Source organism: Oreochromis niloticus, linkage group LG19 (assembly GCF_001858045.2).
Source record: "Oreochromis niloticus isolate F11D_XX linkage group LG19, O_niloticus_UMD_NMBU, whole genome shotgun sequence".
NCBI lineage: Eukaryota > Metazoa > Chordata > Actinopteri > Cichliformes > Cichlidae > Oreochromis > Oreochromis niloticus.
This window is the reverse complement of record NC_031983.2, coordinates 7,108,605-7,252,783: the sequence shown is the minus strand read 5'-3', so window position 1 is coordinate 7,252,783 and position 144,179 is coordinate 7,108,605. Positions and strand designations below refer to the sequence as shown.

The 144,179-nt window shown below is 41.4% G+C and overlaps 1 protein-coding gene across 11 annotated transcripts; it reads left to right on the top strand.

Annotated features, from left to right (window-relative positions):
• Positions 1-76,117: 76,117 nt before the first annotated feature.
• Positions 76,118-143,972, top strand: fgfr3 (fibroblast growth factor receptor 3). Of its 11 annotated transcripts, XM_019349030.2 has the most exons (19): positions 76,121-76,625; positions 76,743-76,966; positions 80,862-81,087; positions 99,809-100,081; positions 103,685-103,750; positions 112,429-112,598; positions 120,969-121,092; positions 121,254-121,444; positions 127,485-127,629; positions 128,257-128,438; positions 131,824-131,969; positions 132,157-132,278; positions 132,450-132,560; positions 132,648-132,838; positions 133,280-133,402; positions 133,829-133,899; positions 138,652-138,789; positions 139,768-139,873; positions 140,180-143,972. In XM_019349030.2, the coding sequence occupies exons 3-19, from the start codon at positions 80,940-80,942 to the stop codon at positions 140,342-140,344; spliced, it is 2,472 nt and encodes an 823-aa protein (XP_019204575.1). In that variant the 5' UTR covers positions 76,121-76,625; positions 76,743-76,966; positions 80,862-80,939; the 3' UTR covers positions 140,345-143,972. The 11 variants fall into 11 exon arrangements, with proteins under 11 accessions (XP_019204580.1, XP_019204578.1, XP_019204579.1 ...); XM_019349035.2 differs by lacking the exons at positions 76,743-76,966; positions 127,485-127,629 and adding an exon at positions 125,614-125,758 and having other exon boundaries at positions 76,118-76,625; positions 128,260-128,438; XM_019349033.2 differs by lacking the exons at positions 76,743-76,966; positions 127,485-127,629 and adding an exon at positions 125,614-125,758 and having other exon boundaries at positions 76,118-76,625.
• The last annotated feature ends 207 nt before the right edge of the window (positions 143,973-144,179 follow it).

Sequence of the window (144,179 nt, the reverse complement as noted above, 5' to 3'; positions counted from 1 at the left end):
CTGCTGCAGCATTGCGGGTTGGGACGCGGTGCCAGGACGTCCCGGGAGAAACAGCGCTGACGCCTTTGAGGCCTGCCAAGCACGGCCACAGCCTATCCCAGAATGCCTCTGTCACCGTCACCGTGGGGAATGGCGGGGCCACAGAACATCTGAGAAAACAATCATTTTCACCCCACCGTCGCTACGGAAACACTCCCATTTTTCTGCTCTGGGAGACGGGGGAAGGCAAACAGGCTGGGTCGCTGTCTGTTTGCTAGACGTTTGGGTTCTCTTCTCCGACAAGCTGCAAAATGATACGTCACATTTGATTTCGTACAGGCTGGGTGCATCGCATCCAGAAAAAACGTGGTGAAAACAAGAGGAGAGCTTTGATTCCTCAGCGAAGGCTTGCAAAAGGGAAAATTTGCTTCCCTTATGTTCGTGCATAAATATTTTATGAATATGCTGTAGTCAAAGTTGCTGAAAAAAGGACTGCTTCTGTTTTTCCAAGTTGTCGACAGCTCTGGCAGGTCCGCTGATGTCAGTGCTAGCTCACTTCAGCTGATGATTCAGCTGATACACGACTACCAACTGGCAAATCTCATATAGGACATGCTATTTAAGCTGCAAGCTGCTTGGCAACCCAAGCCACCCCAGGTTCTCTTTTTCATACCGTGTCTAACTTAATTGGTGTCATAATGTTTGTCACTTATGCCTTCACTCTTTATACTCGGGTTCTTGCTGCTTCTCTCATAAAGCCATACGACCAAATATACACTGCTGCAGATGGAAAGAAACCAGACAGGTCCCATTCAGCACCAAATGGCTAACAGACTAAATCTGTCACAAAGTCACAAAACAAAGCCATGTCAGTTTTTTAAGGTTACGTTGTGTCAGATTTTTGTGGGGATGTTCTCCAGCTGGAATCAAACCAGCAACCTTTTGCTTGCCACGCAAATCTGCTAACCTCTATGCATGCATCTTTAAAGTCAGCTGTTTTTTGGAAAGTAAAGAACTTAAAAAACCTATTTTTCATGTTTTTACTTGGAACATAGCTAAAAAGTCGAGCAGCTGTTAGCATAAAGACTGCTAACAGTGCAGGTACATGCTGCATATATATTGCCACAGATATTAATAAAAATAATCTCTTTCACTGATGCATGTAATTGGCACATATTTGAATATGAGTGAATGAGACTCAAACACTGTTTTAATACTGTTTGTTTGTTCAGTGGCTTTAATGTTGCTGTCCACAGCAGTGATTCAGCCTTGTTCCTCCTGGATGATGACCTCTGAATTACTCATGCTGCTGTGGCAAGTTAAAATAACAACAAACTCATGGTCTTAGTATTGATATTCTGTGATTTATTAGATACGTTTAAGACTTTTTTTTATAATAGTAAAAGAACTCATTGTGTAAATATAAGGGGGTTAAACTTAAAAAGCTAATAAGTGTTATCTGTGATCTATGAAGTGGTCTGAATCAGGTCATCTGAGATCGATTGCTTAGCTAGGGGAAATCAAGGTATTTTCCTCATTCAAGTAAAAGTACTCAGTGAGGAAACACCAGCTCGTTACTTTTGTGATTGTTTTCTCCTCTTCGGGGGCGTAACACTAACATACAGGAAACACCGTTAAAAATAATTCATCTATGGATCAAACTTACCTCTGCCTTTTCTTCATTCTCCCAAAGCAGTCAGGCAGACGAACACCCAGGGGAACGAGTACCTTTTATTAGTTCCTGAAGGGTAAGACAGTAGGTAGAGGGGTGTTGTTTATTTTGCTAGTAAAATGTATGTATTTATTGATTGATATTCATGGTATGTCTTTATTTTGGGGGGCATTTGGGGGTTTCTAAAAATGGGGTTCTTACAAATAGTTTGAAAAGATCCATTTAGTGTGTTAGTTGCTATGAACTGACTGACTGACTTGAATTGACTGTTTCTTCTGTCGTTTGTTGGGCCGCTTGACCAAGCTCATATAGCATCATGCATCTAGAGATCTTGCTGAGAATCCCGCAGTTATCCTACCATCAGAAGATGGTACACTGTGGTCATAAAAGGATGGGGATGCACAGCAACAGCACTCAGGTACAGCAGGCTGTGACACTTAACGATGCACTACAAAATTACTACTTCACCCAGAGAACTTGATATTTTCTCTTTGTTAAAGAGCGTTCTCTGTAAACCTTGAGATGTTTCTGTGGATAAATCGCCGCAGATCAGCAGTTGCTAAAATACTCTGACCATTCCGCTTGACAACATCAAACAAAAATGCCACATTCAAAGTCACTCCAATCACCTTTCTTCCCGATTGTGCTTGGTTCGATCCTCAGCAGGCCATCTTGACCACATCTACATGCCTAAATGCATGTTGTGGCCATGCGACTGGCTGATTAAATATTTGCATTAATAACCAGTTTAACAAGTTCACCCAATAAAGTGAATCAATATGGGTTTCATAACAACCAATAAGACACTTTCAGTGGAACAATAACATCTCAGTTGAGTGAATTGTTTTCATTTTTCATATAATCTAAATGAGATGGCTGAGTAGTGTCAGTGGGTGGACTACATTGATTTGGTTCTTTTGGATGCTTGATTAAAATCTCCACAGAGCTGCCATGACTCTCAGATGTCACCCATCACTGCCTGATGATGACACCACTGCATCGCCTTGAAAGCAATCCTCACTCAGACAAGCCCCACCTGCCTCTGCCTCGCACGCTGTCACGAAAACCGAAAAATGCTGTTTTACTGTATTTTTTCAGCACTGTCTCAACATACATCACTAATGCTGGGAGTTCTTGCAACAACAAAAAAAGAAAGACAGAAAAAATCACAATATGGACTCAAAGTGGAGCCATTTGTGGAGCACTGCAATTACATGAGGAGCAGATGGGGTGGGGGGCAAAGAAAAATGGGGCCTGTGGGTTGACTAATGAATACCCTGGGGGATTCTCTCTCATCGTGGCGGAAGAATGAAAGTATGATGGTGCAAACGACATTCAAGCTTTCTTTTATGTGCGACAATTCCCCCTCCCTCTCCCTGAGTGAACATTAAAGGAGGATGAGCACTGAAAACAAATAGGCAGCCCTTGACTGTGATTATATGTTTGAGCAAATTGGAATCAGAGTACAAAGGAAAGCCACACTTAGTTTGGGACCTGTAATAGATTCTTCATGGACGAGAGTATTCACGGCTGTGTCTGCGTGTATGTGTCCGAGATGACAGCACCTACCAGGAGGCCGGTATAAACCTTAGCCATCACACACTGACTATAATTGGCCCTGAGTAAGAAGGAAGCGGATATTCAACATTTGTTTCCATGTTACCACTACACATGATCAGTCCCACATCGTAAGACAACTGCTCTCAGCTGATGCCCTTTCAAAATGTACGCTGGATAATTGGGTAATCGCCTCCTATCCCTTTATTACCCACATTTTCTGTATGTCATTCCCCCTGACAGCCACTATAAATATAAAAGGCCCAAACCAAAACTTAAAAAAAGATGAGACTTACCTTTCAAAATAAATGCATCAATCATGGCGGATGGCTCTATCAGTGAACAAATACTCCAGCAAAATTCGGCTCTCACATGAATAATACATCTGCTGTGGGAGATGCTTTACTCAGGTGCAAGCATGTATACCAAAGTCTCACAATACTCTGTGACAAGTAAACATTTTTGGTGGAGGCAGGCAGGAAAAGAGGGGTTAAACGCCAGCGTGCCACTGTTTAATTTATTCTCTGATGAATATTTAATTGCTACAGCAGGATGGCCGATCTCTGCAGCTGAGGTGGGAAAAGGGAGACTCCACCAACGCTCGCGTTTGATGGAAGTTCAGCTCGCTTTCATCACGTTTCAGGCGCTTGTCACAGCCCCGCAGCTGGAAGCAGGCGCTGAGGTAACGTCACAGGAGGGTTACAGTAAATTTCTTAAGTAGAACGCACACGTGTGATTATGCATCTATAAACCAGCTTTTAAGGCTATGGGGATCTGAGGCGAACGAAATAGTGGACTCTAAGTCTTCGGCGACGTCGGACGCAACCTTCAGCGAGCATCCCCTCTTGTCATCAAGTGCAGAGATAAGCTGAAGCATGAAGGGATGTGACGCTCCGAGATCAAAACTAGATTATGTCACTTTGTCGGCGCTGCGATAAAAGCGCATGCTACATTATTTTACAAGTCTAATTAGCCCTGCTAATTACCATCCCATGTGGATTTTTGCCAGTGTGACGCTTGCCTTGAGAGCACAGTGCCCGTCCCCACGCATGCATGATTAGGGCATGGTCACAGGCACTTGCTTTAGCAGAGGTTAATAAGGGTGGGTACTGTAGGAATTTTAGGAGGCGGGTGGCAAGCTCTTACACGGTGGATGGAGAGAGTGCAGCGGTACATCGACTCTGTATGTGTGCGACGTGAAGAAAAATGAAAAGCTGAAATAAGCTTCCAGAATCCAGCTTTTAATGGTATTTCTGCTTCATTGGATAACAGAGCTGAGAATGACAGGAATCACTGAGGAGAGAGACTCAGTGTGCGATGTGGGTCAGGCATCAAACTCCCAGCAGCACACCCACTAAACACCCAGTTTTGCAGAACTTTTTTTTTTTTTTGCAGATGTACTGTTAGATCCCTAATATGTATTTCTTTAAGGGATATTTTTTTTAAAAGCATTAATGATTGGGAAAGCAGCATTTTCTACCCTTCTTTGTAGATGGAATTAAGAGACTCGTTCAAGGTGCAAGAGCAGAACGTGGCGAGCTGAGTGGAGATGCTGGCATGCAATCATTTTTCTGTCAGAAGCAGTAAACTGTGCAAAAAGGCACAATGGGACGGTGACGGGCGAGCACGTAGCACAGAGGGCCGACTTAAACTAAATGAACTGTGACCCTTGAAGAACGTAGCAGTAACCAATCACACCTGACAACTGTCATGTAGCTATTTTAATATTTTAAATAAATGTAAATTGCTGCTTGTTATTCCTGTGAAACTCTCCAGTAAGATGTACCTCCTGAACTCATGCGTATCAGCGCGAGTTGAAATAGCAGCAATTGCAGACACATGCAATAAATTGCATCTGGATTGACATCCAAATGGATCCAGACTTGCAGGTGAGAGATTCCCAGAGGCTCCCTGCTGGCTTAGCAGTGCTCTGGGTTTCTACATGAAGTTCACATGAGTGCCTGATGGCTGAACAGTCACATGTCTTTTAAGTCCCTTTACATGTGGACTGTGCCAAGGTTTCATCTGTGACTAATTGCATTGCGTTTGCTTCCTACCTCACAGGACACATTCAATCAAGTGCTCTGGCTTACAATTAAAATATGATAATTCTTCATCTATCTAATTTCAGTTTTATTCACGGTAAGATGGAATGGGACTGTGAGAGGGAACCACTGAGTGTTTGGACCTTATCCATTCATTTATGTTGATAAATAGCACCAGTATTGTAGACCTTTGGTTCACGTGGCCCCTTAAGTAGGTGGGAAAAAATGCAACATCCACATTTTGATCTCACTCCCCCGTGGTTACACTGAACAGGTGACATATGCAGAACATTTGTGGAGTAGATGCTGCAACACTGTACCTCTGCTGTGGTAAATGAACCTGGTTACATCATGCATGAGGCAGAGTATGAGTTACGCGTATCTGCTAAGCAAAAAATTAAAAATTCAAGACAAACTAGTCTTCCCTTTGGTCCTTTTACATAGTAATGGTACAGAAGCTCTGAGAGGTCAAACGTACTGCAATTTAAGAAGACTCCAGCAAATAGAAAAATACCTCAAAGACACACAAAACACAGCAGAAGCTGAATAAAACACAATGACAACAGAAAAACAGCCTCAGAAGTGTTTTTTGGGGAGACAATAACGTAACAGAGTAGCCATGCAAGTGACAAACTAACAATAAACTGCTTATAGCAAACATGTATCTACAGTATTATAAGAATTATGGGATTAAAACACACATTACCTTGCGTCTTTTTCTTCCTCACAACACTTCCAGCAACACTTCTTTTGTGTTTTGTGTGCTTTTGCAGAGTTGCAGTGCATTTGACCTCTTGGGGCCACCGTATAATGACTTAGAAAATGTTCTCTCATTTATTTTTAATGAGGCTTCCAGAAAACAGGAAATGACTGTCATAGCTTTATTTTTTGCCAGAACCAGTAGTAGCTGCTCATTGATCTCATCCCTGCATGCTGTAGCCTGTCAACATTAACGTACCCATATTTCATACGCTGAGTAAAAAGTACCTTCATCAGCTCTGTACTAGTTCAGAAAACTGAAGACACAACACAGTCTTGAAGCAAAATGTCATAATTGTGTTTTGCCTATGTTTTAAACAGCCTTTATGATACACATGATGCCAAAAATAAAAACATATATATTTGTTTCCCGTATCCTAAATGTTTGATTTTGCCTAGTCCTTAAAGTGTGCTAACCCCTGAAACCACTTTAAGGACTAATGCACATCAGCCATAATGACCTTGCAGGTGTGCCGCTAACAACCTGCCAAAAAACTGTTGTGATTTTAAAATGAAAACCAATTTGGAGGAATTGTGATTGAACACCGAAACCAGGAAGGACAAGCAGCTGGCATTTTCTAAGAACAAGTTTCCCCCATCTTGAAAGGCTTCGTTTTAAAACGCTATCCATTTAGCCAAAACGTGTCACCAGATGGTGACTCTTAAAGTGAAGAAAAACACATAGTTAAATGATATGTATTGCACATGAAGACGGCGGGAATCTTTAATTGCGTGTCTTGTCTCCACGCCAGCAATCAGTTTGTCAGAGATGGCGAATCCGTTTGGTTTCAAATGAACCTCTGAGATTTTTTATGCCTCCTGTTGTGTTTGGGCTTGCAGTAGTTATAGTGGATGAAAAGGAGGTAGGTTGGGGTGGGGTAGCGGGTAGGGTGCGGGGGCACCCCAACAGTAAAGGTGGCATTAAGAGACAGGAGGTGAAATGGAACCCACACATTGAAAGGAGATGAGAGCTCTGAGGTGCACAGTGGGCTTTTTTTTCTGTCCCATCACACCTGTTTACAAGAGGAAATGGTGATGTCACCCACTTCACACTTTGGGACAATGGTGGCTGGAAGAAAGCAACAGGTCGAGAAGGGCGGTGGGAGTAGGGAGAAGGAAGGGAGGGGTTGTCAAAGGGGCTGAAGAAGCTCTCTGTTTTATTTACCATGGATACTATGTTTTGGCCCCTCTGCTTGAGCACAATAACACTCGCCGCTTCAAGTTCCTGCCGTCCCTCTATTCTCTCTTTCCTTCCTTTAATTCTGTACCAGCCTCTCCTCATACATCATATGGCTTGGGCTCAAAGACATGAATTTCCCATCTATTGAGACTTCTCTGTAATTACCTTAAGGGGAGAAGGTGGGGGTGAGGGGGGTGTAAAACGGGGAAGTGAAGACTTGTTGGGGGGGGGGGGGGGGCACATATTAAAAGTGCCTGAAAAAGAAATACTCTGCATTCTTCTATCACTCTTCACAAATGCAATAAAAGGATGAAGAGGAGTTGGGGAGGGGTGGGTTGGTGGGTGAGCGGGTGTTGGGTATGAGTGTACATAAAATTGGGGTGCGTTCCAGGAGAGTCGGTCCCCAGAGGGACTCTGAATAAATTAATCACAGCGATTGGCTTTCTCTCTCTCTCTCCCTTTTTTTTATCCACCTCCTTTCCTCTTGCGGAATGCTGTCATCTAATTGGGCCTTGCATCTGCACGGGGTTCTGATTGGCCGAGAGGGATTGTGAGAACCTGAAGACCCCGGCCAACGAGGCTGACAGGGGCTCAAAGGGCAGCTTCTCTCCCCAGATTGAATATAGAGAAGCTGGGGGGGTGGGGTTAGAAGAGGGGACACTATTATACGGCTACTAATGGAGCGGCGGATTTGGAGTGGGATAATTAAAACCAATGGAGATGGTGGGAGTGTGGGCTGAGAAAGTGTGTGTGTGTCTGTGTGTGTTTTTACGTGCGCAATGTTCACATGTTTGTAGGAGAGGAAGAAAGAGCGAGAGGCCATGAGAGGCAAAAGACTGAGAGGAGCGAGAGAGGGAGAGGGTGAACCCCAACAACAAAAGCAGGGATGTGTCCCCCCTGCCTGCTGTGGGCTCCCAATGGCCAGACATCTGCCTCATTATAGCCTGCACTTCACTGCATGCTGCCCATTGTCTGCAGCCATTCTGTTTGTGCACACCATTCTGAGGCCAGCAGAAATAGCTGCACAGCCACAGGTTCTGTTAACACAGAGTGAGTGGTGGCATGGAGGAAGTGTTTTGTTTTGAAAAACCTTCCTTGAAAAAGTCCATTGCTAGAGAGAGACAGGGAAACAGACAGTCGTGCATTGGAGGGAAAATGGTGAAATCACAACAGCTTGCTAAGATGCATGTACACCGATTCGAGGTTGTATTCGAAGCTCAAATTCCACTGTGGTTATTTTATTAATTAACAAGCTTTTAACAAAACAGAAAGAAATCCAGAATAAATTACAGAGAAAGGCACTTAACTCCCAGCACTTGTAAAGAGCAGTTCGGTTTTGTTCACATTTTAATGTTTTCTTTTAAAGCAATTTAAAAAAAAGGACTGATAGGAGGAAATTGAGTCCTTTTTCTTCTATTTCACCTTTTCCAAGCTGTTATACAGATTCAAAAATGAATAAATAAAATCCCCAATACAAGCGTAATCCACCTGCACAGGTGATTACACTTACTTCCACTAATTAGACAGCTTCTTGTGACTCTGTAGATGTGCTGAGTTGAGCCTGCTGGGCGTTTGTTTGCACCTGTTTGTAGAAACTTAACAGGTGTTGGTGGGACAACTTGCATCTCTATGTCGTGTTTTTAGACTTGCAAGTAGATAAAAAGCACAGGTGTAATAAATGATTTACATGATGGCTGTGTTGCATTTACTTACATCAGTCCCAGCACTTCAATATTGCACGCTGGCTCTTTGTCAACTCTTATCGGGGTACTGAAAAAGCACAGACTCATCATTAAAGTGTCGTTAAGCAGACATGTTTTTGCTGCATGGTCATTAGTATACACATATAATCATGTCCATCTGCATGACCTGCAGTCAAGGGGTGACTTTCAATTCTACAGAATAAAGCCAATAAGTAAAATTAGGTTAACTGTAATAAACATATAACTAACAGCTTAATACAGGGGTGTCAAATATAAGGCCAGGGGGCCAGAATTGAACTGGCAAAGACTCCAATCCGGCCCACTGCACAGTTCTGGAAATTATGAAAAACTGCATAAATGTTTTATTTTTAACTGTATTTTAATACGTTACAGCTTTAAGGTTAAAAACGTTCTACACTGCCATCCATAAGTGTCTAAGGAAGTAATTAAGGATTAGATTAAATCACATAAAAGTTCCTGTTTTTCACTATCTACTATGAAAATTTAATTTCTTTACTAAACATTCACAGTAAAAAACAAATAAAGCTAATTTTATGTGAAAATGTCTGTTTTATAATTAAAGGATATTCTGGGGAACGAGCTACCTTGATAAATAGTTACATAGTCTCAAGTTCTGTTAACACAGAGTGAGTGGTGGCATGGAGGAAGTGTCTAAAAAGTAAAAGTATTCACTTTTAAGGGATTTTTATTCATTTTGTTTTCTTTGCTCTTTTTAAACGTACAATAATAAACTGTCGTCTAGTAAAAACAAGTGTAAAGTGCAGACTTTTGTTATTTGCTCTGCTGAAACCCATTTTAATATGGTTCACCTATTGAGTATAATTATTTTTATTCATGTGGATGTCCACCTCTTAAGTCTGACATCATTTTCGGATCCAAACTCTTCTTCGTCTCCCAAACTCAAAAAAACACTGTGGTGTCACTAAGAGTTAAAAACTGACTAAATTCTTTCATCTTCAATAAAAGCGATCAGTGTAGCTGCTCTCCCAGGTGTCATAATAAATTTTCATGTCCAGGTATCCATGTAAAATTGGATTCACAAAGTTTACCTGCATTTGAACATAGCTTGCTAGTTTACATATAAAGATGACATACCATTTTCCGACTGATGGATTTCTAAAAAAACCCCCACAATAAATATTAAATGAAGCAGTTTTTGATCACAAGTATATTGTTTAAAAAAAAAAAAGACACTTATTTAGGAACATTGTACATGTATTCAAAGGTTTATGTCTTTAAACATGTTACTGTAACATACGCAACACAGTTATGATAAAATGAATCAACTATACTTGACTGACTACACATGTTGACTATACTTAATTAGGTATCCCATTCCAAATAGCTCTACACTGTTATTACACTATACAGCATTGTGACCTGTGACCTTGAAGAAGTCACAGGTCAAATGTGGCATAATTTAAGTCATTATACTGTACTTTCTACATGTTGGAAAAACACACCATAGTTGTAAGAATCATAGTTTCTAAGTTGTAAGGGTTTTTGACCCCTACTACTTATTTTTTCTTTTACTCACAATTCAATTGAAACTTTTCAAGCCACAGTGTTTACACCAATGTAACTTCCTTGGTGGAGCTAATAAAGTAAAAACTAATCTGAATTAAAAAATATACAATGAAGAAAAATAAAAATGAAATAAAACCAAAATATAGCAAAGTAAATATTTCAAAATCAAGAAAGAAAAAAATGAATTTTAAATGGCATGTTAAATGTAAAAAAACATGGGTAGCTTCTCTCCACAGCTTCAAAAATGTCCAGTTTGCAGCCAGTCACGGAGCCAGCCTTCCTCATCAGTTTATTCATTCTGTTGGTGCCACCAGCCCTGATGCTGTTCCCCCAGCACACAGCAGCAAAGCACACAGCAGTCGCCACAACAGACTGATGAAACATCTTCAACAGTTTGTTGCATATGTTGGAGGCTCTTGCTCTTCTTGTATACAGCGTCTCTGTTGGTCTTCTAGTTCGTTCTGTTCTTGCTGTGGATGCCTGGGTACTTGTATTTCTCCACCACATCAACATCCTGTCCTTGGATAGAAACAGGTCATATAGCCATCCTCTTTCATTTGAAATCTATCACCATCCTTGGTTTTATTGAGCAGACATTCATTTATCTTGACCTCTCAGACAAACAGCTGTTTTCTTCAGTAGAATTTTAGCACATGTTGTGAAGCCGTGCTTCACATGTGCTTTTGCCTTCATACAGTAAAGTTTCTCCAAATTACAGGTGCTGAAAGCAAACAGGGGAGGCCTCAAATGTGGGGCTTTTCTAATGCTCATAATTTCTTATAATACATGATCGAACTGCAGTCAAATCAATTTCAGCCCACTCCAAGTGTCACAGAATGAAAAAGAACTTTAACACTGTGAAAATACATTTGAAAGTTTCTCAAATAAGCACTGAAGGCTTAGTTAGTCCTGGGATGGTTACATTGGAAGATTATTTTGACAAAGAAGAAATGACAGCTAGATCATCCGACCAGTCACCCAATCTCCATGGTGACATCACCCTTAAAATTTTATTTAAAATGCACTTTTTGCAGTTTTCTTTAGTGAATTATCACAAACCACACAAATGGGTACCAAGGTTTGATTCTGAGACTGTGTCCTACACAAAGCCGCGATATATTTAAGGATACTGATGCTCAAAGTTGCTTATAGAAAGGAAATCATGCAAAACAAAAATGTGACTTTAAAATTTGACAATTGGAGTGGTGTAAAACTGATTCAGCTGCACTTTTTTTTACCAGTGCTTAAATGAGTCTTTGAGTCATGAATATTTCATGTAGCTACCTCCTGTACTTCAGAGGTCATGAGGGCTCAAAAATTGATTTTTTAAACAACCCTTTGTACCTGTACCTTAGGGCCTGTTTTTTGTTTTTGTTGGTTTTTTACATAGTATGAAGGGAACATTTAGCATGAATTTATTTATACTAAAGTTGTTATTTAAAAAACCTAATAAAAACAGTACCACTGAAAGAGTATGAATGCCAATAATTGCTGTAAAAATGTTCAATCAATCAAATATTACACGATTCCTCCTGTATCTTCATCTCCAATGAAAAACCAGAAACATGAGTTATTACTCCTCCTACTTTTAAATCTCTCCCATCCCCGCCACTTGCACGTGCGCGTGAGACTGATCACAGACTTGCACCTTGTGCAGAGTAATTAACATCAACTTCAGTGTCAGACTGACCCAACTTTCACGTCGAGGACCATTACTGGTCATAAGAAATCAATCTTCTGCTATGACTCAGAAAACACCATTTTTCAAAGGAAGAGCCCAACGAGTCCAAGTCAGAAGACATCACATCAGGTGTCAGGATGTTAAGGCAGAGTTTCGTGATATTTTGAGGTGTCTGTGTGAACTTTGAGGAGCATGTGTGCCACTTTTCCTCCTCTCACAGAAGAAGGCAGGATTCTGTGCCTAGCTGTAGCATAGCTGTTCCCAAATGCTAAACTACTTGTTCAGTGTTGAGCTATTTGGTTGTATACAGTATTGCTTCAAGAGCAGCAAGGCTTCAGGTAGCTGATGTACAACAGCTCCCAGTGTGTGGCGAAAAGTAGGGCAGCCGCTGTCAGTTCAGACTTTACTGTTAGCAATCTACATCACGGCTGCTATCGATCTGTATTTCATGTTGACATGGTTACTCTACTGTTTTAAAAGGAGACACTCCCGATGACAGTTCTGGCCAAATTTAAAATCAGCTGAGCATTTTGATGCTTTATGAAAAGCCTTTTTTATTATTATTATTAAGAAGCTTTGAGTAAGGACAGCTCATGTATTCACTGGGCGGTTTCATGCAGACATTTTGACATGCCACAGCAGGAAAAGCGCATTTGGCTGCATTCCACAGGTCATCTATTGTGCGTGACGGTTCACTGTCGTGGCTTAATGGGATGTTTAATGGAACTGAGTCATTATTATTAATTTTCTGCTGCTTTAAATGGTTGAATAGAAATAAAAATTAACAGGCATGAAACCATCAAATCCTGCACATCTTTGTTTCTTCAGGTATTGTTGTCAGTTTGCTAATCGTTAAAATCACTGGACACATTGTGCACAAGTCGGCGTGTAGCCGACGAGCACTTCATCATTTTATTTATGCTACAGTGGGCGGGGATTTAGCCAAATGGGATTAGTAGCTTATTCTAAACTCTAATTTTCATAACAAGCTATGACAAGATAATCTGACAGACTGTTGCTAATTTTCTGCACTAATTACATTTGCAAGGTTTGCATGTTAAAGGTGTTAAAGCTTTCAGATAATTAATCACTGCCGAAGACTCCCATGCTCTGCGCTCTGCTTTACACATTCAAGACAGAGGGAGATGTGAGACCACACAGATAAGACTGAGACCAACTTTGTAACTTTTGGGGTTTTTTTAGCCTTTTAATCCAATTTTCATTTTAACTGTAGCTGGAAGAGGAAGAAGAATACAATATTTAAGCAAATACCTTTCAATGTGGCAGAATGATGAACAAATCACTTTAATCTGAATATTTAAAGAGTGGAAATTATTCCTTTAGTAATTCTTCTGTTTTTTTCCCCAATATTATCTTTAATTTACTTCATGTTTCATTATCTTTTCAAGCATCTTTCCCTGTTAAAGATTTATCGTTCATTCAAAATCATCGAAACTCTGAACGCCATCTTAATTTGAGAGGAATGCAAATGCCTTTCGCAAGAAAGTAAACAAATAAAAGCACCCGAGACAACCCTCGCCTGCCTGCACATACCAAATGGGCACTTAGTTTCAAAGTAGAACTGGCCGCTGTGGCCTGCATACTTTCATATACCGTGGTCCCTTTCTCCTCAGGGCCTGAGGTGAATGTGGCCTTTGAAAGTGGAGGGAAAGCAAACATGTAGCCAGCAGCTCTGGCCTGGGAAAAGAACATCCAAACTGAGTGGGCTGTCTTCAGAGCAACAGCCTGAGCAAACAACCTGAGAGGGCTACATGAGAAATGCGGGGGGGGGTGCAAGGGGTTTCATGGAGCCACCCAATCTTTCATACAGCAGGAACTAGATCTTATTTGGGTTGTCAGTAGAGTGACAGATGATGAGACACGATGATGAGAACACATGAATCTGCCAACAGATTGTATTCAATTAAGATGCCTGCAAAAATAATCATGATTAAAAACGCCACACCATTAAATATCAAAGACTTTCAAAGAAAGTTTGAGTAATGACTCCATGCAGGAATCACTGTAAACATGCATTTGAGCCAGAAGTGGTGAAACTCAAAAGCTGTCAAATTTGATCGGCACATATCCAGACTCATCAAAAAAGATTTTTTGGAGTCATCCCCTAAAGCTTCGATTACACTCCACAGACAGCTAGAGAGCCGTTGGCTGATTAGTTACGTCTTTGAAGTCATCTTCAAATCAGCCACCTGGGGCGCATGCGTAGTCGGTGCATTGTAGTGTAAATCTTTCGTGCATGAGTCCTGGTGTTCACATAGACATCTCCAGAGACCCTTGTGCTCCTCTTTGAGAGGACTTCAGATTTGGTCAGTGTCACCTAAAGATATTTGCAATGCAAAGTTTGCAGAATTTGTACAATTTACTGAATGAATTATATTTTAAGTGATTTGCTGATTAACAGCGATGTATCATTGCATTTCTTTGTCATGAATCTATTACTGTGTTAAATTCGTTAAACAGATTTACTTATAAATATGTTGATACAGGTGTTACAGAGGTTCTTTAATTATTGTGCATAATCGGTGCATAAAAAGAAAAAAAGACATCAAAAGCTCTCTACACACACACACACACACACACACACACACACACACACATACATACTAACAGTGCATATTTGAAATGATGTCAGGCTCCTTAATGAAATATCCAATAAGAGTCCAGGACTGAAGACATCTGCATGCCTGAAGAAATGAGGGTGAAAGGTCTGATCACTGCTGCTTCTAGTTTTAATCAAAAGATACCTCTCGCCAAATTACAGAGAATACATTAACCAGAAAGTTACAGTCATGTTCAGTTCAATTCAGTTTTATTTATAAAGTGCCAAATCACAACAGTCGCCTCAAGGTAAAGACCCTTCGATAATCAAGAGAAAACCCCAACACTCAAACGACCCCCTTTCAGCGTGCACTTGGCGACCGTGGGAAGGAATTTTAATATCGTATGTTAAGTCATATTAAGCCACAGGTGATAATCTATTTGCTGTTGCATTATTTTGCATAAATTTAAAGGTCTGCCCAGTTGTTTGGCACGTGACATTTTACTAGCAAAAAATTAAAAATTAAACAAAACAAAAAAGATTAAAAGAATAAATAATGTTTAGGGTCAGAGTTTAAAGACAATTTTACCAACCAGGACACCAGATACAAAATCATCCTATCAGAACTCAGTCTTATTTACAACAGTAGAACCCAACCAGAAAGAAATAATTAGGCGATTCTTGCAAGTGGTCCAACTTTTTGGAACGCGTGTGTGTTTATTTACAATTTTCTTGAGGACCTTTTTGGCTTGGAACTTAGTTTGGGCATTCCCTTCACTGAGAACAGTCTATAGAACCATTAACTATTAATTAAATTTCATTAATTTGTAGAGTTCATTCATATTTTTGATTTACAGCCAACAGATGAAGAGGTGTAAATGCAGAGAGATGTGATTGTGCCAGCACCCCACCCCCAAGCCGTGACTACTGTTCACATTGAGCGGATCAGAGCTCACACATCAGGGCTTTCAGTGTTTAGACTGTGGATTAACTATTGTGTCCGGCTAGCACAATCACCCCTGACTCTGGCTCTTTTTCACCACTCTCCTCTCCGAGCCCACGATGCACACCTGGCTTAGAGGTCGGTCTAAGTCTGTGAAACCAGATTATCCTGTTGGTCAATAAAGATGTACGATTTAAACCACTGTATCTGCTTTCAGAAGTTATATATTAATTGGGAACCTCATCCATTTAATTCATTTACTATCCAGTCAGTCTGAAATATAATAAGCCAGTCTGCTGACTTAGCCTCTCAGGGCAGCAGCATATTTTTCAGGGCTTCCATCATGAATAGCCTCTTTCATTCTGGGTATATGTTTGTGTTTGCCAGTCATTTATCTATGAATTCAAATACATTTTAAAAAGCCAGTGAAGAGTGAAATTGTTGTCAGACAATAGCCTATAGCTTCAAGGCTAAATGACGACAAGTGTAATTCCTCTTTTACTCTCCACTCGAATTGTTTACCTGCACACTACCAAAGTCTGCCTAATGCTGGAGTCACACTGAAGAAAACAGTCACTGGAGATGATGGCATGGTCAGATTTACTGTGACTATGATGCAATAAACCTGAAGATGAACTTTGAAGGTGAGGACCGGGTTTGCAACCACACGAAGCGATGTGCCATATTTAAAATTAAGCTCATGTGAGGAAGATCTGTGAACACTCATCAGCCTGCTATCCTAGGTGTGCAGCTGCACTACCTGCTTGCCACACTGTTAAACTCAATATTGTCGTCATTACTCTAATCCAGTCTGCTTTCTTTGAGCCAATCAGCCTCCACTCTCCATGGTTTGTGCTCTGTGCTCTCCATCACTCTCCCTTTCAGACTCTCATTCGTGCAACCCACATCCTCCCCATCCCAGCCTCACAGACACCACAGCTGGAGCACCATCCAAGTCCCAGTCTTCATCTTTACCACTCATCTACATTCCAGGCGTCCTGTGCTAAATCCTATCACCGCTTGGATTCCACTGTGCCATGATTGGTCACCGGAGTCTAATTGTCAAATATATTAATTTCTCTATGTCAATAAATCATGTTTAATTCTTTCTGATCTTTCCTTACTGATTTTTTTTTTTTTTACTGTGTGAAGACAGTAAAAAAAGCAATAATATGGAGTCCATCTGCTATCAGTTTACAGTGCAGTGGGGTTAAGTTGGGACTCTGTACATGCGATCCATGTGTGATAATCTGGTGATCAACTGTGAAAAATTGTAAGAAATCACACATACACATCACAGAAATTTACAATAAATGCAAACTGATATTAGCTAAGCTACATACAGTTTAAGTCCAACCAGAAACTCAAAGATTTGAAACAAATTCTTCCAGAAATAGTTACAAAGTTGCTACAGGGTGGTGGGTTTACTACTACAAGACATACGAGCTAGAAACACAACCAGCTGGCAACTAGTCGAGTGCTCTTTTGCAAAGAGATATGTCATAGAGAAGTTGGATCATCTGCACTGAAAAAGTCAGACTGATGCTGGCAATCAGTCAGTCTTCCTGAGAGTGATTGCAGTCAGTCCGAGTCGGACCACAGTTCTTGGATACAGGCTGCTTCTCACCAGGCGACCTTTGCAATCAGCTTGCAATCAAAAGTAGTCGTTGCAACTACTTGCAATTATTCTCCAACAGCCCAAAAGATTTAGTGGATTTTTTCCTAACACTCATAAACGAGATAGGTCATTGGACCTACAAGTTTTAGCTCTACACAACAGTACAGTGGGTTTTAATTGAGTAATTCGACACAGCATAATGTTAAAAATAAAGATTGTTTTTAATACTTGGATAAAAATCCCAGTCAGTTGTTTGTTTTTATACAGTGCACGTATTAAGGTTTGCAAAAACAGTACCTCGGGCTAGGTGTTCTTTCAGTTCTCAGTGGTGTTGCACCAGAGCATGTGTTGGGCCTGCTGGTCCTTCCAAAATAAAATTCTGGAGGAGTAATTTACTACCAACAAAAACACTCAGTGGTAACTCTGGCTATTAGTGTTATTGAAACTGAAGTTCCATAAAATAAAGAAAAAACAGACATTCAGAATCAGTTCAACTTAAGCTTCTTTCTAAATACAGAAATGTCACACTGCATTGAATATATGTTACTGTAAGCAAGTAATTTGATATTCTGAAGTAATTTTATTTATAAATAAAAGTGTACATCCATTAGGAGATTTGTTTCCGAGATGAAATGTGACATTACATTAAGATTCTTGAGCCAGCATCCTCCAGCACACAGTGGTTTGGTCTACATGATGGTCTGTGTTTTCAAAAGTAAAAGTAGAGTATTGCTTTTTTACCACTAGAAAACAACTATTAATACTAATGATTATATTATAGCCAGTTTTTTCCCAACAATTCACTTCTTAAAGGGCGAATGCCGACATCGTCCTTTCACACAACACGTGGTGCTTCATGTGCCAGAAAAGATCCAGCAGGTAATGGCTTACTTGAATGACGGGGGGAAACAGATGGTCAACAACAGCCCAGGAGAGACGTCTTTGAGTGGGCCGCAGCACCGGGAGCTGCCAACAAAAAGCTCTTCAATCCAAAGTCCAGGGAGGGAACAAAAGGCCAAACGCAGGGTGAGTCAAGCCTTATTCACTCAGCAGCTGGCTGAGAACCAACAGGTCAGCAAACCCAGCACTTCTCAAAGACAACAAGAGGGAAACTCAGTACAGTGTGGCAGAGAGGGATGGACAGCACATCATCGGAGAACCAGTAAAATCACTGATTGTTAGAAAATGTAAAAAATGGGAAATGTTAGATGAACATTTGTAAATCGTGCAGGATTTGAATTTACAAAAAGCAGAAACACATGCTCCTGATGAAATAATCCGGGAATTGTTTCTCGCTCGTGTTTTTGAATGCAACCCAGAACTTAATTGACTGCTATTTGCTCTCATGCGGATGCGTGAAATAGATTACAAATACAAATCGGTCCATTTAAATGCATTTTGAGTCAAAGCCGAAGCCTCGTAGGGCATCAGAGTGTTCACTCCTGCTGTAATTCATTCCGATTTTGATAATTATTTCTCCTGGGCAGAGATAACCACTACCAGACAAGCGAGTGTTTAATTTAATCTGTGCATGCATTTGCAGACCCTCAACCGCAGCTGTGATGAGTGCCAGTGTTTACACCGAGACAACAGTGGAAACAGCCACCTTGTATATTTTAGAAGGCTTGTGGCGTGATTTATAATACAGTACAGTAAGATTGGCTGTAACTGCCTGTCTACCTGCCTGGCTGCCTAATTACATTTTTTCTTGTCTGTCTGTCTCGCTCTTTTCTCTTTTTTTTGCTAGATTCAGTAGCCTGACTGAGCCCTGTTAAAGTTAATAGCTCTCCACAAGCACAGAAGCCCAGACAAGCCAACACTAATAAAACTCAAGCAAATTATATCAGAGAAAAGGAGGCACCGAGGAGTCATTTTGTTATTGGGTTCGGCATTCCTCAGCTTCGGAGAGGGACTCTTGCGTCATGCAGAACTCGCTCCGAAACACTATAAAATAACAAAAGGAATAATGCAGACTGTGGGATTGAATATGCACATGGACTCGGAGCATGACTGAGACATTGTTGAGGCCTGGCAGCAACATCCCGACAAGGTGAAAAGTGTGCTGGCAAAGCTCCTGTCCTCTTAGCGTCTGTCATACACCATATCCTGTGGCAGACTGCTGGTATTAGACATCTGGCTTGTTACTGTCTGCCAAAATACAATTATCACAAAGGTCAGCAGAATATAAATGTTAAGGCAGCGCCACGTTCACTGTAATTAAAGCAGGTTGAAGCCTGCTAATTTGATTAAAAATTATTCAGTTATCCTGGAATCTTGAAATATAATTTCTCCTTTTGTTTTTTAAGCCATTGTCTGAGGTATAAAAATAACATATCAAATAAAAGTATTCTTTTATTTTGTGTTTGTATTTTGGTTTTTGTCCATTAATCTGTACACTTAGCTCTGCATCAGAGCAGTCTTCCAAGGAATTACATTCACGCTGGGCAATAATACAAGATGGTTTGCATCCAATTCCATGTCCAACGTCAGTGCAGGAAGTAGTGTGTCCGGTGCATGGCAGGGGAAACACGAGGTATTAAGCCTACAATGTTGAACAGTTCCAGAAGTCAGCATCTGCATCAAAACTACTGCAACTATGTCTTTTTCAGATTATGAAAACCAAAGCAGAAAGTCCGAGAGGTCATAGATTATAATTACTCTTGACCACTACATGAATACATTATTTATGAGTTTTTTTGTTTTTTTTAAATCATGCTTACACTTTGTTTGATGAAACTGTTCATATATTTAAGTCTTAGTCATCTAAACCTGTCCACTCATCCTGTTCGTGAGTGGCTGCTGGAGATTGTTAGCAGTTGCTGTGCTAAACCACAGCCACATAAGGCTAAAGACTAGTCAGTGACCACCTGGTAACCACCGGTTCCTAGTGAAAAATGCGTATTGCTCAGTTGGTGAGTTATGGAAGGTAACTTGTTGTCTTTAAGTAAAATTTGTCGCAAAGAGGTCTTAAGTGCTGCTCTGAAATCTCCTTGCTATTATTTAGTTCCCTAACCGATTGCTACTGCCATCTTTAGTTTGCATGGAAGGCACTTACTCTTCTGCAAGCACTCGTCAATTACTCGCTAAGCGGTAATAAAATTACCTTCACCGCTTTACCATGTTTCAGCATTAAAGCACAACTTTTATTTTGAAAGGAAACGTTCTCTCATTAGGTTTCAGTTGCACTAATTTCAACTTTTACTACAGCTTAGAGAGAAAATGGCGAGTGTTTGCAGACAAGTTGGCGTCATTCATGTAAACTATTTGCCAACCTGGCGACCAAGCTATCTGCTAGCAACCAAATATACGCAAGGAATTTTTTTTGTGCTACGCCCTCTTTGGCAACAGCTAGCAAACTCCAGCAAGCATTCACCAACCAGTCGGGGTATCCACGTTTTGCAGAGACTGATTATAAACTGATTTAACATAAGTGACATTAGTTCCAAGTGAAATCAATACCAGTAGTAATGCAGCTCTGTTCAACTCGCAGAGCTTCATGTTGTGGCGCTGACACACAGTTTGGCTCACTACCCCAGCCTGGCTGGCGGTGTGTATCCCTGTCTGAACAAGAAAGACTGGGTCCAACATTAGTCACTGATTCAACAGAGATTAGCGTGTACCAAGAGTGTTTACACAAAGAAACACTGTATATGAATTGAAAAGTTGAGAGTGTAGCTGTCTGTGACTGACAATGAAGCAGACACAAAAAACTGTGGTTGACTCACCGTGTAAACAAATGACATATTCACAGCTACTAGTGGAGCACTTTCTCTGTGTAATGAGAGCTCACAGTTCACCGAGGCCCAAAACCTCGGGCAGAGGCTCTGCCAGGCAGTGTAAATATTTAGGGTCACCTGTCGCACAATGGAAAATATAAGCCATGACTTTCACTGCGCGTGTGTACGTGTGTTTGAGTGTGTGTCCAACAGAGATAGAGAGCCCTTAGCATGTGTGTGTTTCTCTCTTAGCGTATATACTAGAATCCACGTCTGTCTGAATTGCGTGCATGTGCGCGCATGCACGTGCGTGTGAGGTCTCTGTGGACAGAAACCAACAGCAGACACTTGCACATGTTCGACTAAAAACTTTGATTCCCCTTTTTTTAACTTTTCAGTTCTTCCCTCCTGCTGGTACTTTGACAGGAGGCAGAAAACAGTTTGTGTGTGATGTGGAAGCCGTGGCATTTGGGGCACCACATTAATCACTGCTGGAGAAATGCCTCTCCGCTTAACATAAACACCATTCTCCAGAAACAGATCATGACACATCGTAGTGCTGAATGCACCAATGCTCGCTTTTGTTTCGTCACTCAGCAGCTTCCGTCCTTTGGCTCTCGATTGAACTGGGAATTTTTATCTTGTATCTTTTTCTTGTGAATCTTATCATTATTAGTCCTCTGGTGGAATTAAAGTGCCTTTTAGTTGTTATTAGTTCTGTTTTTTATTGTTTGATCTGTTATTCATAAGTAGATTCTGCACATGATTATGTCTTACCATTAAAACACCTTACAGCTATGCTCAGATACATATATGCACATATGCACATATCCAGCTCTAATAGCTCTGCCATAATAACTACCTTAGCTTAGTAAACAAATTTATTTGCAGATCATTTGGTTTTTGATTCCTGAGTCTTTTCCTCCTTTATGATTGTCTGTCTTGCCATCATCGTCTCCACTTCTTTAGCTTTATGTATTTATACTCCTTCATTTCTCCTTGGTTTATGTCAGTGTGTCCGTTTTCTCTTTTGTTTTCCTGGCTGGTTACCTATATGTGCTCCTTGTGCTCCTTTTATTTGTGCTTTTTGTGTCGTTTGGACTGTTCTGGACAACTAATCAAAAGCCCACATTTTCAACTTTTCTGCCTCCAGGCCCTGCGCTTGGGTCTTTGTCTTTGTAACCCATGACAAAAAAAGAAGGTGAAATTGAATTGGTTAGACCATCCTTCACTGATGCTTTCACCCTTCAACCCCCAGAAGATCCCAGCATGGTGGGCAGCAGAACTAGATTTCTAATAAATCCTGCATATATGCAGCAGCTTTCTCACAGAGAAGATTTAAGAGCAGAAGGTTAAGTGAACAAACTGGGGGAAAAAACTGTAACTAAAGTTGAAAAAGGTTTGATATATTAGAGCACATAATACAGAAGCACTGTTAGTTGGAGGAGACGGCTGTGATTTGGGAGGACGGGGGCGACTTTCAGAATAAAACTCCAGTGTTGTCAGGGAACAGGGTTACACTAGGAGCATTTATAGGTGCTTTGAAAAGAGCCTCACAGCCCTTGCGACGAAAGAAAAACTAGCTGGAGACATGGGGGGATAAATATAACTTTGTGTGTGTGGCCTGCGGTGGATACCCTGCTGCTGTTTAACACCGCGCCTACAGGGCTCATTCGCTCGCCGAGAACAGACAGCTTTGACCCCACAAGGAGTCACGGCAACTCTGAAACCAGCAAGTCATAATGTTATCGTCAGTCTGCCTTTTTACAGGGGACAGAACAAGGTTTCAGTCTCACATCTGCAACAAATTGAACTTGATAAATAAACTGCAGAATCAACACGTGTTTGTTGCCTGTGTAACTATCCTGAATGGTCCATATTCAGTTTATACCTTAACAGGTCTGCCTTGTTCGCGCTGTGCCCGACACTCCCAGAGACATTCACCCTGTTGTGATCCTCTCAGTCATAAGCAGAGGTGGAAAGTACCTGATACTGGGAAGTTCTTTAGTTAGTCATCCTCCAAGGATGTAAGTAAAGTGTATTTATATAGCACCTTTCTACTGTACATAAGGGTTACAAATTAATTCCCAAAAACAAACAGCAAATAAAATACAAGTAATTAATACAACAATCAAGCAGGACCCACTAGTTATTAGTTCTGTTTAATGCTGCTCAAGTTCAATACAGGCCATTTTAACTAACTCAAAATAGCATTAGTCAGTATTTTGGCAATAAATGTAGTTTTTGGCTAAATGTTACAATATTATATTTAAGTAGCAGCTGCTCAGGCTACATCTACACTAATCTGGATAAATTTGATAATTTTTCAAGTTTTCTATCGTTTTCATCCACACTGAAAACGCTTACGTTCCTGTACTGCTCATGCGTGAAACGTAAGACGATTCGACCTGCATCATTTCTGTCTGCTGTTTATTTACTTTCCGGCTCTTTGAAACGTCACGGCAAAATGTCGAGGAAAAGCGCCGAGTTTTTTAAATGGGCTGACAATGAGGTGGAGTTGTTGCTGTGAGTACAAAGTTGCAAAAGCGAGCGAGAATATAGACTCGCTTTCTCTCTCTATATATATATGTATATAACAAAGCAACTGCTGTACAACGCCATCCGCCATCTTAGTTGAATTGGTCACATGACTGCCTCATAAGACTAAAACGCGTATCGTTTTCGAAAGCCTCCATTTTCGCAGTCCACACTGCGAACTGAAAAGAGCTTTTTTTGAAATGTATCCACTTTGAAGAGCGTTTTCAAAAAGCCCAAATGGAGAGAAAAAGATGCATTTTCAAATGAAAACTGGAAACAAAAACTAGTGTGGACATGGCCTTAGTTAACATCACACCTTAGTTATAAACAGGAAGTTTGGGGGTTGCCTGAATTTCTCTATTCTGATTATTTGTATCCAAACTGAGATTATCCCCAACCAGATGGCTTCTGGAGGTTCCTTCCTGTTAAAAAGGATTTTTTTCTTCCCGCTTTTGCCAAATGCTTGCTCAGAGGGGGTTGGCTCATTGTTGGGGTTTCTCTGTATTATTGCAGGGTCTTTACCTTACAATATAAAGTGTATTCAGGCGACAGTTGTTGTGACTCTGCAGTATACAAGTGAAACTGAATTGAATTGAATGACAGTCTTACTCTCTTGATCATCCCCACTCCATAAACTCCATAAACAATCCCCATCAAATTGACAAAAAGTTGAAAATATAAATCATTCACCTCTGGAAATATCAAAGTTGTCATTCATTTCCAGTGCCTGGCATCTTTCAGGCTTCTCACAAGGAGTTTTAAGCAACTGTGACATAAAATATATTATCTGCAAAAGCTAAATTAGACTCGGGTGGAGATACAGAGATACATTTTTCATGAGTTTCAGCAGACTCAGCTGCAATTTAGGTCATCCCACATCATTTTAACTGATTGGAGGCGAAATGCAGCCTCTGTGTCTTTGTCAGCAGCTTTCTTGCTGTAGCTGAAAATGAGAAGAAGCCTGGCAGCTTTGATGACTGATCAGGTTAAAGAGTCTGGAAGTGTTAAGAGCAGCACTGACGCGGAAAGTGAAAAGTGTTTGACGTCATCGGACTTAAATATTGATGGTGAAGCAATGATGTAATCTTTTTTCCATTGTCATTTTGAGAACGTAACGTTTAACACATTAATACGAAATATATATCTGAAATATCATCAGTTAGAAGCACTGAAACTTACCTTTAGCCTCTGGATTTGAGCAATGTTTGCATGAGAGATTTAAATTTTTTTCTGGTTAGTCTCAGTAACCCTGATTAGCGTTACCAATTCTTGGTATCATTTAAAAAGATATATCTATAGATATATGGATTACCTTCCTTTACTAATTAATTCAACTAATTCAGAACTAGTTATGGAAGTTCTGTTAGGGTAAACACCACTTTAACTTTTGTAATCATAAAATTCTGGACCTTTACCCATACTGGCGATCGCCAGTGCCACCCCTAAGAGTCCTAATAGACACACCTATTGGTATCGATTTCAAAATCCTAAGTTGCTTTGTTCTGAAGTTATCGCATTCACAAGTTTCAGAAAACTTACTTTCACCTTGAGGTCATTGAGATTCAAACTCATCCAAGATTTTTAGCAGATTCACCTCCGATGGGATCAATTTCAAGTCCAACGTCGCCTTGTTCTCAAGGTGTCACAGTTGGAAAATTTTCAGAAAATTCGAGATCCGACCGTATCCTGGATGTCCTCTTCTGGCCAGTTGTGTTTCTGCTGTCCACCATGGATCTCTTGCACTTGTCAAAATAGCAACCGCTGAGCTGGAATTTCATTTAGTCAAAAAATGCTTTTCAGGAGTCACTGAACTTTCTGATTGCACCTCACAACTCTCCTTTATCAACTCACCAGGTGTTAGGCTCTAAATAAGTCTGTCAGGAGTGGAGAGCCGAAACACTTTTGGAGGGGCGCAAATCTAATCAGCTCTTATGCCAGGGGAGATTGATGAGTCCTCGCAAAAGGAACAGATCTATTTCAAATACTAATAGTGGTTCAGCCTGGATTTATCCATTACACAGTGCCGAGCTCAAGTCTTTTATTAGCTTTTAGAGAGAAAATGTAAAGAGTCTGCAATATGGATTCACTTTAAGGAAAACAGGCTATCATACTGTCAGTCAGTCATTTAACAGGGGTGTGAATCAACATTAGTGACTCAAAGATTACTTTGGCATGTTGAAATGTCTGGCGTTAAAAATTCTAATCTGTTCTGCAACAAATGCTCCACGCCTGTTTTGATTTCTGACACGTAACTCAACAGCAACGCCACCCAACCTTTTGACTGGTGATTTAACTGGCTGTGCACAAAAAAATATCAGCCAGCTCATGTTTCTCTCAGTAAGTGTCGTATAGGTTTAAAAGAGGAAACGTGCGAGGTGAAAAGAAAAGGCACCAGTGTAGTGGTGCGGAGTTTATGTACAACAAATAGATCTGCTGATGGTTTTCAATATGAAGCATTACTGAGAGCATGAATGAATGAATGATTGAATCAAAGTAAATGAGCACAAGATGACAACTGAGGGGGGTTTTCTACATTAAAGCGATAAATCAACTGTCATTACAAAAATCACCAAAGTCAAATTTATTTATCACATGTGAAACAAAGTTTACCAAAGTGCTGCACATTAAAAGTATATAGCCCCAAGAAAAATGACACACGATCCAGAAAAATTCAAAGACAATAAATAAAATAGGATAAAAAAAAAAATCAGCCAAAAGGATGTCACACTGGAGCCAAATGCCAAGAAGAATAAATGTGTTTTTAATAAAGATTTAAATGTGTGTACCATGTGCACTGTGTGGATATGTAAAGGTCGCCTCGATCGCTTCTCTGCTCTGAGAACCACTGCAAACAGGACACAGAGCTGCTGAAAGCAGGTAAAACCCTCTGCATCTTCAGTCCGTATGTTGTGTATTTATAAAATAATGTTTATAAAGATGGAGTCTAATTTTATCCCTTTATTTTCTTCTATGTATCCAGGGGTCGTGTGGCACCTATCCACTCTGTCACCATAGAGTGAAGGGACTGGTCGCCAATTTGCCACAGGGTAGCCTGGGGAGACAGACGCAGTTTTAAACCTAATGCCAATTTCGAATCACTTAACCAGTTAAAATGCAGGTCTTTGGACTGTTGGATGAAGCTGGAGTACCTGGGAAGAACCACGGCATCACCGTGATCCCTAAGTGTAGTTCTAGTCAACAACAAATTCTGATTCTTAACAAACCGTGGATGACAGCTTTTTCATGTCTTTAAATAAATGTTGTTTTTTTTAAATGGAATGGTTCCTTTCTAATGTGTCCTTTCCTCTTTGTTTTTTTTTTTAATGCCAACCGTCTACAAGTCAGTACATCTGCTGTAGTGGCCTCGCAGCGACTAAAGTTAGAGTGTTTTCCTTTTCTCCAGCAGCAGAGGTCTTTCACCCTCTCTAAGTTTTACTTTCTGGAACCACACTATATAATTTTCTCTAAGCCAGCTGAGTCTCTATTTTTTTCCAACCACTAATTAATTATAATTCAGCGCAGTTTGATGCAGTCAGGCCAAAGGAATGCCGGAGCCTGCAAGTCGAGTTGGAGAAGAGGAGGCGGCTGACAGAGGGATGGATAGAGAGTGGGAGGGGAGGGAGGGAGTTTGTGGTTTCTATCTAGCTTGAATGCCCGGCCCATTGAAGGGATTTAATTACTTATATGACCAAAGACTCAGAGGCAAGGACATAACATACTGCTGTCTGCAGAGGTGTGACTATCGCGCCACAGACGATTACCGAGCCTTGTCTAACCTCCAGCGCTTAATTGCTCCAGTCCCAAGCTGGTGTTTGGATAAACCAGAAGAGCTGAGGAACAGACACTTAACAACAGGTCTGAACTCTGACGAAGCCACTTAGCTCCCGCAATACACTGTGTATGAGATTCATGTTTCCAAGCAATTGTGGTGGAATCAACACATGTAAATGGCCAATATATGTAATATATATACATATATATATATATATATATATATATGTATATATATATATATATATATATATATATATATATACACATATATAGACCCGATTAATCCAAAACTGGGGACATTCACTTTGAGACAGAAAATTAAATACAGAAATAAATAGAAAAATAAATAAGAAAAATAGTACTCAGAAAAAGCAAACTATTGTACGAGACTAAGTTGTGCTATGTACAAATAGTTACTATTTGTAGAATACATGTCACAGAGATTTTTTATATGTACATAAAGTGCAGTGGAAGTGATAAAATATACACATGTATTTTTTAGCAGGTGTTTATCAGATATGATATTTTACAGTCTGACTGCTGTCGTCTGTTAAACCTTTAATCTAATGTGACGTCCTATGGGTCAAACATAATTTACATAATTTGTTTCACACAATGATAACAAGGATCTTTTGTCTAGAAAGGTGCTATATAAATAAAGTTATACTTACTTACTTACTTACTTACTTACAGAGATACCAGAAGAGAAAAATTAAGAGTTTGTGTGTTCTTTGGCAAACCTTAACATTGCATTATTTTTTCAGGTGTATTTCTCTCTGCTTACTTGACAAAACTGACGAGACGGCAGTTATTTCACTCATGTTACTTAGGACATCAGCTCCAGGTATGCAAATAACCCACCTGAATGTCAGGCAAGAACATCAATATTGACAAAAAAACACAGATTAAAAACTTCACATTACAGCATATGATTGCATTTTGTATGACCAATGGCCTGCTATTCTTTTAAAAGTAAAATATATTCTGCAGCACTCGCATGTAGAGAAAAATGAAAGATTTGCTTCTTAGAACAGTGGATCAGTGTGTGATTGCAGAAAATGTGAAAAGCATGAACAATGTGCAGCTGAATTGTGGAGTTAGACAATTTAATTATATTAAACAGTTTTGTTTGAAGAACTTTTTGGGCTGAGCAGAATCGGTCCACGATAACATCCCGAGGTTGTTTCTCTGGCCTGACCCGCCCCTTAAAACTATAACGTTATAAATACCAGAGCGCATTGGCACCAGTGCTACACCTATCGTTTACACGTCTAAATGTTAGCATTGGTTGTACATCATCAGGTGCCAAATCGCCCACTGAACTTTAATTCCTATGAATTATAGGCTGGATATACTAGTCGCATTGACACTGCCAGTATTTAATTTCCAAGAGCAAAATAACGAGTGAGGAATACGATGTAAAAAATGTTGCAATGACCCGCAGCAGAAAACAGATGTTGTCAGCTATACGTTCTGACAAATTGATTTTGAGTTTATTCCAAACAAGATCTGAGTCAGTATGATTTGGGGAAAAAACATTTGCTATAGGTTTAAAGAGCAAGCATCCTTTAATCCAAAAAACATATGGCCATTTTTGCAGTGCTCAAAGTGGTAATTTATGGATTTGATTTACTGGAAGACGATATTAATGAAATGGGCCACTTGCACTGAGGTGTGAAACCACAGCGTGGACTGCTGCACAGTCTGCTCACCCTGAGAGTGCAGTCAGAGAGGACGTGAAAAGGGAGAGACGCAGTCCACGTGAGCTTTTTTCTCCTTGTCAGAAACAAAAAAAATTGCTTCTCCAAGAACCTACAGTAGCAAATTTTCTGTGATGTCTTTTCTCTGCACAACCAGCAGTTTGCCAGATCTTTCACCAAGCACACGTGTGTCCTGTTCTGCTCAGGAAAGCTCTGGCTGTTGAGATTTTGTGCACGGCAGCAAGAAGTACTAGCTAAATAATAAATATTCAAACCCATTTAAGGACCCTCAAAACTGATGATTGAAATTCAGATGTCTGAAGGATGTGCTGTGTGTGTTATTTAGAAATACGGCCAAAGAAGGTATTCCTGCATGATGAAATTAGTGCTGTCACAATTAACATTAATTTATTATCTTATGTACTTTTATTTGTATCACTATATTTTATTTATTTGCCAGTGTTGATGTCTTAAGTTATGTTCTTTTAAGAATTAAAACACAACTGTGAGTACAGCCGAGAGGAGCTATATATAATCTTGCCTTTTTAAAGAGGATGAAAATAATTTCTCTTATTAAATGTTTTTGAAAACGTATCACTGAGGGTGTCAAAGAACAATTTGTAGATTTTGGGAGTTGCTGATGGAAGAGTTTTGGGGGGTTTTTTTACACCTCTGTGTTCCCACAAAGCAAATATCAACAGAAAGTCTTGATGTTCCAGAGCAGTTTGATTTAATGATACATTAAATTTCACTTTGTCATTTTTGTGCAGTCCATTAGAGAACCAAAAATGCCCCCATTTCCCATGTTCTACATTTCTGCGGTAAGTCTTTGTGCATGCACTTACACAGCCTCAATAAAAATTTCCTCATTGATTTAGCAGACGGGTCTCAGCTTCAGCCTGCAGCATCAGTGAATTTGCTGACGTAGGCCCGCGTGGGTGGTCTGGCTATTCTGTCTTACATTACGAGTTGTTCTGCGGGGCCGACGATGTCATCACTGCCTTGTCTGCATTGAGTTCACACAGACATCACACATTTAGGGGTTGAGGAATATGATGAGGACGGGGGGAGGGTGATTTATGAACACTTTCAGTGTGTTCCAGTTTGCTTTCACACTATCATTGACTGTAGTGCATTCAAGCTTGAGATACACATTATTCATCTTTCGCTCTGTGTTCATGAGAAGAGCAACAACCAAAGCAGAACTTAGCCGGAGGGCACTTTGGTCGAAGCAGACTTTAAATTGAGCAGAAGATTCTGCTTTGCAAATATTTTGTGAAGCTGAAGTGAAGTTTAATGAGACGCCTGCAGATCTTTGCTTTGTTTAACTGCATGTCGGGTGGGGAAAAACAGAGAAATCAGCGCCACCGCAGACGTGGACCAGAATCCCTGTAGGAGAGCTGGGTGCAGAGAATGGGAGTGGATGAGATGGAGTCTCCTGCTAAAAGATCAATATTCTGAGCTAGAGTTGTCACGATAGTCACAGTTATTGTGACCAAAAGAATTCACAAAATTTCACAATTCACAAAAAAAGTCAAAATTATGCTTATTTTTTAGTTTCTTTGTCTCTATTAATTTACTATCCAGTCTGGTGAGGATTGTAAATTAAAGTGATGACGTGATGAATCCTGCTTCCGGGTCCAAACTACTCTGCATTTATTAAGCTGTTGTGTTGTTATGTTTTAATGCTTTGTATCTTGTTCTATTTAATCTGAACAAGTCCCTAAAAAAGGCAGTGATCACTGTCGGCCTGTCTTGGTTTTTATTACAACTGTTCATTTTAAAGCTCAGTTTTTAAAACCTTATGATGTAACTACAGCCCAGCCCATGTGTAAATAAAAAAATTATAACCTTGTATTGTGGATGGATTATCTCAGTTGTTCTCCTGACTGAAGTTTGGTCCGTTTACAGGATCCTGCCATGGGATTGCATTTGTCCCTAACCATCGGGAACCCTCACGTTAACTTTTATCGAGTGGAAAAAAGTTAGTGTTCATCCTCCAGCTTCACTGTGCTAATGTGTTTATATTATGCTAACCATAGCTGTGTAGCTAGCCACCACGTAGCACATCATTATATACCAGCTAGCCCAACTTCAATAACCCTACAAACGTCACTGCTGTTTAGTTTCAAGTCTTTATTTATGTCAGAAGTGATAGCAGAGCTGTACGTTGTAATTTTTTCAGAAATCCCTCAGTCAGAACATGCTATATCATGTTTAGGTGGAAACTAGTGAGCTAACTCCCTGCTAACTTCTAACGCCGTTAAATTTCATTGTTACTCATGGATGTCTGGATTTTAAACTTAATTGTTACACCTGGTAGAGCAGTAACAAGGTAAATTAACATACATGTCTGTTTTTAATATGTGAACAAAGCAAACAAGCCCCACGAGGCAGTTTTTGCTATTACTGCTAACCCCTAAACTTTGTTATTTTTCGTTTTTGTCTTTTGTTCATGCAGGTTATTTCCTGAATAATTCGCTTATTTGAAATGACTTGAAAAGAATCGATATGATTGAAATCCTTGATCTACAGGAGGCCCTTCACTTCACAGAATTAATAACATGTCTGACCTTTCTAACTTTACAGCAGGGCATCCGTAACAGTGGGTTGAATCCAGTAAAGTAGAGCCAGTGTTTTGGTCGGAGGTTACGGTAAGAAGCTCCCCGAATTGCCGTCCAGTTATAGCTCAGCAGTCTGAATAACATGCTGCCCAAATAACCCAACATACACACATAACACTCATAGAAAACACATGGTTAGCATCCTGAAAAACAGCAATATACTTTCACGCAAGAACCAATGCAGCTGTTTTACTCTCCCATTTTGGGGAAAGGCAGCTGTGCCGTGGGCATCTTCACCACAGGGTGGTTGTTTGCAGAGACCAGTTTAGACCTGTTTGTCTCACAGCCATCCCTCCGGGCCCTCGGGTGGAAAACTTTCAACCCCGTCCTATTACTGTTCAGCACCACAAAACCTGTTCCCAAGTGCTTGATCGTAACGTCTTTCAAAATGAACCAAACGAGAGAAATGCTTACCTTGGACACGGAAGTTTGAGATCTCTGATTCGGGCTGGGTCTTCAGAAACACTGAGAGCTGTATATTAGAGAAAGACTTTCTCCGGGATTATTTTAAACTTGGGTTTACCAGAAATTTCCGTTGCTGGACTGTAAAACTTACCGTTATCCTCGGCTCTGTCAGGCAGGGCATTTAAGGGTACTGATTTGTTTCTGCCAGTGTACAGAGGACTTTATTTGAACACCTTCATTCACACTTGTGCACATTTCTCTGACGTACAAAACGTGCACACTCTCCCCCCCATTTCTTTCTAATTTTTTAATAGATATAAATACACACCCAGTTAGTCTGTTGTAAACCAGCTTTTATTGGGACATAAAACTTTTTTCCATCAACACCACGCAACTGCTGCTGCACACAGGAGCATTTAGGAGGTTTATACTTAAATACCTCCACTCAGGCTCCAGAGGAATTTGTCCATCACAAATTCACAAGAATCCCTGCATCACAATCTTCTCATTGTTTTCCTGACTGGCTCCTCTGTGCTTAAACTCTCCTGGAGCTCCAGTCTCACTTTCCCTGCACAAATTACGCATTTAACCTATGAGAAGCGTGTCCTGAAGGAAAGAAGGGAGAAAATAGAAGTTTGGCAAGGAATCGAGGAATGTCAGTGCAAACAGTGGCGTTGCTCTAGGCGAAACAAGGTGTGGCGATACAAGTTTCAGATTAAGATGTACTATAAATAGATCTAGTTTTAACTCTGATTGCTAATGCCAATCATGTGGGAAACCTTCAAAAGACATTTCCCACCAGAAAAGAAAGGATTTTTTTTTTTTTTCAAGTGATCAGACTGCTCTGTGCCTGAGCCTTTTTTAACTGACGATACGTGGACTCTGTGGAATTGCTTTTGCAGGATAATTCAAGAAAGCCTTGCAGAACTGTTCAGTACTGAATCACCAGTAAATGCATTTTTTAAAGGATGTTAAAGGGAATCTTGAGTCACATACATCTTGATCAGTTTTAATTATGAGTGGCAATTGGGGAAAGAGCTATATCGTGTCTTTCACAGTTACTGAGGAGTGCCAAAAAACTGACCTTGATGATGCTCGGGTAAAGTCCCTAGTGTATTCGCATACCCAGTTTAAAACCAAGGGACGTTGCAAGCTCAATGGTTAATGACTTTTGAAGTCAAAAGTTGTAAAGCAGTGAATTTATTCATCACTGACTTTTGATTAAGTCATTATTCAACAAGTAGTCCTGCGAAATGCATCAGGAAAATGTTTACTGAGGTCACAGAGAAACCGAGGGCTGTTAGACGTCCACACAACCCAAAGTGTGCTTGCTGCTGGAGGAGTTGGCCTCACGTCTGCCCATTAAAAAGAATCCAGGTTTAAGGCGCTTTAGTGTTGGCTTCTCTATACTGACCCAGAAAGCTACATTATATCACTATTCAACTAGTCGCGCACATCCCCAGTTTATAATATCTTGAACCATGGCTTTGCAGGTAGCCACAGGATAGCACAAAGCCCAATTTCAATAACACTAAAGCATTAAAACATTCAGTAACCCTAAGCTATGGAGTTCTCTGTGACAGTCAGTCAGAACATGGCAATTTATCTTTAGGTGGAAATTGGCAAGCTAACTTCCTAATAACGTCTTACACCATTAAACATCGTAAATCTTTTTTGTGGATGCCTGGATGTTAAACTTTATTGTAATACCTGGGAGAGCAGCCACATTGGTCGTTCTCTTGGAGATGAAAAAATTTGGACTGTTTTTATCTCTCATTGATGGACTCTGTTGCACACAGCATGTGTTGGATTGTGGAAACCAAAGAAGATTTTGGACTCGAAAATGCGTAACGAAGTCAGACTTAAAAATCAGATACTTCAGTATCTCGGCCCCTCCTGTACCAGATTTGTCCAACCTGTTGTTGTTGTTGTTGTTGTTTTTAAGAACTGCATCCTGTACACCGATCTTTTTCCGTTATTTTATCCATACTGTTACTTTGTAATTTTAATCCAGTTGACGGTAGCTTTTTAAAAGTAAAAAATACATGAAGGCTATTCTTAAACAAAAAGTTTGATAGCTGTCATCAGCATGTAGTGACCAAAATATTAGAAAATATCAGAGAATTGCCTGAAACATAATGACTACAGGTGATGATTAAATGGATGTTCATTTCCATACGATGCAGCATGCACTGCACCGACCGCTAGCTAGAGCGAATGACCAGTAATTTGTGTTACACTGGCTGCTGCACTCTGCTTGTTTTTGTGCCTGCCCTATGTGTACTAGATGTCTCATTCGTAAAGAAGAAAGCTGTGTAACTATCGCTGTGCTTTCCTCTATCAGCAAAGCGATAGGAATGAATGGGTTTTACAGTGCACAGCCATGTGTGCTGCATCCTTCATGAAAGGCCCTTTACAGATGTTTTCAGTCAGTCAGTTGCTGTTCCCTTGCATAATTCTCACTGATGGCTAGACTAAAATAAACACCCACTCTTACAGTAGAAGCTGCCATTACTACAAAGGTCAGAAGTCACAACAACAATCCTCGGATTTACCGAGATAGCAGCTAATAAACGTGTCTGTGTTCCGTCATTTATACTCGACTTTTTTTTCTTGTAAGACATGACTGATTGCAGCAGTCTGAGAGCTGTTTGTATTCAGCAGTAGTATAGTGTTACTGCTGAATTGTTCATTTGGCACCGTTAGTGAGGATCTGCAATATGAGTCACACCTTCAGTGAATCATGCTTTGCCATTTCCAGGGATTATTGTTGCGATCAGCTGTCGCTCCCGATTCTTGGATTCTGATCTGGTAAAAAACACAAGACTCGAGACAGACTTTTCAGTTCAGCAGCTTCTTTATTCACCATGTACACAGGGGAAGCTTCCTGCAGATCCGAGGGGCACTCCCTCAGACTCTTACATTTATACTTTTTTCAAAGTTCCTCATTCAGCGCCTACTTTTCCTATTTCTTAGTACTCTGCGTCTCTGCAACGTCATACACAGTTTTGATCAAAACAATTTCTTCCTCATTCAACATTCTTATCTTTTCCTTTTATGGTCCTGCACATCAATTCTGTTTTCCTTTGCACATGTCCTCATTTTCTATGCGATGCGCGTGGGTGATTACACATGAAGTCGTCAAGCTCTTACCTAGTTCTGCTTTTTTGTCTATACTTATCGAGATTAACTGCTGTTAGACGTTAATGCCGCCTTTCTGCACCATTTCCTGTAATGCTGTTTCTTTCTATTTTTTCTCCTACAGTTACAGAAAGGCCTGACAACAAGATAAAACCTTCACATTATAATGCAGCAAGCTAATGCTATCACATCGTATCACAACTCCACATTATGTAAGACTGGCACATGAAAAAGATAAATGTTTCCTTTTTCACCTTTTCCTCCTTTGTTTCGGTCTTTCGTTCACTGCCTCTACTGTGTTTTGAATTGTTTCTGTCACTTTTATGCGTTTTTTTCTTTAACTTCACGCTCCATAGCTGCCTCTCCCACTCACACTTGCCTCTCTCATCCTCCCCTTGTGGCCTTCATCTCCTGTCATCACATCTTTTTCTTTTTGTTGTTTCCTCTTTAGTCTCTTTTCTTCAACCTTCTCTTCTTCCACCCTTCTCCTACTTCATGTTCCTTCTGTCCTCCGTCCCCGATCAAATCTTTCTCCAGCGTTGTTTGTCGTGCTCCTCGCCCCATCAGCTGCTGCTGTGGTGGCTAGGAGGTGGACAGACAGCCTCAGGAGATATTTGTGGTGCCAGGCAGACATAATAAAAAATAAAACCGGAGGGGCGGATTGGAAAATCTATTAAAGGGACTTATTCACGTATAATGTGGCAAATATTGCTTTTGGTATCCCTGAATAATATTGTTATTATCCAGCAAAAAAACATCAGCCAAAGACTGTCTAACAGGCGAGAAACAAGAGGAGGCATTTTAACTGCTGAGTCTCATTCCCAGTTTAAATGAGTCTCTCTGAAATAAGGCACAAACAGATGACTTATTCACACCATACAATGCTTAACGAAATGTCTGTTAAGTTTATAGATTATGTAACTGGTGGTGTTTCTTCATATTCATCAGGAGAAGGGAGGAGCTCATGGTTAAAATATGAGGTTTCTTCTGAAGTGTTTAGTGTCTTTTAATTTCAAATTGCTCACGCTCTTGTAAAATCTAAAACAGTAGTATTCCTTACAGGCTTTATCTGATATGAGATAAAGTTGACATCACACTGAACAACCTAGCTCTGTTTGTGCGCCTTTAGGCACGGGAGTCTTTTAAAGTAAGTGTTACTATTAGCATGCTAACATGCTTGTAGAATGCTAACATGCTACCGTGCACATATTTAGTAAAAACAAAACACCCATTACAGTCGAGGCTGATGAAGATGTGAAATTTTTTCTTTTCTTTTACCAGCATGTTGGACAAAATCACATCTTGACGTGATGACAGCATTGTATGCAATCTCTGAACCAAAGTACTGCACAACCAATCAACAGATTAGCCCTCCCTGAAGTAGCAGGCCTTAAGGATGGTAAAGTGGCTAAAAAAAACTATAGTTAGGCATGAAAATGTTGTATTGCCAGTTTATATTTTGCAATTTTGTTTAGTGATGATGTATAGTCTCCTATAATAATAATGCATTGGATTTATATAGCGCTTTTCAAGGCACCCAAAGCGCTTTACAATGACATTATTCATTCACTCACTGGTGGACGCAAGCTACGGTTGTAGCCACAGCTGCCCTGGGGCAGACTGACAGAAGCGAGGCTGCCATATCGCGCCATCGGCCCCTCTGGCCAACACCAGTAGGCGGTAGGGTAAAATGTCTTGCCCAAGGACACAACAACCAGGACAGAGAGGCCGGGGATCGAGCCGGCGACCTTCCGGTTACAGGTGCCCTTCCCAACCCCCTGAGCCACGGTCGCCCCTATGGGGTATGTACGACGAGTGTACTAACTGATTTAATATCTTTACTCAGCATGTTTTATCTATGCATCAAGTTGTAACATATAGCTTCATGCTACATGCCTTCATGTTATTATTTACCTAGAGTGCAGCATCTGAAGCCTGTAAGTTCTTTGTATTCCCATGACTGTATGAAGGTGGTGACAGCACCAGTGGTGGCCGCCAAGGTGACGGGATTTTAATTTGTCTCGCTCAGCCTGCTGTCTGGCAGCGTATGTTAATCGCCGAGACGCCACTCTAACGGTTTAACAATAATAACGGACCTGTTTAATAGAAATGAATTACCATCATTATACAGCGAGGGCCTGCCAATCCCAGCAACTGTGAGCGCTGACACAGTCGGAGGGGGGTAGACAGTAAGCTGGAGCTCACTTCTCTCCTCTGCAGTAAAGCGATAAATGAGGCTGGTGGAATACTGAAGACCTGGCTGCATAGATAGGCAGCTGTCAGGGGAAAAATATAGATATACGGTTGCTCTCTTCACCACTTTACTTTTCTTGTTATTTAGCAGGTAATTGCACCAATCAAAGTAATCTCTACTATTTAGTTGATATGATAAAAGTGACTGAATACGATCTAGTCAAGGTCACTTTTAGGATTACCGGGGAATTAAAGTTAGCCAGCATTGAAGCTTTCTTTCATAGCGTGAAATGGTCCTGTGACAGGCAACACACAAGAGCAGGGCTCAAAATGCAACAAGGGTAGAGGACAAAAGGCAGCTTTTTAATGAGCAAAGAGGGTTCAGTAAACAGGACATCAATCCAAATCAAGCAAAGAAATCCAACACAAAGTACAAGGACAATCTGGCACGAAGAGAGCAGAAGACAGACGAAATGCAAAGAGGGAAGGACAACTAAACACAGATGGCACAGTTTAGAGAAGGGCAGTTAATCACACAGGTGGGAAAACACAAGGACAAGAAGTGGACAGTCTAAAACAAGATAAAGTGCCGAATTAAAACAGGGAGCTGACAAACACGAACAAAGACAAAACATGACTAAAGGTGGGAATCATCCCCGCAGTTGGCAGTTTTCTTAATTAATTTCAAGTAACTAAAAATTCCTATTGGACAACAAAAAGTTATAGCACACCTAAATCCTGATGAAGTTAACATTTCAGGGGTTTTTTCCTTGCTCTGCCCTACATGGATATAAAAGATCAAATTAAAATACTAATGCAGTGTGCATTTAAAGCCATAGTTGGCAGCTCATGGTGCTTAATGACAGCTTTTGGAAAAATCATCTTTTGTTGCTGTCTGTCAAAACAGCCCTGTGACGGGTGTTTAAAATGCTTCTGTTCAGGCAAAATTTCATGACAGACAGCAAAATTAAATTAAGTTCAAACCACAGATCAACAAAGCCAAAGATACAAGCGATACATGTAAAGAAGCCAGAGCACTGATATGACAAAGAAAGAGGATGTGGCTCAAATTTGCAGGTAAACATTTATTTTTGCCCTAATGTGCTGGATAACAATGACTGGAAGACATCCAGCTCGTTCCTCCAACACACAGTGAGCAGGTTCGTGTGCCTGCACATTTATGGCACGCCACCCAGCCAAGGAACCATTGTTTTATTGTAGCTTTACACAATGCGAGTTGTTAAGCCTGAAAATGAACTCACATTGAATCAACAGCAGCTTGGGCTCGGTTCACTTTCTACCATTGCTTTTGCTGGGGAAGAATGTGTCCACTTTAACAGACTATCAGGAGCTTAAAATGAGCCTGCAGAAGAGCTGGTTTAATATTTTTACATGTTTTTGGAAACTCTCCAAAGTAATTTTTCAAGATATCATGTCTGAAAAATTATAATTTGGTGTCCTTTTCTGTTGGCAGTTACTTTGTCTTCATTGTCTCATTTGTAAAAGAACACTTTGCACTCCTCCCACATATCCTCATTTATTTTGCTGAAATTGAACCACTCTTTTTAAAAAATTAAAAAAACAAGAGGATCATCTTTCACCATAAATTCCTGCTGAGTGAAACTGAAATTATCTCATATGTAATGTAGTCATTGTTATGTTCTTACTCCTACAACATTTCAGAACGCTTCTACTTGTCAAAAGCAGAAACCAGAAGGAAACAGACCACGAGAGGCTGAATCACCGATCCCACCGCTGCAGGCCTGTCTGATTCCATAAAGTTGTATATGCAAACAACGTCCCGTGCAGCCAAACTTCTTTAGGTAACAGGGTTGAGTGATTTTATTTTTGTCACCTCTCGGGTATGTATCTAGGTTGTCGGAACAGGTTTGTGCTCTAGCGCTTGGCGGCCTGGCTCTTTCGGCTCAGCTGCTGGTGATTAATGAGCTGTCAGTGGGGAGGGAGGCTTTAAAAGACAGCCTTCCCCTGGTCAGAAAAGATAATTACTGTTGATCACTCGCGCCGTAAGAGTAATAACTGTCTGCCTGTCTCTCTGCACATCTGTCTCTGCCTACGTGACTGTGTGCCTGCTTTTCCAGACTTTACCTCCTACCTGTCTGACTGTTTAGCTGTCTGCCTGTCTGCCTGTCTGAATGCATGCCAGGGGTGTTACCAAACAGGTCTTATTGAAATTTTGTTTCCCATCATTTATGATTAAGCATAACAAAGCATGGATAATAGATCTAGTTGACTTCTCTCACTGAGCTTTAACACAGAATGCAGGGGCACTAGTGGAAAAGCCTAATCAGAGGAAACTAAGTTTATTTCCACATACAAAAATAGAAAGATTAATAATTTTGAAAAGTTTCAAAGTTCCTAAAATTGAAAAAATTTCCAATATTTTCATTTCAGCATTAAAGGAAATCTGTACATCAATCCGTATCAATATATTGCAATTTTGGCAATAAAATCTTATGTTTAGGTTTAGGTTTGGGCCTTCACATGTTCATACTCAGATTTCTAAGTTCTTTCCTTAGACAGAAGAGCAGTTTCAAGTCAAGACAGCAAGATAATATACATACAGCCACAGAGAGACAACATCACATTCAGGCTTATTCCAATAGAGAGACAAGCTCAGGCTGAGGCGTATGATGTTTTTGGTTCAGGCTCAGTGAGGGAGACACATTTTAAATTAGAGTAGCAGTGTGAAGATTAACCTCAGAGAAAGTTTCAGGCTAAGGTCCAAACTCAGACTTAGACAGGTTGAGACAGAGAGAGAACGGTTTATTGGTACAGATTCAAAGGGAGACACAGTCCAGACTTACAATTAGATGCTGAACACTTGTTTAAGCAGAATGCAGAAAAAATCATTTAAAGGTTCAGATGCAGCAGGTATGTCAGAACAGAAGAGGGTGAGGGCGGGGAAGCAGGGGAGTCAGCTACTGAACTCGCACTCATGTGCTCTGCATCATCAATAATAAGTAATATCAGGTGAAAACAGTGACAGTCTTTTATGGTTTCAATCCCAAAGAAAAAACAGCTTCAGTCTTAGAGAGCATATTGCAACTGAGTTATATAAGGATATAATAAAAAAGGGTATCTGCAACTCTGCTATTTATAAAATCTGTCTTTTCTGCTGATGCTGTAGGTTTAAAGCTTCAGGAAGCCTTCAGTCTCTCAGACTTTGTTCACAGTCTTTGTTCTAACTAGAAAAACTGAGAGCTTGCACACTGCACTGCAAATATGTGCTATATTTTAGCTAATGCAGCTGTGCTGGATGAATTACTGAGCTATACTGTTAACTATTAGGTGACACCAGCAGCATACAAAGTGGTTTCTCACTAAAAATGCCATTGATTTAAAGAAAATAGCACAACTTAGCCTGAAAGTTTCCATTTTTCTACATTTTCTAGAATTGCAACTATAGTCCAGCTTTCTGTCTGAACCCAGGCTACAGCCACACTCTCTGTGAACATACAGGTGACATTATGTGTGACTGTAGCCTGTTTTTCCTCCTGATCCTGACTTTGAGATATTCTTACGATGTAAAACAGACAAATGCGGCAGAACTTGCCCGAGAAAGCATTTTGTGTGTCTGATTGCCCTGACAGTGACCAAACATAAAAGGACCCCGTTCCTTCCTGGGTTTGTGCTTCCAAACTATGTGACAAGAAGTTCATTTTTGTAAGCAAAATTCAGCTTTGCAGTCAACTGCATGCTGCACACCTGGTGGCTGCTTTGAGCTGCTTAGTTCTGCACACACATTTGTTGGGAAAATATACTGAGCAAGTGTTTGTGAAGAGCTGCAAATGTGTAAATGTATTATAAATTGCTTGTCAACAAACAAGAGGAGAGGTTTTGCCAGAAAAAAACGAGGCTGCTTTAAGGGAATGAAGCTCACAGACATGCAGTAATGGTCTTCATCTTAAAATATCATGTGATGTAAATCTTGAATATCCTAAATTTATGCTGAGTTCAAAAATGTTATTCTTAAATAGTTGATGATTGTCCGATGAGTCTCTCATCCTCTCTGGATGCCCTTTTTATAGCACTGATACTGGTACTAACCTTTATTAGTATTATTATTAGGCTTAGTGCCACTCTCCAAATTTTAAAAATGTGTTACTTGCATCAAATTCAAAATAAGAACATGGACTTCTAAAGACAATAAAAAGACACAATTGATATCCTGTCTTTATACAATTTTAATTAAATATTTGCAGATCTTTTTTTGGAAAGAGGATTGTGAAAATCAGTTTCATTTGAAGTAGTTGTTCACTGTCCCACTTTGAGCTTCTGCTTTTTCTTAGATTTTTCTTTTCCCCAAATCTTTTCATGTCCTCCCATTCAAACAGTGCCACTGTGCTTCATTTCCATTCTGCTCAGAAATATAAATAGAGGAGAGACAAAGATAAAGACCTTATTTGGAAAAGTGCCGTTTATTCATTTTTGCACAACTGATATGTGAGGCTTCACGCATCAAAATCCAAAGACTGCAAAGATAAAACTTTGGTTTAAAAGCACAAGTTGGTATTCCTCTTGAACTTTCAGTAAACATGCTTCCATGTGGCTTTTCCTCTTTGTCATCATTTCTCTGCAATCTTCCTCACCACAGTGCATATAGTAAGTTTACATATAGCTCTATGTTATGAAGCTTTCCATATATTAGCCCATATAAATCATCGCTCTGACAGCAAACTGCTCCAGCGTAATGACCCCTCTTTATGTGGGTTCTTCAGAGCCAGCCCTCGGTGCACATACAGATGCAATTACTTGAAGGATGACATGTCTTTCATGTGGTGCAAGCTTTCCCTCTATTGATTCACTTCATCTTTCAACTTGACTATTATCAGTTTGGATGGGTTTTTTTTAATCGTGTGCTCCTCGGAGAGCTCAATTCCTGAATGTATCGCCCTTTGGAATGCACTTCTATAGCTGATACATAAGTTCAAGTTCAAAATGGCAGAACGCTCTCTCTGGTTTAGGGAGAGGGTCGCCTCCAGTGGGGGATTTCACAGTCTCATTCATGTGTGATGGGAAGGGAGGGCATGATTTGGTGCAATGTCAGCAGTAATGCAGTACAGCAGTGTATTAGATGTTGCAGTGAAGGATTTACCAGTCCAGCTGCATTCCAACTTATGGTCATGAGATTTGGGCAATGACCGAAAGATTAAACTTGCAAATACAAGCGGATGAAATTAGTTTCTTCTTTTAGATTGAGGAATTCGGACGGCCACATAAAAATCTCGGAGTTCAGATGAGTTGTTTTGATCTGTAATCGGCCACTGGTGTGACTGTCTTTGACCAAAGAATCAAAAAAAGACTTTATGAGGGTCCCCTGAGAACCATGTGCTATCTGTCTGGCACCGTGGAGCCTGATTGGCATTTTCCATAGAATATCAGAATTGGCAGATCCACCACGGGCACCCTGTGCTTTTCACAAATGAGTGCAGGTTCACTCTGAGCACAAGTGACAGACATGAAAGGGTCTAGAGAAGCTGGGGAGAACATTATGCTGCGTGTAACATTGACCGGTTTGGTGATGGGTCACTGATGATCTGTGGAAACATATCCATAGAGGTACACCCAGACCCAGGCAACGGCACCCTGACTGCCATTAGGTATCAGGATGAAATCCTTGTTCCCATTGTCAGACCCTACGCTGGTTCAGTGGGTCCTGATTTCCTCCTGGTGGAAGACAATGCCAAGCCTCATGTGGTGAGATTGTGCAGGCAGTTCCTGGAGGATGAAGGAATTGATACCATTGATTGGTTCCCACGCTCGCCTGACCTAAATCCAATACCAGACCTTGGGGATATTATGTTTCACTCCATCAGATGCCACCAGGCTGCACCTCAGAGTGTCCAGGAGCTCAGCGATGCCCTGGTCCAGATCTGGCTGGAGATCCCCGGGAAACCATACATTGTCTCATTAAGAGCATGCCAATCAGTGAAGTATCTATCTCCCACACATCATTCCTTGTATTTTACTTAACACTGTAAATGATTGCAGCATGCCCCCTTCTCAAACAGCCTGAGGAGTTTTCATGTTTTCACTAAAGAGACTAATCAAAGTTTCCCATTAGGATCAAAAGTGCATGGCAGCTGCCAAACATAACATTAAGTCAAGCTGACAGGAATGCAGAAATCTTCTATATATCCAATATCTCAAAAATACTTGTTTTTCTTCTTCATTTCACTCTCACTGTGACCTCAAAGTAGTCCTTTTTGAACATCAGGTCATCAGTTCAACACATGCCTCTGAAATTGGCTCCTGGCACCGTCCTGCATTATTAAGTTTAGGGTGGGAAGCAATATTCCTCCTGCCCAGGAGCACTACAGCTTACTGGGACATCCTCAGCTGCTGGAGTCATATACAAACATTGGTTCCTCTAATTAAGGGTGGCAACGAAAGTGCAGAGTAATTAGTCACTGCTCGAGTCTGGGGGAAGCATGCAGCTACACCTCCACAAAGACGGAAAGATTTAAAGCTGCAGACCTCCAATAAGATGTGTTTATCTTTGATTATGTACCGTTCTCCCTTTTCTTTGTTTTGGCATTTAAATTTGTTGATGCGTAAAAATGAGCACTAATTGCCCACGGTCGATATGATAGATGTAGACAAAAGAGGTCACATTTTTAAAGACTATCTGCCTGCCTACATTAAAACGGCATTGAAACAGCATTAAAACTTGATTACCGATGACCTGAAGGCTTCGGATTAACCTCCAGTCTTTGGAGCTGATAATAGTTCATTAATAGAACCTGATATTAATAGCCTCGGCTGCTGCTGCTGCCAACCCACATGCATGTGCAAGCAACAGTTTTGGCTTCTTACAGAGAAAGTAGTTGTCTCTGAGATATGCAGCCAAGAGACATGGGTAAGTGTGGGTTACTGGGTGTTGTCTGAGATGGTATATTAGTGTGTGGGTGTGTATAGTGTACTGTATATTAGTGGTAGCAACGTGCACTTTTAGACATCTGTAGTGTTATGTTTGGGGTTCAAAAAACGAACCAGCCACTGCCTAAGGACTTGGCATCGTCTCTCTTTTAGGTGCAACAGGCATGGACTTGCAAAGTATGTAATTACAAAATTTGATGTCTTACCAGCAAGACAGCGATTTTGGTCTGATTAGCGCTCAAAGTGGCTGTAAAAGGATTTCTGGGATACCAGGATTTACAGATGCAAACAAGCAAAAAGCTGTATCCTGAAATGAGATTTGCTCACCTAAAAAACTGTAATAGTCTGCCAACACCCATTAACCCCACAGATTTTTTTTTCATTCACATCCCAAGTTCATCTGGCTCATTGAATTGAGAATTAGGATTCATCAGTTACAACCATTTTAAAACCAGACATCTGCCCACTCATAAAGCATGGTAATAACTCGCAAATGTGATGGCAAACTCAAATCTGTTACTGAATAATGACTAATCAGCGCTGCAGTCTTAGTGGCTTTTACAAATATATTACATGATGTATGTACTTTTAGTAGATGTCTATTTTATCAGCTTTAAAATAATATTATCTGTAATCTGAGCAATTCTTAAAATTATTCAGCTGCTTTCAGACCTTTTTCATGCCAAATGCACTGATGGCAGTGAAACCTTTTCTTGGCAGCTAGGTAGCCAAAACTTTAAACACATTTTAATGATTAATGATGCTTCTTGACTTAGAAAATAAGGTAAAGCACAAACAGTTATGTAAAGGAGTTTTACATTCAATCTTTTTTTCCCTATGTGATTCTTGTACAGCAGAATGGACAATGCTCATGCTGAACACTGTAAAAGTTCTATAATGAGATCCGCTTATGTGGAAATAATCTGAGTGTGTTAAAAACTCACACTGTCCAGTTTTAGACAGTTTTTTTAGTCTTGGATGTGTTTGATGTCATAAAAAGGCAACATCCTTAATATAGCCAGCTCAGTCAAAGCCATAGCTATAAATGTAGAGGCCCCGCCCACCTGCTTTTTAAACCCTCTGTTTATAAGGGGCAACCAATAGGAAGAAGCTGTCTTATAAAAGTGGTTCTCAGACTTTTTAGTGCGCACCACTACAGAAGCTTAAAAAATTGTTTAACTTCTATCAAGATTAACTTTTAGTCCAAATTTCTAAAATTTTCATTTCTGTTCATTTTCTCACCAAAAATAATGCTAACAGTGTCGTTTTCCATGGGTTTATGATAGTTGTCTTGATGTATGCTCAAACATCCAAGTAAGAAAATCCCAGAATGTTAATACGGTTCATCTGGACGTTGCAATCTAAGCAATGATGCATTTTAAACTTTCTGGGATTAATGTAGGTAATCCCCTGGTCACCAACACCCTGACTACAGTGGCTCTATGCCCCACCCGGTGGGACCCACCCTATCGTTTGAGAAGCACTGGCTTAACATGGCTTATTTCAGGCACTTCCTGAAGAGGCTACTTCAAATATAAGAAATTAAAGGATTATTTTGAACTGACTCATCCAACACTACTCTAGTAGAGTCCATAAATACAAATTTGGAACATAATAGCCACCTACTATGTTTTAAAAACCCAGCCAGTCACATGATCTACCTTATTGATGGGAATTTGCTCACTTGATGTGGAGATAACTTGATTTTCATTAGATGATATACTATGCGATAACAGGCATGTGAAACGACAAATATAATTGGTACCAACAGTGAAGACATTAATGTGTTCTTGGTTTCCAAACTATACACCAAACTAAACTAAAGCTATTTAAATTAAACCAAACAGCCAATGGACAAAGAGTCTTGAAAATTCAGCTTGTACTGTGCACAAACCCATCAGAGGTTACCATGCGTCACTGCTCCGTTAATTGTTTCTCACCTCTGGTATTTCACACCTGCCGGGAAATGTTGGCACAGACCCAGCAGCCAGCAGCTGAGCCAGGGCATGATTGATATCTGTGGTTATTTCACTCGGTCCCTTCACCCGAAGGCGTGGCTGCACTGTGAGCCTCTTCGGCTGCTGTTGTCTCCCACGCGTGTTGCTATAATTCTTCACCGTTGATTGTTCTGGCACACCTTGAATGCTTTGAGGAAAGACAGATTGATTGCACATTTAAGTGCGAGAGTTCCCGAGCAGATATTCGGGGACACGCTGCATGCACAAACATACATGTGCTGCACGTGACCTAGCTGACACACTCACAGAAGGATTGATTTGCCCTCTTAAATCTGCGTCAGTCATAAAAAGGCGGTGCAGGAGAGAAGGGTGTTTAAATGATTATTAATCTAGGACACAGTTCAGCCAACAACCTGATACATGGCTGCAAGCCAGCACTGGGAGCTGTAATGGTTTGTGTCTTGTATAAAGTCGACTAGTGACATCCCAGTAAGAAAACAGGTTAGTCGGAGAATATTTTTCTAGTTTCCTGAGCTTCCAATACCCCCGACAGCTGTTTCAGTGGTAATCATGTGTACACGTCGTACAAACAGGCTGTACTGAACACACCTTGATGAGTGGCGAAACCAGACTATGAATACACAATCTGCCATTAAAATTCATATTTATGTAACAAAATGAAACAACAACAGATGAAAGAGATTTTTTGAAGTGCATTTAACATAACATTTAACCTTAAACAGCTATGTGGCCACTTGTCCCAAATGAATCATGTTATGATTTTTTTTTTTTTTTGTCCTGGGTTTTTTTGCAGTTCTTTCATTAAAAGAACATTGTGGTGGGCCTCAGAGGTCAAATACAGCAACTTAAGAAAACACCAGCAAATAGAAATTGGAACAAAAGCACATAAAACACGGCGGTTTTTGTGTGTTTTGTAATTGAACAGCTAAAACATTCACAAACTACTTCCTTGTGTTTAGTGAGGGTCTTTTTGTGAGATTTACGGCGCTGTTTTTTATATTTCCGTTGTGTTTGATCCAGCGTCCATTGTGTTTTGTGTGATTTTACAGCTTTTCACTATTGGGTGTTTTCTTAAACCTGTAATGCCAAGTGTATCATATTTGATATATGAATTTCTGTGAATCTGTGAGACCTATACATCTAAACTGCCCTCCTCCTCCCTTCACACACACGCCTTGTAACTTAAATAAATTACACAATACTTTTTAAGCAATGTGCAAAAATGCCAGATTTTTTTAAATTTGTCAGAAGGTTCAATAAACACTCCAGTTTCAAAAAAAATTCTGGTTCAAGCTTTACAAGGTTAAGTTGCAGCGTGTTCTGACCTCTCAGGGCCACCGTAGAATATCTCCAATAGTTCTTTGGATTTTTGCTTTAAAATTAAATTTGCTTTAAAAAATAACCTATATCTTGAGATACATAATGAAAAGTCAATTTCTGGAAACAATTTTGTAGAGGGCTTCCTGTCTGATTTGCTACATTAATAATCTGTTGTGAGTTTTTAACCACACTGCTTTTAAGGAGGATTAAATAACATAAAAAACTGGTGTCAATATATTTTACTTTTCTAAAACCAGAGAAATACTTACTCCGCTTACCTGCACCCTTTGTCTCCACGATAACCCACCGCACTGTGATGCATTTTGCTTGGGGTACTGGTATATTCAGCAGGTTAGAAAAAGATTATGTGACCACAGGGAGAACATCTGTCAGAGAAATGAGACTAATGTACCACTTATTGCCAAGACACTTTTGATTAAGGCTCATTTGCATCGAAACAGTGAAGGCGCGTGGAGGTACCACAGCTGTTTACTGAAGTATACTGATATGCATAGCTGCAAATTCATAGTTATGAAAGACTGCACATTAGCAACACTTAACTTAAAGAAGACAAAGACTTTGAAGGTACAGGGATAAAGACAAACATCCCTTTCTAAAAATAAAAAATACATAAACCTGTAAATTGCTACATTCCCCTTTGTGTTTTCTTCACGTTAAAGAGAGACTCGAGTGTCTTGTTGCCCTTAGGTCTTAATGCTAGGTTAATTGCCTCCTGACTCTGGCAGTGGTGGTGTTGTTAACAAAGCAGGAGAAATCTTCACCTCCTGAAACAAAGCATAAAAGATAGAGAATATTCAAATAAATGTTTTTTTTCATCCAGATATTACAAAGGCTCATTATAATCCTTTACTGATGCTCTTCTTGTGTTTTTCTTTCAATAGTTTGAATACAGTTCAGCCATAAGTGGCTAATTTATTTACTTTGAAGCAACATGAGTGAATCTGTCCAGTATGTACCTTAAATTTTAACCAGTTATTTTTTAATTAATTAGGTGTTTGTAGTCAATAGTTTCATTAAACTTTTGAGCATTTTGTCACACAAACAACATCAACTTGCAATTCTGCTTTCTTTTTTAACAACCCCCCCCCCCCTGCAATTTGAGAAATTGGAATTTACCACAAATTTACTCACTAATAAAACCTTAAGTCACGACAAAAATACATGTATGCTCATTAGTTGCCGACGTCTCGAAAACCATGTGACTGTCTGTAGTATTGGATGTTAAGTTGCATATTGGATGAATGAACTGGCTAACAAAGAGTTCATTCTCAGCCTGCATGAATTCTTTCTAATAAAGGTACAGACAAGGAGACACAGGTTAAAGATGCTGTGCAGATTCAGAGTCAGACTGGGCTTTATCTTTGAACAACAGTAGTCAACCGTTTCAGTAAATCCACCAGGAATGAAACATAATACTTTTGGGGTTTATTGTGGGAGGACTGACCAGCACTAACACCCTTTCCTCAAAGATCCTTTTAGTCTTAAGTGTTCAGTAGTGGACAGAGTAGAGCTAACAGGCGCTCCTAGCGCTTAGGCAAGCAGTTGTGAAAACACATGAACCCCGGCGCCAGGGATCTAACTGTGCTTTTCTGACCAAAAGCGAGAAGCTCTGGTTGAGATCACGGGGCTTGGAGGGGGCAGTGGGAAGGCCAGAGTGAAGATGAGGGGCTTGAAATTGTGGAAGATTATTGTCCGAGGCCTTAATCGGGTTTTTGAGGCAAGGCTCAGCGCCTTTAAAGGGGGCGGTTTGGAGTCAAATAATACTCACTCCGTCTGGAGTGTGGAACTCCTGTCAAAACAAGCTATCGTGAGAATGCAAGGCCTGGCTATTAGAGGGCACAGGGGAGGGGAAAAATCCTACCCACAAGACCAACAAAGGTGATTTATATGAAATAAAAGAGTGGAAGAGTGAATTCAAAATGGTTATTTAACAAAAAAGAAAAAACTGTGGCGTGATACTCTATACTGGCATTATTCAAACACTATCTATCATGGTAATATATGAAAATAATGTGTTAGTATTTCTCCATTAAACTGCTCAACAGAGAAATATGGTTTCATTAGAAAACAAATACAACAAATTTACTTTGCAGACTAATTATGATCTCATTGCCCCATCCTTTTAGTTTAATTCAATTCAATTTTATTCATATAGTGCAAAATCACAACAACCCTCACCTCAAGGTGCTTTATACTGTAAGGTATAAAGCAATGATAGAGAGAATCACGATCCCCTATGAGCAACCACTTGGCGACAGTGGGAAGAAAAAACTACCTTTTAACGGGAAGAAACCCGTCTGCCACAACTGGTTTGTGGTGAGTGGAAACAAAAGACGAGACAAAAAGATTCGCTGTGGAAGAGAGGCACAGAGGTGGAAGCAAGGCACAGAGGTGGAAGCAAGGCAAAGAGGTGGTTGTAGCTCAGAAGGTAAAGCAGGTCATCTACTAATCGGAAGGGATGTGGTTCAAACCTTGGTTGCTCCAATCTGCTTCCCAAATATCCAAGTTCCTCTACACTGCACCTATTGGTGTGTGAATTAAGATTAAAAAACATTGAAGAAGGTGCTGGTGTGAGTATAGGTGAATGCTCAGGTAGAGTAGAAAAGCATGTCATTGGCTTGGTCTTTTGACCCAGCATTTTGAGCTTCATGCCTTTTTGTATTATGATGTTCTTGTTTGCATAGTTTAGGCTGTAGTTAGTTCTGTTTCCTATTTAGTTCTTGTCTGTCGAGGTTCCTCCCATTCTGTCTTCCCCACTATGTTAGTTATAGTGTTGTGTCTTCAGTGTGCAAGTCTGTCATGTCCCCTGTGTTAGTCTCCCTCAACCTTTGTGTGTCTCAGTGTGCCTTGGTCCTCTGTGTCCCTCTCTGTGTCTCTGTGTTTATGTGCACGTGTCCCTTCCCAGTTTACGTCTCTGTGTTTCTTGTTTTATTTTGAAAGCCTTGCGTTCCATGTTCAGTGTGTTTAGTTTTGCTTCCCCTGTGGCGTCATGTTTGTATCGGCTGTGTTTCCCGTGCATTTCCACTTCCCTCATCACCCTGGTGTGGGTTTACGTGGTCTGCTGTTATTCATTCTTTGTCAGGTTGTCTGTTCACGCTTCCAGGTATCCTCACCAGTTTTCATGTTCAGGGTTTTTCATGTTTAATCTTAGTTCACCCAGTTTAGGTTATTGTTTAGTTTCGCCTTGCCTCTTGTTGTGTATGTTTCTTATTCAGGCATCAATAAACGGCTCGCCCTTTGTTAAATCATAATTTTGTTACAAGTGTCTGCATTTGGGTTCACCTCCTCTCTCCGCTGTACAAGAACCAGTCCATCTACCATTAATGTGCCAGACAATGTGAATATCATGAGGTCTATTTTATTTATTAGTCCTGAATATGTTTAAATTAATATTCCATTTTTCTATTGAAGTTCAATAAAATGCCTTTAACTTCAGTATGGAGAAAAAATATTTCTTTGGAATCACGGCATGTATTTATATCCAGACTCAAGATTATTCAAATGGCAAGCTTGGATGGTTTGCACTCCTACTGCATTCCAGTGCTTAGCTCGAGTTGCTGTTTTACAGGTGTAGCATGTGTGAGCGAGCATTTTAGCTATGCACAGACCTTAATGACTTTACTTATGATTGTATGAAATATTACTTTGCAGCATTAAATCAGCCAAACTAACAATAGAGTGAAACAGGAGGCTTTTAGATCAGAATTTGCGCCCTATCTGAAGCACTCTGCTGCTAGTGTTGTTCACGCTGAAGTGCTCTCAGAGCTCTTTCTATTACCATGTGTTATTTGCGGTCTTCTATTTTGGATGCGACCTATTTAAGAGTGATGTGTGTGTGTTTATGCAGTCCTTTCGCCCCCACAGAAACACTAAGGTTACTATGCTGCAGTAATTGCGCTCCCTGCTTTTAGCTGTCATAACACAAAATGTTTAGGCTCAGGGAGAACAGGCGAGGTTGTCAAACCGAACAAAACCGCTAACCAGACATAGTAACCCACGTTTAACTGCAGGGGCCGGCTGGGCTGCTATATACCATCACTTAAAGTGGGAGGGAGCATAAAAGTGGGCAACTGTCCACTCATACCAGACAATAAAAGAAGAAAAAGGGGAGGGAGACATACATATATATACTGTATGGAAAGAGGGAGAAAGGAGGGAGGGCTGACTTACCGACTTTGAACTTACTCCCAAAGAATGCTTTTGAATGTTGTTTAGCACATTCTAGATTTTGAGAGGCAGACAAAGGAAGTCAGATAGACCCAAACGCAGATGAAGTCTGAAATAGATACAGACATTTAAAAGAGGATGGAGCAAACAGGGGCAAACAGAGTAATAGAATTCCTGATCAGCATGAGCTACAGTTCAGCTGTAACCTTTTTTTATTCAGGCTATCAAGTCTGGTCCACTCTGGTGTTATTACTTTGCCAGACTGCGTTTTTTCAGATGATGAGTGATACTGAGGACTCCCGGCTTTGAGTTAGCTTTGACAAATTTTTTGTGCTCAAGCAAAATTTTTAAATGAACCACAAAAGAGAAAATGGTGTGAGTTTGGTAGCTGAGAAATTACCATTTCAGTTGAATGTGATGGCACAAAATTTCATTTTGCTCATTAAAAAGTAACAACATCCACTAATGTGTTACTTTTTTGCCTCTGACTCTCTGGCTTTTTGCATGTCTAAATAAATAAAGTTTTAGGGACATGATGTAGTCATCAGTGGACGTGTTCACATCCTTGGCCACCATCTTTCCATAGCCTTGTTAAAAAGTTTATTTATTTGCTTCATCCCAGCTTTATTCATTGACTTAGAGCAGGTCAGACAACTGCCATGTGCCACATTTTTCCTGGAGAGAAGAACCATTTAAACCAGGGGTGTCAAATAAATGGCCATGGCTCCAGTCCTTGGTTCAATTCTTGTTGTGAACTGGTGCTACAGACATAAAACTGAACTGACTGAACATTATGATATCTCAGGAAATAAGTGTGTAATGAAATTTCTTTACACTGACAAAAAGGGGAGTTTCATTGACCCTGCCCACTTAAGATTAAAGTAGGCCTATGTGGCCCACAATGTAAAATTAGCTTAAGGGGTTTAATAATATTAGTGTATTATTAAACCCCTTGTTTCAGCTTCAGTCACACAGGTCTAGTGACCTGTCAGCAACCATCAAACATGAGGGAAAAGGTGTATTCTCTAACTGGTGGGAAAGTGGTTGCTGGAGTTCGCTGGCAGGTCTAGAGAACAGTCAATGGCCCCCTGGTAAGCACAGGTCTACAGGGAAAAAAGTGTAATCTGCAACCAGTTGGCAAGTGGTTGTTGGAGGTTTCTTGCGGTTTGTAATAGCAGGTCACTGGTAGTTGCATAAAAGATACTAATACTGCAAACACTTGCAAACTACTCTAAGACGTTGTACAACTGAAAAGTGCCACAAACCAAAAACGTGGAAAGTTCACCTTTAAAGTAAAAGTTTCACCTATTTGAAAGATGTTTAAATGGAAGGGGTTTGCAGACAAATCTAGATCTTCCACTATGGGTGACTGTGGCAATCTGAAGTTGGTATCAACTTGTGACAGTCAGCAACCTCCAGGAACCACTTACTAACCAGTTGGGGAATACACATTTATCCCCCAGAGGGTTGCCATCCTCTCTCCGGTCTTGTGTGACGAAACCTAATATGGTCAATTTTTTTTGATTAAATAAATAAGTGTAATTATCTTGTAACATTGTGCAATGTTTTAAATGTAATTTAAAGTGGCTCTAAACATAAAACATTTCATGAGCACCAACATAAAATGCAGCAGTAGTGACCGAAACCAAACAATTTATAATGCAGCCCTTTTATTTAATTAACAAGTTAATTAAATGCATTCATTATATTTAATTAATTGCTTTTAAAAGGAGCATGGATGTCTCATTTTGTTAAATGCCACGACTCCTCTCTCCTCGTACCCCTGTCTTACCTTCTTTGCTCACATCTCTGGTGGGAAGGACTAAGATGCCAAGAGAGGAGTCAAGGAGAGCTGTGCACCTTGAGAAATGAGAAAGTGGATTATGGCGCAATTGATCTGAAGCGAGAAGTCAGAGATTTCAGGTTAAACGTCGCACTCAGAGGTTGGAGAAGCCACACCAAAACAGACTTCAAAGATGACAGCAGTGCATCTAAACTTATCAGTGGTGTTTTAAGTGTTTGAATCATTTCAATCAAAATCACTCGTGGGTTGCATCCCACGTTATTCCATTATTGCACAGAAGCAGACAAAAACATCAGCGAGAGCCAAACATTCCTAGAAAAAGTGAATACTGCACTGAGGTATCTTAATCTATTTTCGTTGTTTCTAACTGCATTAGAGCCCAGTATCTACTCTCTTAAAGGACCATCCTCTTCTGTTTCCAAGGTAACCACCAACTGGCATCCTAATGAACCTCACCTACTATGCAACTACTATGCAAAGTCCTTGCATGCTTTTGTATGGATTTCCAATTAAGGTTACTCGCCATTGTTAATCACACAATTACCCCCGGGACCGCAGAGAGCCTGTGAAATTGATTTTAAATCTTATAATCATGATTTTTAAAAATGAGCCTCTTTGTACAATCAACAAATGAAGAATCTTTGTTGAAATAAAATTAACACTTTAATAAATGTTTTGTTTTGTGGACTGGTTAAGCACTACTGATTAGTCATTCTGCTGCGAGTTCGTTTTAAACATTTGAACAGTCTAATCATTCTTTACAGTTACAGAAAGTTTTTAATTACCTGCCGTTTGCTGACGAATTGAATTTGATCCACAAATTAAGAAACTGTTTCTGACGTGATTACTTTCTTTGTTTCCAACTTCTTGTCACTGGAACGCAGGCTGAGTGGGTGTGTTGAAGGCAGTAGCTTATCCCCAGGGGAGGAAAGACAGGTACACAAAGAATGTAAAGACTGTGCCATATCCGATCTAAGCGTTGAGCTGTTACCCACCTCCTCTATGCTATACATATCGAGGATTCGGTTGCCTCGGAGTTTTGAAGCAAATGTACATATTTACATTGACAGGCTATTCGGCTTCAAGAAGACTTAGATTCTCCCACAAACGTCAGCTGTCTGGAGTGACACTTTGACACCGCAGAATTCTTAGGATGAGGTTTTGCATAATGTAAACATGTAGCCATACTTATCAATGTGAATGCATACAAAATAGTACGTGTAAGCATGCTAGAAGTAGTTTAAGAACCATTTCTCCTGACTAGGTTTTTAGTGAGTTTTGGGGATCACATTTTTGCATATAATTTGTTTTTAACATTACAGATACAAATGCAAGTCCTGTGTGGCAAATATTTGTTTGGTAAATCTGGGTGGCACTGACATAGCAACATAGTTGAGGAAAAAGGGAAGGTAGTGATGTTCGCTATCTTGCTGTTAACTTCACTGTGAAATATCAGTTTCACAAAAAGGGTCACCTAAAAGTTACAGTGCATAAATTCTCACTATAGATGTTGGTAGATTCCAAATTGGAGTCAGCTAAATTCTGTTTTCTTATGCCTCCCAATTCAAGTCCATAATCCTCGCTACAGTGACCACCGTAGAACAAACAACTATAGCCTTTGCTGTAAATACAGTGCCAATATGCCAGGTGTCTATGTCTATTTTGTGAAATTTAGTGATATTTTGAAGACTCTGATGCAAGTCGATGAGCCAGTGAAAATCCCTTCTGACCAATGACAGTGATACTGAGGTCAGTTGTTAAGGATTCTGTCAGTAAGCACTGCTGTTTTTGCCGTTAGCTACTGTTAGCTGCTGTTAGCCGGCTAACAGCAGCTAACAACATCCATTTTCTTTGAAGTAAATGTAACTTTGTTTGACTGTGATGCTTAGTGAATAAACTCACATTTAAAATGAGAAAGTAATGAAACTGCTCATCAGAGGAAAAGTGGGGTTTTCAGGACACTTAAGCCTAACAATAGTTGCCATAATGTTAGCTTATAACCAGTTGTTATTGTTGTTTAGCCGGCTTGTTGTCAGCAATTTGGAGATGGGAGGATGCCATGTCTAGTTTTCTGACAATAAGTAACTGTGACAATATGTATAACAAATAATCCTTTTTATGCATGTTTTTGTGTGTAAGGGACCTGACTCTAAATTCAGAAGCTCGGGCTTGAGGTGAGGAGGAAAAGGATAAAGTTTTAGTCAGATGTTAGTTGTGTTTCGTCTTTCCTTGACCTTTTTACTTCTTTGGTGAAGGGAACCCAGTCTCAGATAATAAAATATAGGTACAATCCTTCAGTGTATATTTTGAGTACATTGAGTACATTAAACATTGTTTTTTGTTTCCAGTAACATTAAAAAATGACTGATGAAATTATGTTGCTTTAGTCTGAGATAATTTGAAGATCCAGCTGATTAACTGCACTGACCAGAAGATTTTTGAAATCTTGGTGAGGCACTTGTTAGCGTACACACATTCAAGACAAAACTGATCGCACAGTAATTGTGTATACAGTAAATCTGAGACAGCAATTTCACATGTTTTCCAGGGAGTCCAGGTGTGAAGCCCACCAAAAATTGACCACACATATCACACGTCAACCCAGGCTGCATTTCATCTTCATCTGCAACATGCATAATGTATAACATTGATTTCCATCAAGCTTTGAAGGTTGCACATAAAAGGTTATATGTTACATAAATGCAGATCTAAAAGTGTTTTATAGAGAAATCTGTCTTTTTATTGCTCCCTGCTGCCATAATCATTGCACTGCACAATCATTATTCAGCTTCACATGTGGTCCCTGCTGTTCTAATTTACTTGTCTCAATTTCACATGCTTGTTGTAATGCAGGCTAAAAAAAGTCCACATGTCAGGCATTGTGACCATAGCACAAGCTTCACAGGGTTAACAAAGAACTTAATACAGTTCTAATAAAGCCAGTGTTAAGTGTTACAGTTACACTTACACCTGCCTTCTGTGTTACATGAAACCTGGTGTGAAAATAGGCTTACTAAAGAAGCCATACATGTGTACATTTGTGTTAAACATCTATTGTTAACAAATCAAGTTTGGGTCTTCTGGTCACTCACACTGAATAGTAAATACGTCTTACTGACATGCTGTTAATGGGGATTAATAAAGACCCAATACAGTGTGCATACAGCAAGTAAAGGCTATCTGTGAAAGATGAAGGAAAAACATCAGTTGATATATGCATGTGTTCACTTTGAACTCAACAAAAATAAACAATGTTACTGCGGCATGTTTTTCCTTCACAACCTCTTAACAACATCTTTAAACTGTTTAAAGTTTTGTATTTGTTGTGTCATCAGACTAAGTAGGTCTGCATATAAAACGCAGCAGGAAGCTTAAGTTGAGCCATTAAGTTATTCTTAGTTTAAGCAACACAATATAGTCTTTATGTCATTCAAGTTATTGTCATTCTGATACCTTCCATGCGAGGCTCAATCCAGCTCATGGCGAATTACGTTTGATTCTGTAAACTCTGCATATTTACTTAAGAAAAACTTAGGGTTACAAAGAAAGTGGTGTAACTGGCTAAGAAACAAAACAGACTCTCAAACCTGATTTAAATAGAAACTGAAGGACAGAACTTTACTGTACAGCTCACTTTGTGTGATTGACAAGTTAACAAAGCAAAGAAAGGGCACGGGGATTAGCTCCTAGCAACAGCACAGAGACAAAACAAAGTCAGAAGAATACACAGTATCGCTTGGAAATGAATAGATGGCATTACGTGGAGAAATGTGCATTATTGCACATAAAATACAGTAAGGGCACTACAGGTATAAAGGTATTTTTATTCATATTTACACTATTTGGACAAAAGTATTGGATCACACCTCTTAATCTCTGAATTCAGGTGTTTATTTCCATTGCCAAATGTGTATGAAACCAAGCATTTAGCCATGCAGCCTGTTTTACAGACGTTTGTCAAAGAATCTGTTGTTCTAAGGAGCTCACTGAATCCAAGCGTGGTGTTGTAATAGGATACGGCTTTTGCAAGAAGTCAGTTCATGAAGTTTCTTCCTTCCCAGATATTAGATAATCAACGGCAAGTGGTATCATTGGAAAGTGAAAGTGTTTAGGAACCAAAGCAGCTCAGCCATGAAGTAGCAGACCACGTGACATTACAGAGTAGGATTGTCATTGTGTGAACCCAGCCCAGTGGGAATTCTGGCTCTCACAGACAGGCTGTACGTCCACGTGGCATGCAGATTACAATCAATCAATTACTGATACTCCGGATCTCAACCTGTTATGTACATAAAGCAAACCTGTCTACCTGTTGTCTATTCCAACGTCTCCACCACCATGGGCAACACCAAAGAGCTTGTCAGGGAACTTGTTAATGATCTGAAGGCTTTTGGCACCACAGTCACCAGGAACATTACTGGTAACACACACTGTTGTAATGGAGGTCCCCCCTGCTCAAGAAGGCACATTTACAACCCAGTCTTAAGTTTGCCAGTGAACATCTAAATGGTTCAGAGACGGTTTTGGATGAACAGGACAGAAACGAACAGGACAGGACAACTTCACTACATTGAGGGGCCAACAGACTGGGCTATGTACTGTACCGTTTTGGCCTTCCGTCCACACTGAGACGGCGTTTTCGCCCAAGGAAAACAGCTTTTTGAAAACGCTCCCCAAAGTGGATACATTTGAAAACGCCGTTTGTGCGTCGCAGTGTGGACAGCGAAAACAGAGCCTTTTCGAAAATGATGACATATTTTAGTCATGTGATGCAGTCAAGTGACCAATTAAACAAAGATAGCGGAGGGCATTATACAGCAGTTGTTTTCTTTGCTCTCAATTTTGACAGCTCTATTAAAGATTAATATCAGTTTGTACAGGCTCCAGATAGCTTTAATTCAAATTATTTAATTCTCACTCGCTTTAGCAACTTTGTACTTTTGTGTTACTCGCAGCAATGATTCCACCTCATTGTTAGTTCATTAAAAAAAACTCGGTGCTTTTCCTCAACATTTTGCCGCGATGCGTCAAAGTAAATAAACAGCAGACAGAAATGAGGCAGGACGAATCTTCTTGCGCTTCACGCATGCACAGTGAGGATCAAATACTTATTTCACTCAGTGACATGAAAATCAATTTATCACTTTTATATAGTGTGTTTTTTGTATTTGGTCTTTCTGAATTAAAATAAAACTACCATCGAAAATGAACACTCTCTTTTATTTATATATATATATATATATATATATATACATATATATATGTGTGTGTGTGTGTGTGTGTGTAGTTGTTTTTGTTCTTTTTTTTTTAACAATTTGGAATATTCCATTATAGTCCTGCACTTTCCCACAAGTTAGCCCATAACGTGGAGAATATGCTTAATCCCATGCAAAGTTATGACATATGGTCAGCGGCTTAAGTGATCTGGAGCCATCTTAAGATGTTAGTGGAATGCTATTCCCAAAGGTAAATAATGGAGACAATGCTCAGAAGATATGGGAAAATATTGACATGGCTGACCTCGCTACTTAACTGATTAAGGCCGGTAACATCCCACAGCTGTTTACCTAATAGCTTGCAGTGTTTTGTTTTGTTTTTTAATGTCAAAATCTCTGCTCACATTTTGGGGGAAAATCACAATTTTAAATTTGAAAACCAAGTTATGTGTTGCTGGTTTTGTGGGGACTATGCAGTTGTTAAAATCATTTCAACAACTGCATAGCTTTGTTGTTTTTATACACTTTAAATGCAGAAATACACCAACAAAATGAAAGAGGACAAACAGTCTGTGTAAACAGCATCAAAAAATTTAGGTTTAGGTTTACATTGGTAATATAAATATAAATTACCCTGTTTAAATGCTCTAAACTGGTATACACAACAATCAATACTCTTTCTTCTCCCTCCTTTTCCCTCCTTGGAATTTTTGATAAAGGAACAGACAAACATCAGGAGACTTTTCACTTCACAAGTTACATTTCTACACGAATAACTCAAATACAGTCAGAGGGCTAATCCTGCAACCACAGGGCAAGAACCCAGCACAGCCTGCACAGGCCACCAGTCTGATGCAAGGCCAACACAGAGACACAGATAACCATCCACACTCACATTCACACTTACAGGTTACAGGTCACCAATTAACCTAATTTCCCTAACCTTGTCTTTGGACTGTGGGAGACCAATATGAGCCAGTATTTGCAGATCCAAGAACACTTTTTCCTCTTTCCTTTTTGGCACTGAATTCACACACCTGAAAACTCCAGACCTATGAAAAAGCCAAAGCATCTGCTTTTATAGAGGTGCTCTCACGTGCTGATGATCAGTTAATGAAGACGGTTTGATAAGCAGCCCCTGGCTCCTACTTACACTGTTAATGCCTACTGAATCATGGGGTATACTTGGTTTTTGACACTCCTTTTGCATTTTGGCTCAGTTTTGTTAAACAGATAATAGATCATAGATTTGATGCTGTATATTTATCTAAATTTAAGACCTGCTGGTGATCAGGTCATTTTTATCACGTGCAAAACCTTAGAAATGAAAATACTTTCTCTCACAGTCACTGGCGGTCTGTTCAACTGAGATGGGTGTGATAGATCAGCTGTGTAAAGCACATGTTAAATTCTGATCGTATTATTTGTTCTTGTTCATAGATTCTTACTCATCTTTCCAACCAAGGCTGCTTCCAGTGCTTATTACTGATTACCTGTGTGTTTCTCCTGACCCCACAACCTATACCATTACCGGGTTCCTCTAGTGATCAATAACGATCAATAGTCAATAACTCTGAAGGACACTCAGAATGTGCATGAGAATTAGGATTCAGATATTTCAACAGCTATTCAGAATCAGATTTTTTCTCTCTGCAAAATGTAAACAAGTGTTGATACAGTAGAAAAACAATAATTTCATTTTTTTGATTGGCATTTATCAGATTATTATTCTTGGCAACAATTCTGCTAATTTAAATATGGGTTGCCGTGACAGTTCTTTGTTAGGCAGACATTATAAGACTGTACTGTCTACATTTTGTCCTTTCTCTTAGTTTAATAGCGGCTGTGTGTTGTTTGGTAAGTTAACAACTGCAAACTGCAAAGAGGTGAGCACAGCAGGGCCCCCCTTTGTACCTTAGCAGAGCTGAATGGGAATTTGTCATCATCTGAATGAAGACAAACGACAAACAGTGAGTAAAACCCGCCTGCAGCATAGCCACCTTCTCTAGAGCGTCATAATGTGCGACTCCAGATGTAACTAAAGATTTTTAAAGAACTATCGGGGGAAAATGGTGGTGGAGGTTTAAATGCTCTAAAAGTGAGAGAATAGCAGAAACTGAGCTGCACTGCGGTTTTAAAAGAGACGTCTCTAATTGACAGCCTGCTCCTCCTCAGTGTTTCAGACGGCATCTTGTTGAGGGTTCTTCTCCGTTACGCCTGTTTTCTCTGCTGGCCTGTGAGTGATAACAAAACCCCCCTCTTTAAAACACTCCTCAACACAACACCCCGCACCCACACCCCCTCATAAACACACAAACACTCTTGGTTTCACATGCCTGCGCACAGCGTGAGATGCAAGCAACACAAACCCCCCACATGCAGCCCCATGCATGCTCGCATGGATCATATCATACTGAGAAACGAGCGCAAGCGTGCACACATTCACGTGCACGCACACGGACACACACAGCCGCATAATTTGCCATGCACACGCTCACACTATCTCACACACATGCACACACTCACTTACTCACATGCAGGGAGGGAGGAGTCAGCGCTAAAAGACTTGTAATTTGTGTTTTGCCAACAAAGGCTGGCTAATCCTGCAGTGGGCTTTGTCGCAGCTGCTATTTTGTGTGTGTGTGTGTGTGTGTAAGTGAGAGAGAGATAGGGACAGAGCGAGAGAAAGACAACGTGGGGGTTAAAGAGAAGACAAATTTAAGTGATGGATGAAGAGAAAACTCGAGGGAAAAAGTGTGAAAGAGAAAGCCAGTGTGAGAGTGTGTGCGTGTCACTCTTTGTCCCAGCTGTGTGTGCATATCTGTGGGGGGTGGCAGTGTGTATTTGTCGCCTCCTCCTCCTGCAGTTTTCTGCATGACGGAGCTCATTTCGGCTCATCTCCCTCTTATTCCCATGGCCAGTCCTCCTCGCCCTAGCCCAGACCTCTGCTCCTCTGGCGGCCCATGGTGCCGAGGGGTCGTGGGGGTCACGGGGGGAGAGGAATGGAAGAGCGCAACGCTTGTTGGAGTCGTTTAGCTTAAGATGGAGATGATCTCTCTGATATCTGCAAGGGGGCCTCAGCCGAGTCCAAATAAAGTCACCAATGTGTGACAGGTGGAAAGAGAGGGAGCTAATAGCTTTGGAGCAGTGAGGGGGTTTTCCTCCTCCAGCCTCCTGCCCATCCGACTCCATTCACAGGCTTAAAGAAACCACTGAATCAGAGTTATTCAAAGAAAGGCAAACCAGCGGGAGACTAATCAGATTTAGGGAAATTCATCAGCTGCCACACAGTGTCTTCAAGGGGCACAGGTATCCTAGTTTTTGCCAGTTTTAATACTTTGTTTTTTTCCCGTTTTAGTTCCACAACATTTTGTTGTGTGAGGTTTGGGGGGGTTTTTGTTCTTTAAGAACTTGCTGACAGGCCTGTGCACTCGATCCAGTGGCCTGAGGGAACCAACTGACGTGCAATCTGTATATTTTGCTCTTTTCAACGAGCGACGAAGTTCTGAGCCGCTCTTGGCAAATTCCCTCCATGTGGGAGCAGAGATTGTAATCTGCGCGAGGGTTTTCAGTGTTTGTGCGCTGAGTGACAGAGTACACAGGTGCAGCTCTGTGTAGATAACAGTTTTTAATCTTTAAAAAACTGACATGCAGCAATAAGGAGGAAGATGGGCAGACTCTAACTGATCAGTGAATGCCATCTCAGCCACGTCATCACTTTTCTGTGTGTGGTTTTTTTGGGTTTGTTTGTTCCTTTAGACCGATTTGAACCAGCTTTTATAAGGGCCGATCCCAGAAATATTCAAGCTTATGTTGTGGCTCTGACATATGCACACAGCAGAATTTCACAGCAGTTTCCTCTGTGTGTTGCTGGGCATATCTATGTGTTACAAAAGTGAAGACAGAGGTAAGTGTACGTAGGTAAGTTGTTTTTCTTGACTTGTTGCATTTACGACATGAACTACCCTGGAATTTGTTCAAGAGTTCTGATAGGCTGAACCAGAAATCATGTCATCACTCTTGATTGAAGCGTTAACAAAGTTGTGATGTTGTGAAATGTCACACACGTGGTGAAGAATAATGCTTTGGAAACCTGATTGTAAGGCATCAAACGTTTTAAGTGATTTCCGTAGGATGTCTGTGACGTGACTCTCTCTCCTCATTTACTTAAACCTAATGATCCTGGCCATTGCCTTTATGCTCCCTCTTGCTTCTAGGTAGGACTTTGTTTGAACTTGCAACTCCAAACTTAACATTGTCGTCACTGTTGTTGCTGTTGGAGCTACCTAAATCGTCACATACATCCCCAAAACTCAGGAAACTGCAGGATTGCAGGGGGCAATCCTGAACTGCTTCATAGTTTGAGTAAAAGCCACACACTGAAGATATGTAGACACATTAAAAATTAGTTTTCAGCAGTCATTAACATCAAATAACAGAGTCAGCCGACCTGGTTGACTAAGGAAGGCTGTTCCACACATTGGGTGCAACAACCTCAAAACCACGATCACCTCTTGTTTTAAAATCAGAGTGAGAGACAGTTAGAAGGTTAGGGGATCGGAAAGGTCGGCTGCAGTGATAAGGTTTCAGAAGCTGTGCTATATCAGCCCTGTGCATGTAGAGCGTTACATGTTAGTAACAGAATTTTAAACTCCATTCTGAATTTCACTGGAAGCCATTGAAGGGACACAAGACTATATGACTGGAGGCTTGTTTTTGTTAGCAGGATTTCTGCTGCGCTCTGCAATAATTAGAGACGAGCTATGGACGACGCATGGGAAAAGTGAATTGCAATAATCAAGGTGGGATAATACTAAGGTGTGAACTAGAATTTCCACATGACTGAATGACAAGAAAGGTTTAATACTGAAATATTTCTGGGGTGAAGGAAACAAGGCCTTCAAGAGTGAGCGCGAATCACCTAACCAGCAAACTGAAAGGAGGAGAGCACAGAAATCCAAAGTAATGTAACCAGTAGTGTAAGTAGTAACGTACTGCACGTGTGTAACAAATTACTTCTCTTAAGTAACGTCAGCAACGCTGGTCATAGAGACAAGGTTTCAGTATAAAGCTGCACCTTCACCTACAACATACAACTGTGACGTGTTCGGTGTTTCTTTGCCTTTAAGTGACAGATCGGGGCCAGGTGAAAAGCACTGATGATTGATAAACGCTGTGACATACCTCCTGTCTGCCAACAGCACTCCTTCACAGGCCCGTGCACTGCTGTTTCACAGGAATGCAGTTAAAACCAACGACCAGCAGTCGCCTATATGCAGGCACAAGGCTTTATGAATCATCAAATGCTCTTTGTTGCACACATCAGAGACAGATAAAGCTTTGCATGGAGTCTCATCTGGACATATTGTTGAGTTCATCAGTATTATGCAGTGGCACAAGTTTATATAAAATATTATTGCAAAAATTGTTGCCACATAGATATCTCTAGACAATAGTGCCAGTTTTCAAAGTCACACTGGTTTCCTTTTATAGCTCAGTAAAAGAGAAGAAAAGACTCCGATTGTGGTCATAGTTCAAAGAAATCTGAAATTCCCAGATGTTATTTTTCCTTGGGAAGTTTATTACTGGTATAGTCCCTTTGTCAGTTTTCCTTTTGCATTTTCCCACATTTGCTTTTGCATAAATTCTGTGCAGCCCGAAATCATAAAGTTCAAGTGTGACGCACAAGCAAATCGGTAGCATCGAAACAGTTGATCGAGTCCACATGAAGTCACAGTTGATGTGCTCACTCTGTGTTTAAACAGCGATTAAAGAATAAGTGCGGAGCGAAGCATGTGTGCACACCTGTTTGGAGGGTGATGAGGTAACAAGGGTTTGTTTCACTGCACAGCAGATGAGATAAAATCTAGCTTGACTGGCGGATTGTAAATCAAATCTGTCTAAAGTCAGTCATCAAGGCACTCTGTATGCTTGCTTTCACCGGGGCTTTACAAACAGGTCTGACAGGCAGTGTGAGTCTCTCCTCCACCTTCACCTCTCCTCCCACGCTGCTGCGCTTGCTGTACTGCAATCCAGTGGACGAGCCCAGTTCAGTGCGTAAAAACGAGAAACCCGGGGCACAGTTCCGCCTCTCCGCCCTCCCACTCAGTCATTAAAACAAGCCACATGCAGCCAGCAGAAAGAGAGAGAAACTATGTCGCTCCCATCAGATGAAGGCAGCGTGTTCACGGATGTGCTCGTGTGATGAGAACAGTATCACAACAAAATTATGAGGGAAGGCCATTGTGGGTGCAGCCAGTATTGTTTTCACTCTTAACCTTCATTAAGATCGCAATACCCACAAAAATTTCTACCCCTCCCCCAGCTCTGTGGTCATCCCTGCCTACACTGCCACTCCTGTGTCGGTGTAACAGCATGGATGCACACTGGATGCATATTCTGCTGCTCTGTGAAAACCCATCTCCTTTCTCAAATGCATCTTTCTTTCAAGGCTCTTGGTTGGAGCAGAGGCTTTTTGATGTTAGTAAAAAAAAACTGAGGGAGCGCCTATGAAAAAAAATAGTGGGCTAAAAATAGCCTTTGGATGAGGCGCAGGCGGAAAATAGCCTTTCATCTGTCTTTGCAGCATGCATTTTTATTTTTGCTGCTGTCCTCTTTGTCAATCACAGAGAAGGAAACCCTGATAATCTGCATGATAAATGATTTTTTAGTACAGGTGAGATCAGTGAAAAGAGGTTCCAACTGGACAGAATGACACTTTTTCTTTTGCAGCTGTTAAAATAAGTTGTTTTGTCAAAACTGTGTTAGAGATTGTCTTTTTAATTGAAACTGAAAATGCCAATTTTACACCACGTTTCATGAATAATTTAAAATACTACTCGATTTGTTTGGATGAAACAAATGCAGCAACCCCTGAAGCTGCAAAAAATTGCAGTTCCCCAATTGGCCACTTTTAGACTACCATGTTAAAATGCCCAACTTTAGAGCATTTAAAAGCATTCCACATTCTAGTAAAAGAAAAATAAAGCAGTCATGGCCAGTTCCGGCGTATCAAATTGTAACATTGTAAATGTAACCAGTAATGTAACCAGTATGTCTTTATGGCATTTTGGCTCCTGAATACCTGCTGGTAAGCCGAAGAATGGAAGTGTAGCATCTAATAAGGTTATTATTATGAAAAGGTCTTTTTTATCCACACAAAAACTTTTAAATTGCAAGATATATTCTTGGAATAGAACCAGTAATTATTTTTTTTAAAAACCCACTTAAAACTGAAGTTTTGCTGTATGTGGCCCTATTTTTTAACCATTTGTAGTCTTGAAATGATGTCAAATCTGTGGTGCTCAAATATGTGCACAGTATATCACAATGTGTTTCCCCCAGCTGTTATGCTGCTTAATAATTTTTATAAGAGAACCTTAAGCAGTTCCTGTACTTGATTTTGGCCTATTTCATCATCAGTCTCCACAATGACAGACATGAAATGATTTCTCCTCCTATTACTGCACAGCAGAGAAAGTTACTCAGTCTTTGTTTGGGTGAGTGACACAAAACCAAACAAATTGCCAAACAACAATGGTGCTGATGTAGTTTCCTATCATACTTGCGCCATTCAAGCTCATCTCTCTCTATGATGCCATGATCCTCTTGCTTATTATCCTCGCTGCACAACCTCCACCTCCTTTCCACTTCTGTGTCACTGTATCAGCAGCAGCCTCAGGTGAACACGCGACCAGATGCCTCTGTGCCATTTACAATGTAGCAATGATGTGGCGTGATCAGAGCGCTGCCAAGGTAGAACTCAAATGCTCTGATAATTTGAAACTTTATGGAGAGACAGCCAAGTTTATATAACCTCAAGAGCAAAATGTACACACTGTTTTGGCTATGTGCCCGCTCACCACTGTGCAGTGCATGTTTGAGTAGTGAAATGTATAGTCTGCTGTCTGATGTGTGTCTTGGACTGTCCTCTGGAGCCGAAGGTGGAGTCGTTTTGAATTTTCATCAGCTTCAGAGACAAAAAAACCCTCCAAGTTGTCACTTTAGTGTAAGTAAATAACTCACAGTGGGAAATGACTGCAGTACAAGAAAGAGAAAGATACAGGATAGCATGCATTCAGATAAGTATAGGTAGGTCAAAGAGGGGAACACGTGAAAGAATGAGGGGACAGACTGTGCAGCAGTGAAAAAAGAGGTAAAGGAAAGACTTGTTAGGAATAAAAAAGAATGGAGGAACAAGAAGAGCAAGAAAGATACACAGAAAAAGAAAAATGGAAGGATATACGAGAAAGGTTTAAAGGATAAAAGAAAGGACAACATAATAGTGATGTGAGCCCATAAAATCCTTAAGAATTCAACAAAAAGTTACTAAAATCTGCCATCAGTCAGTTTCATTTTACTAACTGATTTAAGGTGATTGGGTTTGTTAAACTCACAGCTGTACTTGCTGTATTTCGGCTGCTGTGTGAGTGTGGAGACATACAACAAAATGTTTCTCTGTAATCCAAACACACATCAGCGCGTCTACCATCTCCACCTTGATTCGCTGAAGATCAGTAAAGCTTTTTGTCACACTGTCTGTTGGCAGCAATGCAGCTGGCAAACTTTAAAACACTCTACAGCTGATACACAGCAGGCAGGGGTGATTTTTCCATACTCTGTTTTCTTCTACTCTCTGCTTCTTGCCAAGAACTTCCAACTGCCTACTTAACCGAGATATTACTTGACGTACGCGTCTAACGAGCGGATAACGTTACTTCCTTTCATCAGTTTGAAATGTTTAAGTCTGTGCTGGAACTTGAGAGAAGACATGTCAATATGTTGAAAAAGATGCCTTCCTGGAAATGATTTTCATTTGTCTGATTTTGCTTTCTTTTCTCATTCCTACAAATCTACAAAATATACATCTTGCCATCCAAGCACGGTGAGAAACTCATGCTCCGTGTCACACTCTGGCCTCACATGCAGCATTCTCTGTTGTTTGAGCTTGCCTGAGAGTTTGCTTTAAATATAAATGAATATGTGTGGCGTAGCATTTCTTTTTGTTTGCTCCTTGTAAACAGCAGATTTTCTCTGAGTTCTCTTGGATGAGAGGTAGAAATTAAGCAACCTGCTTTTTGACTCTAAGAGGTTTTTGGGGGGTGAGTAGAAATGCAAACACAGCTGAGGGCTTGCTTTGTTTGATCTGTTGACTCTCTGTTTTACACCTCAGCTCGTAATCAGAGCAGAAGGGAGGTAAAGCCGAATTTGGAAATGTAGACACATGGAGCGTGCCAAGGACCCGGCATGGAACAACCAGGCCACTGTACACTGGGATAACAGAGAGATTTAGCATCTCAGTGCTTCTGTGCCAAACTAGCATTGAATAGCAGTCATCAAGGAACTTATTTTAATTCACTCAGAGGGCTGTTTTTATCCACATAAGAACATTTGCAACCTCGCACCCTCAGCCCCAGGAAGCTCCACTGTCACGCAGAGGGAAATAATCAAACTCAGATTACAAATCATGAATTTGGCCATTAAAATATGCAGATTACAAAAAGTAGCAAACATCGATACTGAGAACCTCGATGCTAAAAGTTCAACCAACAGATGCGTTCCTCATAAATGATGTATTCTGTATTCCATCTAAAACTATAGGAAAACAGTCGGCCAGATACAAACTGAATGTTCATTAGTTTTTCTACATATGCATACATGAGGGAGGGAAGTGAGAGTAGTGCTGACAGCAGGAGTTTCCACTCTACTGTAAAAGCTGCATTTAAAAAAAAAAAGTGCTTTAAAGATATTCTTTTCTAAATATTGTACAATAAGCAGCTTAATAAGTAAAATACAAAATTAATGTGGGTATTGTAAGATGAGGCAACAGAGATGAATCAGACGCTAGAGAAATGTGGTGCAGTTTCTGCACCATCTGATATTTGTGCAAAGGGTAGTCAGGATCTATTTAGGACCAAATTTATTAAATGGGGCAAAATACTATGTGAGTGAAATCTCCAAGTAGCGCTCATAGGTGTGGTTAGCTTTACAGGTTATTTACAAAAGATGCACTGTTTTTAATATCAAGCACAAGAAATAAGACTTTCTCTCTGGTTTTAAATATTGTTGCAATTAGCAATAAGCAGCATGACACAAACATGGTTTAAATATTCTCCTAAGTAAGACGGGAACTCCCATGAAGTAATGACAGTACTTTTTCTATGCCATTAGTAAATCTGGCTCTTAACATGCATAAATCTGACATGAAGTCAGCTGATAGAGGAATCCAAACAGTGTGGTGCTTCATGCTAATTTCAACCAGCAGTGATGGAAGAAAATTCTCTCAGCAAGTAATAAGAACGTATTCCACAGCTAACCGTTCAATATCTGGGCCACAGAAATGTTCCTTTACAGTAACATGTCTGCAACTTATTAATTACAGCTATTGCAACTCATCCACATTTCCTTCCTTCCTTCGTAGCTCCCCAAAGGAAAGACGACCAACAGAGCTAGCATAAAAATGGCTTGTTGTAAAAGTGAGGTTCTTATATTAAAAGGTTCCACATCTGCAGAAAAAATGCCCTTTTATAATGCTGTTTTCTACCTAAATAACACAACAGTAGCTCAGCTTATAAGGCACGAGTAAGTCTTTGATGTAATTAAAACCAAGAAAAAAAACTTTAAACTAATTCTGTAGCCAACAGGTAGTCAGTGTGCAGCAAAGATGAAAGTGATACGTCTCATTTAGCTTGTCAAAAGTCTGGCAGAGAAGTTTTGAACAAGTTGGAACTAAGGGCAAAGTTTTGGCTGAGCCCCAGAGGAATTACAATAATCCAGACATGACAAGACAAAAGCACAGATGATGTTTTTTCAAGGTTCACTTAAGATTAAAAAAATATAAACAATACAATAATACATTATTCTAAGATCAATATGATTTTTTTGAGTTTGGTTAAATATAGATTTATTATAAATTTATCATAAATAAATAATAGATAGATTAGTATAGATTTATTTAAACAATTTAACTTCTTTGATATTTGCATGTCAAAACAAGGTTTAAAGTTAATTATTACATCTAAATCTAAGGTCACAGGTTAGATCAAGTCATAAAATAACAAAATATCTCTCCATTACTAACACTCAGGGCAACACTTAGTTGAGTATCATCTGCATAACAATGAACATTGATCCTATAGATTATTTCTCCCAAGGAAACTATATAAATAGAGTATAAAATGGGGGTGAGAATGGACCCCTGAGGAAATGATTTCTACTAAAATTACAAAAAGGAATGAAACTAGACAACAGCCGTATATTTTATACCAACACAGTTATTCAAAATGATTTATAACAATATCACAATCAGTTACATTAAATGCAGAACTCATTCAGAAGAACAGGATCTGATATCAGATTCTTCCTGTTTCTGTGCTGTGGGTATGCAGTCTGGATTGCTACTGTCCAAAAACATTTGACTTCTATAAATGTGTAAGTTTAAAATTGGTCTAATGTTGGTTAAAACAAAAGCATAAATTCTTAGTTTCAGTAACCTTTCAGAAAAGGTTAAACTCCTGCAAAGGTTGTATGAAATAAAAAATATATTTATAAAAAGATTTTAATGGCCAAAGGTCTGAGACGTTTAGGTAGGGGAAATTTTTAGTAATCAAAGTGGAAAAATGTGAATTCTTTGCTTCTTAATCAGGACAGTGAAAGGTCAAAATCAAGCAGATGTCTGGAGAAATATTAATTTTGACTGTTCCATTTATGATTATCTCAATTATTCTGTGCAACATGCTTTACTGTTTTACTTTTTCTCTGTAAAATTGTTTTTTTAGGTTTTGCACGGAGGAAGATCACAAAATGCAGCAGTACCCAGCAACCACATTAAAGCCATTCACTTGCCATTAACAAAGCAACTTAATTTCTTCCTCAGCTGCTCATTTTGCACAAGTGACTAAACAAGAACTTTATGCCCATCCAAATCTTAAGCCCTCCCGCTGTCAATAACTTAAACATTGCCTATTTGCTCTGAGCTCTGTTTGCAAATGTGCAATAGGCACCCAGGGGAACAGAAGCTCAGTATGTCCAAACTCAGTACGTCTCGAAGGGGCAATGAGTATAATCACAAAGGAGATTTCATTTTTAATTGAAATTTGCAACTTCCAGTATAGTTCTGAAGGATCATAGACTGCGTTGCCATCACAAATTTCCCAGTTTCCTAGTTTTTGCATATTTTTCACACTTGAACGTTTCAAATCATCAAATAAATTTTAATATTAGACAAAGATAACCTGAGTAAATACAGAATGGAGTTTTTAAATGACGATTTCATTTATTAAGGGGAAAAATTATCCAACCCTGCCTGTGAAAAAGTAATTACACCTCCCTTTAAATCGTAAATTAACTGTGAGTAACCATATTTTTTTAAAGCTGAGTTCAATTTCACTAGACACACCCAGGCCTAATTACTGTCAGACCTGTTGAATCAAGAAATTCAAAATCATTTCTAAGGCTTTGGCATGATGAGAGCCCTTATCTACAAATGGAGAAAACCTGGAAAGGTGATAAACGTTCCCAGAAATGCAGGTGTGACTTCACTCAGTCAAGGTCAGCATTCATCATGAGACAATAAGAAAGAGACCGGGGCTGAAATCACTGTGGACCAAAGCGCACAAAGCCTCGTCTCACTGTTGCTAAAAAACATCTTGATGGTCCTCAAGACGTTTAAGAAAATGTTGTGGACTGACAAGACAAAAGTAGCAGGTTTGAGTCCTGTTACATCTGTCGTAAAACCACAGCACTTCATAAAAAGAACATCATACCACCAGTCAAACATGGTGGTGGTAGTGTGATGGTCTGGGATCTTTACTGGCACAACCAGTAAAGACAAGCTTTCAGGGTAATTACTTTTTCACACGGGGTCAGCTACGTTGGAATAATAGTTTTTCCCTTAATAAATAAAACATTTATTTAAAACAGCCTTTTGTATTTACTTGGGTCACATTTGTCTATTTTGGGGGGGAATTTTCTAAAACATGCATCACAGTCATGTTGTGATTTACTCTTTTCGGTCTTTAGATGCATTACTCTGCACAAACGTCCAGGGGCTCAGACTCAAGCTGTCTGTTTTGCGACTTCACCAACAAGCTCTCCACTCTCACAGTGACGAAAACAGCCCATAGAGCGAAAATGACTTGCAGCTCAGTGGTCTTCTAGAGAGGTGTAATGGCAGTGACTGTGCCAAACAGGTGGACTGGCTGTGCTCTATACCCTTTTCTCTAAAAAGCTCCCATTACTGAGGCCATTACGCCCGGCAGAGGAGAGACAATACAAAACTGTGTGCTGGAACCCCACTGAGCCTCAGGAGAGTGTTCAGCTCACCTCACACTGCGCCTCAAACCTGTCAGCCTCATTTCGCTTTGAGGTGTGGGCGCCCATCGCAATTTGTGGTTACAAGGGAGTCGCTGCACGCATGCACTCGCATCGACTGTTTCCCTGTGTTCTTGGGTTTGGTCGCACAACCACTCGATTGCCAATAAGCTTGCTCTAAAAGATGCTGGGAAAAAACGCCATACTACCAATGCCCAAAATTATTTTGTGATCTAAAATAATTAGATCTATTTTTTAGATAGTATTAGTATTATATTGTTGCAGGTGAAACTAAACCATGGCAAAGCCCCATTGGTTGCACTGATTATGGTAAATAGCAAATAGGCTGTGCTTATCGTGAACGTGGCAAACCTGTTTGTTTTATTAGCCTGGAGTAATAGTCACCCATACTTCTTGAACTAATGTAAATGATGTAAATGCACCGACATGTGATTTTGCTGCAAGCTGTCCTGTTTGCACTGAGATCTGAGGAAGCAGAGCCTGATGACAAGCTGTCATGTTAGCAGCATAGCACCACTGTTTTCAATACACATAAATGGCCTCAAAAAACTTGGCACGGTTTGCAGCTAGTGATAAAACCGAAGTGAAAGCTACAAGTTCCAACAAGTCAAACAGATATCCAACAGTCGGGGCTGTGTATAAAATGTAAATAAAATTAGAAGCCAGTTTGTTTTACTGTATAACCTCGCTTCCAGATAATTGACCTTTTTGGATTGCGCCTACTTGGGCGCGCTTGTCTCTGGTTTCACATGCTTTGTGTCTGGGAACCTTTTCTCTCAGAATAAAACCGTTTTTTCTTGTTTCCAATCTCATCATTCATCTCACAGCCCCTGTGAGTCATATAGTGTCTCGCTGGAGTGGTCACAACCCCCTTGTTGAGATCCACTGATATACAGTATGTTAGCGTGTGACGACAGCAGTTGGTCACCAGCGTATGTGCAGGACCAAGAAAGCACCGCCGAGCGGAGTGCGAAGTGACCTCGGCGATCGACTCCCTCCCATTGTGCTGCATCTTTGTCTGGCCCGAAACTCCGGTGTTAATGATTAGCCCTGCTGCTTTTGTGCACCTCTTACAGACAAAGCCAGTGCGAGTCAATTGGTTGTTGCCCACACAGGCAGTGTGCTGCGACGAGGCCCAAAGAGAAAACAATCAGCGCTGCCGGCTACTCGGGGTTATCAGTGAAAATATGTGCCGTGATAAGCTGAAAAATGTAATGGGTGAAAAAGAAAAAAAGAGAAAAACACAGAATTTATTAAGGCTGTCAGTTTCTTCTGGGCATGCCAGTCTTTGGATAATCAAGTTAAACTCTAAGGACTCAGCGTTGTTGTTGTTGTTTAATTTTTAACTCCATTTCAAATGAAAAGGCCTCACCTTTCATCTCCTGCTGATCTATTCCCTCGAGGGGTGGGGGGGGCTGTAAGTGTCTGTATGTGTGTGTGTTTGGGTGGAGGGGGTGTATTATGTGTGTGAATACATATGTTTGTGTGAGTTCATTAGAAGTTAGAGTGTCGTGGGGGAGCTGGGAGGAGTTTTGTTTGTGTGTGTGTGTGTGTGTGTGTGTGTGCACGAAGAGGTCATTTGGTCAGTTTGCCCATCAGTACTTGAGCTGTCTGACTGAGCATTCTCACCATCTGTATGACCTCTCCTCCCGACCGACTGGCTTTTGTTCCCGAGCTTGCCTCCCTCCCACCGGCGTTTCTCACAGAACACTGTAGTACGAAGGGTCACCGGGACTGACCTTCATCATTAGTCTGCACTCTTCGTCTTCACCAACATTAATGAGGACCTCTTTGTTCTTTCACCATTTGACTTTCCCATGAGGTCGGGCACGGGTACAGTATCACCTGTATGCATGATGTATGTAGAAAAATACAAAATAAAGCTAAATTCTTGTATTTATTTACACCAATGAGCAAATATTGAAGCGCCCAAACATCTTTATCATACATGTAATTTAGATCCATGTCTAAAAACCTTTATTCATTCTCACATGCATGTCAGTTTGTGCACGTCTGACACATATTGTCACAAATCACTGCAGAGGAGCCCACCTCTGCTGAACAAATAGTGGCACACTCTCAACCTTCCTCGCAGCCACTTAGCAGAGGTCTGCTGCGCTTTATGGTGTCATAAAGTTGCCTTCTCAAAACACAGTTTAAGAGATGTCGGTAATTGGTGTGTTGTTTGACGCAGAGTCGGGTGCTATCGCCTCTGTCCTGACTGCAGTAATTAGCCAAAGGCTGCGGTATATGGCAGATTAAATGGGTGGTTAATGGTAATTTGCTCTTCACTCAGCACACTTTGGGGTCTGACTGGTCAAACATTTGCATTGGCTGGTCTCAATCTTGAATGACAGTTCTGACAGATTATTGCATGACTTACAGTTTCCACAGAGTCCAGAACAGTAAGCTGTAATTATTAGACAGCAATAAACCTACTTAAGGGAAAAATACATATTTAATAATGTTTAACAGTGGAAAATAGAGGTGGTACATTTTGAATCAGCAGATGCAAGACAAAGAGTTTAATTACACTACTTGATAACAGTGTCTCTGGTTTCACATACTTTGTGAAACTTCTTTTAAATTCTCAAAAATGTTTAAGCTTATGCCACCACCAGACTTCAGGATAATTGGGACACTGCCTGGCTCAGATCAGCAAAGCTTACTGAAAATGCATTGCTTTTGGCATGTATCCCTCAGCTTTAATGGTGTTTACGCAGAGCTACGCTGTATGCACCATGCACCCCGAAAACCACTGGCTGCAACATTCTTTGATATTGAGAATCATAGAGAACAGTCAGGGAGACGAGCAAAAGGAGTGATGGCAGCCATCAGTATTACTTAGGAGCTTTTTGAACACTGGCTACACCAGAAGCTCACAAAGGTGGGTGTTTTACGAGAGTGTGTTTTATTTCGTTTCCCACCTTTTTAAAAAATAAATGGTAAATAAGTTAAAAATGTTTTACAGTGGGGGTTTTCTCATATTTGCTATATTCAGGACTTCAGATGGACAAAATATAAATTCAACAAACTTCTGATCCAAAAACGTTTTTCTGGTATAACTTTTTTCAGTGAAAGGAACTGGTTGAGATCCCCCTCACTCTTATAGATAACTAAAAGTCTGCGGACACTGTATTCATTTCCATACAGCACGCTTGTCTTCATTACATCTCAGAGCCATCTACTGGTGCCTCTGTACCCACGCTGAGGGTCAGACAAAAAATTCGGGGCTCATAAAGCAGCTCAGGATTCTCAAGTTTGAAAGAAAGAGATGGGAGGCGCTTGGACCATCCATCACCGGCTGCCTCTAGCGGACCCCGGAGGGGCGGCGCGCCGAAATCTGATCGCCCTTCCCCCGCTGCTGCTGTTTGTCCCAGCGGCGCGCAGGCTGGCAGAGGGAGGCATCGTGGACTCAAGAGGAGAGATGAGCGTCACACAATGGTACACACGATGGTTCCGCCTTCAAAATAAAGGCCTAATGTGTAGTCTCCTTATTGAATAGGACTCTTTTTGATGACTCAATTGAGTCCGCCAGGCTGATTTAATTGAGTGCCGGTTTGCTGCTAACGGCAGCTAGCTGTGTTTCACTTATTTATCTCCTCAGCTGGCTCTGTTGGTATATCATTTTAACACATTTTAAATTGTAATTTACATATTTATTTATTGAAGAATGCATTCAGATTTTCATCAAACACACTGATTCACAACTTAACAACCCAAAGAGACGGTGAGATGACAGGATTTGAGCAATTAGGAAAAAATACGTTTAAAAAACAATAAATAATAAAGACTCTTATTTAAGTACACACAAGTACTGAAGCGCATGAAACGGTACGATATAACCATTGCTGCATCTCAGAGCTCCTTTGAAGATTGCTCATAGGCTGGCGAGTGCTTTTTTTTTCTTACCTTTCCTGCATTTTCATAATTGAATGAGTGCCTCCGAGCAAAGCATGCGTCATCGGATCCGAGCCAAGGATTTTATTTTGAAAGTGGACCTGGAACTCCTCGTGTTTCCCAGCCGTGCACGCTTGACGGCAGCACCTTGCAACTCCTACTTCACAGACAGCGAGAGGAGAAGAGCCACCACTCTACGTTGGTTGATCAGAAGCGACGAAACGCACCGAAACTGGCATCTGCGCCGGAGGAGACGCAAAGGAACCGCGCATCCCGCGTCCCCGTCTGCCTCGTCCACTCTGCCCACTCGCAGGACAGGATGAACGGACTTTGGAGGACTGGACACTTTGGACAACGCGGACAGCAGCGCGCGGCGGAGGACGGGATTTAGTGGAGAGAAGTTGGCTTTTCTCGGTGGCTGTGCCCGAGTCGAAGACACTCGCCTTCAAGTCGTGAGGGGGGGATTTGTGACTCTTTTTTTTCCGCTGTCGCCAAACTGCTCTCCAAGCGCTGGAACGTGAGGATTTAAAAGTAGTTTTGTGGGTTTTTTGTGAAGTTTACCGGAGATTAGAGGTTGTTTCAACCAAGGAAAGCTTGGTGCCATCTAAAATCTGAAGGCTGATCTTTTCTGTCAAAACGGGATACTGTGGGTAAATATTATAAACATTGTTATTATTATTATTATTATTATTATTATTATTATTATTATTTACAAGCAGGTTACGCAGACTCAGACACACAAGTCTCACAGCTTCACTTCCTTGTAGATGCGGACAGGTTGGAGCTTTGAGGACTGTGTACACTGTGTGAGTTGTGGAGCAGCCCCGCGGCTGTGCCACAGCACAGGTGGCGTGGAGGTCCCTGTTCGTGCGCAATTGGCGCGTCCTGGCCGGTGTCAGCAGACTTGGAGAAAATCAACAGTCAGTGCGCAAATCTATTGCCACGGGTTTGGAGCAGGAGCGCAAAGCGGTTTCTGTTATGGCTTGTAAAGGTTTGTGTGTGTTGCTGAAATTACGCACGCTGTAAGAAAAAAACAAGTGGAAAAAATACTGTAAAACATATTTGGGTTGGGAAACGTGTATGCTTTTTCCAGCAGTTGATTGAGTTTGGTTGATTTTTCAGTGAGGGGAAAAAAGTAATTTGCGCTAAAGCGTTCTCTCCACATCCAAAGTCATTCCCTTCATCCTTTCCAGTTTTTCAATATTTACAGAAAAATCCACGAATGAAGGAAACTGTGAAACTGAGTGTTTTAGAAAGAAAGAGGCCAAATTAAATCACGCACAAGGGGGGGGGTTTGTGGTGATACCTGCCAGATTTCGTTTGAGGTGAGCTCGCTCTTCATTCAGAATGAATCGAACCTGTCCTGGTTTTATGTTGTTGTTGTTTTTTTTAAATAAATAAATGAATAAAAAATCCAGCCATCCCCGTGCTCGTTAGGATGGGCACGCCGTTTCTCCTCACCGCAGTACTGACGTCTTCTCAGGTTTGGCGCTGAAATATGAATTGCACATCTCTTTCACAGAGCCGCACTCCCTCAAATCCTCTGATCATCTCTGAAGTTAGAAAGCGGCGGATTGTCCCCCCTCCTCTCCCTCTCAGTGAATGAACTGTGCGCGGTTCTCTCCCCTCAGCAGCAGATCACTCATCCCCTCTTCAAACACATGCGCATCAATGGGATTCAGATGGTGATTTTCTTCTTCTTCTTCTCCTCCTTTTTGGCCACTCAGCTCGGCTTTGACTCCCACCATGTCAACTCCCAACCCGAAGAAAATTAGCAGATTATAGCGTCCTGCGAGAGAGACGCTGAAAATGAGATTTGGGCTCTGTTGCTTTAGCTTATTAAAAAAAAAAAAAAAAATTGCTGTCATAAACAAGCGTGCGACCGATAATAGTTGTGCTAATGCTCCAAATTAATTGTATCTATTGACCCGAGAAATAATGCGTGCCAGTGTGCAGCTTTTTCAATCAGAGGCGAGCCTCAGACACTTTCGGTTCCAAATGAGACTCTGATTGCCTCTTTTCATTAGTGAAATTGGCCCGAGACCATCGCTCTGCTCCTGTTTTAGTGCCTTTACGTTTTCCTTCTCGTTCATAAAGAGAAGGGTTCATTAATCTGCTTCAGCTTGTCTAATTTGACAGAGAAAAATGATCATTACTTTCATGCACAAACACTTATTTGCTTTCATATTCCAGCTATTCAAAGAAAATAAACTTATGTGACCTTATCTGAGCTTTACACTATACCTCTGATATAAAATTTGTGCCTATATATGTAAGGACTTCTAGTCTTTCTGTTCCCCTGTAATTAGGATTCTCACATGTCTGAGGCAGTAAAAGCTGAGTTTATACCAACCTTAGTACGATTTATAACATTTTAATGTCCCCCAGTGTCTGCTAGCAGCACTTCATGTAGTCTTTATAATTTCAAAAGGGACTTCGCTGTCCATCTGTATCTTCTGCTTTAACACAGAGGACAAAACCCTGGCGTTCGGATCTTTTTCCATGTGCAGGCTGAGTCTCAGACGAGACGCCGCCCGTCTGAGTGTCAGCCCAAGGTGAGCTGAGCCCAGAGTCACCCCTGAACCTCTGACAGCTCTGAAGTGCCGAGCTCTCCTCTGCCTCTCAGCTGATCAATATCTCTTCTCACCTGAGGGCTCGTTCGAGCGAGCGCTCTGAAGAGAGGGTGGCTCAGCTATGAAGGCAGGCAAGAAGTCGCGAAGGGACAGGCAGAAGGGAGATGGTGGGTGTGAGACATGCATTGCACTGCAAAGGAAAAAAGTTGGAGTAGAGAAAGGCGTGCTGAAAAGGAAGATGACCCACTTGTGTGTCTCTTTATTACCCATCTAACCTCCACTTGGCTCCACTCTCCAAAAAAACCCTCTAATGTCCTTTTTTCCCCCCCAAGAACACAAAGCTGATTATCCGACTTAATTATTAAAGATTGCTGACACTCCATGGAGGTGTGACTAGCATGTGACTTCCTCGCGTCGCTCCTCACTGAGGATAGAGGGATGACAGGGATTTGAACCCGGGTTGAAGCGCTTTTCCGCCCCTGAGCTATTACAATGTGAAGATAGTCCTGCATGATTAATGCTCATGCATTATTCATTGCCGTAGTTGTGTTTCCCTGCCACGCTTTAAGAAAATATTAGCATGAAAATTTGTGGCTTTGAACTCCTCCCTGGGTCTTTGGGATCCATATTACCTCCTCTTCTTCTTCTACTCAGCTATTTGAGGTTGTTAAGTGATATCAAAGTGTTTTTAGCTGGTTGTGCTGTATATGAGGGTTTCATTTTCAGTGAGGATATCAGGTTGTTGTGTGTAACAAGGGGCACATATTAATTACTGCTCTTGCACATGGCTGTCATTTATTTCACCCTAAATGCATCAATTGCACTGCAGCACTTTGCTGCTCTTCAGATTCAAACACTCGCCGTGGACTCTGGCCTAGTCTAAACCCCCACCTGACACCAGATTATTGTCTTCGATCTTCTTCTCACATGGTTTGAGAGGCTGTCATGCTACTTGTCTAAACAGATCTACGGGTTGATAAGAACCAACTCTGAAGCCCTGTCAGCTCTCCAAGTGTACTGCCTCGTAAAAAGCTGCTTTTTATATATATATATGTATATATTAATCTGTGTGTGTGCCTGTTTCTGTGCCTGCCAGAGAAAACAAAAGTTTAGATTTAGAGAGGCCTGTAATCAGCCACCTCCAGGGCCTGAGAGCGAAGGCCTTATCGTGCTGTATAAACAAACCTCAGCAGCATGTAGGCGTCTCGTGTTGTAAGAAGGTGAGGATGGGCTGAGACGGGAGTAGAAGGACTCCTGGGAGTTCATAAGGAGAACATTAAAGGCTGAAGTTTGTTGACGGGTAAAAGGTGCGGTGCCACTGTTTAAATTAGGACACCGTGTGTGTGTGTGCTGCTTTATTTATCCACGTGTGTCTTGTGAAGTGTCCACAGTCTGTGTTTTTCTTTACTGAAGCTCGATAACGTGCAAATGCGTCCTCGCAGTTGTGCTAAGCGAGGTGTGGGTCACAGGTCCTGCAAGGGAAAGAAAAACAGTACTGTTAAGACTTAAGACAACACAACCTTTCTTTGGACTGTGTGTCTGTGTACAATACACCTCAGTGTGTGCAAGTGAAGCTCGTTCTGTAATGTTAGCATGTGTATTCAATAAACGTCTCTGTAGGAGCGTGTGTGTTAAGGTGGACGTCCCACAACCAAAGGTATTCAGGAGATTCACAGACCCTCTGACGTTTAGGTTAATAGTGGTACCATGTGTGTTTACGTGTGCTCATGTGGGGAGATTTTTCTTTTACTTTTCTGGGCATCTCACTCACATCTCACTGGGCATTCCAACTTTTCCTTGCTCGGGAAAACTTAGGGGCTGAAACACTCTGCTATCCCTTTCTGTAGCCTCCATGCTTCCCGAGCACTCTGATAATGGAGGGTGACTTTGTCGAGTAGAAAAGAGTCCCCGGGAAAAGAGCATCAGGCTGTTTAGCTCTGTAAGAATGAGCAAGTTAATTGATTGATTGTTGAACTTGTGATCTGAACTCACAGTAGGTTACTGAAGTTTTCATTTTGAGCTGTTCGTATGTCGGAATTTCTGTTTTCGCATCCTAAGAACCAGGTGCTCAGAGAAAGTTTCTAAGAAAAAACTTTGAAGAGGGATTTCCAGTCTAATCTTTAAACTCTGTGTGGAATGTCAGGTCAAAACATGTTAGCATATGCACAGACCCCAAGGCGCTTTGTTGCACTGCGTTCAATGTACAGCCATTTGTTGTTGGGTTTTTTAAGTTTCAGGCTGTGTTGATTTCTGTGTTTATAGCCTCGATGGACAGCCTGGCTTCTCTTTGACTGATTCTGCTGCTTGTTTCAGGTCCGTGGTGGGGAGCTGTCGGACAGATTCTTGCGGCATCTGCGGCTGCCCTTCTGCTGGACAGTATGCGAACGGAGGATGTTGTCTAAGTTGGAGTCGGGCCTCGCTGCTCTGCGTCTGACCTCTTCGTCCAGAGGAATGACTGCTCTGTGGTGCTCACTCTGGCTTTCTCTCCTCCTTCCTCTCTGCGCCGTTCCAGCCAGGCTGCCCACTGCTCAGCCCACAGGTAGGACACAGACATCCAACTCCACACTGCTGATGCCACATTATTAATTGTCCTACGTCTGCTTTTGAATTTTGTGCCTCAAACTTATTGCAACATCATTTTAGAGAACAATTTGAGCAAAGATCCCCTTTAATGCTTTGTGATTAATATTATTAGCTAAAAATACCAAACTCTGAGTGGTTCCAGCTTCTTTTTTTTAAATTGTGATTTGAATAATCCAAATGTTGGCTTTACATTGAAAGGATAGAAAGGGTCATTAAACAGCTTCTTGTGCACTCTTGTTCACTGCTTTCTTTTCCATGTGATTTGAAAGACATTAATTTTTCTGTGTTCCTCACCTCAAATAATGGCATTTTAAAGTCCCATTTACTGTTTATGCGAATGGAGTCCTCTCTCTTTTTCAACAAAAAATTTTTATGACTTTTTTTGTCCGAGGAGGATTTAATTGGCCTCTTCTCGGTTCGCTGAGCTTAGCGAGATTTTCCCTCTTTGTTCTCCAGGCAGAGAAATACCCAAAGATCAATCCAAAATAAACTTTGACTGCGTTTGCTTTAATCTCTCCATATTGCTATTAAAGAAAAAAAACACAACACAGAGTAATCTTTATTCGTAGGCGTTAGCCAACACTTCTTTCTCTCCCCTCCCTTTTTTTTCCTTTTTATGTGAGGGTTATTTAAAATGAGTCTTTGACACTCTTTACACGGTACAGCGCATTAAGAAAGACGAGGAGCCGGGGCGCCTTCTGGAGAGGGCCCAGCTGTCTTACGCAAGCTGAGACACTGTGTGCATGTGTGTAAAAGATCGCGGTATTACAGCTTTTCTAACTGCTGCTTTTGTGTGTACAGTTTGTTTTGGCTGTCGCCCAAATAACTGAGGTCAGAGCAGAGATGCAGACTTTGAGATTCAAGACTTGGACTTAAGTCACCAAAGTGGAGACTTGCGTTTGTGGGACTTAATCTGCTGATCAGTGATAATGAACACAGCTTTGAGAGATAGCTGCTAAATAGCCACATTATCCTCTGCATCCAGCGACTTTAAAAGAGACTTGTCCCCCGCCCTCTCTCGTGTAAAACGCATAATGTAAGGAAAGACAATGTGTGATTCTGTCTGCCTGATTGCCTTCCCTGCTGGGAGCCATCACAGTCTCTCATGCGTGGGATCATCCAAAAAGCTGAGTGTGTCTGTGTTTTTTTTTTTTACCCCCTCTGGGTGGCGGGAGTTCAGGCTGTGATCTTCGTGTACCTGCAGCCAAATGCACGCGGAGCCCACGGCTCTGAGGAGGATATTGTTTCAAGTTCCTAATATTTGACATGTTGGGGTGTGATGATTCATCTGATGTCAAGTGGATAGCTGTGGTGATAACACGTGCAGCAGTGCATCTGCCAAGGACGCTTCCTGGTGCAGTGGAAAGCTTTTTACCTTAGAATCAAGCTGAAATTGCGAGACTCTTTGTTCACCTTCATAATTACCCACCCAGTCAAAACTTGCTGGAAAGAAATGGGTTTTGCGTCTAAACAGCTCTGAGCTTTCGCTGTTAAGTTCACACATTTTTGGGCACAATTTTTTTTTGTGTAGGACAGTTAAATGAAGGTTAGATGTATTTGCCCATTTATTTACATCTACATGTAAATTTAATTCCTTTTCGATGGTGCGTTGCATGGCAACCTTATTCATTCAGTCCTCTGGATTGTCATAGCGCCTTATGATCACACTCCCCTAAGATAATAGACATGGTGTGCTCTGTAGTTTTAGAGTGGCTGATTAGCTCAACAGATTAAGTGGGTTGTGGCGATACTCCTTTAGGTCCTTTTCTGATCGTGTGTTTCTGATGAGGGTGTAGGCACCTGAGGTTGATCTAAATGTCACTTTTGATCCAAATTGCACAGTGGGTTTGCATGTAAAGCTGCATCTTTTTCTTAAAATGTCCTTTCAGAGATCTGAAAAGACTTTTTTTTGGTCACATTTGGCTTTTCAACCAAATCTTAAAGTTGTTATGTCTGCTAAAGTTTGTATTATTTCTTCTGGGTGGGACATTTACAGGCCCTATTTGCAGGTCCAAAACAAACACATCTTGGGCCAAATCAGATCGAATATAAAAATTTTCAGTTGATATTTTTGGGCTAAAGAAAGAAAACCTTTGACTGACCAATGTAGAAACAACAAATATACCAACGTCTGATGCTAAGTGGGTACTGTCGTTACAGCCTTCGTGACACTTAGAAGTCCTGTTGTGATCTGGATATTATTTCTGAGATTTGTTTCACTTGAATATCTGGCACAAATTAATGTTTTGGGGGGTTTTTGTCATGAAAGTGTTGTTAGCTGTTTTTCTTTCAGTCATAGCAGAAATAGTAGTAAATACAGTAATGTCAACGTTATGCTATAAAGCATCAGAGAAATCAACACTTTAGGTACATATACTGCATCTCCTGCTGGTCCTTTTGGCGTGATCTCATATCCCTGTGTTGGTTTTGTTCACACATCATCTTAAAAGTGAGCAATGACATTATCTGAGCATTGAGTTAGCATTAGCCAAGAATTTGGCTAATGCTAATGCTAAAAACACATTAGCAAACCAAAAGTTATTAAGCTAACATGACAATATGCTTATTATGTTGCATAAATTAATAAAGAATACACTTAAAATGCTTATCATTGGTTCAAGAATAGACTTTAATATAAAAAAAATAACAGTTTTCCTATTTTTTCCATCACAACAACGTGATTGGTCAGTTTCAATATTGATCCCGGTCTAATATTACTATGATGATGCAGAAAGACCAACAAGGGAATATCAGACACACCCTTCTTTTGGCTAAGAGGACTACTCTGTGATATTTCATTCCATTACATTTGAGGGTGGAATTTTATGTACCACTATTAAAAATCCCCAAATTTCAGGTTCAAATTGATTTTTTTAAAAGAAAAAAATAAGAATGCCTTTTAGAATTAAGTAATATTACACACTGATGATAAAATTCTCAAGTGTCAACAATTCACTGCTGTCCAGTTGGGACTGCTCCTTGTAGGCGTCTCTGGCCTGCGTCTTGTCTCTCCCGTGGCCCTCTGGCCTCCAGGAGAGTTCCCCACATCCACAGATGGACGAGCAGTAGGGGTAAAATGACTGTTGTTTACTGGCAGATGGCACAATTTCCCCTCAGCAACCGCAACACCGGGCTGCAAAGTTGTCACTTAGGTTTTGTGTTTTCCGTGTGTGGCACTGTGTGACTTTGGGGGGAAGTGTGTGGATTAGTGTGTGTCAGGATCAGCAGGTGTTAAGGACAAATATGCCCTTGAAGGTTTACAGCTGGCCTCTAAATATCAATTCAGATTTTTTTCAGTATGTTCAAAGCGTGTAGTTGTTTTGGTTGAACTCTGGTTGTGATCACTGACTCCTGGATAGAAGTTATGGAAGAAAACTGCTTTATTTTTAAGCATAAACATTTGCCACAATGTCTTCTTAACAAGTAACAGTAATAGATCATAGTAGAAAAAAAAGGTCGTAATTACCCTTTAAAAAGTCATCTAATGGTAATATAGTGGGTCTTTAAAAATCCTGTTTAAAGTCAAACTGTTTGCTGGGTGTTTATTTATGTGTGTGTGAGGTAAGCAGGCCTTGTGATCTCTGTGTGTGTGTGAAGTGCAGTTCCTCGTTTCCATTAAGTTGTCTCAGTGCGCAGCGTTGTTTATTTCTCTAAGAGCTGGTGTCATTTGCTGTGAAAAAAAAAAGTTTGAGAGGCCAAGTTGACTGATGTGAGAGACTGATGACAAAGAACAGAGACTATGTGTGTGTGTGTGTGTGTGTGTGTGTGTGTGTGTGTGTGTGTCATTCGTAACCTCCCCTGAGTATTTACTGACCACACACCCCCTGCTGATATCCCCGCAGAGCTCTGATGGAAGTATATGGCACATGTGAATCAGCAGACATGCACATTCAGTTTTGCCATTGCATCGCTGTGTGCGCACATTTGTGTTCACGCGTAAGCAGAGTCTGCAGTTAATGCAACGTTCTAAATAAAAGAAGGCAGAAGAAGGAAGTGTGTGTCCGCATGAGCGAGAGGAAGACGCACCGTGGGTGTGTGGTCACCGTGTCCTTCAACTAGAGAAGAAAGCAAGTTGTTTGTCCCGTTTAGAGACTGAAAATGATGTGGATGTGTGTGTGTGTGTGTGTGTGTGTGTGTGTGTGGTCACCCCACCCCACCGGCAAGGACTGTAAATATCAGCAGGAGGTGTTTGGGTGATTAGGCGACTCGTTAAAACCTCAGCATTCACCGATTTACGCTCATGCTCTACAGTTCACACACACATCATCGCACAAACAAGCATGAGTGCACACACACACACACACACACACACACACACACACACACACACACACTCGTTCTCTGCCTCTCCTTGTTTCCTACTTTTTTTCCACACACGCTCACTTCTACACACTTTCAAAAACCTTTGATGTGTGCTGTTAGTCTTTGATGGTGACAGCATCTTCCTGAAGGTAACAGATCTATACGTGTGTGTGTGTGTGTGTGTGTGTGTGTGTGTGTGTGTGCGTGTGTGTGTGTGTGTGTGGACAGAGATGGTTTCCAGTCAGTATTTATGGTGGGGTCAGCTGTTTCTCACCTCATGTCTGGAGGAAGAGTTCTATGTAATCTTTGTAATGGATGTATTGATGTGTTTAATCAGGATGTTGCTACTGTCACAGCAGGAGCGCTTTACTGTGCTGCTGTAGTGCACGTTAGTTTCTTCCATATCCACCCCTAAGCCCTTCTTCATGCTCTGTGTTTACCTCAAGCAAGCACCCTTCTGGTCAGATGTTTATTTTTATTATTATTATCATTATTAATACCCACCCACAGCAGCTCTTTCCCTTCCAGTATCCCTGAGTGTCCCTGAGACTTCTGGTCAGTCCGAGTTTCCCCTCTTTCTTGCTCAGATGTCCCTGTGGTGAATCCAGTTGGCTCTACCATTCTAGCACCATAAAGTCTTTTCCTTGTCACCTCTTACATGGGCTGTAAGTGATCTTACAGCCCATGTGAGAGGACTGTTAGTTGCCTTTGTGTTTACCTACTTAGCTCAAACGCTCATATTTTCATAGGTCTGCACATGTTGCCAGCTGTGCAAAGTTTTCCTTAAACTTTCTTGTTTTTAACTCTTATTTTTATTGCTATTTCTTTATAGAGAGTGACTAAAAACAAGTCATCTGATCTTTAACAAGCATCTATTTTAAATCACACCACAATGACACTGATAGTGTTGACGATTAGTCATCCGATGTACTTTCTTTCTTTTTTTTTAAGCCCTAAAGCAGTACTCGTGTACCTTCTTGGTCTTATTTTGCATATTATTATTATTTTTATTTCTAATTGTTTATGGTGGAGCAGTCTCCACATCGCTAGCCTGTAATTAGCCTGTACATGTGTGGGCTCAGCGTGGCTGTCTGTTCATCACAACTTCAGCGTAAAAAGTTCCTGCGTTGTGTTGTGTTTCTCCGCGGCAACATTTTGGTTTTGACAGTGTCTGCGTGAAGGCTCATTTCCCCGGCAACATTATCAAGAAATCTTTCTGGCAAGTTGAGTAAATGTTCAGGCCAAACAAGCTTTGAATGATGATTTGTTAAACAATGGCACTTCTGTCCTCAGTCTGTCAGGCATTTAATCCAGTAGGCATTTCAGACACGTTTGTGGATGGGAATTAATCATTACAAACAAACTCACAAGGGATCATAGCGGGGTATTTCTCCTAGACTCTCTGCAGTTATACAAACACTGGCACCAGTGTTCAGTTTTTACATCTGTAAACCTACACATGTTACTGTATTCACACAGTTTTTTAACAAAGAGTAATAAATGGTAGTTGATCGTTTAAATCAACATTAAAACATGTTGTGTTGTCTGGTCCTTCTAAGCACATTATGCATTAGGCGGCACTGTCTAGACGCAGTGTTTTTCCAAGGATAACACACAGCTGAGCATTAGTGGAAAAAGCCTGTTGCTTAGCAAAATGTTATTAAAGGTTTTCATATCAGATCACAGACTGAAGTGAAAATGCTCAGATTGAACTGTGCTATACTGTGAAACAAAAACCGCCTTGTATGTTGGGACCTCTGCTGTGTGAAAGAAAACCCGTCTTTGCCAGGTACGAGTTGGATGCACACCTTGGTGCACCTTCACTAGGTAGGCAAAAAAGAAAGGCAAAAAATTAGCAGACAGCTGTAGATCAGTAGGTCATTGTCAGCCCGCGGCCTTCGTACGAGCCGTGTCTGCAGGCCACAGCTATGCATGTATTATTACACCTCATTAATGCCCTTTGAAATCCTCTCTGCACACCGTTCAATGAATAATGGATGAAAAAGACAGGCCCGTCTGTGTGTTCTGGTCACGTCTAACTCCCCGCCACCTTTTCTGCATTCTTCAGTGCCGTTCTTGAACGCATACATATATTATACAACATTTTAAGCCTTAAAGCCTCCTGTGCATCTGCTCATTTTTCTCCTCTCTGGCAAGTTTTCAAATCTCCATCAGTTGCAGTGTGAACGTAGCCGCTCTTTGATTCCTGCATGCACTGCCTGCTTTTTTTGTTCCTGTTTTTTTTTCTCCACCAGGTGATGTTTGCAGCACGTACGCACACTCGTCTGCCTCGTACACACCTGTGCATGCCCTTTGCTCTACCCCTGGCTGAGGTTCAGGGCGGTTCTTAGCCCGCTGGCTGACAGTGGCGTTGACATACGGTCGGGCTTTTAATTACAAAGCTTCCCCTTAAGGAAATTGTTGAGATACTTAACAGATAAGGCAGACATGGAGCCGAACAAAAAGGCTCATTGTATCATATCAGGAAGACTGCTCTCGAGGGCGCACGGGGAAAAGAGAGTTGGCGATTAGTCAACTGGAGCCACAGTTGTAGCTGACAAAATATTTTTGCACTGTGAAGTGATGGGTTGATAGGATTTATTTTTTTAAGTTAGTTGTCTCACTCTTTCTGTTTTGCCTTCTGTCCTGCTGACATGTGGATTTATTGCCACCGTTGGTTCAATTGCATAATCTCACCTGAATCGTCATGATGGATGATGATTGCAAAATGTACCCAATATACACTGTGCATGTCTAAGCGTGTTTGTATGTGAGCAGCCTGACTGTAAGTGTGTCTGTGTGCGCGCGGTTTGAGCCAACCCCATTGGAAGAGGTTATTTTGTTGCTGGCAGAGTCAAACAGATGGCAGGTTGTGCGCTGGGCTGTAAGAAATCCAGCACACAGACACACAAGTACCAAGAGAGACGCAGTCCTGGCTTCATGTCCCACCCATCATTAAGCCCCCACACTCTCCCCGTGTACCCCACTTGTCTTCTGGGCCACACAAATAGTAGCTTACCTCTGTCTTTCCACTTTCTTGTTCTTCTATTTGCACCAATTACCATTTTTAATTGCATTTACGCCACCGTTCTCACTCATACTCATCCTTACAGTGATATATACAGCACTCATGTCTTTATGTCCTCTATACAGAACCTCCACTCAGTGCTCCTCCATTAAGCGGAGGTACTTTATTTGTCTTACAGGTCTCTGCTGTATCAGAGGACACGCTGTCTAACTTATAATAAAGGATCTCGTTAGCGGGAGTCAAAACCATATTGAGTCATTAATAACGTGAATTTTCAAGACAATTAGACTAATTAAGTCAGCTGGTGAGCAAGTTTACTCCAGGCCTCCCACGTGCTCTGATCACCCTCCTCCTAACAGGTCCATCTCTCTCTTTCTTTCTTTCTCACTGACCACTAACCAGAAGCAGAGCTGTCTGGCTCTGCTGCACCCCATTTACATTTCTGTGAATGGAACCAGAGAGCCAACAGACAGTGTGTGTGTGTCGGGGAGCGAGGGAGGGAAGCAGTTACTGCATAGTATGAGATTACCTCCTTGCTTGTGATTGTGTGTCCGTGTGTGTGTGATTGTGTGTGTGCGTCTCTTTCATCTTCTTCTGCCCTCTGTCTTCCTTCCCCTTCATCCTTCTTTTCCCTGTCCCGGTCTTTGTGTCTTTCCTCATCTTCTGTGTCTTTCCCTCTGCTCTTTTATTTCGTCTCTTTTACTTTAACAGATGACTGTGATGCAGTAAGACTGAAAAAGGTTATACATGAGCAGTAGTTTCTTTCTTTCGTTCTTTCTTGGTTGAACCATCTATCTTTCCTGCCTTGATCCCCAAAAACCCCCAAAAATAAAAGACCTGGGGTCTCCACTCACGCCCTCGCATGCGCTTCTGTTTAATGCTCCCTCGCATCCAGGGCAGCTGACACATCTAATATTGAAACCAAACTCCCTCCCACGTCTCCCTCTCTCACCCTCGCCCCTCTCCCCCCCTTTATGTTATTTTGCCAGGAGAGCTAAAATAATAAAGCCTTGTGCCCTCTGCAGAGCGTAAGGGAAGCCTTTTTCCTCCCTGGAAAGAAGAGAGCGAGAGCGCTCGGTGTGCTGGCTACCAGCAGAGCAGTGACAGAAGAGCTGACTCCAGATTTGTTTTTATGGGTTTTTTTTAAAAAACCATCAGATTTTTTTTCCTTTTTCAGAACTCCCATGAAATGTTAGTTTTGAGCGCGGTGGATGTGTTAATTGGCCGCCTTTTCGCCTCGTGCGCCGTCTTTCTCCCCGTCACCTGTGCAGCATGCAGTGGTTTATCTGCTGGCTGCCGTCACACTCAAACCAGGAAACAGCCTCACTTCATTTTTTATATCGTTGATTGTTTGTTTTTCCAAATGTGTCCGCTCGCTGCGTTTTTGGGCGTCACCCTGCATCAGACTTCGTTAGGGGCTATGATGTCATCGGTGACCTTTATCGACTTCCTCGGCTGACAAGGAGTAACTTCAACAACGCTGATAGAATTGAACCCGATCTTTACTTTTCTGACACCCTGCTGATTCGGTGGCCTCTAACTGACAGAATCTGTAAAGTCAGACTTCCACAAAGGAGAGCACAGCTCCAGCTGATACAGAGGCAACACAGAGCACGGCTAAATACCAGCAGCCTACAGCAGCGCTTCAAAAACCGTACAGCAACACGCTTCGCTCATATGATGATGCTTTGAAACACATTTTAAAAAAGGCTGGAAGAACAGTTAATTTGTAATTTTATAGACTGTTGAGGCATTTCTCTCATTTTTATTTTCCCAGATAAAAGCCGCCTTCAACCCGCCACCAGCAGCTCTTGGCTATCATCCATTGAGCTGTTTAACTGTAAAAATTTGGAGTCAAGTGTGAATTCTTTGCTCAGTGACAAGTTGGTGCTGGTCGAGTAAGAATGCAACTCAACTTTTTCATGTGTAGTTGTGATGTAGTCTTAGGAAACACCAATGGATAAAAGCAGGAGCGTAGGCGATCACATACAGGTTTCAGCCATCCTGATAATTGATTTGGTTACCACAAGTAAATCAAGTTGTCTGGGCAACTGCTGAGTAGTTAGCAATATTAGCTGCCCATGTCTTGTACTTCGAAGCAAATGTTTCATTACTGAGTTTAAAATGAAATCCAGGCTTTTTAAAATCATCCCTGGCTCTAAAAGCCTTTTTGTACAGTGGTAACAATGTAACAGTATAGATGTCTTCGGACAACTGTGCTGCAGTTGTTCTTCGCCCCAAACAGAGGCTCCTCTCTACGGTCAGCCTGTGCTGTGAGTGGAGGCAGGTCCTGGAGGGAAGCAGGAGGAAGGGATGATGGGATTAAAGGGCTTTTCCTGCCCCTGCCCTGCTCTCATAAGCTAACATACCCTAACAGTACTTCATTCAAGGCTTTCACCACGCTCAGACAACGACCCGCAGGGAGCTGTAATCTTGATACGTCCTCTGTGACATGCTCCTCATTTTTCCTTGTCAGGTTAGAGTGAGAACAAAAAAACGACTATAGGGAGAGCAAGACGAGAGACGAAGTGAAGTGGTCGGTTGCCCAGAAAGCTTGGGATGTTTTTGAGCGTGCCCCAGGTGATCTGAACCATGTGGCTGAGCCCAGCAGCAGGTTTCAGAGGAGGCAGGTTGGAACCAGGCTGAGGGAGAGACCCGCACGGTCCCGCCGCACTAATAAACGGCATCATAAACAGAGCAGTAAACGCTTTCACGTCCTGCTGATCCCAACCCCAGGACTCATGCAAACATACACCGCCACCCCCCCCAACCCACCCTGGGACACGAGTTAACAAAAGTAGACCAAATAATGCTGATGTATCCACTGCTTGATATCAGTTGAGTTTCAGTTAAATTCCCCAAAATAACACAAAAGACATCAATCTAAAGATTACTTAGGACACATTTATCTCCTGCAACATGTTTCTGGTTCTAACTGTGCTTATTTGAATTCACCTAAACACGGTTAATGCTTGATAGGCTAATTACCAAAACCCCAGTTGAGGTTTTAATTTTCAGCTCTTTGTTAAGTCGGTTAAGCGAGAGAGAGAGTAAACACGATTACTGTAGGTTTCTTCACCAGATGAATGCACAACGCCGCCATCAAAGTTTGCACCGTTGCCAAGGGGAACAGACTAGACACGGAGCGATCCAGGATTTAGGCTTGTTTTGTAAATGTGTGTCTGAGTGCTCGAGTTGAGGACTGTGATCAGTGTTAAGGCACACTTTCCTTTTTAACACACACGCACACACATTGCTATCATTGTCGAGCCAGAGTTTTTGCGGGGGAGGGTCGTCGCCGCTGGAGAGTATCAGAAGTACACTTGCCGCACTGAGAGGTCAGAGTAGGGTCCTGGTTGGGGTCAGCTGAGGTCAAAGTTTAATGTTTGAATCAGGCATCTCCCCGAGCTCCGTCGGTGTGTTCGGAGATGGTTTCCATCAGCTGAGTCGCCTTCAGACATCACTTTGAACTCTTTGAAACTCTGTTTCAGGTCAGATGTGCAGTAAACATGTTTGTTGTCCAGATGTTTAGCTGTTCATGCGTGCATTCGTTTGTCTTGTTGCTAATCAAGTGATGAGTTTTTTTGTAGAAGAAGAAGAGCATTGATGAGTTTTAGCAGGAAAAGAAAAAAGTTCTCACTCTTGCAAAAATGTTTGTTTTTCATGTTCAGGTTTTTCAAGTTTCACCTTTTTTCCGATCATTTCCCACATTCACTAAGTGTTTTCCGAGTACCGGTCTGCCCCCCCTCCTCCTCAAAGTCTTTGGGAAATCATGAGTGATTTGACTTTCCAGAAAATGGCACTAAATCAGCATGCTGTATAGCAAATTTCTTCTACTCGCTCTATTAGGAGCACTCGAGTAAGAAGCTGTGACGTATGCATTCAAAGCTCTCAAAGCTGTGCTGTAATCAGATTGGTTCCTCCGCGTTGTTCAGGGAAGGGTGATTATGTTGTTTAGTAGGCCCGCACACACACACACACACAGACACACACACTCCGCAGACATCCTGGCCGTTGTGGGGCGAGCTTCTTACACTTGTCTGTTGAATTGAAACTAGGCCAGTTCGTCTTTGGAATTACAATTACCGTGGACCAAACCCCGGTCCTATTCTGAGGCTGAAGGGATGAAGGCAAGGTGGGGGGTGATGATGAGGGTGTGAAAGGAGCAAAGACGATTGGGCGCTGCCAGGATACCCTGTATGTACAGTAGCTTCCGATGCTCGTTAGCGCAACTGAGTAGAGGGCCAGCCACCGAGGAGGGATGAGGTGGAGGAGGAAGGGAGGGTGAAGGCTGGCACAGGCCGGGGCGGGATGTTTAGAGGCAACGTCTATCTTTAACTTGATTTTCGAGGCTCCTTTGAGAAGGCGCAGCTCAGGCTCACAGAAGAATAGAGGCAACAAGCTGGGGGAAACCTCTCCCCTCTCTCTCCTCTCTTCCCCCTTCCTCCTTGATCTCCACTGAGCCATCCCTCTTTTCTCTCCCGTCTCCTCCTGGCAGGCTTCTCCACAACGGTGTGAGGTTGTCAGGCTGGCCCAGATTAGGGGCATTGTCCGAAGGTATTTACATCCGGCCAAACCATATTAAAGAGAGATTAGCGGTTTTTGCAGCACATTTCAAAAAAAGAGAAAAAGCAAAGTGTGGGGGGAGCTTTTCCAAGATGAGCAGGATTTACAATTGGCATAGCTGTGAAATGGAGGAAGACAAATGCGCTCTTTATGGCGAGGGGAGGTGATGGTTGTTGTTGCTGTTGGTGGTGGTTTGTGGGGTGGGTAGGAGTGTGGGGGTTCCACAGATCCTGTTTGAAGGTCATGTGATGCTGGCTCGTCTGGTGGGGGTGTTCAGTTTGCCAAACGGTTGGCAGCCGGTCTGGCTTTACAGCATAGGAAGCAGAAGTAAAAGAATCTGTTGGCGGGACACGGTGAGCAGACGGGCTGCTGTGGAGGACATCATGGTCCGAACCAAGCTGTCCGTCTGCGTTCCTCCAGCTCTTCAGGAAATATCGTTAGAGGATAATTTAGTGTTTTTATAACTCTAAATAACTTTATTTTTTTATCTTAGTGTTTATGATTTCTTTATCATGGCTGATTATTTAAAAAGTGAGAACAGTGCACGTAAAGCATGCGGCGGAGTCGCAGCGAGCATGCGTCATGCATCTTTCCTCCTGCACGCCCCACCCAGACAGGACCTTAGCCTAAATAAAAGTGATTAAAAGTGATCATATTAGTGTAATTTGCTTACTGAAGACATGTTTTTATACATTTCCCCGGTACTTGCCTCCCTTCATTGGCTCCCTGTCCGCTTCAGAATTAATTTTAAAATTTTATTGTTGACTTACAAAGCCCTGAATGGACAGGCTCCTGGGTATTTGTCTGACCTCTTGCAGACTTATACCCCCCTTAGGTCTCTTAGATCAAGTGATCTTTTGCTTTTAGCTGTACCAAGGTCGAGGCTGGTTCATCGAGGTGATCGAGCATTTGCAGTCGTAGCGCCTAAGCTGTGGAATAATTTACCCCTACACATCAGACAGGCTCCCACTGTCAATCTTTTTAAATCATATCTTAAAACACATTTTTATTTACTGGCTTTTAATACAGCATGAGAGTTATTTGTTATTTGTTAATTCATATTTGGTGTTTGCTTTTAATACTCTAAGTTGTTTTATTATGTATGTTCTATTCTTGTACAGCACTTTGGTCAACGCTCCTGTTGTAATTAAATGTGCTATATAAATAATTAAACTATTAACTATTAAACTATTTCTGTTTGTTGTTTGACCTGTCCAGGATCTGCAGATTGAAATTAGCTAGTAGCTCAATTTGATACAATGCATCTTTTCTCTTTTTTTGTATGTATTCCCTGACAAATAAAGTATAAATGAAAAATGTGAAGCAGAAAATCTCCTGCTGAACAAATTGAAAACATGTCCTGATTCTGATCTGGGCTGACTACATCTCAGGAGGAAGAGCAAGTCATCCACTAATTGGAAGGTTGGTGGTTCATTCCCTGGCTGCTCCAGCCTGCATGCCAAAGTATCCCTGGGCAAGAAACTGAACCCCAAGTTGCTCTCTGATGTGTTCATCAGAGCATGAATGTGTGTGAATGTTGGATAGAAAGCGCTTAGGCATAGAAAAAAACTGCTTGTATGATTGTGTGGCATCTTGAGTCTTAGAGTAGAGTAGAAAAACATTTTCCCAACAACATTGCACGTGCATATGTGTGAAAACAACTTAAGATTCAGCAAAAGTTACTCAGCCTCTGTATAAAATCCTAAAACCTGTTTGTTGCCCTGTGTGGAGTTAGTGATGCATTTGCTTAAAAAGAAGAAGTCCAACCTTTTTCTGCAGTAGAAGAACAACTAATTACCTTCTTTAAAAGGCCATTTGCTGCTAAATTGTTTGCTGCTGGTTTAGCATCGGCATGCTCCGCACATGTTGGAAACATGGCCTTGTTGTGTTATTAGCTGTAGTGAGGAGGAGGAGGAGGAAAAAGAGGGCGCTTGATAAAGATGAACGTCTCCCCGGCCCATCTGGAATCCATCACTTTCAAGAGCAGTTTAGAAGCAGATATGGTCTGAAAAAGTATGTGCTCCTGCTTTTGTACCAGACTCAATAAAAGTACCTGTTAAGCCCTCCTTCCCCGAAGAAAGTGAGTCCTGTTATCGTTCACCATTTACGATCCCTCTTGCCAGCCTCTTTGAACCGGTTCGGATTCTGCCTTATGTAAAACAGCCCGACTGAAACAGCATCATAAATCAACCCGGACCATCATCAGCAGGAAGTTAGGAAGGGTACTTAACCAACCAAACTTTTTAAGGATTAGTCTCTCAGCGCTGAAAGATGAAACTCGACGTGTTCGCCTCCTTCAGAGCAGAAAATGAATTCATCAAAATGCAGCATCGGTGATGCATCAGCTTACTTGTTTACTGACGGATGTGAACTTCAGAAAATGCTCTCTTCACTCTGAATGTGTAAAGAAGGATACGTATCAGGAAACATCCCACCCAAATACAGAACGGAATATAAAACCGCATCTTAAGGATTCTTGCTCGACTCGGTCCCGCTTGATCTTCCTCTTTTCCCCCATCGCTCAGACGTTGGTGTCAAAAGCTTAGATTTAGGGAAGAAAATCTGATCTAGACATGTAAACAAATATAGTGAAAACAGGAAAGCCCAGGGATGCACATGCACGCACTGAGAAGGCAGAGAGGAGCGTGCCTTATTCAAGACTGCACAGTTTTTTATATTTGTAATGTTGGCCATTTATTTGCATCTAGCCTGCATTTGTTCACATCTCTATCAAAACATAGTGCGATGGGCAGCGTATCTATTAGTTTAACCTTTTAGTTTAGAAAACCTTGTGTTCTTTCTGCGAGCGAAAACCTTTGAGATCTGCTGACATCTTGAGAATTTCCCCTAAAAAGTCCTGATACGACAGCGGCCACGGCGGCAGCTTCTCACTCTGGTCTACACTTCTTCCTGTTCCTCGGGATCCGTCGCTCGGTCCTTCAGTGTGTGCGCTCGAGTGGGAGAAAGCCAGGCGTGGAAAGGTTCCCCCACATAAAGAGGCCTTTTCATCCCAGGGGCCTGCAGCCTGCCTGCTGGCCCCTCCAGAAGTTTGTAGAGGATAAATAAACCTCTTCAGAGGCGCAGAAAAAGATGGAGTCTGTGAGCGGCACGTTAGCGGACTGCGCGCGGTCCTATCTCAAAGACAGACTTTATATTATTCTGAAGGGCTATTTGTTATGATATTGAGCCGAGAGGGTTAGAAGGGCCAGGAGGGCAGGGGTCTCTTGATTTATGGAGTGACTGTCCAGCCTGTACTGCACAACTACACGCACACATATCAGAACCCACATCCACTCTAACACACACACTCAAAAAACACACATCACACATTGCTTCCAGCTGGCTGCAGGTTCCGTTGGGAGATTCCCCCCCCCCTCAAACACACACACACACACACACACACACACACACACACACGACAGGAAGATCTAGATCAGGGGTGTCAAACAAAAGGCCCAGGACCCAGAATCGTCCCGGCAAAGACGTCCAACTGGAGAGCTTTGGTAAATGTGAAAGAAGGCACTCATTTTCGACATTTAACTGTATTTTCGTAACTTTTACAGCTTTATCTTTACTGATAAAGACCTCCCATATGACCATTCATGCAATACCAAAGTATACACTGTGTATCTCTTGGATAAACTTCTGTAACTCAACGCATTTGTTTCTTACAGTTTAAGAGTCGTGCTCACAGGTTTCTTACTACAGCAGCGTTTCTTTATCATTTAAAAAAAACTGAGCTGTACTGTTGAAAATGAACTTCTTTTTCTTGTATTTAAGATATCTCAGTGTTGTTAAACTTCTTTACACTGACAGAAAGGGGAGTTTCACTTAGGATCACAGTGGGCTGTATGTGAAATGAGTTTGTCCCCGACCCCTGATCTAGACTGGATGCTATCAGAAGGACAGAGTTTGTGTTTTGGATGAATCGCCTCTGGTTTGATGATTTTCCCTGCGTTTTCATCAGAACTCATGTTTAATATCTACGTTTATTTTGAAAGTCTGCATTATGATTTTTTTCAAAGTAGCTAATTATTCTTTAGTCTGAGTAGCGCTGTAGTTCCTCGGCTCCTGCTAAGGTTTCTGGGAAAGCTTCCTGTGGTCTTTCAAGGACTCACTTTGGATTATTAGGCCTCACTCTTTCAGATGCAGGGAACCACGTGAGACGCTGTGGCCGAGTTTCATTTCATTCTGCTGAATAAAATGAATCAAACTACCTTTGATTCATTTTTGATCTTAACTCGTATGCAGGAAAAAGTGCCCGAGCAACACCCTGCTTCACATTTATTCACTTCCATAAGCGCCCACCCGGACGCTGCCTATTAAAACCCCATTCCTCCACAGCTAGGCACACAGCAGCTGGATTTTTTTTCTGTAGGTGATCAGCTGCTAATTAAGGAGCATTTCTCTGTGACTCACCACCACGAGCACATTTTATTGCCGCTCAAAGAGCCGTCTCTTGTCAGTGTGATCAAACACATCACGTCACGTAGGAGAAGTTTCACTTGAAAGGTGCAGCGTGGAGACCCGGATCTCCACCAGAGCTCACCGGCTGGTACATCTGTCCTGAGAGGTTGTGCAGCCGGCACGGCGTGAGGCTTTTTCAAACCAAAAATCCACTTTTTATTCAAAGCACTTTCCAAATCTGCATTTCAAAGTGCAGGATCTGAGAAAGAAACAGATATTTGGTCGTTGATGGTGACCAAGAAAATGGTTCTTTGCTCTTTTGTGCAACATCTGAAAAATTGAGGGTTTTTTCCCCCCCTTAACATCCAAGAAGTGTATTTTTTCTTTGTTTTGCTCTTTCTGTAAATTGCATTTGTTTAGCCTCTGGTGGTGTAAACATCCAAGTGGTGTGCAAATGTTCATCCTATCCATTTTCCCCAGGATCAAAGTGAAAAAGGAAAAAAGTATTGTTTTGCAAGCTGGATCACATGAACGCCTCGCCTTGCTTTGCTATTAACAAATCCTAATTAAATAAACTTTACTGCTTAATCCAGATTTTTCTCCACTAAGGCTATAGCCTGCTTAAAGTAGATTTGTACACATTATGAATATTACCAGATTTCTGGAAAGAAGGGCAACTTTGTGGCATTTTTTAAGCCTGTATGCTAATATTGGCCAATCCTTTTGTATATATATCAAAACTTTAGCACATAAAAGTGAGACTCTTTGAATGGTTGCACATTATTGTGTGCAAGGAATAAAAATGGTTCTAAACCAAGTCAGTGCCTCATACAAAGAAACACTTCTAGCTGCTGCTGCTGCTCATTCAGAGCTGCTATACGAGGTTGTGCTTGAGCGCTCGCCTTCCATAAAGCACAAGTGAGATATGAGTCTCTGGAGATTATTATATCTATGTCATAAACCCAAATTTCCCATGTTTTAAGACCTGGAGATATTCTGTGGCCTGTATTCTGCGTTTGTTCCATAGCCAGCCATTCATTCATTCATTCATTCATGCTGGGCTTGGATTTATGCGTTCGGCACTGTTGCCTCAGTGTTTTTCTTCTCCTGAATGGACCTTTTTTTTTGTTTGAACAAAAAGCATTGTAAATACGGCTGTCAAAGCCAGAGGCTACGCAGAGAACTGCACAGCGGCGTTCAGCACCTTGACTTAATATCTCCAGGATTTTTTAATGGGTCGATGGATGCAATAAGACAGAGAAAAAGACGCACAAATCATCTGTCCTGTTCATTTGATTCATGAGCCGCGCTACATGGGAGAAATGAATTGGGCTTGTTGACTCCACCACATTTATCTAATGGCTGAAGTTGCTTTGTGTGTTGCTTGTTTAAGTTTAATATCAGGGTGATATTGAACAACATGAACTGCTTTAGTAAATTAATTGGCCTTTATTTAAAATCATGGAGTGTTTCTCCAGAGGGCTGCGTTCATGATCGCTGCTTGAGTAACATCGTTGCCCTTTTAGCGGGTCAACAGTGGGTGTATTTGCCATCGTAAATCACGCTCTTAACACACCTCATTCACTATTCCCATGGGTGGGTGGGTGTGCACTTGTGCGAGCAAACAAGTGTGCGTTGTGTACTGTGTTGCCTGAGCAGCTCATTCGAAGACTTTTACAGTGGCTACATTCCCGCGTGTGTGAAAGCGTCTGTGACGTCCTCGTAAGTGTCCTGAATGTGTGTTTTTTTTTAAGTGTGTTTGCTTAAATAAGCTAGTAAATAAACCAGTGGGCGCCATCTTTCTTGTGTCTCTGCAATGGGTGATGATGTGTGATTAAGTTCAGAATAAGAAGACACCTCTAATGAGGGGACTGCAGGAGACACGAGGGGAGCCAGAGTTTGTTTATCCAGACGTGTCCCTCCATCTCTCCACCGTCCTCCAGTGGAGGCTGGCATCCTTAGCCAGGCTAGTAAACATGTTGATTTTTCCTTGGCTCTAACCAAGCTGGCACACGGAGCTCGTGGAGTAAATGAGCTGGTGTTCGACCAGGGCCGGCTGAGGAGGAGGCGTGGAGACGAGGGGGGGGGGTGAGGGGGGGAGGTCATTTCCACATAGATCTGCATACTGGACAAGTTAAAAAAAAGTTGCGCTTTTCTGACTTGCAGGACCAGATTACCCGATTCTGCTACTTTTTTGCTTTTTTTTAAAGTTGATATGGGCAGGGGTGTCCAATCCTTCTTTACTATCAGATTAAGTGTTTTTTGACTTAGATGTGAGGCTAAATAGTGACCCCATGCATGAAGTTGATTGCATTTAGCGGCATATTAAAAACTTCTTCTTACATAAACCATTTCCTTCTTTCTTTGTTTGCAGACCCTGTGTCCAGCGAGACGGCCTTCCTGGAGGACTATGTTCTGGGCATCGGGGACACTCTGGAAATGTCATGTGATCCAGAAGAGCAGGAAGACCACTCGGAGCCTATTGTGTGGTTCAAAGACGGCGCTGGACTTGTGCCTTGCAACCGGATACGGTTGGGCCAGAGGATGCTCCGCATTATCAATGTGTCGTATGACGACTCCGGGGTCTACTCGTGCCGGCTCGCCCGGAGCAACGCGCTGCTCAGCAACTACACCATCAGGGTGACAGGTGAGAGCGTGGGGAAAGTGTGTCGAAAGGACAGAAGTTTGGCTGCAAGAAGAGGGTAATGATTGGTTAATATTTGATGAGTGTCTGAAAACTTTAAGTAGGGGCATCTAGCCATATATTTAAATGCAAACGTGGAAGGCAGATACGTTAACTGTTGAGCTTTAAATAGGATACGAGACCCACAATATTTTTAAGATAGTTGAGTTACTAGCAGAGCTCCAGCAGAAACAGGCGCTTTGGCTGCACCCCGCAGAGCTCTCTGAAATCCGACCTGTCTCGGTTGTTCTGCCTCTCTGACAGACAAACCGAGTCTCAAAGTATTTTCTATCAATAAACATACTCAAACAGTTACAGTAGCGCTGTCTCTACATGACAGCTGTTTATAGAGAAACACTGAAAACTTAGCTCAGGAAGAAATTTCTATTATTTGCTACTCCTGCTCAGTTTCAGCTCCATGTCATCTGCCTGCCAAGCTGCACACACACACACACACCAACACACACACAAGCACATATCCAGCATACCGGTACAGGCTTTCACCGGCTAACACCCAGCCAAGCTTCACACAGATTCCCACCTCCTGATGCATAGTCAAAGGTGAAATTCATTATCCGGCGAGGGGATGGGAAACATTTTAAACAAGTGTGCGATGCAAGTGGAGCTCTAATAGGAATGCTTGTGTAGGGGGTGGGGGAGGTTCTGTGTGTGCGTGTGCATGTGCGTGTGCTTAAAAGTGGAGTCGCATTTACCCGTAAAACTCATGGACACCAACTGAGCCTGTTATTGACAACTAATTAGAAAGCAATTAGCTCAGACATTTCATCATTGAAAGCAGATGGGGTGGCAAGAAATGAGAGAGTTCGCTCTCAGCTCACTCACCCCACCTCCTCTCTCTCTCTCACACACACACACACACACACACACACACACACACACATGGATGCATTTGTTTGGCAGAAAACCAGGAAGAAAATAGGCATTTTCGATAACTGATCAGAGGTGGGCAGGTTCTCCTCCCGGATCTTCGTATCAGCTCCACACTGCACACCAGGACACTGTGCAAACACAGTGACTTAAAAGGAAGAATACGGAGCGTTCTCCTTTAAAATCTGACTTTTTTTGGTCTTTAAAGAAGTTGATAAATAAAGAGAGATAACTGAAGCTGCTTCCACCTCCACTTAACATGTGTCAGGTGTTGCACAGGCTGCCAGTTCATTTCAGACTAATGTCTGACATTTCATATTGTTTCAGCTCTCCGTGCATGTTTAAATTACTCAAGAAGCCAGACTTCTTCCAGTATGCGTTGCAATATCCTGTTTTTTTCCCCCCTTATACCGCCGATTCTCCTCCCTCTACTTTAAACATAGAGCCTCCGTTTTATCTAAAACACACATGGACTATTGTGTTTTCCCTCAAATATTTGAGCAAGGTGTCAGATATTTAAGGGCGGTATCAGATTTAGCACTTGGACAGCTTCCAGGCAGCAGAAAGGGGCCAAATCTCACTGTACACACACACACACACACACATGCTACAAGTGAGAAACAAACTGCAAACTGAGATGTTTAAAAAGTATGTGAATTACTTATTGACAAAAATTCAGTTTTATTTATAAAGCACTAAATCACGATAAAAGTTGCCTCAAGGTGATTTATACTGTAAGGTAAAGACCCTACAATACACAGAAAACCCCAAGAATCTGGTAACCACCTATGAGTAAGCACTTGGCGAAAGTGGGAAGGAAAAACCCTTTTAACAGGAAGAAACCTCCAGCAGAACCAGGCTCAGACACAGGCAGCACCTGCTGCGACCGTTGGGGGTGATGGGCATGACAAAAGACTTATGACTTATGATTAAACAGAGAATATTTAACCTCCTAGGACTAAATTTTGCTCTACAAGGGCCTGATATCCACTTACGAGGACATTGTACTGCCTCTGTTTTATTGAAATTTAAAACGAATATCCTCATATGTGGCTCTCATTTTTCTTAGAAACAAAAATCAGGTAAAAAAAAATCTGGTGATTCCTTGTTTTTACATTCATCAGGTCCTAATATGCCCAAATATCAAAGAGAAATTAAAAATGCATGCCATGGAAGAGTTCAGGTCTTAGGAGGATAAGAAACACATAAAGCAGTGAAATATGATTTACACATCTGGGTGCAGAGCAGTTTTAGCAGACAGAAACTGCTAAAAGTTTAATAGCAAATAACAACAACTACAAATGACCATTTGCACCCATAGACTATGAAGGATGGATAGAAGTGGCCTAAACCTGACTTCTTTCTCAAAGCCTGCATGGAGCAAATCCTCTGGTTAAAAATAAAAAGACTCGTGTGATTTACGATCTAAGTGAACATTTCTCCTACGAGTTTATGGACTCCATCACTTGTTTCAAGTGCTGCCTAATATAGCGTTAACAAAATATGATCCAAATACAGTAAAATAGACAATAAACTGGGATTTACGATGTGGCTACTTTGTCGGTCAACCTTTTCATGTGATGTCTGATTCCTCAGATAACAAGATGGCAGCTGTCAAAATGTTTAAGGTGGTTACGTCCATCCTTTATGTCCAGTCTATGGCTACACTGTATCTTAACTGTATGCTAAAGCTCGAAGCCTTTAGAGCTTTATCAGTGCACTAAAATACATGTGCCTGCTTTTCTCTATAATTTCTCTCTATTATTCCAAAGTTTTCTATTATGTCATTCATTTTGACAACCACTATAGTGTGTTAAATACTTGGTTTACTGATACAGTGTTGGCACCCGTCTGATCTGTCAGTCAATTGTAACTGCTGCCTTGCTTCTAAGGTGCAAAACAATAGCAGAGTGGAGTTGTGGGCTGAGGTGTCCAATAATAGAAACAAAACCTGCTAGTTCCAGGAGAGTTGTCGAGGTAACAGCTGGCTCTCATTAACCAGACCCGTGGAGCTGAACCAGAAAACGTTGAGGTCACATCGAAAATAATTACAGCAGCGGAGTGAAAACGTGTGATACAGCAAACCTAAACAAGATGGAGAGCAAGATGGAAAGTAATTTGGCGTGAACCGGCGCGCTAACCGTTAGCAAGAGTTAGGGTCAGTGTGTGTTGCAGAGATAGCTAGAAAGAATAGTTTTTTGTGCGTGTATCAGCACATGTGCGCACACTCTTGTGCAAGTGCGTCTCAGCGACACTAATGACCCTCTTATTTGTACCGTCTGTGCAAATGTTTGGATTGTAATATCTGAGAGAGCTGCCACGCTACAGAGAACTGTGGGCTCATTCATGAGTTTCTGAATGAACAGCTTTAATATGCATTCATGCGTCTGTGTGTGTGTGTGTGTGTGTGTGTATTTGTCTATTCGTGCTTGGTTGTGAACACCCCCTTTGCCTTTATCTCCCTCTTGTTGCATAAAATACATTCTGGTCTACAAACTTTCCACATGTAATTTCCTTCTTATCCAATAGGCAAAATAGTTCAGGGAGTTGTATAAGAAAATACACTGTATTATGTGTTTTCTCATACAACTGCTGTATTTTTTTTAAATGAATTATTATTCATTTATATTATTTTAAATGAAATAATTTCGTTACTTTTTTTGTATTTTCTTTCGTCAGATTCTCTGTCGTCTGGTGATGATGAAGATTACGATGAAGACCCAGAAGGTGCAGGTAATGAAAATGGTGAATTCTTTTCTTAAACCACATTTCACAGTCAGAAAGTATGATAGGTCTCTCATCACGAAATGCAGTATTGTGCAAGAGTGTTGAACCAGTCCTCATCTCTTTATAGTTTGCAAGGAAAATGGTAAATAGGTACAGCGATTTCTTGAAACATGTTCAAACATATGTGGAAATACAGAACATAGGTCAACAATAGAGTTTGTAGAATGATAGCTTAAGTCAATATTTATTATGAACACCTTTACTCTGCAATGCCGATTGAACTCTCTTAGTCAAGCTTTCTTTAAGCAGTCTTCCTAAATAGTTCTCCAGGCTTCTTCAAGGACATTCAAGGTTCTTTGGACGTTGGCTGTCTTTTGTTCTGTTCTCTGTAAAGATGATCCCACACTGCTTCAGTAATGCTGAGATCCATGACTGATAGGGGTCTACTGTGTGTTTTTATATTCAGGTATGTTTTTATTAGATTGGCAGTGTGTTTGGGTTCATTGTCATGCTGAAAATGAAGCTGTTGCAATTCAGACACTTTTTAGATTGCACTGCATGGTGGGTCAAAACCTGATGGTACTTTTCTGCTTTTATAACTCCATCAATTTTGATAAGATCCCCAACAGCACTGGTTGAAATGCAGCCCCAAACATGACAGAGCCTCCAGCCGTGCTTTAGCTCTACACATTCATTGTTATCCCTCTCTCCTGACCTGCTCCATATATATGACGTGGATTTGAACTGATAAGTTTTAAATTTGGATTCATCACACCATGAGACCTGTTGCCACCGATTGCCAGTAAAGTTCTTGTGTAATTTGCCATACCTCAGTTTTTTCCTGTGTTTCCTTCTATAAAAATTCAGTTTTATTCAATTTTATTTATACAGCGCCAAATCACAACAACAGTCACCTCAAGGCGCTTTATATTGTAAGGTAGACCCTACAATAATACATACAGAGATAAACCCAACAATCATATGACCCCCTATGTGCAAGCACTTTGGCAACAGTGGGAAGGAAAAACTCCCTTTTAACAGGAAGAAACCTCTGGCAGAACCAGGCTCAGGGAGGGGCGGGGCCATCTGCTGCGACCGGTTGGAGTGAGAGAAGGAAGACAGGATAGAAGACATGCTGTGGAAGAGAGACAGAGATTACTAAGAAGTGTGTTTCAATGCAGAGATGTCTATTAACACATAGTGAGTGAGTAAGGTGACTGAAGAAATACTCAGTGCATCATGGGAATCCCCCAGCAACCAAAAATGGCATCAGAAATCGACACCATTTCTGATGAGGCTTGAAGGAACTGAAAGGCCGAATGCATCTTTAAGGTCCTGTGTCAGATATTTATAAAGTTATAAATTCCTTATGTCATACATAAATGAGCTCTTCATATTATTTACACCACACTTGCACCTTTATCCTCAGAAGTTAATGTGCAGTTTACAATTTAAACTCATTTCATTTGTCATAGTGATAAAAGAGTTCATCTGCAGGAGCAACAGCACGTCCCCACAAAGTCGCTTTTATGGGCCACTGTGTGACTACCAATGGATTTATGCAGGCGATTAGACTTGTACGAGCATAATCAGAGTTGTATATCTGTAATTGACATTATATGGCTCTTATAACCGCTCGCATTAAACCTTCTCCCACGAGCACAAAACTAAATGCCACTGTCGCACAGATCAAACGCCGCTGTTTCTCCAGCAGGTAACAGCCTCTCACTGCTCTTTTGTGATGTGAGCTGTTTTGGCATTCAGAGACCTGCGGAGTTCAGGTGTAGGTGAACAAAGAACGAGGAGGGATGGCTTTTGCTGGCTGCACACACTTTACACGCTCTATTCTGTCAGCTAGCATGACTCCAGAGATACAGAAAGCGTCTCCACCCCTCTCGGCAAGCTCTCGACCAGCCAGACGCCACACTGTGCTGCCTTTGTTGTACCATACGGAGCGAGACAGCAGAAGGTGAGGAGCAGACAGTTAGAGATGAATCTAAAAAGTGAGAGGAAAGAGTTGATGGAACTACAGTAATAAAGGGAAGACAATGGGATATAAGTGAAGGGTAAAAGATAGAGTGTAGGATATGGAGACAAAAAAAAGGGGGGAGTCAGCAGACTGTATAAAAGTGAAAACCAGCCCAAAACATGCTAACTATGTCAAACAGACCATGATATGTTGAACCAACTCCCAGTCCACCCTTAACCACTCAACAAAATTGGTGCCAAAAGCAAAATGCGCAACTGCTTCAGTGACAGAGCGACAGGCGCACGCCCAGCCGAAATCAAAGCCCCTTTGTGAAAGTCGCTACAAAGATCCAACCAAATCAAACGTCATCACACTCAGCTCAAACTAAAATAAAACTGAAGCTGAGGCAACGATTGTGGGAGATACTGCCGCTCCAGAAAACTCTCAGTGCCCTGTGGTCATCATTAACAGTTCACCCAATCGTTTGTCATCCAGCTACAACGATTGCATGGCGAGAGATGGGTCGGGGAGGGGAGATGAACTGGTGTTCAAGAGAAACGAGAAATTTTAAATTTTCTAAAATCATGTGAAAAACAAGCAAAGCTATTCCATGGAAATATAAATGTGGAGACTCCAACAGCAACTAGGTGTATCCAAAAAATAAATAATAATAATAAGAAGAATGGTTTTAAAAGTGATCTGGAATTAAGATGGTGCTCATTTAATGATTATCCATAGGCTTCTGCTTGGGGAACTTAGTTGCATCTTATACCAATTTCTAAATTTTTGATCTGAGGTCAGCTTACAAATGTTTTACTTCTGTCAGTATCAACATTTAAACTATTCAACCAGCTCAATGTGTGTGCAAGACTCAAACCTACTATTGCTTTGTTTTCATGTTTGACTTTTAATCTTTCAGACTTGATTCAGTTTGACTTAAATTAGAATTGATTTAATTGATTGCTTTTATCCAGAGAGAAAACATGAACAAAATAAATACGTTTTCTTAAAGAAAACTTCCTGATGCGGTCTTTGTACTGCAGGCCACTTTGGAAAAGCTTGCTAACAACTTCAGCGTAAAATCTCTGAATGCACAGCTTCACATCGTAGTGAAAGCCTGCAGTGTGTTTTTTCTAAACGGGCCGAAGTGGCAGAGGCGGTAACAGCTTACAGCAGACATCCTGAATGCCGGTAAATAGCCTCAGACTGCCAGACTTAATCTCTGAAAGTAAGTCTACCTCATGACATATGAGGCTCTAATTTCCTGACCAAAAGGAGAGGGATTAGCCCAGAAACTTTAAACCCTTATCGCCGCTTAATGTCCGCAAAGCCAATGCTAATTAGCCAGCTGTAGCAGGAAGGAGCCATGTGACAAATCACACAACCAGACAGAGTCCCGGAAAGAAGATCCACATCTACAAGCTGAGCAGACGATAACAGATATGTGGAGATGGTGAAAATGTCAGGGTATTAATGAGGAGAGAGGGCGCAGGGAACAAGGAAAGCAGGTCGCATTAACCTGACCACTTTAAGAAAAAGTTTCCAGGTGGGGAACTAAAATATTTACTGAGTAATTATTCATCAATCAGAGTTGCATTGTTGCTGTCGGTAGACTTCTTTTGTTAGCCTCAGCAGCATTTTAAGATATCGAGAGTGAACAAAGGTATCAGGGAAACAGGTGGCCTCCTCTGTGCAACACATATCTAAATTAATTAGCGGTACCTTTACAGCTGAAACAGCCTGGTGTGCATTGTTTTCAACATGTATTTCTGTGTTTGTCATCTTTGCAATTTTATGGTCCTGGAGACACAAATTTAGCAGAAACCAACACAGAGACAGTCTTGATTCATTTGCCAGGTGCTCGTATGAGAGGTTTTCTCAATAGGATGCAGGATGTAGTCACGCAGTTTTGCAGGTGGATTTGAGAACAAGCTGAAGGTTGCATTCAAAGACGGGTGCGGTCCAACCCATGAGTCAAGAGCACTTGAAGTGGGGAGGAAGAGGCCCTACCTGTATGATGACCTACATGATCTTTTGAGCGTGGCCCTAAAGAAAACTGTTGGAATTATATCCAAGGTGGTTTCAAGGACTTTGCTGTCTGTGGACTATTTTTGCAGTCACCAAACTTGTGTAAAGTCATCAGAGTGATGCCAACTTCAGCAATGAGTGTGCAAGACGCAACAATTCGTTGGCTTTGCCGATGTGATCCTACCACTCGAATCTCTCAGACCTGACGTTTGATCTCTCAAAATATGTGTAAAAACTTGAAAAAACATTTTAAAATGGAGTGCCCTGAAGATGCTGCGCTGACAGACGGGCAAATAAAAAGTGAGCAATTTTTGAACAGCCGTCCGCCCTCACACGATGAATGCGAATTAAGTGAGTATTTTTTGCAGCGTGGAAAGCAGCGAACACACTTGGAGCCTGTGCGAACTGAAAGGGCAGCGTGTATGTGAGCGAGGGTGGGGGGGGTTAACAGAGTCTAATCTGTGCTGTGCTGTGCTCCTGAGCTATGCGGCCTCCTTGTTTACCCTGGCAGGAGAGCAGAGAGCTGGATGCCGGGCCACGCTACGCTGCTCCACAGCCGCCATTCCTCCTGCTCTGTTTGCCTTGAGTCCCTGCAGGCCCTCCGGGGCAGTGTGCCTTCAAAGAGCCCCAGTGTAATCTGTAATGAAATCTGCCTGTGTGCTCGCAGGCGTCAGTGAGGGCAAATTATACAATTACACAATTAGACCCCCCCTTTTTCTTCCCAGATCGGTGTCTGAGCGCTGAAGAGGCTTGTGCCGTGGCGATCAGCACTGCACTGTGTCGTGCTCCAGCTAATTGCTGTTGTACTCAACATAGCTGATAGAGGAGCCGCAGTCATGCTTCTCCAACCTGCAGCACAGATCCATAAGCCAGAAAGACGTGAGCGCAGGGCTGCAGGGGGCTGTATGGCAGTCGGTTTTAATGTGTATGGAACACTTGCAAAGGCAACGCATAATCTAAGCAAAGCCAAAAAAGCAGAATTTAATCTTATTTTGTTAACACAATCAGCACTCGGGGAGTGCGTAGCTCTGCCAAGGCTGCACAATCCACTGATCTTATTATTTCTATAATAGATGAGTATTTAGAAAATTTTAATCTGCATTTGGATCACAATGCGCACTGTTAAGGAAAATCATAACATGCAGCAACATTTGCAAGATATCCGTCCTTCAACTAAGAAGTTCATGAGAAAATCTTGAAAATTCCAATTCAGTTCAGTTTTATTTAATCGCATCAAGGCGCTTTATATTGTAAACCCCAACAATCATAGGAACCCCTATGAGCAGGCAGTTGGCGACAGTGGGAAGGAAAAACTTGCTTTTAGCAGGAAGGAACCTCCAACAGAACCAGGCCCATCAAGGGGCATGGGGAAGGGTTGAGGGTGAGTCAGACATTAATAATGACTAATAATGAAATGTAGAGCGGTGTATAAACACAAAGTGAGTGGAAAACAGGTGAGTGAAGAAGACTCACAACGTCATGAGGAGCAGCCTAGGCCTATTGCAGCGTAACTTAAGGGAGGATTCTGGGTCACCATATCCAGCCCTAATTAAAAAAGCAATATAGTAATAATAATAATAATGATAATAATAAAAATAATAGGGGAAATCTCAGCTCCAGACCTATGTATTCCTATGTTAGCTTGTGCTTTTTGCACAATATCTTGCACCATATCACTGAGTTTGAGTCTTACCTTAAGATTGATTGTGGAATGCTTTTACCTCTGCAGCCGCAACGGGGAAGAATATACCTGCTGACAATGTGACACTTTGTGTGCCTGCGGAAACAACCTTCTCCCCTTGACTGATCTCTACCCCGTCTATGTTGGTGGGATTTCTCCAGCCACACTTTGAAATCTGTTATCAAACATGAAGCAAGCAAAGCGGATCACGCTTGTGTATTTATAGGCTCCCAGAGAGATTCCCCTCGCAGTTAGCCTCTGTGTCTGACAGGTGGGCATGACACTGTAGCTGCTGAGTTGTGCTAAGATGTTATTGTAAACCAGTTTCCACTACAGCGACTGTATATCCGTGCAGGGCAGGGTTATCTGTCGAGTCCCTTCTAACCCCCCTCTGCGAGGGGTTGAGGGGTGCCAGCCCTCCCCTCCTCCTCTCCTCCCTCCCAGAAAATCCCACTCCCCTCTGCTGCTGAGGAAATACCATCCTGCCAATTAGACACGGGATGGGATTCCTGCGTGTTGCTGAGCATACAGAGCAGGGCTGCGCAGTAAATCAAAAGCATGCTGAAATCAAAATATCGACGGCTTTTTCTAAACTGGAAAAGGCTGCGGCTCTTTCACGTTTTTCCTTCTGGTGGAAAGTGTCTGCATCAGCTCTCTGAAAAGTAAGCTGTTTTAAGAATCGGCAGAGCCAGCATATCGTATTTTTGAAGCACCAGAAAGAAAGCTTTTCGGTCACGCGAATAAAAATGATTTTTTTTTAAACTGTCAAATCACCGTCCCCACTTAATCACGGCATAATTTCACGTGGAATAAACATCTGTTTCGGCAAGCTACTAATTCGCTTAATGGTTCACAGGAGGCGATTGTTACATCTGGAACACGTTGAATGAGAGGAGACTTGCTCGCATGAGCGACAAGTACAACAATGGGCAACAAATTACGAGAAGATTTCAAAAGCTTCATCCAGACTGCCTGACTGACGGCTGATCTCCTGATTCCACAGAGGAGAGCGTCAGTCAGAGCTTAGCAGCTGAAGGTCAGCGAATAAAACAATCTTCGTGTGTTATGGTGACAAAACCACGAAGACTCCTTTAGTCCGTCCTGCGAATCCACATAAGCATCTATTTTGGGTTATAAGCGTCATTGTGGCTGAAGGATCAGCAGCAGGAATATGTTTTCAGGCCCAGATGAGTTCAGGACCCACAGCAGCAGCAGCAGGGGAAGGAGGAGGATGAGGAGAAGGACCACACATTGGGTTTGAGACTTGTTTAAAACCTCACTGAGCGTTTCTGTTTGACTGAGTGTGTGTCTGTGTGTCAGTGTGTGTGTGCAGGGTGGCTGATTACCATGCCAAAAAACAATGTGTTCAGACTGCTTTTGGAGGATTGTCCCAGTGTGGAGTGTGGAACGTCGCTCCAGAGACAGAAAAAGAGAGATGGAGGGAGAGAAGTCATGAATTCAAACAGACACTTCCCTTTTAAGGTGGAAGCTGTGTGTCTGTGTGTGTGTGTGATTGCACGTGGAGTGTGTTTGTCTTTGCGAGCTGGGGAGTCTCTAAGTCAGCCAGTGTTCTGTGTGCTTTATTAGCAGACACACAAACACACTGTTTAGAGGGTTCAGTAACATCCTGTTTGTTTGCTTTCTAAGAAGATAGGTAGGTGTCTTTAATCGCTGAACATCTCTCTCAGTCTGGTTGCAATTACTCTGTGAAGCTGAAGCCAGTGTTTGATGGTAGGAGCCAAAGAAACGTGTCAGAAAAGTATCAGAACACCCCAGACATTTGATAAATAGACACACAGTAAATCAAAGGCATTTATAGGTAGATGTTATATCGAACGGTGATTGACATCTCACCTGAGTCGCCAAGATGAGACCAGAATTTGCCCGTTCAGCGCTCGAGGGTGAGAATTACTTTTTAACTATTGCCTGACTCACTCAAATACACACACACACACACACACACAAGCGCGGCTATTGAGATGGTAATTAGCTCCACTCTCTCCTGCTGCATTTAGAAAGTAAAAGAGTCATCTGATGACCGGTCAGCCAACTCCCCAGCTTTTGTCCTGGGAAGCACACACACACACACACACACACACACACACACACACACACACAGATTATACCAAGAGGAGAGTGAGTGAGCCATGCCTCGTTGCTCTCACTCTCCACACCCACACAGCATGGACAATAGCCCTTCCTGACTCACTACGCTCTCTTTGTCCACCGTCTTCTCAATACAACTCAATAAATCGCCCTGACAGGTTTCCAAACTCTCAGGATCTCATGATTCAGACCAACTCCTCGTCTTGTTATAGAGGAAAGATGGTAAGATGGTTTTGTCTGGTCCCCCCGTGACGCTTCATGCGTCCGTTTTGAGCTCTTTCAGCATCCGTCAAACTGCGTTTTACACCGCTGGCGCATCTTCAACTTAACTGTATCTCTGTGGACAGCGGGGAAGGGCCGACGTTGAAGAAAGATTGTTTTATCAGTAACAAATGAAAAGGTTTCATTCAAACATCCATCAGCAACTCTTCCTTTGGGATATCAAAACAAAAGCCTCATGATTCACTCAAGAAAAACATCTTGAAATCACAAAAAAGAGCTTAAAATGACTGAAAATGAATCACAGAAACTTAACAGTGTACATGTGTATTAGTCTCTGTAAACACTGCAGGTACTCTGTGTTGTTAGATGAGGGAAGACCTCTGGTGACACCACATCTGTTCTGGTATAGGGCATAACTCATCCAAGATGAAGCACTCGTTTAAAAAAAAGGGCAGAGGAGCAACTTGTCCCATCTGTGCCGTCTTTTAACAATTACAAAATCATGTAACTGTAAATTCCTGGAGGGTCTTTCCCCAAATGTTCTATGATCTAAGAGTAAATGGAAAACTGTAGAAAAAAAAGTGGCATCTTCTTATTGCATGAGTCCGCCTTAGCTATTTAATGTCCTAGAAATGGGAATATTTAAAAGTCTTAAGAGTTTTCAATGAGTCTTTTGTGTTTTTCTAACAGAAGCGCCATATTGGACCAGGCCAGAACGAATGGACAAGAAATTATTGGCTGTTCCTGCGGCCAACACCGTCAAATTCCGCTGCGCTGCGTCTGGAAACCCACCGCCAACCATACACTGGCTGAAGAATGGCAAAGAGTTCAAGGGAGAGCAGAGGATGGGAGGCATCAAGGTGAGAGCAATAACATGTTAACGCCTAAAGGTTAAAGGAGCAGGACTGTGATTTATAGATTCAAATCTTCACACAGCACCAAAAAAATCTGCTTGGAGGAGTCTCATGTTCTTCCCTGTTTGAGCTACTGTCAAAGTGCCTTTTAGCAAGGCATTTTAATCCCCTGCTGCGTGTCCATCAGTAGATCTGTGTGGGTGTTGCAATGTTCCCCGGTGTGAATGTCTATAACTGGGAGACTGTGAAGCAGAGTGCTGAAAGAAACTCACGCTCTGTGAATCTTCTCACGGTAAATAAAGGTCAGAAAACACGCCATAGTCGAGGACACCCCCGGCACTCAGAAACGTAGCCTCCGGATAAGCTGAATATAAATTTAGGGTCAGACCGCTGTGCTGAAATCAGAATGGTTCACAGATACATGCATGCTCGCGTGATAGCTCAGTGTTGACAGTAACGCAGTGCAGCAGACAGCTGTTGTGCTCAGTTTTGTCATCGGATTCACTCTAAACACTAGGCTCTCGGGTGGAATGGCACTGCTTAAAGTAGCGGGGCTTGGTTTACTTTTGTTTTCCCTTAATGGCCCTGAGCTGCAGAATTAAAGGACAAACTTGGTGTGGTAAGACCATCGGAATTCAAACAGTAAAAACGTGTGTTTTGGTTCAAAATAAACTTCAACCTAATGGCACATAAATTCTAAAATTATGCCCAGAGATGTAAATTCTTTTAAGGGTCATTCAGCCTGTGTCTTATTATTTTGTCCTTCTCGTTCTTCTCAGTGCTTTCCTAAAATGATGGTGAGGGTGGGGGGCTGTTTTAGATGCTAACATTCACATATGTGGTGAATTATGTAAGGGAGAGCTGCATTAATTTGTTACTTTCTTACCTGAAATTGCCATCATTTCAGCAATTATGATTTATTAAAATGTAATCAAGTCATTACTAATGTTCCAGAAAAAAATGTACATGAGGTTTGCCAACATTTAATAACATTAGCCACCCTAAGTTAATGCTTTGTCTGCACTTCTATACTTAAACTCACTACTTTGAGAGTATTATAGTGCTCAAATTACTAACTGCGGCTACACTGAGGGCTCTACAAATATCTACTAGTGTCTCATAACAGTCACTGTACAAATAGACAATGTAAACAAATTTCAGCCAGTAAAAGGAAGTATATATTATCAGATGATGACAAGGTTGTTGTTAGCTAGCTAAGAGCTAGCTAACAAACTTTTTCATTTCGAGGCATTGCAGTTAAACCCAGTTAATAAATGCATTTGGGGGGTTTTAAGCTTGTTAAACTGTCATCTTCACTGCTAAAGAATTTAGTATTATGTTTTGTGAAAGCCACAACAAGCTATAAATATTACAAACACAGTAACTAGCACCACAGTTGTGCTAAACGTTAACGTTATTTCTAGATAGTGTTACAGTAGGCTGTCAAAATTCACATACTACACAAGTAGGTATGTAGAGGACACAGTACACTAACTGAGAGTGTTCTTGCAGAATAATTGCTGAATTAAAAATGAGAAAGAGTGAGGTTAAAGAGTCAACTGAGACAGGTTTTTTATTACAGAAGAGAGGGAAAGTGTCCGTTTGAGCTATTTCCTATTACTCTAAAATTTCATCTTCCACTTTCAGCAGGGTAATCATGTGTCAGGCTGCTATAGAAGCAGTGAGAGACGTTTGGCCTTTAAAGAGTTAAATGTAATGAGACTCTGCAGCTATTAACAGTTTACAGAGATCTTCAACATCTGCTCCCAGCAGACCAACAGCAGTTGTCTCCCTCCCTCTGTCCCCACTCTGACACACACACAGATTCACACACACCTGTCACCAGTCCTCAGGACGCTCCAACTTTGACTGGAGTGGTTCCCTGACAGCAACTTTTAGCATGTGTAGTAGACATGAAGATTAACGGATGAGAAATTTTGTTGTTAGCAGCAAATTAATCCCAAACTGAGCGCTCAGAGCACTTAGATGTTTAATCCAACTGTTCACCAAATCTCTGCGTTCTCGTCCAGTTAAAGAGCACAGAGGAGGTGTTTTTAGCATTAAGGTCTGGTCTTAATGTCAGCTTCATCATTGTATTTTCCTCACACAAACTCAGCCTATTCAGTGTGTATAGCTTGGTGTGTTTGCAGCAGTAACCACATTGTACACCTTGATGCTGTAATACATGCTCCTATGGGATGCTACATGTATAGTTAGAGGTCGATATGTATAGCTGCCTCTTCATACTAAGTCCCATTGACCTTGTCTGGCTTTATTTGAGTGTGAGCTGTGACACTGTCTTTAACGAGTCATTAACACAAATTCCTGTACATGCTCTGCTCTGTGTAGCTTGAGCTCGGACCCAAAACAACCACTGCTGTGGGTTTAGTTGTATCTGTGGCCACTTGTACTGTAAGGATAAAGGTGTCCAGTGGAATGGGACGTTGTAGTTGCAGTACAAGCTTAGGGACTGAATAGGTTCTAGTAGTGGCTTGGCCATTTCTGCACACTATGACCTCAGTTATAAATGATTAGCATTAGCATTTCTGTACATTTATAACAAACTAGCTTGAATTTTTAAATCACCTACCATACAATGGACACATAAGAACACATCCTGTGATTATTAAGACATTCCTCTACGTGTCTTTATCAAGACGTTTTCACACGCTCCCCTCGTCACTCCCTTCTGTCCCAGAGATGCTTCGAAATCCATTTAGCTAATCACCATGTGACCACTGTTGGCCTTAAGGGAGGTGAACAGAGAGGTCATCCTCTATAAAATCACAGTGCCGGGTGACAGACAAGCCTGTGACCCAGCTACGTTTCAGTGAGGTCAAGGGTGACGGCTTCGGTCCATCTCAATGCCAAGAACTGCTGCCAGTCATGTTGTTCTGCTACTATGCACGCCACAAATAATGCCCTTCTTCAAATGCAGCCCAAGAAATTTCCATAATGGCTTAATTTGCACTAAAAGATATTAACACTGAAAATCTAGTCACATTATCCTCGGTTAAGTTGATTGATGTACCCAATAGTATCTAATATAATTTAATTTGTCTTTTTTTTTGTTCCTGCCATATGCTTGAAGTTGTTAGTCCACAAACTACTTTTATACTTTATTCCTTAATCCTCCATTTCTTATGTTTTTTGTCATTTTAGACACAGAAACTAATGCCGGTCATGTTCAACGTGATCCTGATCTATTGAGGATACTTCTTTTCTCAAAAAAGTCTAAACTTGTAGCACAAAATGATATTTACAGGTAATAGTCATTAGTCTTTCAAACTAACAGCTAAAGTTTGAATAATAGTTGTGTTAATAGAACTATATTGGTTCATCTTAGTAGGCTGGGGGTGGATGGGGGTCGTTAGGGGGGTCTCGAAGTCCTGACAGCCTTACAATGGCCTCTTAAAGACTCTATTCCACCAACAGGTCCTCAAGGTGAAGTCGCTTCCTCCAGCATCTATACTGAAACGACAAGATCATTTTTGATGTGACAGCCGTGGTTAACTTTGGCTGAACGAATTGGCTTCGGATGGGGGGATGAAACGACTCTGTCGCACATATCTCAGGGCTTGGAGTGTGCTGGTTGGGGACTGACTTGCTAACTGATCCATGCTGACGGGCACAGTGGAGTCCACTCCATGTAAGCGCTGCCCACCAGCCAGTTTGTCATTTTCTCTTGAGTGCCTTCAGATCTGCGGACGTGTGAGAGAAAGGCACTGACGGCGCAGACCATTAGGGTCCATTAGCCACCTACAGAAAATACCTCCTGTCTTCACGCCAGAGTGCTTGAAAACGGCCTTTCCGAGGATGCACTACGTTCACCTTTGTTGCTTAAAGACTTCCGCTTTAACAGAGGGTTTGACAATGGCTCTTTTCTTTTGCAAATATGCACACGTCTAAACTAGTCTCCGGTTTTACTTTTCTTTTGAAGAATTTATTGAAATGTAGGGGGAAAAGTGGCACATTGACTCTTTTGTCAATGACCATCAAAACCTCTCATATTTTAAAGACAATTAAGATGTTGACATTGAGCATTTATCCTGAAGGTATCTCAAGAGCAAAACAGCTTACGTCTATTTTCAGTGGTTACAGTGTAATCAGGGATAAAAGTTCTTTATTGAGATTAAGGATATCTTTTACAAGAGGCTGGAATAAAATGATGGCAGAGATAATGTCATCTCTGTGGTAAAGAGATTCAAAGACGTTACTGTAGGGTCTTTACCTTACATGAAGTGCCTTGAGGCAACTGTTGTTAAGATTGGGCGCTATTAAATGAACTTAATTGAATTTCAGAACAGGCAAGAAAACAAATGGCAGAAGGCAGGATTGTATTAATATGCTATTGTAGTAGTATGAGGAAAATATCCCACTCATTTTGAAGCATTTTTTCTGGCCACACAACACACATTTTTTTTTATTCAATCAATGGATTTTATACTTTATTTTGCATAATTAAACTTTTTTAAGCAGCCCTAGATTTTTTATTTTATTGTATTTTTTGTAGGTCAAGCTGCATTTACCAGCTGCTGACAAAGGTATTATCAGACAGTCTGGCTTTCAGTGTTAATGTCTTTCACATGCTTTCCATTCTGGGAGGTAATGTATTTCTGGGGGAAAATGCTGACTACAACAAAGGGATTGTTTAATTTACAGAAGAGGATCAGCAGAATGATCCGTTTGTTAGCAGTTCCAGTGTCAGTATTTGATAGTCTAACCCTACAGGCCTGTATATTTGTACACTGACACCTTTTTCCCCATGCAAGCTGGAGGCTGTTTCAGACATTTGCTTAAAATCTTGCAAGCACTTTGCAATTCTGTTGAAATGCAACCCAGAGAGCTAAGCGGTGCATTAGCTGAAAACTAAAGGAAACTGTAAATAGGATGTGTGGCTCATTTATAAAATGGAAAATAAAATTCCAGCAGTGCGATGTGCCGGAGCATTGTTCGCCTTCCCAGACAACTGCGGCACTCCTTATTGTGAAGGCCAAGCCCTAAAGGTTAAAGTTCAGCCGTCTATTGAGCCATCAGATGGACGTGGCAAGAGATGGGCGTGGTGTCAACCCATTGAGCCAGCCCGAGCCTTCGACAGACAAAGCCATCGCCGTTGTATGATGCCACATATGGCGGATGGGATTTTATTGTGTTCATGCTAAACTGCGGCAGCACAAGCGAGGCTAAAGTTGACAATGTAATTATTGTGTTTCATTCCTTCCAGGTCGCTCAGCACTTAACTGATTCTTCAATCCCTGTTTTGACAGCTTTCCAAGACGGGGCTCTTAAACTGGCTCCACACTGTTGCTTTTTAAGACTTTAAGCACTTTAAATCCTTGTTTTTTCCACTCCGGATTTTAACACAGCCTGGATTGTGAGTCTCAGTAGGCCACGCAGGAATTTCTACACATTGCAAGATTATTTTTGGACTCCTTTTTTTAATTTTAGACCAGCCGCACTCTTTTTCCCCTCTCGGTCATTTTAACCAAACACATTGCAGATATCAAAAATAGGATGATCAAATTTTTTGTTTTTATACCCACAAATTTGTTGGGTTTTTTTACTCGTATACTTCCATTTTTACAGCCTTCTGCTGCCTTGCAAAGCTAAACTTTACCAGCTTTAATAGCAACCCCCTTAGGGCCGCATCTCTCTGTTTCTACCTTCTCTATGGGTCAAATTAGACGGTAGCGCAGATCCGGGCCACTGGTCCGCTCTGACACACTCATAAATTCTGGTAACTGGCCCCGCTGGTTCTGACAGAAGCTATTTTGTGAGGTGAAGACGGAGAGTTTGGACTATAAAGGGAAAAGAGCTTCCTGTGTTTTCTCAGACAACTAATACACTGCAAAAAATGTCAGCATCTTTGCCAGTCTCTCAAGCTCGCTCAGAGTCCAGAATTTGATGAAAAGACGTGAGAGAATCTGCCCATAGGATCAGGGAACTGAAGTGTTTTCGATGGCAATCCCGGTGAAGCAAAAGGAAATGTCTTGAAAGGCAGTTTACTTTGTCCCAAAATATTTCAGAGAAAAAAATAACACAGAATACAAATTTCAACTTGTTTCTCCGTCCTCTTCAGACTCCTGAAAAGCTGGTAATGTCTCCTTCAAAGTGCACTTTTTGCAGTGTAAAACTGCCTGTCCATTCCCATGGCATGCTCTGTGTACTCCGTACATCCACAGCCAAAGCCCTAAAACCTTTAAAGCCTTGTATGACTCTAATGTAAGCTGCTTAATAATTTAATTCTGGTTGGAATCTGGCATGATTGGAATGGATAGGATTATCACATTTGGGGACTAATGCTACGAGTTCAACAGGGGTTAGCCAGTGTAACATGGTAATAAAAGCCAGTGATGGGTGTTTAGAAAATAATGAAAAGTGCCAGGAGGAATTAAAGTAGAATGGCACTCAAAGTTAATTATTACCGCAGACAAGAAGTTCGGTTTCAGTAGCCACGATATTAGTGGCAGTTAACACTTTAAAACCGAGTGCGTGTATCAGACACAGATGTCTCGGGCTAGGTGTGAAATCAGAATCTGCAAAGTAACAGCAGCTGTCGTATAAATGTAGTTGCGCAAAAGCTCCATCTGAACTGAAAGTTTGCAAAGAGTTACAAAGTTAAGAACCAAAGTCATGCTTTGGATCGCTCTCTCTTTCTGTATCTCTTGGTGGTCTTGCCCACTACTGAGCTTGAACTTGTGCTCATATTTTACCACCTTTTCGGTTCCCCCTGCATGTGTCGCCTGTTTTCTGGGGGGTTTTTTCCCCTTCACTCCCCTCTCAGCTCAGCTCGATCCCAGCCACCACAGCACAAGGCGTCACTCAGCTGCTCATGAGAGCAGCCATTGACTTCGGTTTGACTCCTGTCTCTGAGAGGGGTAGACGGGGTGGAGCCAGCCCCTCTGAAGAACCATTTGCCAGCGTCGAGCGAGCGGGCGGCCTGGCCTATGTTACCACGCAACTGCAAAAAGCACACACAGGCATAATATTTACACTGTTACATTATTTTCCGTATACGCCTCCAAGAGTGGGAGTCAAGAAGTGTATACTGTAAGACAGACGGAGGAGAAGAAGAAGAAGAAGTAGGGGAGGAGAATTTGATTCTCAGCATACAAATATATACATATATATACCTTCTCTGAATGGCTGGCTGGTCACCAAAATGTGTGGGGTTAAATGTTTGCGAAAACATTAAACCTTCTCTGGGTCGGCACATTTTCCTTTGCGGGTGATGTTAAGTGTTCCACCCTGAAAAGCCTCCTTGTTGACATCACTCACTCCCGTTGTTAGTAATTCTGACCTCTCGCGGAGGAGTTCACTCTGCTCCTGTCTCGCAGCGCTAAGCGCCACACGTTTCCACTTAAACCGTGGAGGTCATTCCTCTGGGCCCGTGGAGACTCTGCCTATCGATGCGTGGCGGGTTCTGTCTTTGCGCCTCGCGATGCCGGACCGCTCGCGTGTTCGCTCTCCCATCCGATAGACTTCTGAATCTGTCAAGTTAGTATCTGTCTGCTGTTGCCATCCAGCCACACCTGGTTTGAATTACTACACACAATTCAGCACTCGGGTCTCCGGGGATGGCTTGCTCCTGAGTGGCACAGTGGAACCACTTTCAGAGGTGCAAAAGAAGAAAAAAAAATCTTTCTGCCCTCACTGCAGGCGGAGACAAGAAAATACTTCTCTCCTATTTCAAAATGTCGTATTTCATTAAATCATGATTCCAGTTAGTTTAACTGGTTTCTCAAACATATGGCGTGTGCTGCGTTCTATTTCTTGAAAAGGCCGTTCCTTGTGATTTCTTCAAAGCGATACCTGATGACACCGCTCTCTGCAGCCCCTCTGGCCGCTGCGGGCACGCGGAATAATTTCCCATTAAGACGTTTACGCCACGTCAAAATTTTGCGTTCTGCTAATCACATCTGTTCTGCATCAAGCGGGACGCAATTAATAAAAAGAGTTTCAAGTTGTGTTATCGTTTGAAATGTTTGTTCAAAAGGGTTTGCACCTCAGTAAACATGCACTGCACAAAGGCCTCTCTTGTTTACCGAGCGGTGTGCTCTGTGATGTTTTATACCAAAGGATATCAAAGGAGGGGATAGCTCTGACAGTAGAGAGGACGCTTTTCTATCCATAGGCTCATATCAACTCCTACGTGCAATTAGGAGCAATAGCTGATATTTATTGGAGCAATTTCTCTGTGGTGACCCTCTTATCAAACATAGAAATATACTAAATGGGTATTTGTGTGTTGCTGTCTTGAAAATATGAAAGCAAATTCCCCCAAAGACTTCTGCACCCTCGTCATTTTTTATGACATATACTAAATATTCTCTCCTCTCTCATCTCTGTCGTCCCTCCACCCCACCCAACCCCAAGCTGAGACACCAGCAGTGGAGTCTGGTGATGGAGAGCGCCGTGCCGTCAGACCGGGGAAACTACACTTGCGTGGTGCAAAACAAATACGGCTCCATCAGCCACACCTACCAGCTCGACGTGCTCGGTGAATGTCTTTTCACTTCTGCTGTTTTAACAACACATAACTTAACACACAGCAATTATAAAAGAGCTTATTTTTAGCTGTAGCTTAAGTCTAAATTTCCTGCAGCATATTATTGCCACAAATGAGTTCTGGTAATGACTCTATAATTTCTTTTTCCTCAGAGCGTTCACCTCACAGGCCCATCCTTCAGGCTGGTCTGCCGGCCAATCAGACGGTGGTGGTGGGCAGCAATGTGGAGTTTCATTGTAAGGTTTACAGCGACGCCCAGCCGCACATCCAGTGGCTCAAACACATTGAGGTGAACGGCAGCCGCTTTGGCCACGACGGTGTTCCCTACGTCAGCGTGCTGAAGGTGGGTCTGTAGCTCAGAGCTCTTTGTTTTACATCTGTAATGAGCCTGGGTCTCACTGCCTGGAGTTGATCTCAGTCTGCGATAATTTTACTCATAATTAATCTCTCCTAATAGTTCTGTTTAATGAGCTTTTACAGTAGGTGGGTCTGTGGGGCCCACTGGCTCTTTTTGCTACAGCCTATAACCGAAGAGCTCATTCCTCAAACACCATACCTTCATTATGGGAAAAAACACACCTGCATTTTGCGACATACCACACCATATAAAAATGGATTCTCATAAACCTAATAATAGCCCTGTAAATAATTTTCTCCACTTAACCATGGCACCTGCACTGCTTCAGTTTATTCTAATGCTGGCCTGAGCAGTGTGGTTCCATACTGGTGAAGATGGAGCCAGTTCACTTATAATTACAGTGTTTTATTTTCTTTCTTCTTTTACTTATTTGTTCCTTTTTCTTTTTTTTCCTACTCATTTATGTTATGATGAAATAGTAAGAGGATATCCTTTTTAAGATTGTCTCAGACACACAGCTCTGGCTGTCAGCACAGACGTTCTAATTCAATTCAATTTCAAATCAGTTTTACTTGTTAAGGACCAAATCACAGCCGTTGATGCCTCAGATCACTTTATATCATAAGGTAAAGGCCTTACCTTGTGATATAAAGAAAAAACCTAAACAATCAGACGATCCCCCCGTTAGCAAACATTTGGTGACAGTGGGAAGGAAAAACTCCATTTTAACAGGAAGAAACCTCCAGAAGAAGCAGGCTGAGGGAGGGGCATGGGGAAGGGTTGGGGGTGAGCACCTATACTAACTTAGTGCAGGATTTTACCCAGTGATTGCACATTGTGTCTCTTCCACCACTCTAAATGTATTCATGTTTCTTTAATAGGCTAACAGCAATTAATTATGCTTAACCAGCATTTCCACAAGCCAATCAGTTCAGTCCCGCTTACTGGTTACATTGCATTTGAATAAAATATGTTAGGAGGAAGTGTATAAAATAGGCAATAGCTGCATTTGCAGACAAATATTTACTGCTAAATTTGTTATTGTGGAGATAAATGTCATGATTTAGCCAAATATCAGCTGTTGGTATTTCAGTCTCATTGCAAATCTCAGATTTGTTTATTTAACCACTGGAAAGGAGATTGCCAAGGCAGTCATGTTTGCATTGTTTGATTCTGTAAGTGACAGACTGACAATCACAACAACGAAAAGGTTTTCTTTGTCAGATTTCCTAAAATCTATATTTGGTTACAGCATTATAGAGAAGAAGAGATACTTGACTTTTTTTTATTGCGCTTTATTTCGTATTGACTCAAACCGTAATTCAACTAACGAATGTCAGAAAAACAAAATACATGAATAAAATGAATCAAAAATCAACCCTAAAGGTTATAAGTTTGATCAGTCAAGGTGGCCCTACATGTTTACTTGCTTGGGAAAGAACTATTTAATTATAAATCAAGCAAGAAAATTACATATATGTGACTTGCATTTTCAGATGTCCCTGTGTATTAATCACAACTTTTCTGAGCTATTCAGCATTGCCCGTCTTCAGTTTTTGTCCTTGCCCTGATGAATTTTAATCGCATACTTCTTCATGAAGTATTAGAAACGTGTAGGTAGGATTGTCCTCAATCAATCGAAGAGAGGGCAGCACCTTAAACCCACTTTGAGGCGTGTTTTTAGATCTGGGGTCTAGAAAGGAAGACTCCCATCCCCATCGCAAAACCCGAGAGGGCTTAGCTGTCTCATTTTGACACCCCCCCCCCCTTTTTTCTTTTTTCTGCCTCTGGAGAGAGAAAGAGGAGAGGGTGAATAAAACAAACATCTGGTTTGGACTAAGTTAACTGCTGTGGTGGCGGCAACGCAGGGAGAGAGGCGGGCTCTGCTAACCGCCACTGCCGTCAGATGTGCTGCGTCGCGTGGTTTGAGGAGGAGGAGGAGAGAGGAAAAAGGGAAGAGGCAACCAAAAAAGCCATGGAAAAAATTAGTGGAGGAACACAAGGAAGGGCAAAGTCAGCAGGGAGAGGGAGAGAATGTGTGACAGATTGGTGGGCAAAGATGGAGAGCGAGGGCGAGAACGAGTGGCTGGGGTGTTAGAAAAGCAGCGAGACGGGCGGGAGGAGGGGACGAAGGAAATAAGATGCAAACGCGAAACAAGAAGAGCGAGAGATAGAAGCTGAACAAAGCGGATGGAGAAACGTCACAGTGTTAGCTTTTCACATATGAAAGTAACTGTCCAGGTACAAGAGTGCTCTCAGGTTGCAAATAGATTATTTTGAGATGAAGCCTTTAGATGATAACCTTCCCGAGTTGAAGAGATGCTCAAGGCCTGAGTTTCTAATCTTCTAGCACATTATTAGAATTATTATTAAAATTTTTAAATATCTTCACACTATGAGTCGTGGGCTTGAAGGTCTGGGTTACTTCATCTTGACATTAAAGTTTCATTGACTTTTAATGTCAGCTCATTTAAATAAATAAATAAATAAAACCTTCGCTTTTTACGTGAGACGCTATATGAGCCAGGTAGTTTAGCGAGGTGTCCTAGGTGCTCACTCATTTAATGTTGAAATGTCACTTTAAATTCACAGTTATTTTATGACTTATTAAAACACTGACTGTGCCGAAGCCTTTTACATCAATGTAGTGTCATTTAATTTATGCTTGAGCTGAAATACGTGGGTCGTTTGTGGATAAGAGATATGGTTGTGGATGCAGTATGTTGTCTTCGTAACTTCACTACTTCAAACACAAGATCAGCATATAAAGTGTCCAGCAAATCTTTAGAAATGTACGTCTGAGAAGGTGGTGACAGACTAGGGGGGGAAAAGTGGGGTAAAATAGAAAGCAAAAGGACTGAGAGAGTGAGAGCAAGACAGAGCGAAAGAGGAGGAGAAAGAGAGAGGCCAACAAAAAGAGAGAGAAAGAGGGGGGGAAAGCAAGCCTGTCAGCCCAGACTGCGGCTCCACGCTCTATTTTCGACTACCGCATAATTGAAACAGTATTTACTGAGATTTGTGTGTGCCTCCCTCTCTCTCTGTCACTCTCAGTCTCTCTCTCTAGGCCCACCACAGTTCACTCAGACATGATATGCTCTCTCGTGTGTGGCATATACTGTAGAAGTTAAATACAGCTTAGGGTGAGACGAGGGGGTCAAAAAAAGAATTTTTCTTTTCTTTTTTTTGAGAAATGCCTGAATCGTTCTTTTGATGCCTGGAAAAAGAGTTAACGATGAGTGACTCGCCCCGCGCGGGGGAGGGAGAAGGAGACGTCTGGAGCCAAGCCGTGGATGTTCATTAAGCAACTATAAAACATGATATGTTTTCTCCTTTATGCGCCGGGCCCGTTTAATAATTTAGCAGCAGTTTCTCTGTGAGCGAAGCACCCAGTCAGATCATGAGTGTTTACGCGGGCAGGTTTACACCCTCATAGGACTGACATACTGTAATGCCTTTAAACTAGCAACAGACAGCGCGGATTGGTGCGAGTCTGCAATGTATGGTTCATGTGTGTTCCTGTTGTTGTGTGTTTATGATGTTACAGGTTTGACATGTTGCTTTTAATCAACAAAACTGACAGAATGACACTGTGCCTCACTGTATCACCTTCACGTCAAGTTCTCATGTTAGCATAGCTTAGCATAAATCTGGAAGAAACTTCAAAGTCATAGCCTCTGTTTTTTTTTACAACAGCAGCTTATAAAGAAGATTTATTCATCATGCTTTTCATTATTTTTCTATTACATATATACTGTTACAATAGTGGACTAAATGATGAGGATGATAAGACTTCTTTAAATGTTCAGTTTGAGACAGTTTTTTCCACTGTTAGCTCTCCGTGATGTATGATCGGCCACTCAGAAGAAAGTTTGCCTCAAAGGGAGAGAAGCTAGATGAACTGGAGGATCATTTTTGAGCTGTGAAGCACGTTGAGCTATGTGGAGATAAGAATGAGCATAAGAGGTCTCCTTTGTTCACAGTAAACAATGAAACTAAGCTAATAACACAACAAAATGTTGTAAATGTAAAAACCAATGTGCAGTGCTTCTTTTAGATGTGTTTGTATGTGTAGTATGTAGGTTTGCATGTTGTTACTATGTGTTTTTGCAGGAGCTGTGAAGGCCTCACTCTGCCTTTCAATTTTCCCTTTACAGAGTGTTGTCAGTAAACACATTGAGACCCACAGTAAGTTGAAACTGTCCAACGTGACAGAGAAAGACGCCGGGAAGTACTGGTGTCGTGCCTCAAACTTTGTAGGCAAGTCAGAAAACGCTTTCTGGCTTAACATATACAAACCAGGTAAATTCTGAACTCCGGGCGAGAACCGTCGTCACCACATTTGATCTGCTGTGCCTGTTCCTCTCTGCAATGTTCCTCTTGGTTGTGGGTTTTGACTGGCTCGCTGGCTTGCTGATAGGGTAAACAGTTACATACTCACACCTATACACATTCATCAGTGAGGTTTGAGTTCAAATGCTCGCATTTTGTTAGCTAATGGCCATCATCCATTTTAGCTCCCAGTGCCACTTTGTCTTCCTTCCCGGTCGATAACAGAAAGACAATATTGCGCCATTAATTAATACAAAAACTTCAAAAGTCTCTCTCACACACACACACACACAGATTAAAGCCCACATAAAACCTTTACTGACCAAAGCGTACACGTACACAAACAGGCCAGTATTGATTTCTCTGGGAGAGCATCCTCCTGCTGTATTAATGTGCTTTTATATGAGAGCATGCAGCAGGCGTCTGGATGTCAGTGTTCATTACTGAGGCACGGGGAATAAGTCCTCCACCTCAGCTTTTACTAAGCCACATCGAGCTCTACCTTTGAATCAAGCTAACCTAGCGGTCATCACACCAAACGATATCTGAAGAAAGAGAAATCACAACTGCAGTGGTGCACTTTTTGGGCCAGATTTAGTAATGCATTGCCAGTGCAAACTGAGTTTTGGTGCTTAAAAAAAACAAAAGTACTGCTGATATTTTCAAAAAGTGCACAGTGACACGATGACGTGTAAGAGGTGGGAACTCAGAGATCTTCATGGCTAATCCTGTTGTATTTCTGGGAGTTCCTTTCTCAAGGCACAAACTATAGGAAGACTATTTAACTCAAGTGCGCAAACTCATTTATTAACGTTAAATGTCAGCACAATTTAAAAAGCTGGGGAAAAAGCTTTTTTTTGTGCTTTCTGGCATTTTGGTTAATCATCCATAAAACTAACCAGGCCTCTGAGCTCTATTTGGGGATTGCGCTCATGCTATTTTTGCACCATTTAACAAATCTGTAAGTTTACTTGTAAAAAGTTCAGGTGAAATCCCATTTTGGTAATGACATCTTGCAGCAGTAATCTTAAAATAAAAATATCTTTTTAAAACATCGCTACAAAACCTGGTGCTCATTTGAATTTGTTTTCTTTTAAAAACATAAAGGATCTAGGATTGATCCTTGAGGCATTCCTAGAAAAATACTGATCCAAAGGCGCAAATCACTTTCCTCTCACACACACACAAAGACCTTCACAAGCAAGTCCAGAACCAAAGACAAGCTTTGACATCAGGTCAACTGTACGTGGTTCAGTTTAAACTCACGGGTGCGTTTGGAGGCAACAGAAAACTCTCTCCTTATCAAAGAAGCTTACAGAAATCTGTAAGAAATATTTTGTGTTAGGAAACTCTGTTATGACATTTCTGCCTGTTCTAAATGTGGAAATGGATGCCAGTGTCTTACGATTCCACATATGAAAGTAAATCACTGCTGCAGTCTAGAAAATTCTTGATAGGAGTTCATTACATCAAAGAGTGCCTGTGGCGTTAGGCTGAACCAACGAGCTTGTCTCACAGCGTGGTGTAGGTGCTGCTTGGGTGTTTTCAGGTGTGGGTGATGGTGCTGACAACAGTAAACAGGACTGTCCTTCCCTCCAGGGTGCATTTGGTGTTTCCTCTAAGAAGCTTTCGCCTTACGATATATCTTCTCTCTCTGTCTCTTTCTCTTCCCTCTCCTCCCTCTCATCCTCCACAGACGGCTGGCATTAACACTACAGATAAGGAGCTAGAGGTTCTCTTGTTGACCAATGTGTCTTTTGAGGATGCGGGCGAGTACACTTGTCTCGCAGGGAACTCTATCGGCTATTCTTACCACTCTGCTTGGCTGACGGTGCTTCCAGGTATACTCTTCACTCTGTGGGTCCATTTTCTCCCACCTGTGTTACCTGAAATGTTAGAAACGCCACAAAACTTGTTTTGCTCTGCAGCACAATATTTAACATCAATTTTCAAACCTAATTATCATAGATTGCTACTTGTAAGCACATATTTTAAGTGCGTCGACGCTCTGTCACCATCCCTTTAATTTAACCAACCGAACATGCAATCCAACCTTCACTGAAAGACGCTTTTTAATCAGAGCAGATCGTCTGCTCAGATGTCTCTGGGCTATGAGGCAATTTAACGACACTTCAGCTTTTGCTTTTCAAGACAATAATTGCCTCCCTGAGGAAAAGCGTATCACAGGTGCAATTACCTGCAGCAGGATAAAACTACACGATGATCACACCGTGGGTTGCTGCCTCAACCCACGGTGTGAATGCAAGCTTTCAGTGAGGAACGACAAGTATCTGATCTGTTTCTCTTTTGATTTATGGATATTTCTTTACAGAAAATGCTCACTAAAAAATCCATTTGGTTGAAGTGTGCTACTGAACAAAGCAAGCTATTTTTGAGTGGGAATTAAAACAAAATGCTGTGTGAATTTGGTGAATTTCGACTGACTTTCCACATTTTCCCTCCTAAAGCAGTGAGTCCACAGAAGGAAGACTACTACGCCGACATCCTTATCTACGTGACAGGCTGCGTGCTCTTCATCCTCGCCGTGGTCATCGCAATCCTCTGTCGTATGAGGATGACCACGCAGAAGACTCTGCCCACGCCTCCCGTGCAAAAACTGTCAAAGTTCCCCCTCAAGAGACAGGTAACAGAAAGTAGATACAAGATTTGCACAAGACTTTCCCAAAATCCTTCTTCTCTCTGCTTGTCTGTTTAATGCAGCTTTTAGTATATAAGCCAGGTCAAACTAAGAAAGGAAGAGTTTGGGGTAACTGTCATTTATATAATAGTGCAAAGTATAAATTGGATAAAGAAGGTTTCTACACGTCTGTCTGTCCTGTTGTTTAATTGGCGCTGTGTTGACAATGGACGGCAGCACACTGGTGACATGTGTTCACATTTATCTTGGAGCAGATTTGGTTCAGGGATATTTATGCCCTCCTGTGACTGTCAGTGTTGGTTTTAGATTTCACTCTGAGTGTATCACACACTCTCTCTCATCAACTGTTTGCGAAGAAACACAGAGTGGAGCAGCTGCATTGCCGCAGCTTTTAGTCCGAAGAACTCTTCGTGACTTCAGGACAAACTTCAAGACTAGGCTTAGATACAGTATCTACAAAGATCAGGTTAATCATCCTCAGTTTATTATCGAACAGGCTGTTACTGAAATTAAAGCAAGTCTCGAGGGCTGAAGGAATAATTTATTTTGTAAAAAAAGTTGTTAAACACTCTTCCAAAAAGAGTTGAGACAAAGGATTGATCATCTCTTCATGTAAACACAAAGCTAGAGCTAGTAGCGGGTTAGCTTAGCATAAAGATTAAAACCCTGGGGACACTAGCTTGACTCGTAAGTAAACACTCAGAGAGAGACAGATACAGGATTTTTTAAGACTGATGTTGATATTTTAACCCTTCAAGCGCTTTTCTGACCTTAGTGGTTTCTGTCATATTTCAGGACTGCTTATAGAACAAAATTATTGGGTGCGCATCAGACGTTAGCATAGGTGGTCTCTGCTTATGCAGCTACCCTTGAAAAAAAAACAACCAGAAACTGCTTCTAATGTTCATCAAACCACATCCTTGTTGATTTATACTGAGATGCTAAAACTCGTCAATATCTGTACGGGGGACACCATCGAGTGTCATCTTTGGGGGGGTATGAGTTAAGACGCACGAAAAAAACATTTCCTTAACATTTGTTATGTGCAGTTATTTATTCGTGGATCATTTGCTAAGATCAGCTGCAGATCGGATGGCGAGTCGTCGTCACCAATTTACGTGTGTTTGTGTGATGTTTCAAACACTTGTGTTGTCAACAGTTGCAGAGTGCCCTCTTGTGGACTAGCTAAACAATGTCAGCACTGATATAATGGTTAAAGTGTGTTTTCTTTGTCTCTTCTTTACTTTTTTAATTATCATTTATATGCCGTTATTAACGCTGATACTTATATGTTGCCAAATAGCTAATATAAACCAAATTTTACTGTGCTTTACTGTGAGCAGCTCTAATGCTAGATTTTAACAGATTATATGAAGGGGGCTTTCAGTTTTTAGGTTAAATCAAGATAATTTTTATTTTTTTGTATCATTTTTGCTACAAATGGCATTTTGTGCAAATTATTGTTCACGGTTTGTTTCCCTTAAACAACCAAAATTATATTAGGAGAAATGAAAACACACTGATGAGGCCTCAAAAATTCAGATATCAGATATGATACACTTACAGTACGGGGGTAAAAGGGAACTATTATGCTCTTTTACAAGTCCAAGTTATTATTTTTGGACTCTAGCTTTGCATGAATCACAGTTCAAGAAATCCTGATTTATCCTACGTACTGTAGTTTATCTTCCATCTGAAACAAGCTTTATTACCTTCAACGGTTTGTCTGAAGAGAAGGTCAAACAAGAGGTGGGACAAATAGGCTTCTGTGCTCAGAGCCAGAGCTGTGAGTCTGGGTTGAGCATATTAAGGATAGCCACTTTAAATGACATCACAGAGAGCCAAGAACAAAACAAGACAGTCAGAAACAGATTATTTAGAGCATTCACACTAATCCCTGTGAGCCTTTAGCTCATTACTTTTGGTCTCTTACAGTAATTATAATCCAGGTAGGGATGTGCATCTTACCATTTCTCTCTGAATGCCAAGATTGTCTGAATGTCTAACATGTAGACGAGTTTGCGATTATCTCTTCGGCCCCACCCTGCTGGCTCCCACTGTGTGCAGGACATAGCCACTATGTGTGTATGTGTGTGTGTTTTGTCCAAAATCCAGCTTTCCGACTCCATAATTAAAGGGTTGTGCTTCTCAAAATGGAAACGATGCATTTTTAGAAAAGAAAATATTATTTGAAAGCCATAATGCAGTTCTTGGAAAACAAACAGACTTTTAAACCACGATAAGGTTTCAGCTGTAAAGGTTGTTATACAGTCTGAGGTTGTTTTTTTTTTTTTGGTACATAAAGAAGTATTGTTAGGTTATATCAAGTAGAAACCTCATCTATCGAAACATTTTCTAATTGTAGCCTCTAAATCATTTCTACTTGTGCGGCGCTCATATAAATGGTCTTATAAGGTAGTGCAGGCAAAGTTCTTATTGCATTTTTCTATAATCTTTGCTTCGTTTTTGTAAAGCTAATCTCCCTGTTCTCTCCTTTCTTTTTCATAACTCTGAGTAAATCTCCTGTAAAGCTCCTGGCATGTTCTATCAGATATTACTTTTCATGCCTCTGAAATTGTGGTCAGGGCCCTTTTTCTCATTTTCCTCCAGTCAAGAAGTCTGGTAAGTGGACATGTTTGTTTCAGGACCCCACCTGAAGGGTCTGAGCCGGCAGACCCTGACATAAACAGATCTATCAAAAAGCAGGCCCGAGCCATCGGTTTTCCCCCCAGCAGTCAGATAAATGGTGGGAGGATGCCGAGCCCAAGGGCTCAGCGGAATGACCGCCGATCCAGAAATGGAGCTTGTTGATGGATAGAGATGTCCACCCCACCTCGCCACTCACTCGCCCACCTCTGCATCCTGCTTCATTCATCTTTGTTACCTCTCGCTTCCTCCTGTGCGCAGCCACAGGCCTGCTGTTTGTAAAAGTCACTGACATTGGTCTGGTCCCGAGATGTGTGATGTTTCCCAAAAAGGGTTTTATCTCAAGTCACTGAATGTTGTTCTTTAAACTTCAAAGCTGTTTTGAATTTGACTGGATTTTGGACTTTTTGTCAGTTTTTGGTTTTTTTCACCCCCCAAAAAAGTGAAGATTTTCAGTATCTCACGAGAAATGATTTCTTTTGAATATATTTTATGTTTCAGGGGCTGGTTCATTTTCAAAAACATGAAAAACATTAGGACTGTTTGAATAAATAATAAAGAGACAAACCGATCTAAAAAAGGAATTACTTATTCATTATTTAGTTAAAAAATATTTGGTCAAAGGTCACGGTTAGATTTCTCTTTTCCCTCTGTCTTCTTTATTTGAATGCCTGTCTCTAAAAACTCTTTTTCAGAGACTATAACAGTTTGTTCTTTTGTACCCAAGCAGGTGTCCTTGGATTCCAACTCCTCCATGAACTCAAACACGCCGCTGGTCAGGATCGCCCGTCTGTCGTCCAGCGACGGGCCGACGCTCGCCAACGTCTCGGAGCTGGAGCTGCCCTCCGACCCCAAATGGGAGTTTCCTCGGACACGGTGAGAAAAAAAAGCACACTGCAGCGCAAGCTCAAAAAAATTATTCAGTCAAGTAAATTATATTTCACATTTTACATTGTGCTTATGTGACAAAATTACATGTGAAATTTACATGTAGTCAAATTACTTAAAGTCTTTTGAGTAAACACACTGAACTCCAAGTCTAAAATCTGGCCACTTGTTTCAGGCTAACTCTGGGTAAACCTCTGGGAGAGGGCTGCTTCGGTCAGGTGGTTATGGCTGAGGCTGTTGGCATCGACAAAGAGAAGCCCAACAAGTCGCTCACTGTTGCTGTGAAAATGTTGAAAGGTAAGTAATCACTGTGGCTGCCCTCCAGGGAAGAATACGTGACCTTGGCAGTGACAGTGCTACCATGCTCGCTGTTGTTCTGTTTGTTCTGTGCACCGTATTTGTGTTAGTTTGATTGCTTCAGTTCGTATTTTTGTCAGTACAAATGCTCCATTGATTTTCTTACCTCAGATGACGCCACAGATAAAGATTTATCAGACCTGGTGTCAGAAATGGAGATGATGAAGATGATTGGGAAACACAAAAACATCATCAACCTACTCGGAGCCTGCACGCAGGATGGTGAGCGCAGAGTGCAGTAATAAGAGAATTAATGCAGGACTTAACCATTGCCATGAAAGTCATATTTGTTCTCTGTTTCCCATGCAGGTCCTCTGTATGTCCTGGTGGAATACGCCTCCAAAGGCAACCTGAGGGAGTACCTGCGTGCACGGCGGCCACCGGGCATGGACTACTCCTTCGACACGTGCAAAATCCCCGATGAGCAGCTCACATTCAAAGACCTGGTGTCCTGTGCCTACCAGGTTGCCCGAGGCATGGAGTATCTTGCTTCACAGAAGGTTAGCCACGTTGCTTCACTTTGACTCAGTTATCATATAAAAGGATGCTTTGGCCCTTAACTTCTAAACATTGTGAGAAAACAGGAAAGATTTTTAGATGGCCGACAATTCAATTGAGTTTTATTTATATAGCACCAAATCACAACAATCAGACAACCCCCTATGAGCAAGCGCTTGGCAACAGTGAGAAGGAAAAACTCCCTTTTAACAGGAAGAAATCAAGTCCATTACAGCAATGTGTTAATTGCGATATTGAAAGGTAATTAGATTAGTGAATTAAAATTGTAAGTTTAAACTAAATTTGAGGCTTTTAAAGTTCAGTTTGTGCGTTTCATAGTGCAGAGTAAAACTTGTCAACTTACATCGGTGTTTCAGTATATTTGCGTGTATGCGTGAGTGCAATGCACCGTGTGTTTGATGCGTTTGTTCTTCTTCCTTCAGTGCATCCACAGAGACCTGGCAGCCAGAAACGTCCTTGTGACGGAGGACAACGTTATGAAGATCGCCGACTTCGGCCTCGCCAGAGACGTGCACAATATAGACTACTACAAAAAGACCACAAATGTGAGGCTCATTCCTTCAGTGCTCTCCTTTGGGAAAATATTATGTGTTTGAAGCGATACGAGGGGATGGTGTTGAATACAGCAGCAGCGTATTACATATGGCTGAAAGTCTTTTCTTTCAGTGTCACGGTCGGGTCGCAGTACAAAAGTAGAATTGAGCTGATTGAGCAAAATTAAAAGTGTATATATGGATAATGAAAATCATGACCAACTGATTCCATAATGCTAATATGAATGTGTTTTCAAGCAAAGGCATTGCTGAGAATGAAGCACCGAAATGGTCATCAGATTTCTGAAGCTAGCTGAAGTTCAAGCTGTGGTGGCAGCGCCACTAGGCTGAAGTTTGTGTGTTTGTGTGAGTGTTTGGTTGTCAGCTCCGTACAGAGTGCTTCTGCTGACCCAAGCGTTTCTGTCTCATTTGTTTCAGGGTCGTCTCCCCGTGAAATGGATGGCTCCAGAGGCTCTCTTCGACCGGGTCTACACGCACCAGAGCGATGTGTGAGTTTGCACAAACTAACCGTCACATACCAACTGCCCAGTCGCGTGTAAGCCAGTGCACCGGCGGAATCCGGGTGTTGAAATATCGTGACTGAGCGTGTTAGCGTCAACCGTGTGCGAACATGGAATCATAACATTCCCTTTCCAAATATCTGCGGTTGACCATCGGCCGCATTCCGCTGATAACCCCCGAGCTTCTCGCATATTAGCCGCTGCGCATTCCTCGCTGCATTTGTTCTTTTAATCTCTCTTCAACGACATCAGAGAGAGATAGGAACACAACGGAGTCCCGATATCTTAGTGCTGTTTTATCAGTGAAAATCCAACCTGCCCCAGAGCAGGAGGAGATAAAGAGGGTCAGTGGATTTATCACAAGGTGTTCCCTCGGGGCACTTTCCCCACAGCAGTTCAAAAGGAATCTGGGCAGCAGAGACAGTCGCACCTTCTTTTTTTTCACAACCTCTGATTGCTTCCGTGTTGGCCACGATCAAGAGAAGAAAGGTGAGGAGGCGAGGCGGCCTGCCTTGCAGTAGCTGTAACATACCACCCCCCCACCCCAAAACGTCTTCTCAACCCCCAAGCCCTGCCGGCTACAGCCAGACGCCGTGTCCCCAGCACAGCCATCCAAGCCAAACACAGGCCCCTGTCAACACTGGCTCGCCGTGTGATTACACTAGACTGGGAACAGGCCGAGGGGAGAATCAGGCTTCTCTGTTATTTCAGCAGGTCTGGATTACACAGTCAATCCTCCCGCCAAACCTCCTCCTCCTCCTTTTATACAGTAGTCACTCTGAAGCCAGTTTACTCTCACACACCCTGGGGGCCTTGACTTTTGACTCGCAATGATTTCTTATTTTCCCCCTTTTTTTTTTAGGAAATATTATGGCGAATCAATTAAAAAACAATGAAAAAACAGTATTGCATATTGTTTCTGCTGTCAGATTCATACTTGTTGAAACCCTCCTGGCTCACTTACAGCTGTAAAGGCAGAAAACACAGTGGCAACATTTGGGAGCCATTTTTATAGGATTTTTGTCCTTTCGCACATTTTTCATTTTTCAAGAAAACATGTAAGTCGTCATTAACATCACCAGTTCTCTTTTCGACTTCAAACACCAGAGTTATTTAGTGCAGATAGAGGCTCAGCCAGCACTGCGGCCGCTGCCAGTGTCACAGAGGTGAGGATTTTATTTTGGACAGCTTCGGAGGTGTCAGCCTATAAAAGCTGCAGTGGAGAAATCTCACTGCAGCTTCACAGTGACGCACTAACCCATTAAAAGCAGGGAAGGTAGGGAAGGTGTGGGCCAAGAGCAGCTGGGTTGTAAAAGCAGGTATGATTAAGACTAAAGCTTTTGGCACTGACACGTTTGCAGAAATGATTTTAAAGGGAAAGAAACTTACCTGTAACTAAATAAACTAATTAATGTCCAGTAGAACAGTAAATTTAATGCTGGTAGGCTTAGAGCAAAGATATAGTCACATATAGAGTAGATGCCATTCTTTTCATTTAGGCCAGGGGTGTCCAAACCCAGGCCTCGAGGGCCGGTGTCCTGCAGGTTTTGGATGTGTCCTTGATCCATCACAGCTTTAAATGGCTAAATTACCTCCTCAACATGTCTTGAAGTTCTCCAGAGGTCTGCTAATGAATTAATCATTTGATTCAGGTGTGTAGACCCAGGCTGAGATCTAAAACCTGCAGGACACCAGCCCTCGAGGCCTGAAGTTGGCCAAGCCTGATTTAAGCAATGTCAATATCTTTATATGAGGATGCAATTATAAGTCCCTCTATGAAAAATTTTAGCACAGCTTTTCCAAAAACCAAGGCTTGCTTTGGATTAAAATTATTAGCCCCCATGATGCTGATACTCAGTTGTATGTGTCCTCCTGGGCAGTCCCAGCTTATTCTTCTTTTGTGAATCTCTCGAGCTCCTCCAAATGTGATGCACTTCCTGCACAGACCCTGGTCGTCAGGTCAGGTCAGTCAGTGACACTCACTGTAGACGTCACCAGGACTGGGACACTCCTCAGTGACATGTGTTGCTGTGTTTTCTTTCAAAATGTTCACATATCCTTCCTTTATGATTCCTTCTACCGTGAACATAATACTCCCACCACCGTGTTTCACTGTGAGGACGGTGTTCTTGTGGTTGGTCGCCTCTCTCTTCTTCCTCCAAACACAAGCAGTGACTCTATGATCAAATAGCTTTATTTTTGTCTCATCTGACCAAAGCATGTTTTTCCAGTATGCAGTATCTTTCTCCAGGTCATCCTTAGCATAGTTGAGTCTGGCTTGAAGTGGAGTTTTTCTTGGTCTGTAACCTCACAGTCCTTTGTCTTTTTTGAGACTACAATTCCCAGCATTCACTCATGTCTTGGCAGATGTTCTGGGGTTATTTGCCACTTCTCTGACTAGTTTTCTCTTCAGCGTCTTTGAAATCTTCTGCTCCCTACCTCTGCCAGGCTCGTTCTGTGTGGCTCTCTTTGAGTTTCTTGGTGATACTTCTCACTCCAGTTCTTGACACTTGGAAACCCTCTGATAACTTTGTATCTCCTCTAAACTGATTTCTGGTTTTTTTGGCATGATGCTTTCACAGTGACAGCTAAAAACCCTTGCTGAAGTTTCTATACTGTATATAAATAGAAAGAAAAACCTCAGCTTTAACTTGATTTTACAAGCGTTGAGCATTACAGAGTTAAAGCACATCCTGTAGTGGTTTGTGCTATGGCTCAATAAAAAGGTCAGTTCTTCATTGACCCTGGTAATTTGTATTTTCTGAAGTAATACTGTAATTGTGTGCAAATAGAAATCATTTATACTAAAGTAGTATGTTTAGAAATACTATATTGAAATTCTAATGCTCTGTTAAAAAGACACATGGGAAAAAACCTTTCAATTTCATAGGGAGGCTAATAATTTTGCACTTCTCTGCTCACAGTATTACTCAAAACTTCTTTAACAAAGTCGGTCATTATATGGCAACGCTGATATATTCTGACAGCCTTCATTTTCTTAATTTTACTAATGCTGCTGTTTATATGAGTGGCTGACGTTTATTAATGTCTGCTGTAAGAATGCAGGATCGGTGGTGTGTTGATTGGTATCATGTGCAAATATTCTTTATTAAATGTGTCTAAAGGACTGAAATCACAGATGGATACCATTCGTCAGAGTCTATTATTAGCCCCAGAAACAGATGATGTTGTTTTTCCGTATAAGTCACGAAGCGAGCCGGTGCTGAATATGAAAACAGCAAGAAGCAATGCTTGGGCAACAAATAAAGCCAATAAAGTTGTGGCTGACTTTTCATTAACTCTCGTCTCCAACCACCTAGCACATGTAGTACTGCCAGATTGTCAGTAACAGGTTTGGTATGATTGGTGAAGAGAAAATCCAAGCAAATAACGAGTTCCCCACTAACGAAATTAGTAGTGGCAGTATGGCCTTTTTGCTACTAAGGCAGCGTTGTTCCCCTTCGCCTGTTCGCACATGTACTTTCAGTGGCTTTTCATCGCCCAACAGGGCTGATTGATGAACATATTTGAAGTCGATAGATATTGCCACAGCTATCATTGAACCAGCACACCAAATGCAGGATTATATTCATTCCTCCTCAAAGTGATTATCTTTCTAAATCTCACAAAATCAGCCATCGGTGATGCTTCCATTGACATTCTGAGACTGTCAGCTCCCATTGCTGCAGGTGCCCAAATGAAGTGTTTACATCTTCATTGCCTTCTTCTCCTGTTAGCCACCTAATAGCCTGTGAATATTCATCCTGAGCAACCATCAATGAATATAAGCAGCCTCTCTTTTCTGCTCTTCCTTCTGATTCCGACTATCCTGCTCTGACCCTGAACACCTGATTTGTTGACATGTTTCCCTCTCTTTGAAGATTGATGTCTCTTTTTCACCACAGTCGTCTCTCAGGCTTTCATCCGACTCGCTCCCTCTGTGTCTCAGGCGTGCGCCGTATTCGGATTTAGGACCAGCCGGCTAAGCCAGTGTAGCGGCCGTTTTTTTCATTTTTTCACCCTCTGGACCAGAGCGCGGATAATTAGATTAGAGCTACCGAGAGCTGCAATAGAAGGAGGGGACTCTTTCTGATTCACTGGACGAATAGCCAAACAATAGTATGCTGAGTTAATAGACTGCCCGTTATATGATTACTGTCCCTCATTTTTTAGCCATTAAGAAATAATACAGGGGTTCATTGGAGCTGCTGCCACCGAGAGAGAAAGAAAGAGAGATGATGGCTTGGTTTAGATAGCAGCTGCGCTTTAACGCTAGATGCTGTATAATAAGTTTCCCCATTTATCTCTGCTTCTCCCTTCAGGTCAGGCCTGTGTTGGTGTTGTGGAGACGTCATTATCTGCGTCCATAGTTAATAGCTGCCTATTTACCACAAGATTTTTGTGCACGCTTTGTTTTTTGTGTTGGTTTTTCCTGAGCCATCAAAACAACAAACTGATGATTACATCTCCTTCTTTCGTTTACTCGTCTTATTTCTTGCTTGAGGCAAGAGAAGTAGATTTTTTGTTTGTTTACAAATATTGACCAGCTGTCCGAAACAATAAGAATTTCAAATGGATTTTTTCAAATTGAGTGCAGTTAACATTACTGAGGATCAATTTTCACCCTCAAACAGATCGATTGGTGGACAGAGCGCATCTGTGTGAACTATGACTGCCTTAGACCGTGGCGTCGCTACGACCTCTGATCTGTATTCCTCGTGTGTTTGCGCTGCTGTTTAGGTGGTCTTATGGGGTACTGCTGTGGGAGATCTTCACCTTGGGAGGCTCGCCGTACCCAGGGATCCCAGTGGAAGAACTCTTTAAACTGCTGAAGGAAGGACATCGAATGGACAAGCCTGCCAACTGCACCCATGAACTGTAGGTGTCTGTATAAGTATAGGTGTGTTACCTTTGTTTACAGGAGGCTGTCCAGATGAGCCAAACAACAGCAGATTACACCAGGCCCTGTTGTGTTCCTCAGTAATATTCTGTTTATCTGTCATATATATACTGTTTCAATGGTGGGTGCTCATATTAAATATCCAAGTTTCCAAGAAATACTATACAAACTACACAAGATGTGCACACTTATTTAGTCCCACCCATTCTCCATTATCCAGCTTCCTCACTGATATAAACCTCAATAACATATTTCTAATTTCACAGGATTGTTATAGTACATAAAATGCAAATTATTATCGTGTTATCTGTGTTTTTTGATGCAAACCAAAACCAAGTACTTCCAGTTTTGGAATATTAATTCTAAAATCTGAATAAATGTGAAGTAGCAACTTTATAAACAGAGACATTTGCTGACATTCCCAGAAAGCCATAACTTTATACCTCTTTTTTGAAGTGTTTTTTGTTTAGAGGGCTTCAATGTCTTAATGAGTTGTTCTCTCATTAAAATACTGTATTCATAATATGTTTGTATAAGGCAGGGGTGTCCAACTCCAGGCCTCAAGGTCCTGCAGGTTTTAGATGTCCCCTTCATCCATCACAGCTGATTTAAATGGCTAAATGACCTCCTCAACATGGTTGGTAATGAACAAATCATTTGATTCAGGTGTGTTGAACCAGGGTGAGATCTAAAACCTGCAGGACACCGGCCCTCGAGGCCTGGAGTTGGACACCCCTGGTATAAGGGAACCAAACAGCTTGTTGGCCCTGTACAACATAGATATGAGATCATTTTCAACTGTGAATCACTCAAAGCTAAGAATAAAAATAAGGAGCTGGAAATGAGCCTAATAGACCTCTTTTTTAATCACTTTTTGTGCGTTATGTCTGATCTAAGATCAGAGAATGTAGTGAACGAGATGCAGTGTGACTAAAGCCTCGCTGTTGGGATTCCAGGTACATGATCATGAGGGAGTGTTGGCACGCTGTGCCGTCGCAGAGGCCGACCTTCAGACAGCTGGTAGAAGATCACGACCGGATTTTATCAATGACCTCCACAGACGTAAGTCTCCCTGCAAAGCTGCAGAACACACACAACACCAGAAATAAAAGGACACGCAGCTTATTGCTTCACCCAACCATAAAAACACCGCTAAAGAGTCGCAATGAGAGATTCTTTAGATGTTTGGGTGTATTTTTACAGTTGCATGCGAGTGAACAATGTAAAGCAGCATAACATTTCCAAAGTATTTCATATTCTGAAGACCTGGAATAATACGCTAAACTTTTTTCCAATCATCTGACCACCAAAAAGTGAAAAAGTTTGACTGTGACACCAGAGTCTAACCTCTGACCTCTCCTCTGACAGGAGTACCTGGACCTGTCGGTGCCCTTCGAGCAGTACTCGCCCACCTGTCAGGACTCCAACAGCACCTGCTCCTCAGGGGACGACTCCGTGTTCGCCCACGACCCGCTGCCTGACGAGCCCTGTCTTCCCAAACAGCTTCCCAGTAACGGGGTGATTAGGACATAAAACCTGTGCCGGAGGAGGTCGGACATTAACCTCTTCTCACAGTTTGTGACAGAAATATCACCTCTCACTGACTCAAGCACCTCAAGATACGGAGAGGGACAAAAAAGGAAAAAAAGAAAACTCGGCATGCAATACTTCCACAGTGCTTCAGCTCTTTTTGATTTGTCTTAAACTCTCGGACAAAGCTCTGTTTCGTGTTTTCTTTTCCTCCTCATCCCCAAGAACTCTCTTTAAACATTGAAGGATTTTTTTTTCTTGCCGTTGAACCATGTTTGTGTTCTTCTTTTCAGAAATGAAATTATATTTTTGTACTCGGGCCAGTCTTTTGTTACGGACAATCTGTGGGGTGAAACCATTCCGTGCCTACTGGGATTAAACCTCCTGAGACTGAATAAGAAAGGATTTAGGAGGAGGAAATGAAGGGCATTGATGAGTGACTTGTTGGTGATCCAGTGGGTGGGGTCCTCCGATTTTCGGTTTGTTTTTTGACTACACGGAGCCCTTTTATCGCAATAAAGCGATCTGAAAGAAAATCGATGAACGAGATACCAGCAAAGCCAGCATGAGCTCGATGACGGGATTTGTTCTTCCGCAGAATTACTAGAAGACGTTCAGCAACAGAGAGTATCACGTGAGCAGTTCCTCGTGAATGTGTACGCCATCATCCACATTTTAGCTTCCTGGGAAAAAGAAAAAGTGATAATCATGGAACAAATTTTCCTCATCAAAGATGAGGCAAAGCTTCAGGGCCATTCAGTAATAAGAACAGCGAGGTTATGAGGGTTTTTTAAAAATGTATCTACAAAGTGATTTATTGTAAATATATAAATGCAAATATGTATCATAATGCTGTCCACAGCTGTGTACTTAAAAGACAAAAAATGACATTTTTTTAAGATATTGTTTTAGGATTGGAAACTTTGCAATCTAGGAGACACTGTCATGAACGTGTAAAACACTTAATCAGAAAAGGTTTATTTGAGTAATTAACGTGTATATTTGTAAAGATATTTATAGACTTAACATGTGGTTCTTAAGTTCGAAAGGTCTAGTTTAGGATTTTTAGTACTGTACGCAAAGATTTCTATTTCAATGGGTTTTTTTTCCTTTTGTTTTTGTAACTTATTTTACAACCGAACTGCGATGTTATTTTCACAACTGGCAGACTCCTCTGGTTTCTGATCCATCTTTTTATTGGTTTGTTTACAGTTTAGAATGTATGACACGAAGATGATTTTTTTTGTTTTGTTTTGAGAACGAGAGAGTGTGATTTGACTGCCGGAGGGGGATTCACGAAGGCTGAAGGCTCCTGCTGAGGAGAGCCGGATGTTTCCAATGAGTTCTGAGTTCTGGTTTAGAAAAGTTAACGTTTGCCGTATCAAAGCGACGATTAACTCTTGCTGGGCAAGAAAAAGCAGGCGATGCGTACCGGGGAGACCTTCTAGTACTTAAACACATATTGAATATCAACAACGATGACTAGCTGTGAATCATAAGAAGCCTTCAGACCCTTTGTAAGGGAAAAAAAATCCTCCTGTTTGAACTGTTTTACTGTTCAGGCCATGAAAAGATTAATGTGTTTGCTTCTATTATTTCAATTCAATTTAATTTTATTTTATTTATGTAACCACCAAATCACAACAGTCTACTCGAGGTGCTTTATATTGTAAGGTGAAGACACTACAATAATACAGAGAAAACCCCAACAATCAGACAACCGCTTATGAGCAAGCACTTGGCAACAGTGGGAAGGAAAAACTCCCTTTTAACAGGAAGACGTCTGCTAGATCCAGGCTGAGGGAGGGGCAGCCATCTGAATCAGTTGTTCTTCCAAGTTTTGGCATTATAGTGTCATTTTCTACGTCTGACCACAAAGGCTGGCGTCAGAGTAACATCTGACCTGCAAACATGAAGGTGTTGGCCTGTATTGACAGTTTTGCTTTTCTTTATATGTAGGGTTAGGGTTAAGATTAGCAGCTACAATGAGGCTTAGAAATTGGCTTCTGCATGTGTAATTGTTAAATGTCACTTGTTTCGTAGTCTTAAATGACCAAAAAGAGGAATTCAAGTTGCATCACTGTAGCTGGTGTTGTGTGAAAAGATTTAACGTGGTTATAGGGGGATTTTTTTTTAAACATGCTTCTGAAGGCTTCAATTGCTTAACTCTTAAAGGTCACAGGGTCAGCGCTAACAAGCTGCGCTCAGTCTCAAAACTCTGAGCGCCTGTGTACACTTTCACGGATGAAAAGATCAGCTTGAAGGCAGAATTGTAAAGCTGTTACGTCCTTTTGTGCTTGAGTGTGAGGAAAAAAAACACTCTGCCCAAACGCTTGAGATTTTATCGCTGCTCTGTAGTATTAATACTGAAATGAAGGCATGCTGTGCGACTTACAGATCACACGGCAACAAAAGAAACTATATATACAGTATATATATATATATATATATATAAATATATAAATATTGGTTTGTTGAATGAGACTCTGTAGTCTGTGGTGGGTCCTTCTTCAATTTCCATTTGTTGAGAAAAGTGCCAAATTAGTCTTAAAAGTCTATTTTATAAATTCTTCAGATCTCTGAACCAAATACTGCACTGGTGAATGTAGGCGGGCAGAGGTTTACACGTGCAGGGAAGGATCATGGGATTTCCAAAATGGATGGATCCATCTTTTTATTTTGTTTTGTTTTTTCTTTCTTTTTTTTAATGCAGTCATCTGTCTAGCTGACTCCTCCCTCCCCCCAAAAAAGCAAAAGCATTGAAATGTTTACAGAATCTGTTTTCAGAAAAGTCACAAAAGGGAAAGCGACGTTCAAGTGGCATTGAAGGGTTCACAAACACATTTTACTCGCTGCTAAATGGAAAAGGTGCAGACACGCCTCTCTGCAAAGGCCTCGCTTCAGTGTGTGAGCAGACTTTAAACATGTGGTCATCCCTCACCCCAGTATCTGAAGTACTTTAAAGTGTGAAAATTCATATTTTAATTGATTGCTTCACTGGTAGAGCACCGAAACAAGGCCTTTGCATAGTGAGCGGCCACACAAAGTCGGAGTTATTTCTGTTTTCAGAACAGTTTTTGGCCCAAATCTGTAAAGTGCCTGGTAATAATTTAGGACATTGGTTCATTTTGATCACATTTTGAATGTATAATTACCAAAATAAAGTTCTCACTAGAAGTGGGCAACTATTAGCCTGATTTTTTTTTATTTCTTTTCTTTCCCAAGTGAACAAAACAAACAAAAAAAGGCACTTCGGTAAAAGGTTGGATGGATCTAATGAAACAGATGATGTTTTGTTGTATTTATTCTTCCATGCTGGGTAAAAACTTTCCCTATGGTGAGAGTATTTTTATTCATAACTATTTCAGTTTTTCAGTGTTGTTATTCATTAAAGAGCCAGAAGAAGAAGAAGAAGATGATGGTGACGATGATGTAGAGTAGTAATTGTACTAGATACTGATGCTCCCCATCAGGATTTGCTCCTGGCATAGTTTATCTTTTATTTTTTATGTTATTTCTGTGTCCATGTCGAGCTTTTTACTCTTGACACTGATGGCCTCTCTCTGTTTCATCACTCTTAAAATAAATGTGTTGTTTTTAAGACGTGTCCTATTTTGGGCAATAACCAGGACCTCGTTTCCACGGTTTTGATTTTGAGTCATGTGATTTCAGCAACCTGTCAAATACTAATATCAAAGATAATAAATCTTCTATAAAATGTGACGGTGTTTCAGAATTCAAATAAAATCGGAATCGGAAGTTTTAGTGGAGACGTTTCCGTATTATTGTGCAGAAGTATCTGCCCTGAAATCACGACACGTTAAAAACAACACATATA

Bases quoted from the DNA above. Each gene is read 5' to 3' on its own strand.
- fgfr3 (XM_019349033.2), top strand. From the start codon at position 80,940: ATGTTGTCTAAGTTGGAGTCGGGCCTCGCTGCTCTGCGTCTGACCTCT. The intron at 121,093-121,253 runs GTGAATGTCTTT...CTTTTTCCTCAG, and splicing joins CTACCAGCTCGACGTGCTCG to AGCGTTCACCTCACAGGCCC. The intron at 121,445-125,613 runs GTGGGTCTGTAG...TTCCCTTTACAG, and splicing joins CCTACGTCAGCGTGCTGAAG to AGTGTTGTCAGTAAACACAT.